The 141,260-nt window shown below is 34.5% G+C and overlaps 15 protein-coding genes and 1 non-coding gene across 23 annotated transcripts; 11 read left to right on the top strand and 5 right to left on the bottom strand.

The window, feature by feature from the left end:
* The first annotated feature begins 17,431 nt into the window (after positions 1–17,431).
* Positions 17,432–18,854, top strand: cni (cornichon). Its single transcript, XM_969761.4, has 3 exons — positions 17,432–17,793; positions 17,851–18,107; positions 18,397–18,854. Exons 1-3 carry the CDS (start codon positions 17,644–17,646, stop codon positions 18,422–18,424), a joined length of 435 nt encoding a protein of 144 aa, XP_974854.1. The 5' UTR covers positions 17,432–17,643; the 3' UTR covers positions 18,425–18,854.
* GMF (Glia maturation factor) lies at positions 18,550–20,105 on the bottom strand. 2 transcript variants are annotated; one of them, XM_008195535.3, is made up of 4 exons: positions 19,960–20,105; positions 19,693–19,769; positions 19,549–19,645; positions 18,550–19,499 (listed from the first exon to the last, which is right to left on the bottom strand). In XM_008195535.3, exons 2-4 carry the CDS (start codon positions 19,693–19,695, stop codon positions 19,177–19,179), a joined length of 423 nt encoding a protein of 140 aa, XP_008193757.1. In that variant the 5' UTR covers positions 19,696–19,769; positions 19,960–20,105; the 3' UTR covers positions 18,550–19,176. The 2 variants fall into 2 exon arrangements, with proteins under 2 accessions (XP_008193757.1, XP_064212856.1); XM_064356786.1 differs by having other exon boundaries at positions 19,943–20,066.
* Positions 20,106–23,772: 3,667 nt separating this feature from the next.
* LOC663700 (forkhead box protein L2) lies at positions 23,773–38,224 on the top strand. 2 transcript variants are annotated; one of them, XM_969735.5, is made up of 4 exons: positions 23,773–24,150; positions 30,426–30,522; positions 37,020–37,796; positions 37,856–38,224. In XM_969735.5, the coding sequence occupies exons 1-4, from the start codon at positions 24,082–24,084 to the stop codon at positions 37,912–37,914; spliced, it is 1,002 nt and encodes a 333-aa protein (XP_974828.2). In that variant the 5' UTR covers positions 23,773–24,081; the 3' UTR covers positions 37,915–38,224. The 2 variants fall into 2 exon arrangements, with proteins under 2 accessions (XP_974828.2, XP_008193755.1); XM_008195533.3 differs by having other exon boundaries at positions 37,020–38,224.
* Positions 38,225–43,282: 5,058 nt separating this feature from the next.
* On the top strand, positions 43,283–44,874 carry Tcs4 (Threonyl-carbamoyl synthesis 4). Its single transcript, XM_969724.4, has 5 exons — positions 43,283–43,591; positions 43,638–43,771; positions 43,823–44,287; positions 44,345–44,493; positions 44,538–44,874. Exons 1-5 carry the CDS (start codon positions 43,395–43,397, stop codon positions 44,838–44,840), a joined length of 1,248 nt encoding a protein of 415 aa, XP_974817.2. The 5' UTR covers positions 43,283–43,394; the 3' UTR covers positions 44,841–44,874.
* Positions 44,837–46,451, bottom strand: LOC107397977 (uncharacterized protein). Its single transcript, XM_015980289.2, has 6 exons — positions 46,198–46,451; positions 45,933–46,150; positions 45,668–45,886; positions 45,379–45,617; positions 45,139–45,262; positions 44,837–45,094 (listed from the first exon to the last, which is right to left on the bottom strand). Exons 1-6 carry the CDS (start codon positions 46,323–46,325, stop codon positions 44,865–44,867), a joined length of 1,158 nt encoding a protein of 385 aa, XP_015835775.1. The 5' UTR covers positions 46,326–46,451; the 3' UTR covers positions 44,837–44,864.
* On the top strand, positions 46,422–48,186 carry LOC100142497 (hypothetical protein). Of its 2 annotated transcripts, XM_001815704.4 has the most exons (4): positions 46,422–46,563; positions 46,608–46,780; positions 46,828–47,941; positions 47,999–48,186. In XM_001815704.4, exons 1-4 carry the CDS (start codon positions 46,522–46,524, stop codon positions 48,143–48,145), a joined length of 1,476 nt encoding a protein of 491 aa, XP_001815756.1. In that variant the 5' UTR covers positions 46,422–46,521; the 3' UTR covers positions 48,146–48,186. The 2 variants fall into 2 exon arrangements, with proteins under 2 accessions (XP_001815756.1, XP_008193754.1); XM_008195532.3 differs by having other exon boundaries at positions 46,828–48,186.
* A 103-nt stretch (positions 48,187–48,289) lies between these two features.
* On the bottom strand, positions 48,290–54,527 carry fray (frayed). 2 transcript variants are annotated; one of them, XM_015980287.2, is made up of 11 exons: positions 54,359–54,527; positions 54,159–54,314; positions 53,486–53,593; positions 52,338–52,558; positions 51,678–51,896; positions 50,405–50,549; positions 50,186–50,351; positions 49,789–50,139; positions 49,524–49,741; positions 49,275–49,461; positions 48,290–49,217 (listed from the first exon to the last, which is right to left on the bottom strand). In XM_015980287.2, exons 2-11 carry the CDS (start codon positions 54,212–54,214, stop codon positions 49,140–49,142), a joined length of 1,749 nt encoding a protein of 582 aa, XP_015835773.1. In that variant the 5' UTR covers positions 54,215–54,314; positions 54,359–54,527; the 3' UTR covers positions 48,290–49,139. The 2 variants fall into 2 exon arrangements, with proteins under 2 accessions (XP_015835773.1, XP_015835774.1); XM_015980288.2 differs by having other exon boundaries at positions 54,159–54,527.
* On the top strand, positions 53,266–55,279 carry LOC107397978 (hypothetical protein). The gene is made up of 3 exons (XR_010334398.1): positions 53,266–53,472; positions 54,606–54,845; positions 54,904–55,279. It is a non-coding gene; the product is annotated as a hypothetical protein (transcript).
* A 200-nt stretch (positions 55,280–55,479) lies between these two features.
* SCAP (SREBP cleavage activating protein) lies at positions 55,480–61,706 on the top strand. Its single transcript, XM_008195529.3, has 8 exons — positions 55,480–55,719; positions 56,571–56,814; positions 56,891–57,302; positions 57,357–57,502; positions 57,558–59,736; positions 60,483–60,704; positions 60,755–61,028; positions 61,078–61,706. The coding sequence occupies exons 2-8, from the start codon at positions 56,651–56,653 to the stop codon at positions 61,461–61,463; spliced, it is 3,783 nt and encodes a 1,260-aa protein (XP_008193751.1). The 5' UTR covers positions 55,480–55,719; positions 56,571–56,650; the 3' UTR covers positions 61,464–61,706.
* Positions 61,707–61,838: 132 nt separating this feature from the next.
* pcm (pacman) lies at positions 61,839–68,662 on the top strand. 4 transcript variants are annotated; one of them, XM_008195528.3, is made up of 18 exons: positions 61,839–62,106; positions 62,152–62,931; positions 62,980–63,100; positions 63,150–63,310; positions 64,096–64,173; positions 64,227–65,164; positions 65,210–65,329; positions 65,378–65,654; positions 65,704–66,134; positions 66,412–66,601; positions 66,652–66,958; positions 67,004–67,293; positions 67,341–67,421; positions 67,469–67,606; positions 67,658–67,864; positions 67,911–68,036; positions 68,093–68,356; positions 68,403–68,662. In XM_008195528.3, exons 1-18 carry the CDS (start codon positions 62,032–62,034, stop codon positions 68,484–68,486), a joined length of 4,668 nt encoding a protein of 1,555 aa, XP_008193750.1. In that variant the 5' UTR covers positions 61,839–62,031; the 3' UTR covers positions 68,487–68,662. The 4 variants fall into 4 exon arrangements, with proteins under 4 accessions (XP_008193750.1, XP_064213039.1, XP_008193748.1 ...); XM_064356969.1 differs by having other exon boundaries at positions 67,914–68,036; XM_008195526.3 differs by having other exon boundaries at positions 61,840–62,106; positions 68,084–68,356.
* Positions 68,663–69,000: 338 nt separating this feature from the next.
* Positions 69,001–69,911, top strand: CSN8 (COP9 signalosome subunit 8). Its single transcript, XM_008195525.3, has 4 exons — positions 69,001–69,184; positions 69,252–69,322; positions 69,372–69,553; positions 69,606–69,911. Exons 1-4 carry the CDS (start codon positions 69,128–69,130, stop codon positions 69,854–69,856), a joined length of 561 nt encoding a protein of 186 aa, XP_008193747.1. The 5' UTR covers positions 69,001–69,127; the 3' UTR covers positions 69,857–69,911.
* Positions 69,912–70,041: 130 nt separating this feature from the next.
* RabGGTa (Rab geranylgeranyltransferase subunit alpha) lies at positions 70,042–71,446 on the top strand. Its single transcript, XM_008195524.3, has 5 exons — positions 70,042–70,238; positions 70,287–70,522; positions 70,568–70,773; positions 70,822–71,151; positions 71,201–71,446. Exons 1-5 carry the CDS (start codon positions 70,236–70,238, stop codon positions 71,362–71,364), a joined length of 939 nt encoding a protein of 312 aa, XP_008193746.1. The 5' UTR covers positions 70,042–70,235; the 3' UTR covers positions 71,365–71,446.
* Positions 71,447–72,271: 825 nt separating this feature from the next.
* On the bottom strand, positions 72,272–77,005 carry Oseg5 (Outer segment 5). Its single transcript, XM_008195523.3, has 10 exons — positions 76,804–77,005; positions 76,304–76,754; positions 76,030–76,257; positions 73,735–74,108; positions 73,523–73,686; positions 73,274–73,471; positions 72,966–73,227; positions 72,591–72,914; positions 72,423–72,546; positions 72,272–72,377 (listed from the first exon to the last, which is right to left on the bottom strand). Exons 1-10 carry the CDS (start codon positions 76,896–76,898, stop codon positions 72,321–72,323), a joined length of 2,277 nt encoding a protein of 758 aa, XP_008193745.1. The 5' UTR covers positions 76,899–77,005; the 3' UTR covers positions 72,272–72,320.
* A 4,379-nt stretch (positions 77,006–81,384) lies between these two features.
* On the top strand, positions 81,385–84,594 carry LOC663547 (propionyl-CoA carboxylase alpha chain, mitochondrial). Its single transcript, XM_015980664.2, has 7 exons — positions 81,385–81,516; positions 81,565–81,744; positions 81,991–82,158; positions 82,208–82,455; positions 82,507–82,704; positions 82,754–83,892; positions 83,946–84,594. Exons 1-7 carry the CDS (start codon positions 81,460–81,462, stop codon positions 84,059–84,061), a joined length of 2,106 nt encoding a protein of 701 aa, XP_015836150.1. The 5' UTR covers positions 81,385–81,459; the 3' UTR covers positions 84,062–84,594.
* A 2,809-nt stretch (positions 84,595–87,403) lies between these two features.
* Positions 87,404–88,257, bottom strand: LOC663531 (ATP-dependent Clp protease proteolytic subunit). The gene has a single exon (XM_969571.4). The coding sequence runs from the start codon at positions 88,241–88,243 to the stop codon at positions 87,467–87,469; it is 777 nt and encodes a 258-aa protein (XP_974664.3). The 5' UTR covers positions 88,244–88,257; the 3' UTR covers positions 87,404–87,466.
* Positions 88,258–120,236: 31,979 nt separating this feature from the next.
* On the top strand, positions 120,237–121,457 carry LOC663512 (ankyrin repeat and SAM domain-containing protein 6). The gene is made up of 3 exons (XM_969552.5): positions 120,237–120,525; positions 120,570–120,779; positions 120,827–121,457. Exons 1-3 carry the CDS (start codon positions 120,270–120,272, stop codon positions 121,324–121,326), a joined length of 966 nt encoding a protein of 321 aa, XP_974645.2. The 5' UTR covers positions 120,237–120,269; the 3' UTR covers positions 121,327–121,457.
* The last annotated feature ends 19,803 nt before the right edge of the window (positions 121,458–141,260 follow it).

A 141,260-nucleotide genomic window follows, 5' to 3' on the forward strand; every position in this document is an offset into this window, starting at 1 on the left:
ATCAAACACTCAAACAATTTATTGCCACGTAATAATTTTCTCTTTAATTTCAATGAATGAAAGTGGCTTGCTTTAAATTTAATGCAAAGAAACATTTTTTTTTTGGTTTCATTTTTATTATTATTATTTTTTATGCTACAAACGGTAGCCAACGTGGAAGCGAAACACAGGTACGTCCATTTTATTGTTGTGTCGTATTTATTTATTTATTTCACAAACCAATAATTCGTTAAAATTTTATTGCGATTAAAATGTTGTGTACACCGGCTCTAAATACGGTGTTGAAAAGTCATAGTTTGAGTGACTCATTTTAAATACAGTAACTATAAACAAAATCAAACACTCAAACAATTTATTGCCACGTAATAATTTTCTCTTTAATTTCAATGAATGAAAGTGGCTTGCTCTAAATTTAATGCAAAGAAACATTTTTTTTTTGGTTTCATTTTTATTATTATTATTTTATGCTACAAACGGTAGCCAACGTGGAAGCGAAACACAGGTACGTCCATTTTATTGTTGTGTCGTATTTATTTATTTATTTCACAAACCAATAATTCGTTAAAATTTTATTGCGATTAAAATGTTGTGTACACCGGCTCTAAATACGGTGTTGAAAAGTCATAGTTTGAGTGACTCATTTTAAATACAGTAACTATAAACAAAATCAAACACTCAAACAATTTATTGCCACGTAATAATTTTCTCTTTAATTTCAATGAATGAAAGTGGCTTGCTCTAAATTTAATGCAAAGAAACATTTTTTTTTTGGTTTCATTTTTATTATTATTATTTTATGCTACAAACGGTAGCCAACGTGGAAGCGAAACACAGGTACGTCCATTTTATTGTTGTGTCGTATTTATTTATTTATTTCACAAACCAATAATTCGTTAAAATTTTATTGCGATTAAAATGTTGTGTACACCGGCTCTAAATACGGTGTTGAAAAGTCATAGTTTGAGTGACTCATTTTAAATACAGTAACTATAAACAAAATCAAACACTCAAACAATTTATTGCCACGTAATAATTTTCTCTTTAATTTCAATGAATGAAAGTGGCTTGCTCTAAATTTAATGCAAAGAAACATTTTTTTTTTGGTTTCATTTTTATTATTATTATTTTATGCTACAAACGGTAGCCAACGTGGAAGCGAAACACAGGTACGTCCATTTTATTGTTGTGTCGTATTTATTTATTTATTTCACAAACCAATAATTCGTTAAAATTTTATTGCGATTAAAATGTTGTGTACACCGGCTCTAAATACGGTGTTGAAAAGTCATAGTTTGAGTGACTCATTTTAAATACAGTAACTATAAACAAAATCAAACACTCAAACAATTTATTGCCACGTAATAATTTTCTCTTTAATTTCAATGAATGAAAGTGGCTTGCTCTAAATTTAATGCAAAGAAACATTTTTTTTTTGGTTTCATTTTTATTATTATTATTTTATGCTACAAACGGTAGCCAACGTGGAAGCGAAACACAGGTACGTCCATTTTATTGTTGTGTCGTATTTATTTATTTATTTCACAAACCAATAATTCGTTAAAATTTTATTGCGATTAAAATGTTGTGTACACCGGCTCTAAATACGGTGTTGAAAAGTCATAGTTTGAGTGACTCATTTTAAATACAGTAATTAAAATAAAATCAAACACTCAAACAATTTATTGCCACGTAATAATTTTCTCTTTAATTTCAATGAATGAAAGTGGCTTGCTCAAAATTTAATGCAAATAAACATTTATTTTTGGTTTCATTTTTATTATTTTTTTATGCTACAAACGGTAGCCAACGTGGAAGCGATATGAAGGTAGGTGCATTTATTTACTGAGGTATTGAATTTGATTTGAATTTGAATTGCCACATATTGAAACGTATTGTGTATTTTTTATTTTGTTTAATATTGACAAACGTTGCTTGTTGTAACTTTCATGCAAATAAAGATTTTTATTGGTGTTGTTTTAATTTTTTATTAAATGTCTTGCTACAAACAGTAGCCAACGGAGAAGCCATATGAAGGTAGGTGCATTTTTTTGCGTTTTATCTTGTGATGTGTTGAATTTAATAGCTTGTGTGCCATATATTATACCGTATTGTGTATCCTTTCTTCTGTATAATATTTATTAAAGATGCTTGTTGTAACTTTCCTACAAATTAATTTTTTTGTTGGTTGTGTTTTTAATTTATTTTTTAGGTTTTGCTACAAATGGTAGCAGATGCAGTACAAAAGGTAAGAGCATTTATTTAACGCAAAGTGAAAAAGGTTTGATTTTTATGTACTATTTTTTCATTTCACAAACCAATAATTCCTTTATTCTCTTCATTTTCAAATAATCATTGTTTACCTCATCCTTATATCCTTTTTTCCTGGCAAGAATGCTCTAAACCTCCACGTGGTTCTTGCTGGACAAATTAGTTATTGACTAATTTTTAATTTTTAATTAGTTATTGACTAATTTGACCAATTAGAGCAATCCTTAAATATAACATTGTTGATTGTTTTTTACAGCCGTAAAATTATGTCGCTTGTTGTAATTTTCATGCAAATAAAGATTTTTCCATTGGTGTTGTTTTTAATTTTTTTTAATGCTACAAACGGTAGCCAACGTGGAAGCGATATGAAGGTAGGTGTATTTTATTGCTGTGTCGTATTTGTTTATTTCACAAACCAATAATTTCATAAAACTTAATTGCAATTAAAATCTTGTGTACACCGGCTCTAAATACGGTGTTGAAAAGTCATAGTTTGAGTGACTCATTTTAAATACAGTAACTAAAATAAAATCAAACACTCAAACAATTTATTGCCACGTAATAATTTTCTCTTTAATTTCAATGAATGAAAGTGGCTTGCTCTAAATTTAATGCAAAGAAACATTTTTTTTTGTTTCTTTTTTATTATTATTATTTTTTATGCTACAAACGGTAGCCAACGTGGAAGCGAAACACAGGTACGTCCATTTTATTGTTGTGTCGTATTTATTTATTTATTTCACAAACCAATAATTCGTTAAAATTTTATTGCGATTAAAATGTTGTGTACACCGGCTCTAAATACGGTGTTGAAAAGTCATAGTTTGAGTGACTCATTTTAAATACAGTAATTAAAATAAAATCAAACACTCAAACAATTTATTGCCACGTAATAATTTTCTCTTTAATTTCAATGAATGAAAGTGGCTTGCTCTAAATTTAATGCAAAGAAACATTTTTTTTTGGTTTCTTTTTTATTATTATTATTTTTTATGCTACAAACGGTAGCCAACGTGGAAGCGAAACACAGGTACGTCTATTTTATTGTTGTGTCGTATTTATTTATTTATTTCACAAACCAATAATTCGTTAAAATTTTATTGCGATTAAAATGTTGTGTACACCGGCTCTAAATACGGTGTTGAAAAGTCATAGATTGAGTGACTCATTTTAAATACAGTAACTATAAACAAAATCAAACACTCAAACAATTTATTGCCACGTAATAATTTTCTCTTTAATTTCAATGAATGAAAGTGGCTTGCTTTAAATTTAATGCAAAGAAACATTTTTTTTTTGGTTTCATTTTTATTATTATTATTTTTTATGCTACAAACGGTAGCCAACGTGGAAGCGAAACACAGGTACGTCCATTTTATTGTTGTGTCGTATTTATTTATTTATTTCACAAACCAATAATTCGTTAAAATTTTATTGCGATTAAAATGTTGTGTACACCGGCTCTAAATACGGTGTTGAAAAGTCATAGTTTGAGTGACTCATTTTAAATACAGTAATTAAAATAAAATCAAACACTCAAACAATTTATTGCCACGTAATAATTTTCTCTTTAATTTCAATGAATGAAAGTGGCTTGCTCTAAATTTAATGCAAAGAAACATTTTTTTTTTTGGTTTCATTTTTATTATTATTATTTTATGCTACAAACGGTAGCCAACGTGGAAGCGAAACACAGGTACGTCCATTTTATTGTTGTGTCGTATTTATTTATTTATTTCACAAACCAATAATTCGTTAAAATTTTATTGCGATTAAAATGTTGTGTACACCGGTTCTAAATACGGTGTTGAAAAGTCATAGTTTGAGTGACTCATTTTAAATACAGTAACTAAAATAAAATCAAACACTCAAACAATTTATTGCCACGTAATAATTTTCTCTTTAATTTCAATGAATGAAAGTGGCTTGATCTAAATTTAATGCAAAGAAACATTTTTTTTTGGTTTCATTTTTATTATTATTATTTTATGCTACAAACGGTAGCCAACGTGGAAGCGAAACACAGGTACGTCCATTTTATTGTTGTGTCGTATTTATTTATTTATTTCACAAACCAATAATTCGTTAAAATTTTATTGCGATTAAAATGTTGTGTACACCGGCTCTAAATACGGTGTTGAAAAGTCATAGTTTGAGTGACTCATTTTAAATACAGTAATTAAAATAAAATCAAACACTCAAACAATTTATTGCCACGTAATAATTTTCTCTTTAATTTCAATGAATGAAAGTGGCTTGCTCTAAATTTAATGCAAAGAAACATTTTTTTTTTTGGTTTCATTTTTATTATTATTATTTTATGCTACAAACGGTAGCCAACGTGGAAGCGAAACACAGGTACGTCCATTTTATTGTTGTGTCGTATTTATTTATTTATTTCACAAACCAATAATTCGTTAAAATTTTATTGCGATTAAAATGTTGTGTACACCGGTTCTAAATACGGTGTTGAAAAGTCATAGTTTGAGTGACTCATTTTAAATACAGTAACTAAAATAAAATCAAACACTCAAACAATTTATTGCCACGTAATAATTTTCTCTTTAATTTCAATGAATGAAAGTGGCTTGATCTAAATTTAATGCAAAGAAACATTTTTTTTTGGTTTCATTTTTATTATTATTATTTTATGCTACAAACGGTAGCCAACGTGGAAGCGAAACACAGGTACGTCCATTTTATTGTTGTGTCGTATTTATTTATTTATTTCACAAACCAATAATTCGTTAAAATTTTATTGCGATTAAAATGTTGTGTACACCGGCTCTAAATACGGTGTTGAAAAGTCATAGTTTGAGTGACTCATTTTAAATACAGTAACTATAAACAAAATCAAACACTCAAACAATTTATTGCCACGTAATAATTTTCTCTTTAATTTCAATGAATGAAAGTGGCTTGCTCTAAATTTAATGCAAAGAAACATTATTTTTTTTTGGTTTCATTTTTATTATTATTATTTTATGCTACAAACGGTAGCCAACGTGGAAGCGAAACACAGGTACGTCCATTTTATTGTTGTGTCGTATTTATTTATTTATTTCACAAACCAATAATTCGTTAAAATTTTATTGCGATTAAAATGTTGTGTACACCGGCTCTAAATACGGTGTTGAAAAGTCATAGTTTGAGTGACTCATTTTAAATACAGTAACTATAAACAAAATCAAACACTCAAACAATTTATTGCCACGTAATAATTTTCTCTTTAATTTCAATGAATGAAAGTGGCTTGCTCTAAATTTAATGCAAAGAAACATTTTTTTTTTTGGTTTCATTTTTATTATTATTATTTTATGCTACAAACGGTAGCCAACGTGGAAGCGAAACACAGGTACGTCCATTTTATTGTTGTGTCGTATTTATTTATTTATTTCACAAACCAATAATTCGTTAAAATTTTATTGCGATTAAAATGTTGTGTACACCGGCTCTAAATACGGTGTTGAAAAGTCATAGTTTGAGTGACTCATTTTAAATACAGTAACTATAAACAAAATCAAACACTCAAACAATTTATTGCCACGTAATAATTTTCTCTTTAATTTCAATGAATGAAAGTGGCTTGCTCTAAATTTAATGCAAAGAAACATTATTTTTTTTTGGTTTCATTTTTATTATTATTATTTTATGCTACAAACGGTAGCCAACGTGGAAGCGAAACACAGGTACGTCCATTTTATTGTTGTGTCGTATTTATTTATTTATTTCACAAACCAATAATTCGTTAAAATTTTATTGCGATTAAAATGTTGTGTACACCGGCTCTAAATACGGTGTTGAAAAGTCATAGTTTGAGTGACTCATTTTAAATACAGTAACTATAAACAAAATCAAACACTCAAACAATTTATTGCCACGTAATAATTTTCTCTTTAATTTCAATGAATGAAAGTGGCTTGCTCTAAATTTAATGCAAAGAAACATTTTTTTTTTTGGTTTCATTTTTATTATTATTATTTTATGCTACAAACGGTAGCCAACGTGGAAGCGAAACACAGGTACGTCCATTTTATTGTTGTGTCGTATTTATTTATTTATTTCACAAACCAATAATTCGTTAAAATTTTATTGCGATTAAAATGTTGTGTACACCGGCTCTAAATACGGTGTTGAAAAGTCATAGTTTGAGTGACTCATTTTAAATACAGTAACTATAAACAAAATCAAACACTCAAACAATTTATTGCCACGTAATAATTTTCTCTTTAATTTCAATGAATGAAAGTGGCTTGCTCTAAATTTAATGCAAAGAAACATTTTTTTTTTTGGTTTCATTTTTATTATTATTATTTTATGCTACAAACGGTAGCCAACGTGGAAGCGAAACACAGGTACGTCCATTTTATTGTTGTGTCGTATTTATTTATTTATTTCACAAACCAATAATTCGTTAAAATTTTATTGCGATTAAAATGTTGTGTACACCGGCTCTAAATACGGTGTTGAAAAGTCATAGATTGAGTGACTCATTTTAAATACAGTAACTATAAACAAAATCAAACACTCAAACAATTTATTGCCACGTAATAATTTTCTCTTTAATTTCAATGAATGAAAGTGGCTTGCTCAAAATTTAATGCAAATAAACATTTATTTTTGGTTTCATTTTTATTATTTTTTTATGCTACAAACGGTAGCCAACGTGGAAGCGATATGAAGGTAGGTGCATTTATTTACTGAGGTATTGAATTTAATTTGAATTTGAATTGCCACATATTGAAACGTATTGTGTATTTTTTATTTTGTTTAATATTGACAAACGTTGCTTGTTGTAACTTTCATGCAAATAAAGATTTTTATTGGTGTTGTTTTAATTTTTTATTAAATGTCTTGCTACAAACAGTAGCCAACGGAGAAGCCATATGAAGGTAGGTGCATTTTTTTGCGTTTTATCTTGTGATGTGTTGAATTTAATAGCTTGTGTGCCATATATTATACCGTATTGTGTATCCTTTCTTCTGTATAATATTTATTAAAGATGCTTGTTGTAACTTTCCTACAAATTAATTTTTTTGTTGGTTGTGTTTTTAATTTATTTTTTAGGTTTTGCTACAAATGGTAGCAGATGCAGTACAAAAGGTAAGAGCATTTATTTAACGCAAAGTGAAAAAGGTTTGATTTTTATGTACTATTTTTTCATTTCACAAACCAATAATTATTTTATTCTCTTCATTTTCAAATAATCATTGTTTACCTCATCCTTATATCCTTTTTTCCTGGCAAGAATGCTCTAAACCTCCACGTGGTTCTTGCTGGACAAATTAGTTATTGACTAATTTTTAATTTTTAATTAGTTATTGACTAATTTGACCAATTAGAGCAATCCTTAAATATAACATTGTTGATTGTTTTTTACAGCCGTAAAATTATGTCGCTTGTTGTAATTTTCATGCAAATAAAGATTTTTTCATTGGTGTTGTTTTTAATTTTTTTTAATGCTACAAACGGTAGCCAACGTGGAAGCGATATGAAGGTAGGTGTATTTTATTGCTGTGTCGTATTTGTTTATTTCACAAACCAATAATTTCATAAAACTTAATTGCAATTAAAATCTTGTGTACACCGGCTCTAAATACGGTGTTGAAAAGTCATAGTTTGAGTGACTCATTTTAAATACAGTAACTAAAATAAAATCAAACACTCAAACAATTTATTGCCACGTAATAATTTTCTCTTTAATTTCAATGAATGAAAGTGGCTTTCTCTAAATTTAATGCAAAGAAACATTTTTTTTTTGGTTTCATTTTTATTATTATTATTTTATGCTACAAACGGTAGCCAACGTGGAAGCGAAACACAGGTACGTCCATTTTATTGTTGTGTCGTATTTATTTATTTATTTCACAAACCAATAATTCGTTAAAATTTTATTGCGATTAAAATGTTGTGTACACCGGCTCTAAATACGGTGTTGAAAAGTCATAGATTGAGTGACTCATTTTAAATACAGTAACTATAAACAAAATCAAACACTCAAACAATTTATTGCCACGTAATAATTTTCTCTTTAATTTCAATGAATGAAAGTGGCTTGCTCTAAATTTAATGCAAAGAAACATTTTTTTTTTTTGGTTTCATTTTTATTATTATTATTTTATGCTACAAACGGTAGCCAACGTGGAAGCGAAACACAGGTACGTCCATTTTATTGTTGTGTCGTATTTATTTATTTATTTCACAAACCAATAATTCGCTAAAATTTTATTGCGATTAAAATGTTGTGTACACCGGCTCTAAATACGGTGTTGAAAAGTCATAGATTGAGTGACTCATTTTAAATACAGTAACTATAAACAAAATCAAACACTCAAACAATTTATTGCCACGTAATAATTTTCTCTTTAATTTCAATGAATGAAAGTGGCTTGCTCTAAATTTAATGCAAAGAAACATTTTTTTTTTTGGTTTCATTTTTATTATTATTATTTTATGCTACAAACGGTAGCCAACGTGGAAGCGAAACACAGGTACGTCCATTTTATTGTTGTGTCGTATTTATTTATTTATTTCACAAACCAATAATTCGTTAAAATTTTATTGCGATTAAAATGTTGTGTACACCGGCTCTAAATACGGTGTTGAAAAGTCATAGATTGAGTGACTCATTTTAAATACAGTAACTATAAACAAAATCAAACACTCAAACAATTTATTGCCACGTAATAATTTTCTCTTTAATTTCAATGAATGAAAGTGGCTTGCTCTAAATTTAATGCAAAGAAACATTTATTTTTTTTGGTTTCATTTTTATTATTATTATTTTATGCTACAAACGGTAGCCAACGTGGAAGCGATACACAGGTACGTCCATTTTATTGTTGTGTCGTATTTATTTATTTATTTCACAAACCAATAATTCGTTAAAATTTTATTGCGATTAAAATGTTGTGTACACCGGCTCTAAATACGGTGTTGAAAAGTCATAGATTGAGTGACTCATTTTAAATACAGTAACTATAAACAAAATCAAACACTCAAACAATTTATTGCCACGTAATAATTTTCTCTTTAATTTCAATGAATGAAAGTGGCTTGCTCTAAATTTAATGCAAAGAAACATTTATTTTTTTTGGTTTCATTTTTATTATTATTATTTTATGCTACAAACGGTAGCCAACGTGGAAGCGATACACAGGTACGTCCATTTTATTGTTGTGTCGTATTTATTTATTTATTTCACAAACCAATAATTCGTTAAAATTTTATTGCGATTAAAATGTTGTGTACACCGGCTCTAAATACGGTGTTGAAAAGTCATAGATTGAGTGACTCATTTTAAATACAGTAACTATAAACAAAATCAAACACTCAAACAATTTATTGCCACGTAATAATTTTCTCTTTAATTTCAATGAATGAAAGTGGCTTGCTCAAAATTTAATGCAAATAAACATTTATTTTTGGTTTCATTTTTATTATTTTTTTATGCTACAAACGGTAGCCAACGTGGAAGCGATATGAAGGTAGGTGCATTTATTTACTGAGGTATTGAATTTAATTTGAATTTGAATTGCCACATATTGAAACGTATTGTGTATTTTTTATTTTGTTTAATATTGACAAACGTTGCTTGTTGTAACTTTCATGCAAATAAAGATTTTTATTGGTGTTGTTTTAATTTTTTATTAAATGTCTTGCTACAAACAGTAGCCAACGGAGAAGCCATATGAAGGTAGGTGCATTTTTTTGCGTTTTATCTTGTGATGTGTTGAATTTAATAGCTTGTGTGCCATATATTATACCGTATTGTGTATCCTTTCTTCTGTATAATATTTATTAAAGATGCTTGTTGTAACTTTCCTACAAATTAATTTTTTTGTTGGTTGTGTTTTTAATTTATTTTTTAGGTTTTGCTACAAATGGTAGCAGATGCAGTACAAAAGGTAAGAGCATTTATTTAACGCAAAGTGAAAAAGGTTTGATTTTTATGTACTATTTTTTCATTTCACAAACCAATAATTATTTTATTCTCTTCATTTTCAAATAATCATTGTTTACCTCATCCTTATATCCTTTTTTCCTGGCAAGAATGCTCTAAACCTCCACGTGGTTCTTGCTGGACAAATTAGTTATTGACTAATTTTTAATTTTTAATTAGTTATTGACTAATTTGACCAATTAGAGCAATCCTTAAATATAACATTGTTGATTGTTTTTTACAGCCGTAAAATTATGTCGCTTGTTGTAATTTTCATGCAAATAAAGATTTTTTCATTGGTGTTGTTTTTAATTTTTTTTAATGCTACAAACGGTAGCCAACGTGGAAGCGATATGAAGGTAGGTGTATTTTATTGCTGTGTCGTATTTGTTTATTTCACAAACCAATAATTTCATAAAACTTAATTGCAATTAAAATCTTGTGTACACCGGCTCTAAATACGGTGTTGAAAAGTCATAGTTTGAGTGACTCATTTTAAATACAGTAACTAAAATAAAATCAAACACTCAAACAATTTATTGCCACGTAATAATTTTCTCTTTAATTTCAATGAATGAAAGTGGCTTTCTCTAAATTTAATGCAAAGAAACATTTTTTTTTTGGTTTCATTTTTATTATTATTATTTTATGCTACAAACGGTAGCCAACGTGGAAGCGAAACACAGGTACGTCCATTTTATTGTTGTGTCGTATTTATTTATTTATTTCACAAACCAATAATTCGCTAAAATTTTATTGCGATTAAAATGTTGTGTACACCGGCTCTAAATACGGTGTTGAAAAGTCATAGATTGAGTGACTCATTTTAAATACAGTAACTATAAACAAAATCAAACACTCAAACAATTTATTGCCACGTAATAATTTTCTCTTTAATTTCAATGAATGAAAGTGGCTTGCTCTAAATTTAATGCAAAGAAACATTTATTTTTTTTGGTTTCATTTTTATTATTATTATTTTATGCTACAAACGGTAGCCAACGTGGAAGCGAAACACAGGTACGTCCATTTTATTGTTGTGTCGTATTTATTTATTTATTTCACAAACCAATAATTCGTTAAAATTTTATTGCGATTAAAATGTTGTGTACACCGGCTCTAAATACGGTGTTGAAAAGTCATAGATTGAGTGACTCATTTTAAATACAGTAACTATAAACAAAATCAAACACTCAAACAATTTATTGCCACGTAATAATTTTCTCTTTAATTTCAATGAATGAAAGTGGCTTGCTCTAAATTTAATGCAAAGAAACATTTATTTTTTTTGGTTTCATTTTTATTATTATTATTTTATGCTACAAACGGTAGCCAACGTGGAAGCGAAACACAGGTACGTCCATTTTATTGTTGTGTCGTATTTATTTATTTATTTCACAAACCAATAATTCGCTAAAATTTTATTGCGATTAAAATGTTGTGTACACCGGCTCTAAATACGGTGTTGAAAAGTCATAGTTTGAGTGACTCATTTTAAATACAGTAACTATAAACAAAATCAAACACTCAAACAATTTATTGCCACGTAATAATTTTCTCTTTAATTTCAATGAATGAAAGTGGCTTGCTCTAAATTTAATGCAAAGAAACATTTTTTTTTTGGTTTCATTTTTATTATTATTATTTTATGCTACAAACGGTAGCCAACGTGGAAGCGAAACACAGGTACGTCCATTTTATTGTTGTGTCGTATTTATTTATTTATTTCACAAACCAATAATTCGTTAAAATTTTATTGCGATTAAAATGTTGTGTACACCGGCTCTAAATACGGTGTTGAAAAGTCATAGATTGAGTGACTCATTTTAAATACAGTAACTATAAACAAAATCAAACACTCAAACAATTTATTGCCACGTAATAATTTTCTCTTTAATTTCAATGAATGAAAGTGGCTTGCTCTAAATTTAATGCAAAGAAACATTTTTTTTTTTGGTTTTATTTTTATTATTATTATTTTATGCTACAAACGGTAGCCAACGTGGAAGCGAAACACAGGTACGTCCATTTTATTGTTGTGTCGTATTTATTTATTTATTTCACAAACCAATAATTCGTTAAAATTTTATTGCGATTAAAATGTTGTGTACACCGGCTCTAAATACGGTGTTGAAAAGTCATAGATTGAGTGACTCATTTTAAATACAGTAACTATAAACAAAATCTAACACTCAAACAATTTATTGCCACGTAATAATTTTCTCTTTAATTTCAATGAATGAAAGTTGCTTGCTCTAAATTTAATGCAATGAAACATTTTTTTTTTGGTTTCATTTTTATTATTATTATTTTATGCTACAAACGGTAGCCAACGTGGAAGCGAAACACAGGTACGTCCATTTTATTGTTGTGTCGTATTTATTTATTTATTTCACAAACCAATAATTCGTTAAAATTTTATTGCGATTAAAATGTTGTGTACACCGGCTCTAAATACGGTGTTGAAAAGTCATAGTTTGAGTGACTCATTTTAAATACAGTAACTATAAACAAAATCAAACACTCAAACAATTTATTGCCACGTAATAATTTTCTCTTTAATTTCAATGAATGAAAGTGGCTTGCTCTAAATTTAATGCAAAGAAACATTTTTTTTTTTTGGTTTCATTTTTATTATTATTATTTTATGCTACAAACGGTAGCCAACGTGGAAGCGAAACACAGGTACGTCCATTTTATTGTTGTGTCGTATTTATTTATTTATTTCACAAACCAATAATTCGTTAAAATTTTATTGCGATTAAAATGTTGTGTACACCGGCTCTAAATACGGTGTTGAAAAGTCATAGATTGAGTGACTCATTTTAAATACAGTAACTATAAACAAAATCAAACACTCAAACAATTTATTGCCACGTAATAATTTTCTCTTTAATTTCAATGAATGAAAGTGGCTTGCTCTAAATTTAATGCAAAGAAACATTTTTTTTTTGGTTTTATTTTTATTATTATTATTTTATGCTACAAACGGTAGCCAACGTGGAAGCGAAACACAGGTACGTCCATTTTATTGTTGTGTCGTATTTATTTATTTATTTCACAAACCAATAATTCGTTAAAATTTTATTGCGATTAAAATGTTGTGTACACCGGCTCTAAATACGGTGTTGAAAAGTCATAGATTGAGTGACTCATTTTAAATACAGTAACTATAAACAAAATCAAACACTCAAACAATTTATTGCCACGTAATAATTTTCTCTTTAATTTCAATGAATGAAAGTGGCTTGCTCAAAATTTAATGCAAATAAACATTTATTTTTGGTTTCATTTTTATTATTTTTTTATGCTACAAACGGTAGCCAACGTGGAAGCGATATGAAGGTAGGTGCATTTATTTACTGAGGTATTGAATTTGATTTGAATTTGAATTGCCACATATTGAAACGTATTGTGTATTTTTTATTTTGTTTAATATTGACAAACGTTGCTTGTTGTAACTTTCATGCAAATAAAGATTTTTATTGGTGTTGTTTTAATTTTTTATTAAATGTCTTGCTACAAACAGTAGCCAACGGAGAAGCCATATGAAGGTAGGTGCATTTTTTTGCGTTTTATCTTGTGATGTGTTGAATTTAATAGCTTGTGTGCCATATATTATACCGTATTGTGTATCCTTTCTTCTGTATAATATTTATTAAAGATGCTTGTTGTAACTTTCCTACAAATTAATTTTTTTGTTGGTTGTGTTTTTAATTTATTTTTTAGGTTTTGCTACAAATGGTAGCAGATGCAGTACAAAAGGTAAGAGCATTTATTTAACGCAAAGTGAAAAAGGTTTGATTTTTATGTACTATTTTTTCATTTCACAAACCAATAATTCCTTTATTCTCTTCATTTTCAAATAATCATTGTTTACCTCATCCTTATATCCTTTTTTCCTGGCAAGAATGCTCTAAACCTCCACGTGGTTCTTGCTGGACAAATTAGTTATTGACTAATTTTTAATTTTTAATTAGTTATTGACTAATTTGACCAATTAGAGCAATCCTTAAATATAACATTGTTGATTGTTTTTTACAGCCGTAAAATTATGTCGCTTGTTGTAATTTTCATGCAAATAAAGATTTTTTCATTGGTGTTGTTTTTAATTTTTTTTAATGCTACAAACGGTAGCCAACGTGGAAGCGATATGAAGGTAGGTGTATTTTATTGCTGTGTCGTATTTGTTTATTTCACAAACCAATAATTTCATAAAACTTAATTGCAATTAAAATCTTGTGTACACCGGCTCTAAATACGGTGTTGAAAAGTCATAGTTTGAGTGACTCATTTTAAATACAGTAACTATAAACAAAATCAAACACTCAAACAATTTATTGCCACGTAATAATTTTCTCTTTAATTTCAATGAATGAAAGTGGCTTGCTCTAAATTTAATGCAAAGAAACATTTTTTTTTTGGTTTCATTTTTATTATTATTATTTTATGCTACAAACGGTAGCCAACGTGGAAGCGAAACACAGGTACGTCCATTTTATTGTTGTGTCGTATTTATTTATTTATTTCACAAACCAATAATTCGTTAAAATTTAATTTAATTTAAAATGTTGTGTACACCGGCTCTAAATACGGTGTTGAAAAGTCATAGTTTGAGTGACTCATTTTAAATACAGTAACTATAAACAAAATCAAACACTCAAACAATTTATTGCCACGTAATAATTTTCTCTTTAATTTCAATGAATGAAAGTGGCTTGCTCTAAATTTAATGCAAAGAAACATTTTTTTTTTGGTTTCATTTTTATTATTATTATTTTATGCTACAAACGGTAGCCAACGTGGAAGCGAAACACAGGTACGTCCATTTTATTGTTGTGTCGTATTTATTTATTTATTTCACAAACCAATAATTCGTTAAAATTTAATTTAATTTAAAATGTTGTGTACACCGGCTCTAAATACGGTGTTGAAAAGTCATAGTTTGAGTGACTCATTTTAAATACAGTAACTATAAACAAAATCAAACACTCAAACAATTTATTGCCACGTAATAATTTTCTCTTTAATTTCAATGAATGAAAGTGGCTTGCTCTAAATTTAATGCAAAGAAACATTTTTTTTTTGGTTTCATTTTTATTATTATTATTTTATGCTACAAACGGTAGCCAACGTGGAAGCGAAACACAGGTACGTCCATTTTATTGTTGTGTCGTATTTATTTATTTATTTCACAAACCAATAATTCGTTAAAATTTAATTTAATTTAAAATGTTGTGTACACCGGCTCTAAATACGGTGTTGAAAAGTCATAGTTTGAGTGACTCATTTTAAATACAGTAACTATAAACAAAATCAAACACTCAAACAATTTATTGCCACGTAATAATTTTCTCTTTAATTTCAATGAATGAAAGTGGCTTGCTCTAAATTTAATGCAAAGAAACATTTTTTTTTTGGTTTCATTTTTATTATTATTATTTTATGCTACAAACGGTAGCCAACGTGGAAGCGAAACACAGGTACGTCCATTTTATTGTTGTGTCGTATTTATTTATTTATTTCACAAACCAATAATTCGTTAAAATTTAATTTAATTTAAAATGTTGTGTACACCGGCTCTAAATACGGTGTTGAAAAGTCATAGTTTGAGTGACTCATTTTAAATACAGTAACTATAAACAAAATCAAACACTCAAACAATTTATTGCCACGTAATAATTTTCTCTTTAATTTCAATGAATGAAAGTGGCTTGCTCTAAATTTAATGCAAAGAAACATTTTTTTTTTGGTTTCATTTTTATTATTATTATTTTATGCTACAAACGGTAGCCAACGTGGAAGCGAAACACAGGTACGTCCATTTTATTGTTGTGTCGTATTTATTTATTTATTTCACAAACCAATAATTCGTTAAAATTTTATTGCGATTAAAATGTTGTGTACACCGGCTCTAAATACGGTGTTGAAAAGTCATAGTTTGAGTGACTCATTTTAAATACAGTAATTAAAATAAAATCAAACACTCAAACAATTTATTGCCACGTAATAATTTTCTCTTTAATTTCAATGAATGAAAGTGGCTTGCTCTAAATTTAATGCAAATAAACATTTATTTTTGGTTTCATTTTTATTATTTTTTTATGCTACAAACGGTAGCCAACGTGGAAGCGATATGAAGGTAGGTGCATTTATTTACTGAGGTATTGAATTTGATTTGAATTTGAATTGCCACATATTGAAACGTATTGTGTATTTTTTATTTTGTTTAATATTGACAAACGTTGCTTGTTGTAACTTTCATGCAAATAAAGATTTTTATTGGTGTTGTTTTAATTTTTTATTAAATGTCTTGCTACAAACAGTAGCCAACGGAGAAGCCATATGAAGGTAGGTGCATTTTTTTGCGTTTTATCTTGTGATGTGTTGAATTTAATAGCTTGTGTGCCATATATTATACCGTATTGTGTATCCTTTCTTCTGTATAATATTTATTAAAGACGCTTGTTGTAACTTTCCTACAAATTAATTTTTTTGTTGGTTGTGTTTTTAATTTATTTTTTAGGTTTTGCTACAAATGGTAGCAGATGCAGTACAAAAGGTAAAAGCATTTATTTAACGCAAAGTGAAAAAGGTTTGATTTTTATGTACTATTTTTTCATTTCACAAACCAATAATTCCTTTATTCTCTTCATTTTCAAATAATCATTGTTTACCTCATCCTTATATCCTTTTTTCCTGGCAAGAATGCTCTAAACCTCCACGTGGTTCTTGCTGGACAAATTAGTTATTAATTTGACTAATTAGAGCAATCCTTAAATACGAATTTTTTTAACGCAGTATGCAAAATCGAGAAATTTTATAAAAATTAAAAAAAATTCGTTAATGTCCCAAGGCGTGTTTGTCCGAACATGATTTTTTTACAGTCGAAGACTCTATCAAAGGGCTTAATCTCCTGTAAAAATAAAGAAAATTGCAGTATATAAAGGGGGTGAAAAAAAAAATCAGTTTGCATTGCTTGAATATGAGACTAAAAAATGCAGAAATTAAATGTATGGTCAAGAAATGTTCTATAAATGTGATATGCAAGTCAGCGTAACAGCTTATTGATGTTTTTATAATAATTTACAATTATTTTGATAATTTTCCTGGTGTGAACTTGGCTGTAGAAAACGGGAATGGTGGGGAAATGGTGGGGAAATGGTGCTAGTTCCATGCGCGCAGTGATTGTCTGGTCGACTGTAATGTTCGTGTTCCAGCACCATTTCACTGACATGACAGGTGTCAGTTGTCAAAAGTCGATAACGGTAACCTAAAAATTGAAAAATAGCCGATTTTCCGTTCTTGGGCTGTTTTTAATCTGAAAAGCACGGGAGTGCCGCCGAAGTTAATGTCCCGTGTTTGAATACCTAATCTAAGTCAAACACAATTATCAAAACGCTGTGAAAGTGTGAATTTTGATAACAACAAAAATGGCGTTCAATTTCCCTGCATTTTCGTATATCATTGCCCTGATTGTCGACGCTTTTCTTATATTTTTCTCCCTGTTTCACGTGATTGCATTTGATGAATTAAAAACTGATTACAAGAACCCCATTGACCAGTGTAACAGCTTAAATCCGGTAAGTTAGCGTTTGTGCATAATTAATTAGTTGTTGCACTGTGACTACTTTTCACAGCTAGTGGTGCCAGAGTACCTCCTTCACATTTTCTTTAACGTCCTTTTTGTTGCCGCCGGAGAATGGTTTTCACTGCTTCTCAACATCCCGCTGATCATTTATCACATCAATAGGTACAGGACAAGGCCTGTGATGTCGGGCTTAGGGATTTACGACCCCACTAGTATTATGAACGCTGATGTCTTGACCAGGTGTCAGAGGGAAGGGTGGATTAAGCTCGCGTTTTACTTGTTATCCTTCTTTTATTACCTTTATGGGTATGTAATAGCGTTAGAAAACGCCCATGATCACACATGATAGTTGTATCATTTTTGTACTGTTACTTTGACGATTTCTGGTCGTAAGAATATAAAATTTATTATGTAAAATGCTCTCAATAAACTATATAAACACGAATATTCCTCTTTATGACAAGTTGGCAATAATTATTAACGTACTGTTCATATGGCTGTGTTTATATAGAAGTGGTGTGATCTTGTGCTAGATTTTGAAACTAACATTATTTTTAAATCAGAACCGAAATCCTTAACTATCTGTTTGTTGCAGAATGATTTACTGTTTAATCTCGGCGTGAGTACTTGCAACTTCCAAAGAATTGAGAAGAAAAAATTGAGGGTGGGATTAAAAAGGATTTCGGTTCTTATTATTATGTTTTAGTAATTGAGGAACGTAATATTAAGCATAATAGAAAGAACTGACTTCCTTTAATCTTAGGGCAGTTAATGTGATTTATTTAGATTATTTGTACACGATCCTGTTAGTCTTTTCTGAAAAATATGCCAGGAGTCTAAACGAGGTCGAGAGTGCTGTGAAAATTTCATAAATGGGTGTCTTGATGTTATAAAATTAAACTTGGCACATCATTTGACATGAAATGGTTTTGGAGCTCTTGACCACGTTCTCTTGGCAATATACTAATCAGAAAAGATTTACATCATAATTACATACATTGCTAGTACTTTACATTATTTCAAGGTATTATGTAAATAAAAATTTATCATTGACTTTGTTTATTTTGTTACAAAAGTATAAACTCGCAATACAAAATTCAACATTCAGAATTTAACAGAATATAGATTTTCTCGCACAATTTGGTGTTTTTGGAATGTCGTTTCAAAAAGTCCCAACTGCTAAACTGACTAAATAAACGTAATCCTTATTGCTTAAGGAATATTTCTAACTAAAATCATTAAACATAAATAAGCAACACCGCACCTTCGATTCTTAAACTTGTGATCAAAGTGACCTGGGATGACAACGTAATTTCACAATCAGGACTAATTTGATTAAAAATTTAATAAACGAAAGCATGATATTTGGTTTGATTTAATTCCCTAACTTTTCCAAGAGCCATTCCTCTGTCAAATCCTCCAGTTCTCTAATTTCAAAAGCTCTGGCAAGGTCGGCTTCACGTTGCAGGGAGATTTTTGATCCTGCATACATTATTTGCAACTCAGCGTGGCTGTCGCGTGGTGTGAAATAGATGAAACACAGTGGATAAGAAACGCGTCCATCCTTGTGTTCCTGGCGATATGATAAAATGACATAACGGGGCTGATGGCTTTGTAAACTCTCTTGAAGTTCTTCAATTGTGATATTCTCCAGTTTTTCGTCGATTATTATTTGCTGTTTTTCACGATCAACTTTCACTATAACAAGTCCATGAAAAATAAACTTAGATGTGGTGACAAGACTTACAAATTAAAGCGGCAGTGTCTTGGGCTTTTCTGAAGCGGAAGTCTTTAAGAGCTTGTTTCACATCATCAGTGACGGCACATATATTCACGTTTCCTGACTACAATTCAAAATAGGCAAAAACCTAATCGTTAATTTCATAATTACCATTCTTTCGTGATTTGCCTCAAAGCTACATTAACGTGAGCTATTGGATTTTTGATTTCTTTGATACTACGCCGCAACTGGAAAAACAATACGTAAAACAAGTACAATAATCAGTCAAAATTATTAAGAAAATATAGGAGACAGGTAAACCCGATAAAACACAATTTCCGGTCAGCAATACAAAAAATGTATTGTTCTCGTTTTGCGGATATAGTGATATTGTGATCAAAATACCCATAAAAATGCGTACTTTTATTAATTCCTTACCCCTAGAACTAAATCACAATAAAAAGTCTCTGAAATTATCCAAAATAGTTCTTGTTTTTATCAAAACTTATTTGACATTTCACTTTGACGCATGACACGAATGTCACGAATAAATGTCAAATGGTGCTGTTTAACTGGTTGCCTATAACAGCTTAAACCTGCAGAATGCAACTTGTAGTACACGTTCATTTAATAAGAAGTGCTCTAATTTAGTAATTAGTAATTAATAATAATAATAACAATACTTACAATAATAATAGTAACAATTATAAATAATAGTCTACCTAAAGTATTCAAGGAGCTGAAATTTTTCTTTAGCAAATAATTTCAGACAAAACAGCGAAATCATTTTCATAAAATTCAGAAATAAGAAAAGTTCATAGTAGCTATTGATATTTTATAATTATCGTGTAATTATTGAGTCACGCTTTATGCATTTTTAACAATTCTGCACTTCTATTGTTTTAGAATTAGACAAAAAAATACTGGGGCAACATTTTTTATTTTTTCTTTTGCCTGTAAATAAATATTTTTGACTATTGGGATAAACCCCTGTTTACGAAGCACAAAGGCGTTCGGGTTGGATTTGTCAGAGGTCAAAAGATCAGTCGCGTGTTCTTCGACAAGTATATTAACACAGGGAGTTTGAATGGGGGCCGGTTTGCTGTTGTTTTAAAACCAATTTGAAGTTTACGACGTCATTTTAAAAAAGCTAACAGTGCGGGGTTTATGTTTCCCCTTTTGTTTGTGTATTTAGTAACGTGACTCTTGGCGGGTTCACCAGCAAATATGCAGTAAATTGACTGGCGCGGCGCACAAATCATTATCCTATTAGAAACTAAACCCGCACAATATTTTACTGTTGCATGCTGATTATTGTATTGCTGTTGAGGTGCTTGCAACGAAATTAGCAGATAAATTCTATAAACACAAACAATAATAACAGAACAGTAGGTATATCATGTTCTGAACCAAATCCACATGACCACATGTCGTAATTCATGTAAAGACACAAGAATAAATAATTCTCTGAGTGTGTGTTGTTGTTGCCTGACATTTTTATTAATCCCAATTCACCCCTAAAACACTTGAACTATTCGTTTTTCACTAAAGTGTGAACGTAAATTTTCCCGGGGAACGTTTTTATTATCCTTTAGAGGACACATTTTTCAAAATAAACAATAAGTATTTTGACGGTTTGCTTTGGGTACTTAGTAAGAATTAAGGCACAAATAGGCGTGCCTGAATAAAATAGAGAAACGCCCGCTAACGCCATTGGAAGCGGTGCGTTTCCCCACTGGCGTAGAAATAGGTAATTTTTATTTCAATATTGACAAACCCAGAGCCCGGAGCAGTAATTTTAGACAACAAATATTTTATAGAATACATAAGCCATCCAAATAGTGTAGGAAAAACACATGCTGCGTTAAATAAAAACATTTCTTCTGCGATTTTTACCATAAAATCGAAACAAAGTGCTCATGAAATCGCTTTATTTGCTAAAAGTTTCGTTGAAGTAAATTATTTGTCGAATAAATCGGTTAAAAACGAATGCGTAGCTACTTTAAATCATCTTATTCTGATAATTGGATAATTTATTGGATTCCTTTTCTAATAGCAAGAAAATCGTAGCTGATCTCACATAGTAACAAAAATGTGCATGAGGTAATTAGCACTAAGTTGATGAGTTGACATAATCAGAAATACTTACGTATGTATCGACACGCGTTATGGGGACTATACCCATACGAAAATCTTACGAAATGAAATGGGCATACTTGATATAAATTGCTGATTTGTGTAAATTCAAAGAAAAAAAAATTTTCAGACTAAAAAATTATTTATTCATAACTCTACAGAGGTAAAAATTCATGAATTGTATACTTAGATGTCTTTTATAAAATTATAAATTTAAATAGGCCCAGAGAAGAAAAGGGAAATTGAATTTCTTAAAATTATAGCAGCACATTTATTTGTGTGTTGTGCTTATTCAAAAAAAAAATTGTGTATCAAGCTACAATGAGATGCATTTTTTCTAAATCAAATTACACATTAAACAATTCGCTTTTGTTCGTAGTTTCAAAAATTTTACTTTGTTTACACGAAACGGAATGCTAGTGAATGGTAGGTAGTATTTTTTAAATTAAAGTTATAGAAGTTATGCTATGCTGTATCTTTGGAGTAGATGTGAATGCAGACTTATTTTAAAGTTTTTGATGATAATGGTAAGCTATGTAATATTATTTAGTATACCTACCACGTTGCGTTCTATTTACTGCAAGTTTCTGATCAAAGCGAGATCAAAGAAGCTCGGGATTTTGAAATTAGGTTGGCAAAAGTTTTTACATTATTATCCAATTTTACCAACTCTATGAGCCCACTGTGATAACAAATTTAATCGAACACATGATTTTTTACCTGAAGTGTGTATGCGATCCGTCATGTACGTGTAAAATGACCACGCGAACCAAGTCAGCTGTTGACACATTTAGACATGCATCATATAAGTATGATGTAAACATAAACTAATTACCTAGTCACTAATAACCAGAGCAAGGACAATGATGTAAGATTTAGGTATATAGTAAAGTAAAATGAGGATAAAATATTGCGTTTTGATTGAGATGAAATGATTATGATTCAAAATGAGACAACTTGGCTGGTGTTTTTAGTTTTTTCTTCATTATTTTTGTTCAGGAAAAGGTCAAAAATTAGTCAATCTTTGAAATTTTTTTTAAGAAATAGTGAAAATGACTGGATCGAAATTTACAGATTCAATTAGCACATTTTATCAATGGTTATTTGATTAATGCCCTGTTTAGAGGCAAATTCACATAGTACTTAAAAGCGGACGCCATTAGAAGAAAAACATGTTCAAGCTTTTAAGATTGTAATTTTGTAAAAAAAACTTTATTCATAATTCAACCAGCAATAGAAAATAGAAAAAAAAGTAAAAACAAGTAGGTACGACTATATACATCCTACTACTTTATCCTCCCATTTGGGTGTAAAACTTCGTTTTATCTCAACGTGTTTCAATAAAAATAAAATTTTCTTTCATAGTTTGCAAGCCACATTTTATTGGAATCCTAAAATCCCAGATTATTTCGTCGTGTTGCTTAAAATCTTAACCCTGAGATGCCATTTTTATAGATTGTGGTCGTAACAATCGGGAAAGCAATAAAAATTCTATTTAAATAGCATAATTCGAACGTCATCTCCAGAAAAAGAATTGCAATGAGTCCAAAGTTTAATTGTTCTTAAAATCACATTAACACCTTGTTATGAACACTTTATAATCAGGACGTCAGATACTCAATTTGAGAGTATCATGTGATGATTTTCTTTTTTGGAAAATATTACTGAAGCATTTTACTACATACGCTTTTTTATTTTTGATTTTAATTATAAACCTCAACACGGCAATGCCTACCCTTTAAAATGATGCGTTTTTTTAACTGTAAAAAAATCCTCGTAGTTATTGACGGCACAAAAAAAAATCAAAATAAACAATCTTAGAACGTAACCATCATGATTTTAATGATCAAAAGTTACAGTTGAGGCAATTGCAGCACTCGAAATTTATTTTTACCCTTTGAGACCGATAGTTTTGTTTGGCAGCGGTGCCTAAGCCAGTCCCCTTGCCCCACCTCGAAATCATTGATGTATTTTATTCGATCAAGATAATGCACAGACCAATGAACGGTCTCTTCCTACGTCTCAATTAGGGAGACACCACTGCAATAGAAGAGGCCGAGTCGAGGCGGTGCCTCTGCCATAGTGGGGGCTTCGTCAAGCCCCTGAATAACCAGGTTATCCCTCCTCCATTTTAGTATGATGCGAAACGTATGCGTGAGCAACATCCGAAAAACTTCTCGTCGGTGACCGTTTTTACGCACTGTTTGTACACAGAGCAATTGACAGCAAAACGTGCTAGTTTTTAGGTGGATGTGAGGTGGAAATTCAAAGTTTGGTGGTGCTGGTTAAGTGATCCGGATTTATTTTACAAATAACTTCGTTCTGTAGTGTTTGTTTGAAATACTAACTGTAAATAAATAAACATAGCGATAATTATGTTTGTGTGTTGGTGTTGAACTGTCTTTTGGACACGAATTTTTAAAAATGAACGACTTGCCCGAAGCTCTCAATTTTACGGGGAGATCCATGCATTCGGCCCACATTATGTCCACAGTAAGTCAAAATTTTGCCACTTTACACACACAGTTGGCTTCAAATAGATAAAACAATTTGCTAAATGTGGATACAGGTTTCGGATGAGGTTTTGTAATAAATTTTCTTTCAAAATTTGGTAAAAAAAATATTCGAAATCCATACACAACTTTCTGGTTTATAGGCATTTTTTAATTCAAATGTGTAAGGTTCTAGAAAAAATTGTAGATATAGATAAGGAAGAGTTTCTTTAATTAACACTAACATCAAAACATATGATGCTTGTCGCCTCTGGTATCAAAATGTCCAAGTAAATAACGCTTACGGTTCTTTCTAATAGTTTATTTATTGATGAAAAAACACTTTCAATTGAATCCTATTCATATTTATTACATGGGCTTTCCATTTGTGTTTCCAGATAGAAGCTCAAAATATAAAATAACTTTGAATGACTTATGACTTATGAAAACCAATTCACTGATTCAGAATCTTGTATTCATTCAATCCATATCGCTTTGGTGTGTTATCATGATACAAATACACCGGCATTTGCATGCTATTAGTCATTTAGTTATTTAGTTACAGCACTCATGAAACAAAAACATTCTAGGATATCAAATTTCTATGGTACCTACATCCTTTTTTTCCAAAATTTGTTTAAATGCGTGTTCATACTTTTGTGCTTTGTTCTTATCACAACCATTGTAGAGTTAGGATTTGTACACAGTTCTCAAAACTACCTATTTTTTGTGACTGTAAGACTCCACTGCGTCATTTAAACTAAGGACCGAGACTTAAATAGACTACAATAATTATTGCCTTAACTTTCTTAAATTTCTTGTTATTTTTTTGAGAAATGTGGTTGTTGGTTTATTCATCATTAATTTTGTTTCCTATCTATGATACGTGTGATATGTGATAGGCAGTATGGTAGGACATTTATTCTTTGTAATTTGTTTTTTTCACGGCAATTCGAGAAAATCATATATGTCACGTTTTGACTAAGTACAGTTTTCCCCGTTTGGGGTTTCTGATTCATGTTTTTATGGATTTAGATGAAGTTTTTCCTTCATAATTACTTACCTTGAATAACTTAAAATCAAAATTATGAGAAATAAAAAACTAGATAATTTTTGTTTTACTTTAACAAACATTGAAAGTTTAGACATTTGCAGTAACAATGGACTTAAAAGTTGAATCATTTTAATCTCTAATATAAAATGAGTAATGAATGATAAATGTGATAAACAACCATTTGATTCTTAACGAAGGTAGGGAGGGAGTGTGGTAAAACATAATTTTACCAACGCTGCATTCGATAGATCAATGTTTAACATTTTACAAATCTTTCGAAAATTATCTACAATTAGGTAATCTCTACTTGTAATTTATTATTTCCTTATGCAGCAAAAAATAAATATAGATAGCTTGATTCGCACTCGCTTGGCTTTTTAAACCCTCAAATTATTATTCTCAAAACTACAAATAAAACTTTAATACAAAATTTTCTTAGGTAGATGATTATGTAATTACTATTAGGGAATGTGATTTTTCACATTTTTTATCAAAATATACGTTCACGTTATTAACAAATAAATAAAACCTTAATCAAATGTATAAATATATGGAGAGAACTTGTCCAATTTTTTAAAATTTATAATCGATTAAAAAGTTATACTAAAATACGCAACGTCGCGAGCAGATAAAAACCTTTATTTCCCAAAGTGTAAGTTAAAGTCCTCAGATATTCGATTTTTTGTGAACCATTTATTATTATATTCACTACTGTAATAATGTTAGTTGTCAGTTCCTATTATTTTTTTATAAATTGACCCATAGTTGCAACAAAATATTTTACGATTCTGGATCTCATATTGCATCTTATTTTGAATCTGGTGATAGGTATACCTATTGTTTCAGGTTTTTTCAAACGATTTTTAAGACCGTCGCTAGCCGACTTGAGAATTTTTCATATTAATTCATCATTTTATCATTTACAAAAGTCTTAATTAAGGGTTTCAGCGGTTTTTTATTTCACCATTCAGTTTTTACTACTGTAATTTGTTAGGAGTAATTCTTATAGCTTATTAATTGTTGTTGGTATTGTGCAATGATTTTACAAACGGTGTGACATTATACCGACTTCGATAAAAAGCAATTAGTGAAAATTATATACGATAAATCCTTTGTATGCACACAAAACATTTTCGTTTATTGCTTGTTAAAACGTACAAAATTTTATTGCTCCTAACTATTAAGAAAATACCTACATGTATTTAAAATTAATTGAATAAGTTAATCCAAATTGATTGTGTAAAAACGATTGTGCTGTATCTTTATGACGAACGAATTTTTGAATTGTCACACCCTCCAGTTCTAGAGAATGAGTTATGTTTAACATTCTCTTCTTACGAGCATAACTCCAGGTGTATTTAGTTTGCAAAAATAGTGACAAATAAAGTTTGTTAACACATGATATAAATGTTCTTGATACAAAAAATTGCCTAATTTGATTATTAAATGTGATAACAGTATTAGACAAAAACAAGAGATAAGTAGCTACCTAATTATGTTAGCAACTGGTAGAAATCATTGATAATGATAAAAATCCGGTGTTGTCCCTCAAAAGTTTTAAATGAGAGATCATTACGGTATCCATCGACATGATTTATGTTGTGTGAGGTCTTTCTTGATTCTATAAACATCGGCGGTAACTATTTTCAGTTCATAGATTTGTTTCTTGCTCGGAAACTATAACTAAGTTTATGTTCTGCACGTGAAGATTGGCGATTGCTTGGAAATTTAAATAAAGCACGCACAAGTTGTCAATAAATTTGATTTTTTCTATACTTATTTGAATCCTCTTCAAGTCTCAAAAATAAATAAATAAATTTTATCATCCTTTCCTCCTAACATTTACAGACGAAATAGACGGCTCGATGTAAAAAGACCAAGTTTCATTAAAGTATAAAGTTACATGAGATAATGGTGCATATGGACAGTTTAATCAGAGAAGTTTTTTGCAACTTTCCGTTATCGTGTTTATATATTACAAGTATTGATAATAATACACACTTTTAGCATATTAATAATGGTGTGAAAATATTTGTAATGCGATCTTGTTTGTTTATGTGCCCGGGTGAGGAATTACGCTTAGATTAAAAAATAGTGACTCACAGGTCTAGCACTAATTCTAACACAAACAGAAAGGTTGGAGACTTCATCTGGGTTAAAAACGTTCAGTTTTTTCGTATTTGGTTTGTTCTAGTTTATTTTTTCATATTTGAGCAATGTTATTGTTATTGTGTTTTATTTATAGTAAATGTTTTTGAAACAAAAGTTGTATTTATAAACACAACATGAAAGAATATAGAGGCTTCAGAGAAACGAAGTCTTCAGTTCCAACTGTTGAGTTTCTCTTAATTTTACTCAGTATTACGCGATATTCATGAACAGACGCAATTACTGGGATGAAAACAATACGCATAATAATGGAAACGTAATTGAATTTTGTTTCTAGACATTGATGTTTCGTATTTTTTCAGCAATTTTCACTGTCCTTGTAACATAAAATTATTAACTCGCGTGAGCCATCAAATCAGGACTTGATAGCAGAATCTCATGTTGTTTTTTGAGAAGCGCCTTTCTTATTTTAGATAGATTACTCAAATCTCTAGCGAAAAGTAATCTTTTCGCTTAAATAAAAATTCGATAATCTTTCTGAACTCTATTATCATAAATTTGATAAATGTTTGTAAGTTTCCTCACAAATAATAAAATAATAAAACGAAACAAGTCTTTGTTTTTGACCTGCAGATCGTGGCATGGCTTTAACGATTTTGTGATAATTTAGCATAAGTAAATCGCAGAAAATAAAATTATCCTCGGATAATATTATGATTACAAATAATCGAGTGAAAATGTTTTCTTGTTCCGAGTGTTGACAAAAAACGGAAGGTAATGTGGTTTAATTTTATTTTTTGGAAGTATCTCCTTAATTGAATAAAAAATTTTGAAAAAATTGTAAGTGTAATCATCAAATCTAGCTGATTTTGTAACTTGTGTTCTCTTATCTGTTTTTAATTCAGCAGTGTTTTTACATTACCATAAAAATCAACTTGAATGACTTTTCTTATCAGGAAGGTTTGTTTTTAAGCACGGAATCATAATCATACCAAATAGAATTACTAAGGTCAATGCGTTTGGTCCAAAAAGTATTAATTTTAGAAATTTATCTCAGAAAGAAAGTTTATGCGCCCTTTTTGTTTACCATACTTCTGAACATCTGTAAACACCAGATTCCCATAAATTATCGACGTTTACAAATTTAATTTGTTACACAATTTTTTAAAGAAATGGGCGAATTTTGCCCCCAGGTGACACCTGTTTCATCTGTAATGTGACATCGTGTTGAATATTGGGAGCAGCATTCTAAGAAAATAGATGTTCTACAGCAGTAAAAATGTAATGTCACTGCCCGATGTCACTGGCCAGACTTAATGTTTTCGCATGTTTTTGAAATGAATTTTGCTTTGACAATACGTCCAGTATTTGGAATCAATTTTGTGTAAAAGAATCGCTTTTTCTGTGGTTTTTGAGGCAAATTGACAAAAATTTAACAAAAGTTAAAAGGCGTATAAAATTACAAAAAAAGAAAATGACTGTAAATCTATTTTTGTAAAGGATAAAAATATCTTAAAAATTGCATTGTAAGTACTAAGCAACATTATTTTATTGCAGAGTGGTAAAAACGTGACTTCTCACTTCTCATTAAAACAACAATGTAAAAAATACCTCTTATGACTAAGTTATTGGTTTACAATAAAATTTATTTTTTGTTTAGTTTTTCAAAATAATTGGATTGTGATTAGGTAATTTGTAGATTTGCTAAATTCATTCGATTCTGATTATCACATTAATACATTCAAGATTGTGATCTAGTTTTCTAGTTCCTATTCTGTTGATGTTTATATTTTTTCTGTAAGTGGGTCAACGTAAATGCAAAGTTGCCTTCGTAATAATTTACAATGTATTTAGTCATCACATTTGTCTATTTAGTAACGATCAAAATGTCGTAATAATAGTTTGTCTTGCTAAATAAAGAAGCCACTTGTCACAAATAATTCTTTTCCCAGTTTAGAAAAATAAAAGCTTAAATAAGAGTACATATTTGCAGGCATTAAATTGATCAGGTTTTCATAAAATCGTTTCAATTGTAATTAAAAGTGGCAAGTCATTAACATATCTCCGATACCTTCTAAATATGTAATACGTTGTATTACAACTTAAATTTGCAAAGTAACATTTTCAGCCGAAGGTTAAAAGCTATCAATATCTTTGCATATTCTTCGAATTTCTTAATCTTACTTGCTAAAAAAGATTTATGTTTTTCGATAAGTAATCATTAGGATCAATAAATTGTAATATGTTACATATTACAAAAAATAAAAAAGCGTTGAAGAAGAGATGTCGCGAAAATTAGAGAAAGAAATGGTAATTCTAAAAAACCCATATTTCTGTAGTGCGCTTTAAATCATTCCGGGAACGTCCTTTGTTTCCTACAATGTTTTGAAGGTTCTACAGTTCCCAGGAATTATTTTATGAGGCGCTGAGCAAGGAGACGTCCCGTCGTCCGTTCTGATATGTCTGGGTGCCTATTATTAATTACTTTATTAGTACACGAGAAAAAAAACTGAATACCACACGCATCCTATACTGAAGATTGTTTATTTGAAGAAATAAATTACACAAAAAATGTTGGAAAAAACTACTTAACCAACGAGTTGGTTTTTCTGCCACCCATCTTACAAGTTGTGTATCAGAGAAAGATACCTTTTTATGTTCTTCAGTTTAATTTAAATCGTAATGCTTGATGTTCTGCTTATTGAATTTATTGGACCGCGTATCTAGAAGTCCCGCCAGGTCTCCGGACCACCCCGTAAGTAATCAAGAAGCACTATACCGTGTAACGCAACTGAAATGATCGCCAATCCGATATAGGTAATAGCCAATATCACACTACTCACACACCATTCAAGACACGATCTCTAAACCATTTCCGTAAACTATATTCTGTAAGAGGCACTATTACAAAAATACTGAAAACACAAGTTTCCGCACTGTTTTATTCAATTTCGCTTTTCAATTTGATGCAGTGACAGTGTTTTCAAAACAACTTGGCATCCATGAAAACATAAGTTTGCTTTATGAGTAGAATAAGGCTTCATATCTCGGTGTTGATGGATTATTTATATAATTTAGATATTTGTTTGTATAACTGACTGATTTTGTTTCAGGACTTGTTATCAAATGTTCAGAAGATAAAATCAGAGCCTGGTATCGGAAACTACACACTGTCTTCTCTGACTTCCACGTTACCTCTTCACAATCACGGTAAGTTGCCGTGGAATGGAAATAATGGAAACTAATCTACTGAAAATGATCGAATTACTTCCCAATTGGGTGAAGCTTTATTAAATTCTGAACCAAGTTTACAACAACAAATGTGGAAACGCTAGTTTATTTGTAAATATAAATAATCACGGTAGCTAGTGGCTGCTCCAACAAATTACCGATAGTCCGTTAGAATATTTATTAAAGCCGTGGCTATAGGTCCAGCGACAAAAAATCGAACTCATGTCTAAATCATTTATCAGGCTTAAGTATTTGTAAATAAGGTTACGGTTTACGCATTTCACATCTAAATATTTACGTATTTGTGGTCATGGCTAATATATATCTGTGTTTTTCAAATGTAACGCTAATATTGTTTTTATAAAACTGTGTGGATGACGTTCTCGGCATCACACGTCATAGGCCTTGCCTTTTGTCCTGGTGACTCTAGATAAGCTTCAGCAAGAGGTCATCATTCACACCACCACTATTGGGAAAAAATCATAGAAAACAGCGATAATACATCTAATTTAATCCTCGCTAACGAAGAATTACTTTTTGCAGGAAATATTCTCAGGAATGAAAATATTGCGGTCCGAAAATGTAATTTTAAAAACGAATGAAATCCCACATGAAAACATTTTCACTCCTGTATCAAAACAGAATTTTATACAGCCGAGTTTTTCGAAGTGATGTAAATGCGGAGTGTTGTTTTATTTTTACGTAGCTGTGGGGTAAATGTAATTTTGATTTCAGGCCCAAATGTAGGCGAAGTACGTTCTCTAAATGGAGCATGTTTGAATTAAAACTTGTTTATTATTTTTAAAATGATAATAGGGACTAATTGCATTGTTTGTTTTTTATTTTAGTGAGTAAATTCCGGGATTTTGTTTAATAAACGTCTCTAAATCAAAATAATCATTTTTATTCCGTCCACACCCAATTAATTATCTTGAAAAAATAATAAGTATTTTAAAAAGCTAAAACATCTTTCAAACGCCTAAGTATATCGGATTTCTCGGTGGAAACAAGCAAATAATTAGTAAAAACGCCCTAATTGGATAACTGCAAGTTAACCCCGTGTTGTATAAAGTTACAGAGAATGAATGACAGGTATAATGGTACAGTGCTTGCCTTTGGGCCTCTCATTAGGCTTCCATCGCGCCCTCAGGCATGATATTGATACAGTGTTTACGAAAGACCCTCGTTTTAACAGCAGCCCATTTGTGATTCTATTAACGCAATAATTTGATTGATACTTTAATAGAATTATTTACAAATACATGGCCATTCTCTGATTTACTTAAATTACGGAGGAGTAGTTTTGAATTTTACATTTTTTTAGAAATTCACAACTCACAACTTGCAGGCCCCAAGGTGCCCTCTCTAATTTAGAAATACCTAAGTAATTGTTATTTCAGAATTTTTATTAAAAATAGTCACATTCTTACAAACGGTGGTGACAGAGTCTTAAAGAGGGTTTCTGTTTTTTTTATTGAGCCAAGTGTCAGTTACAAAATAATAAAAATATAATTGTATTTGCGTTATTTTTTCCAAATCATTGAAGTGAGTAGGGCGGAGCTATTATCTACGTCAGTTGTTCAAGTGGGAGCGTAATAATTCAAATGGGCGGAACGAAATCTTGTTCACGGTGCGAATTACGGTTTACGGTGAATACAATGTGTATTTTGCCAATTTGAGATGGACAAAAATGAGAAGAAAATAGATTTGTTATAAAAATGTTATCCGTGTTTCAAAATCAATACACTGACCGGCAGAAATTGCCAAAAAATATTTATCAAACCTTCTTCACACACACGGACTAAACTTTGTTTTTGTACGTAATTTTTGTTTATTATTTTCGTGTTGTAGCTCGTGATGAAAGTAAAGTAAGTAAAGTAGGTGAGTAATAATTATTGGCAAATATGCTTCTTTATCTAAATTACACGTTAACATCTTTTATGCAAAAATAGTCTTTATTAGGAGCGTTTTCTTTGAAGATATTTGATTGTTCTGTTATTTTAATAAAGCCCATTTATCCCAATTTTGTTTCCTGTCACAGGCCTAGTCCTATTTATGCATCAACAAGTACCAATAAAAGGACTTAAAAAATGATGATAATTAAAATACTAATTTAAATCATACCCTATCTAAACTGATAAGAATATAACAGCCCTTGAATTAAGTGTAGGGAAATTCGTTTTAACACCATGAACATCATTTCCTGTGATGGCAGTGATCGCCCGTCGGAAGTAAATGACGATTGTTTATAAAATTTTGTCATTTGATACTCAGTTTGTCAAAGTTAAATTTCAAATTTGTCACCAATTTAAAGAATCAGAATCTTTAATAATCACCCGGTATATTCACTTTTTTATCTTCTTTGCTTATAAAAAGATCTAAAAATGTTGCAGGGACTGATAAAAAATTACAATTTTTTTTTATATTTCTGGTACCGTACCCCAAAAATTATTATTAAACGTTCAGGTTAATTTTATTACTTATTCTAATAAGTCTAATAATCCCTAAATTCTTCAGGGATTCTTCTCATAAGTCAGGCTATATAAAATATATATAAAAATAAATAAGTATATTTTTATTACTAATTGAGTAAAAAATAAATTAATAGCCTAAAGCCTAAACAATATGCTACAACTTGATGCGCTAATATTATCCAAAGGTTCAAATTTTTCAAAGGACTTACAACTGTGGGACACAACACCTATTTTTAAAACATAAATTTTCAAGTTATTGGTATTTTTTCTACATAATAAGTTATAATTCCTTAATTTTTTATACCTCATGGTAGCGCCTCAAGTGGAATTAAGAAAAACTTGATAGGTTCTGAGTACTTAGTAAACATTTTAAGCATATGGAATGAAGTCTTAAAAGTTCGAATAATTTATAGCCTGGTGGTAACTGGTGATAATTATTTAACAATAAGAAAAGGTCCACGAGCCGACGCGTCGGGCTATAAATTGTTCGAACTTTTAGATCTTTACTTAAAACCTATCAACTTTCGGATAATTTTATTTCAGCGATTACCTCTATAAAAATTAAACGAACTCGATTTTTTACCAAATTTAATTGTTTACGCATTTGATTAATTTTTTGGAACTGCAAGCATTTCGGAAGTATTTGCGAATGTTTCGGTTCCAGTTGCCCTGATTTTGGTGGTAGGCCCTGTGGTGGGTTAAATTTGCGCATTTGGTTCCACATTCTCGCCAAAAATGCCGGCGTAGTAATGTGCATTTTTCGAGTGACCATTGCATTGTGCTGACTAGTTCAATTTCCTGTCCGGCCCCATTTTCCGGTTATTTTAAGTTTTATGGTCCTCAAGCACATATAGACGGTAATTTTAACATATAAATGTGAACCTTCTGTGGTAAGCATGTCAGTAACGGGGGCCGAGGTAATGGCCCGAACAGGACACGTTCAGCAGCTGTACGTGGGCGGCTAACTCTGCACTTTTCACTACGTTCAGTGCTCTTTGCTGTGTTCGAACACCGTAGCACATGTCCATAATCTCGACTCGATTGCACTTGCTAAATGTCGTCGTTTGTTTGCTAAAACGTGCTTCTCGCCAAGAAAATCACGGCCCACCCTTGACTATACGTGCGCTTTTATTTTGATGTTTTCGTAATGTACAAGCCACTTACACGTTTATTGTATTCCGTGTGTTGGGCAATAAACCCTCATTACGCGCAGATTGCAGCACGAGCTCTTAATCATGCGATCGAAATCCACACCGGTGCTGAGTTTTCTCGGTACCAAAAATACTTTATTTTCTAAGCCCCGTACTAAAATGGATTTTTTATTTCAAAATTTTCTAACTTTAATTTTGTGTCTTAAAACTCAAACACTTGAGGACTTAAGACAGATCAGATTTTTGCTGCATGATTGGTACTTAAAGAAATAAAGTACTGTAGGTAAACTAATGGATTTCCCAGTGCATGAAAAAGTCAGTAGAGGCATCTAGATCTTTTCACTTAACAGAAAAGTACCAACTTACTGAAGTCAAAACAGACGCAGAACTTCAAATACGAGTACCTAAATACTTATTTTTTCTTTTCAGAAAAAAATGTATTTTTTATTTTATTATTCCTTTCCGTTTTCTAATTCTAACCGTAAGCTTTTAATTTCTCCAGAAAATCGCACAAACGTTAAAATTTGATTAACTATTTGACTTGGTAAGGTCAAGTTTGTCGTCAGTGGTAATGCTAATGTGCAAACATAAAAAGCTGCTCCATTTGAGCTTGATAAGACTTTGGCCCCGTGGAATTTTTCTCGTGTAAAATTCCATTATTAAACCATATTTTGCAATTTTTTGCACGCTTATTAAGTTATCACTACAGATAATTATCTGTTTTCTTAATTTTGGTGTTACATATCATGAGTACTTGATGGTACTCCTACTTTGGTTTTTGAATTAACTGTAGTTCATATTAAAAAATTCTGGTTTTGACCAATTTTGAAATAACTTCGTGGTACATAAAAATTATCAATGTATTTTTCATTTGCCGGCTTAAAATATAAGTTAATGATGATTGAATCAAAAAAACAATGTATTTCAAGAATTATGGAAAGATTATCATTCACGAATTGATTGTTCTTTGCGAAATTAATCGTCAAATCAAATGAGTTCCTTTACCGGAGCAGCACTGAGAGCAAATCGGGCGTGTTATTACTACCACCGGGTGTGGATGAATTCGCGTTATTTCTGTTTTCTTTCGGCGATCGTTATTGCCACAAATAAACGCCAACATCCACAAGCAATACACGTGAAATAGTAGAGCGACTTAATTCATCGTTTTGAAAGACTATTTGCATGCACTTCGAAGACAAGCGTCGTTTGATCTCCAACTGTTTATTTATAAAACCTGTGCGTTCCGATGAAGGAGGCCCGACCGTTTCCATTATAAATATAGTTTTTCTTATCATTTATGACCTGTTACAGAACATGATGTCAAATTTCGTAGTAAACACTGCGATAATAGTATCTGTGGTGTGGAGGCACACTTAAGACCACGAAGGGGAAAAACAAAATTTTTGCAAAACTACCTAATCGATATTAATGCTAAACTACTCGAAACACATTTTCCCGTAATTCGTTCACCTCCTTGCCAAATTTTGTTTCCTTTACAAGTTCAAGCATCATTTTATCTTCTTTTCTTTGACGTCCGTAAAATAATAATGAACTGTTATTTCTTAATAGATTTCCAATTAGGAAAACATTTGGTGTTAGGTACACAACGATTTGACGTGAATAGTGTAACTATCGGGTTTTCAATACGTTTTAAAAAAATATCAAAAAAATGAATTTTTTAATATTTTAAATCACTCCTTTTTTGAAAAGTAACATTTTTTTTAAATTCTTTCATTGGGAATGAGCGTTTCCTGAAGGGTGGATTATGGATTACCTATTTTCACCAAGAGAACGTAGTAACGATTCCAATTTGTATTTTGCTTTAAAAGTTCTATTTTGTCGAATTTTATTTTTAGTTCTATTTTGCCTGATGTTTAAAAAAAGGGTTATTGATGAGACTCTATGCGTTCTTAGTATGAGACTTCTCATATTAGGTGACCAAGTTGAAATTAACCAACCGCTTTACTGAGACATTTTTTATTGAATTATATAAAATAAAAAATAAATATAATAAACTTCGTAAATAGCAGTTTTTCGAAAAGTAAATTAAAGTAAATTTCTATTAAAATAAAAAATATACCTTTGAAAATAAATTTTAAAACACTTTTAGGTATTATATTAACAATAAAGGGCACTGAGAACCTCTTGATTCATTTCTCCTTGTCTGCACATCTGTGCCTACGGGTAATTCAGCCAGTTTTCAAGTGTTTCAAATTAGGGCTCAAAGAAAGTTTTCAGAGTTTTGGATCAATCGGAAAAATATAAGATATAGCGAACAAACGGCATTATAAATAAATACTTCATAAGGTCAGCTCTACGTTAATAACAATCAACAATATTTTGTTACTACATTTTTTCCATCTTCTTAATCACTTGTACGAGAGCTGCAAGTATTTCATAATGAACTATTGGCAGTATAGAACAGTGGTGCCTTTTTTGAAAAAAAGCTTTAATGTTAAAAAAAGAGGTATCTCATTTTAGGAATTATCTCGTAATAGGCTTTTTTACCCTATCTATTTCAATATTTGCAAATCTCGGCATTTTACCCATTACATCTACCTAAAAAAAAACACAGACCAATCCTCATTATGGCCAAGATGATAATTTTATGAGTCCTAATTAATTTTTTTCTATAGCACATTTATTAAGATTGTTCTCCAAATCGTATCAAACTTGGAAATTTACGTTATCTATTAGCAGTTATTATTAAATTTGGTTCAAAACTTCTTGGACATAAGCAAGTCAGTGAGCAGCACAAACAATAGGATATTTAAAAAAGCTACACCTAACGTAAAAAATACGATACTGTTTTTAAGTTTTAAGTCTATCTATAATCCGATTTTTCTTGCAGCCCTCGCCCCGACGTCGACTTTTAGCCCCCTGACAGGCGAAAATGCAAACGGCCCGGCGTTCACCGGCAACGGAAACAGCAATACCTCCGTAGAGTCCATCGAAGAACCCGTCAGAACGGCCAGTACTAGCTCCAGCCACTCGCCGCAACCGTCTTCATCGGCGACTAGCACTTCCAATACCACTAGCACCAACCTAAGCAAACCTCCCTATTCATATGTAGCCTTAATAGCGATGGCCATCCAGTCCTCCCACTCGAAGCGCGCGACCCTCTCTGAGATCTACGCTTACATCACCGCGAAATTCCCCTATTTCGAGCGCAACAAGAAGGGGTGGCAGAACTCGATCCGGCACAACCTGAGCTTGAACGAGTGCTTCGTGAAGGTGCCCCGCGAAGGGGGCGGCGAGCGCAAGGGCAACTACTGGACGCTGGACCCCCAGTACGAGGACATGTTCGAAAACGGGAACTACCGCCGGCGGCGGCGGATGAAGCGCCCGTACCGCAGCGCCCAGCCGTACCCCAAGGCCTTCTTCGGGGACACTCTGGGGCAGCACGGGCTGCCCCTGGCCAGCAGGAGCATCTTCACGCCGCCGACATACCCGCCCCCGTACTCGCGCTACGACGCCGCCTCGTGGCTGGGCCCGTCGCAGTTGGCCTCGTACACCACCTGCAACAGCGGGGGCTACTCGCAGCAAGGATACCCGAGTCCCGGGTTTAGTTCTTGCGGTGTGAGGCAGGAGGCCGCGGCGAGGTACCCGCCCTACTGGCCCCCCGATAGTGAGTACCCCCCCGGCCCCCACAGTTCACCCCCTGCTGACCAACAGCTACTGTTACAGTGGTGACTACAGTGAAGGAGGAGCCGAGCAGTCCTACCTACCGGAAGTGCTTCATTTGAGATGACATCGTGATTCGACAACACATTTCCAAGGTTTTTTCTCTTCTACTTTCTTATTGAATTAGTTTTTTGTTATTCATGTGGCTTGAAGCACTCATGCAGAATTCATTGATTTTGTTTATTTATATTCCGTCCGTTTCAAGCAATGGGATCGACGCGATCCTTGTTTATATGTATTTATGTATGTAATTAAATTATGTATAACAATGATTTTTTATCTGTGAATTTTAAATTGTTTTTCATTGTTAATTTTCTTTACATTTTACTAATGTAATAGCGAAAAGGTTTAAATAAAATTTTCTCAGTAACATTTCGTGTTTTTATGACTCCTTCACATTTCCCCTCGACATTTTAACATTGATCAAATAAAACTGACTCAGAGTATTTAAAAAAATATGGCTGCTCTTCAGCTCCTTAGAAAGAATAAAGGTAAGTAAGTAAGTTACATCTTTACGGTTCATAAAAAAATTGATCAAATCAAGAGATCCTGTTTATGCAGAGTAATGATTAATCAATAATCATAATTCATAATCATCACTGATGCTCGTTAAGCCTTGTAAAAGCTTTCAAACTTGAGATTTTTTACACAAAAGCCTGCCAAAATAATGCTTGAGCGAATAACAGGGAAATGTAACAAAAATTTCGATGTTTTCACAGTTAACCAAGTATTTTACTTGAAATAATCGAGTTTTTTTATTCGTGAGAGCCAAATTAAGACTTTAGGTAGAAAATCTGATAAAGGATACCTCATAAAAAAATAGAAAACCACTAAGCAATTTCAATATAAATTTTCAAATAATTTAATGTTTTATTGACAATTTGTTTTCTAAATGTAAGTAAACAGTATTATCCTACGTTCCTAAAATGTCGGTTCTAATTTATTTCATGAAAAAAATGAGAGAAAAAAGTTGAAATACAAGAATTTTTATTGGAGAGCAAAACATTTCTCGTCATTCAGCCGTGTGAAAGCTTCAGGATTTTTAAAAAACCCCGCAAAAAATTGGACAAAGTGTGTGTTTCAAAGGGAATTTAAAACAAATTACAGTTGTAAATTGTCATCTACATGTGGGATTTAACAGTGGGATCAAGAATCGATTAATTAAATTGAATTTTTTTTTCCTGTATGAAAATGTTAAAGTAGAAACTAGTAACTCAGATAGTTGAGAATTTATATTAAAGTATAAAAAAGTAAAGATGAGGAAAAGAACAGCATCTCTTCTACAGGGTACTTAAAAATCGATGCACCAACTCAAAGATATGTGGTGATGAAGTGCTTAAAATAAATAAATAAATAAAATAAATAATAAATAAATAAATTAAGTGCTTAAAAATCACTGCTTTTAATTATAGATAATGTGCTAGGTTACACAAGAAAAGTCTATTTTTCTCATAATAACCGTCAAAGAGCTGACAAGGTGGCATTACCATAAATATTTTTTTTATTAAAAATTTATTTTAACAATCTTAATCTTCGACATATTGAATCATTTTCACAACTAACGAATTCATTGATTGCATGATCTAATTTTATTTAAATAATGTCACTCTTCAATGAAAGAAGCACTTTTGGTCAAAAAAAGATAATAAGAAGATACTAGTTTAATTTCAAAATTTTACCATTAAAATAATAAGTAAATAATAAAATAATATAATAAAATAATAATAAAAAATAATAAATTGTATAATAGCACAAAACGTAAAATAATATAGAAAAAAACGGTAGGTATAAATGCGTGGAAATGATAGTGAAGAATTTTTGTTATTTCTATAGAACAATCTGCATTTGAGTTTGCAGCAAAACATTTTTGTTTTTTGTTTATTAGCAGAGATTGAAACGAAGTACTTTAAAAACGTGCCAATGGTGCTAGACGTTACACTTATCAAAATTGTTACGTATGATAAAAATGGCTCTTAGTTTCTTGACATGATAATTGGGGCATCTCCACGAGGTCGTTAACATATCGAAATGACCGAGAAAAATTATCAGTTCGCATGAAATTAAATTTTATTAGACAGGAAGCATTTTAGATATAGATGTAACAGCTGAAGAGAAGAATGCCGGATACACGCCATATATTGCCACTTCCACCCCATCTATAACACTTGCGCTACACTTCACTAAAGCCACCCTCACCATAAGCTACTAAACACTATTTACAAAACAAGATATTTCACTCAAACATTTGCCGACTACGAACTATCACTATAAATCATGGAAAGTCGTCTTTAAAGTTTGCCGCTGGGAGTGCATTTGATTAAATAATTTGTTTAAATAACACTACAAAAAATATATTAATTAAAGTAGTTCTCGGCACGTGGGTGGGCTTAACACAAAAATACCACCAGAGAAAGCCTGAAAATAAGTCGAATAAATAACCATTAAGCACGACACAAAAAATAACTCTGGGAGCTCACTGGCCAAAACTCAGGGGTTTACAATAAAAGTTAATAGATAGAATAAACATGCCAAGCGAAAAACCTCGTTAATGCTCTTTGCCATTAAATAAACTCTAAAATTCGGCCACTTGATTGACTCGCACCAAAGGATTATGAGAAGTTAAATAGTTGCTCCTCCATACTCAAAACAAACAAGTCGTGAAATGTTTAGTACGTATTTTGAAAACTGTCATTTGGGATCTTTATGTTTACTAAACGAAACCGAACGTTTTAACAAACACTCATCTCTGTATCACAAACATATCGTTGGATAGTAAATATCATTTTTTCAACGCGAACGTTCCGAACGGTGGGATTTTCAATTTTTTCAACGAAAATCGCACCAAAACGCAAACCACTTTACTTGGCCATCAATTATTCTATTAAAGTAACTAGCTAACGGGGAGAAACGTAAAAATAAAGCAAGAAATTAAGTGTTAAGTGACACGATGCGAGCTGACGTGCATTCGGGTTGGTGAAACGACGAACAGGTGCTTCCCACACTATCACACCTCGATAATTTATTCCTTCCATTGTGTAAAGTGGATCTGTTTCTTAATTAGAGCTGGAAACGTTTCGTTCTATTTAATTTTTATTTAGCTTATGAAAAAAAATTATTTCCACTGCGTTGAGTAAATTCAAAATTTGCGGTCGATATTTGACAATAGCTTTTTTATTAGATAGTGCCTGATTTTTTTAAAAACTAAAGATCGGGACTAACTAGGAGTCACGTGTGTGCTTTTTTTAAATCTTTCGAGACAGATTTTAGTAGTATAAGTGGTATTACTACAACGGCTATATTTTGTAGTTCATAATTCAAGTTATAAATGTCGTAGCTTGTAGAAAATGGCGGAGATATTTTGTGTCCAATAAATTATTTTGGTAAACCCATTTATTATTATTATTTATTTTGATGTATATTTACAAATACCCGAACCAACTTTATGAATGAAGAACAGGTTGATACAGTTAATAAAAATTTTTCAAAAAAAATGTAGGTAATACATTTATTATTTATCATTTATCAATCACTGCTTTTATAAAAATGTAGTGATTTTTTTCGAAAGTATTCAAATGTGGTTCAGATAGTGATGGAAGTGTTATTTGGATACTTTTAACGCCTAAAATACAAAAAGCCTCTCCTGTCACCTACAAGGCATCAGCTGTTGGCAGTACGTCTTGCGACCTACGCTGTCAGCAGGCAGTCGCTGCTATTTTAAAAGAATCTCGCAGTAGTCACATTCCGGGCTAATCCCACAGGACCCCAAATTCTGTTCAAATGTGCGATGGGCAACGATATGTGTCCGTATTTCCCGACAAACACAATTTATTCTCACAGAATTTGCTACTAAACTAGAAAAATTGCAAAAACAATCCGAAAACAAAAAAAAACACTTGTTTGAAAATCTAAGGAAAAAATGTGTGTGAACGTAGCTCGAAAGCTACGAACTTTTACGAACTATTCCAAGTGCTAAATTTTGTACAGCATTCAACAAATGCGGTTTTCCTCCCTATTTGACAGTCACAAAAACACAAATACATCTTTCATAACGTAAACTGTAGGAAAATAAATGAAAAACTAAATTAAATTCGGTTTTTGCTAAAAACTTGGCCCCGTTTTTCGACAGGGGCCGCCTGTCGCGTCGCCTCTCGTGGTTTATTGGAAAAAATTTGGAAACAGCAGCAAAGTTCCTCTGGGATCGTTTTAAAGCGGTGTGTTTTCGTTAATTGAGAGTGATGCGCTTGTAATTCCCGAAATTGCTTGGAAATTATTTCTCCATATCGTAAAAATAAATGTTCATGTTTGTGCAGTTCACACATTTGTTGGCCGATTTAACCAGTGTAAGCCTCAAAAATCCAAACAAATAAAAGTGTCAGCATGTCGGATTTATTCGGGTGTACGAAATTAGCTCGAATCTGTATTAGCCTGGTGATAAATGTGCCTCATTTGCCGCCTCGACAATTTGTAGACGTTTAGGAAAGCAGCTTTTTTTCGGACATAAATCTCGCTTTTAATAGTCCGGAATGTTAACGTGTGTGTCATTAGCTCTCTCCACACTTTCTTTTGTGTTAATGGATTCTTCATTTTGCTAAGTTGAGGGTGGAATGTTATTAAGATGTTTTGGTTTGGTGTCCAGATTTTAATAAACAGGAACAGTCGTTTTGGCCGGGAACAATAAACAACCGGATAAACAAACATGCCCAGATTTATTACAGCGCGTTCCTTAAATCAAATTAGATATGGCGTTTAATAGGCCATAAAGGACGCCTCTAATTTATTGTACTGGACTTTCCCGAAGTTGCTGAGTAAATCTGGCTAAACTTAGGCGCGCCCCCATCTCTGGCAGCTAATGCAGCAGTTTGGGGGTGGACATTGCAAGAGTTTCATACATGATTTTGAAAACAGTTAATTTTTTCCCATCTTGTATCAGTAACTGGTAAAAAAACTGCTAAAATATAATTATTTTTAGTTAACCAAAATCAAAACAGATAAACCTTCTAATTTTTATTATTTCTGATAAGTAGATACTGACTTCTAAATTCAAAATTAATTATGCAAATTAACATTTCTCTAAATGTAATAGATTTACAAGACAAGCAAGTGCTATTGTTATCAATTTAACAAAGTAAAACAAAAACTTCTATTCTTTGCTTTTGATTACTAATTATTAGTATTTTTCTAAAGCAGGCTACAAAATTTCGTAGATGTTTCACGAAAGCTGCGAGCCCAAAAGGCAATATTCGTCATCTTACGTGTATCACCTTGTATAAAATACGTGCAATCAAAAAGTCTGAATTATTTTATGCTAGGAAATATTTTTACCATTATCTCTTCAATAACATTGGGTTATTCAAATACAAGAATATTGCAGAAAAAAATCGTTTTATATTTTTTATTAATGATGAATGATGATTTCTCTAGATTAGACAACCAAAAATACAGCTATGTCAACCATGCTTTTGAAGACTTAACCTTAAAATATTTTTAAATTTTGGCAATTTTTTAATTCGCTGATATAACAGTCGTGTTCAAGTGATTAAAAATGAATATCATTAGTTCCAAGTGTAGAATGTTTGTAAAAACTGCAAGGGACACAATTTTTAATTCGAAGTTCTCCACTGCAAGGAGTCTCATTTTGGGCATTGAGACCTCTTGTGATGACACCGGTTGTGCTGTAGTTGATACTGAAGGAAATATTCTAGGAGAGGCTCTTCACTCTCAACATTTAATACATTTGGCGTACGAACTTTCGTCATTTTAATTTTTTTGTGAATTATTTTTTTAGTAATGGCGGGATAATTCCTCCCATAGCCCAAAACCTACATCGCGAAAATATAGAAAGTGTTGTAAATACGGCTGTGAAAAACTCAAATTACAGTTTCAGGGATTTATCAGCAGTGGCTGTAACCGTAAAGCCAGGTTTTCAATACCTAAATTATCTCTATTAAAAGTTATATTTTGTAATCGTAGGTTTGCCGTTATCGTTAACAATAGGGATGAAATATGGTAAATACTTATGCCGCCTTTACAACAAGCCTTTTATTCCGATCCATCACATGGAAGCTCACGCTTTAACAGCCCGCATGCATGACAAGACAGTAGAGTTCCCATTTTTGGTCCTTTTAATAAGTGGGGGGCACTGTCTTTTAGCCGTAGCGCAAGACGTTGGCCGGTTTTTCTTGCTTGGTAGCACCCGAGACGATGCTCCAGGCGAAGCGTTTGATAAAGTCGCCAGAAGAATGAAACTAACAAACTTATCAGAATTCTCTAAACTCTCAGGGGGGCAAGCAATTGAATTGGCCGCTTCGCGTGCAAAAAACCCGCTACAGTTTAAATTCACAATCCCACTTACTCAATACAGAGACTGCAAGTTTAGTCTAGCCGGCCTAAAAACACAAGTTCGGAGACACTTACTAGAAGAGGAGAAAAAACATAGTATGTAACCCGGGAGTTGGGAGCTGATTAATTGGTTGATATACAGCGTGTTTATAGATGTGCCCCCTGATGGTTTAATACCGGACGTTTTTAATTTATGTGCCGGCTTTCAGCTGGCTGTAACCCGACATATTTGCCAAAGGGTGCAAAGGGCGATGGTTTATGCCAGAAGGAAAGAAATGATTCCGGAAAATAGCCAAACATTGGTAGTGGTTATAGTTTTAATTAAATTGTATCAAATCTGTCCTAGGTTGTTTCAGGGGGCGCCGCCTGTAATAATTTTATTGCAAGGGGGCTACAACTTGTTTGCGATGAAATGGCTTATAAGTTTGTGCGCCCTCCCCCGAAATTGTGTCTTGATAATGGGGTCATGATTGCATGGAATGGTGTTGAGAGGTGGAGAGCGAAGTTAGGGGTTTTACATGATTATGCTAGTGTGGAAATTCAGAAATCATGTCCGCTGGGAACTAGTCTTATTGATGACGTGGTCAAGGAAAATATTAGTTGCAGGTGGACAAAGTTAACGCAATTAAACTATGCTCAAAATAGTTAAACAGAAAAATAAAGTTTATTTTAGTTACACTAGACTAGGGCCCTTTTCGCTTAAATTATCCTTTATATCCTTATAAACATCGTAAGTTTTTGAATCGTCGTTTTCCAACTGGGCTAAAACGTCCAACATGCGTCTAAGCCGTTGTTTTACAAGCTCAACATCGTCTGATTTTTCTTTGGCTGAAATTGCCACCACGTCACTGAATTTCAAAAAATTCTCCGGTCTCATCTCCTCTGGGCACTGTCTTGCCGCATCTATGAAACTTTACAGAAAGCGTTTCAAAAATAAATGTTTTTACCTGTTAAATTTTTTAACAAATCTTTGATTTCACTATATTTTTGGTGCGAGTTTTCCGTATCCATCTTATTGATAACTAACATTGATGGTTTTTCTAGTAAATCTTTATTGTACAATTCGAGTTCCTGAAATGCCAAATGAGCCTCACATTAAAATTTGACCCAATTAAAGTAAATCGCCTCATTTAATTAAAAATGAATTATTTTTATCGCGTAATGCCGATGAACGAAAACAATTATACCTTATTCAAAAGTAATACAGTTTCTAGACAGCTCCTATGTGGGTATTGTGGGCTCAATTGAAACCCGTTAATGTCAACGACTAGTAGCAATAGTTTCGTCCTTTCTACGTGTTTTAGGAATTTGTGCCCCATTCCTTTGTTAGCGTAAGCCCCTTCTATGAGACCCGGAAGATCAGCCATAGAGATTTCACGTAAATCTTTGTACTGGATAATACCAACGTTAGGCCTCACAGTTGTAACTTTAAACAAATTAAATTAAGCAAAATTCTAAATGAGTTGCTGTCATTACAAGGATAACTAGCAATCTTCGGTTTAGCGTGAGAGATAGCTTTAAGAAGGGTGCTTTTTCCCGCATTGGGAAACCCAACTAACCCCACATCTGCAATCAGTTTCAAATCAAAAATAACAGGATATGCCTGCCCTTTCGTCCCTAAATAGCCATTTTTGGGGTTTCCCCCTGTACCGCCCTTGGCAAGCAACAGTTCTTCACCTTTGTTATTTATTTCACCTGGAGATAAAATATAAGAATTGGGAAAATCGAAGGTGGTTTTTACCAATTTTTTTCCCCAATTCTGTGATGACAGTCACGCCGACAGGCACTTCAAATTTCAGGCTTTCGCCAGGAGGTCCAAGTATGAAATTGTGAGAACTGTGTCTCCCTGCCTTTGCTGTGTAACTTTTTGATTGATTTCGCTTGAAAACATCTTGTAGCGAAATGTTATCACTCCCCACGGCAATTACATCACCACCTTGGCCCCCCACACCCCCAAATCTACAAATTATTTATAAGTTGCGTTCGTGACAGTTTGTCTTAATCACTTTGGTAATCCGTTTCCTCCGGTACCCCCTGACACAAACACCTTCAGCGAATCCCGAAAGCCCTGTTTCAGATACTTTCGGGACGCTCTTTTTATCTTTGCTAAGTAAATTCTTGATAAAAACACCATTGCTCCTAATTAAGAACGATTTTAAAAAAATATTAATAAAGCATAACCTTCAAAAGAATAAGGTTATGATGATAAGGCAGGATACTGCGTAACCAACTCATCAAAGTGCTGTCAAAATATTTTGAATTTGAGGTTCTTGTGTTTTGAGGTTAAAAGGGTGTTTTTTCCGATGTGATTGTGCTTCAAAAAGGCGAAAATGGAAAGTGAAATGCTGATATCTAACTGCTACTGCTCTATGGTAAATCCCTTGCATAGTAAAATTCAGTGCTAACCCCACTGTAGCGCTCTGTTTTGGCTTTGTTCGGGTACGACGAAAGGGACTGCCAGACATGGTCGGAATTGGCCGCATTAGTGGTTCACAACGACCCCACTTTAAAAACCTACGTGAAACACCACCACCAAATCGCCACCAGGCATTATAATAGTATCTTACATCTTTCAATCATCTTCAACAAGTAACATTTATGTTTATGTTCACAAGTGTTTTATGCTTGAATTTCAGAAAAAATGTCTTTGATTACGTACTGTCCCAAAACGTTAATATCAATTGTATAAATTCTTACGGTCAGACACCGTTAGTGTTAGCAGTTATGGCTGGTTCCGAATACTTCACAAAGTGCCTGCTTGAAATGGGGGCTGATGTACAGCGTGGTGACGAGTTCGGCTGCACCCCTTTACATGCTGCCGTTGCAGGGCGTAATCGCCGTATTTGCACTATGTTACTGGACATGGGGGCTGATGTCAATTGCAGGAATTCTGATGGGAAGACACCTTTGCATCACGCCTCTGAGCTCGGTTGTGAAGATGCCATGTATGCGTTACTATATTATGGGGCGGACGCTAGGATAGCAGACATTCATAACCATCTGCCTCTAGAAGGGGCACTACTGTGGTTTGATAACGATAGTCAGGAAATTTTATTCAATCATACTCTAGATGACGAGATTACTTTTTCGATGCGCGTTTTGATACTCGCCTTGGAATTCAATTTGTTTCTCGTTCCTGATATTTTGAAGAGACTTGAACGTGATTACACTATGACTGATAGCGACATCCTTAAATTCTGGCAAAATATTATTTCGGTTAAACTGGAGTACGCTGTTATTGTTTTTGAACGAATGAGGGAATCAAATATTGATATTGAGTTGTGGCAATGGTCGTGGTTATGGTTTGTGGAAGGCCAGCTGGACCAGCCTGTCACGAAACTATTAGAAATTTTAGGCTTTCTTTTAGAAAACGATTCAAATTCATATTACACATCAGCCCCTCATGTGATAACTTCAGCATTTTTATTTTCTGTTCATAATGGCGCCTCGTTATCTCTGGATGTTCTTCAGAAAGCACTTTTATTTTTGTTTAGTTACGGCTGTGAACCGTATTATAGAGACTTAGTGTACTCCTATAAATATTGGGGGTTTGGTGATGTAGTTAAATTTTTACTAACATTTGATCTTGTTGTTGAAAAACACCTTGACGTTATGCCCCTTTTAATATACGATGTGAACGTAACAATTGATGAAGCTGTTGCTGGCAAGGATGAACCACCGGAAGATTATGGGCAAATTTTGAAATTTTTTGCCGGCTATAAAGTACGTCGTCTTTTGGAAAGCCCTAATGTAAATGCTGATTATACTTTACTAGACAAAATACCAAACGTACCCTCCTTGTTGCAGTTAGCGCGAGATGAAGCTCGGAAATATATTCTGCGAGAGTTTGAAATTAAACATTGTCGCGACTTCTATGGGTTAATTCGCAAAATGCCAATTAACGGAGTGTACAAAAAAATATTAACTTACGAAACCCCAGTTTATTTTTATTAATAAATTTTTTCTATTTTTTCTAATAAATTACCTGTTTTGTATCGCTGTTGTTTTTCTCTAAAGAATTATGCTGCGAGGCAATAAATAATTTTAGTGCTCAGATATAAGGTTGTTGGTTTAGAGGAAAGAAAAAAACACAAAGCATAACAATGAATATTTATTTTTGTTTGAGGATCATATTAGACTTCACTGTTGGAGTTTTTGATATTCTATTAAAATTGAGAGTTACAGATTATGGGTTACAAAAATTTTGATACTCAAATAACATGGGGGAAATCATAATTATTGTAATTTTTTACTATAAAAATATCATAAAATTACTCAGTTATGGAGTTGTGTAGTACGCACGTTGCGTTCAACAATTTGGAGATGAGAAGGATGAACAAGAAAGTATCAGGCAGGAAATACAAGTCTTTTGCTTAAGTTACGAAAAAGACAATAAGTACTCCACTGTTTTTGATCATTTCTTAATATTGCATCTACATTATTGAAATAAATAAATAATATATTTACAACGTTACCAATCCCACATACAAATTATTATATTCATCACTCATCAACATATTGGCTTGCCGTATCATAGGCCATATTCAAGGTATTAAAACTAATTAAATATTTTTAGTATGAAGCAAAACCAATCTGTTACATTTCTAGCTTTTCTAAAAAAGGCAATATGGTTTCCTTAAAATCTAACAGTTCAATAAAAATCTTTAAAAACATGACAGTTGGAATAAACTATAATAGACCTTATTGTAACAATTATATTGACAGCTGCAAATAACTATGTAAAAACTATTAAGTACAAATACTTGAAATCTATTGATCACAACATAATTTCGCGAAATAAATTAATAAAAATATCATGACGTGAACAAATCGGAAACGTTTTTGGTAGTGCATAAAATTAGAGTTAATTTATAAAACCTACCTAGGCTATATACAATTTGATCAGTAGATTCCAGGAGATATATTAGCGATTACGGTCCAGTCTGTTTCAGTCAGTGATTGATATTTGTGCAAATCCTATCAGTGCCTTATCATCCGGAGTTTCATTATTAGTCAGTCCTGAATTCTATTATACAAAAAAATTGACAGTAACATCAAAGGCGAAAATACAACCAAATCTTACCAATGGAAAAGTTACAACTTTTATCATGTCTCTCGAATCAATAAGCTTCTGAAGATTTTGAGTGATGACCTCAATATCTTTACCATCTACAAGCCCAGCACCCACCAACTCACTGGCAATGCCTTCGGCCGAATCTTTCCCAACGGCGAATTCAAACCGGATGTCGTTTAATTCGCGCTTGGCATTTCTGGAACAAATCCAACATTTGCACCACGAACGAGCAAACCGAGTGCTTCAATTTTTTATTACCTCATTCGTAGCACTAGGTTCACCGGCGGTGGGTCACCTTCACTACTTTCGTGGTCTGACCCTGACGACCCAGCTGACGCTAACGTATTCATGGGTTTCGAGTCAGTGTCGCTCTCACTAGAGGCCGCATCTTCTCCTTCATCCTCACTCGACCACACCCATTCACCCGTCTCCTTCCTGTGCAACCTTCCAGAGGCGCCAGGTTGCCTTTTCGACGCCTAACAATACAAAATAACAAAAACAAAAAAACTAGTTTGAATCCCACCTTTTGCACCCTCGTCTCCAAACTCGGCCCTATAGCCACCAGTGTCTGCTGTAAGTATTTCTTATCTTTCGCCTTTTTGAAAAACGGGTGCTTTAACAATTCTGAAGCCGTGGGCCGCTTGGATGCATCCTTTTGCAGACAGTCTGTGATCATTTTTCTGAACGTTTTACCGTAAGCTTTGTACTGATCCTTTTCCTCGGCTCCTGTGTCTAAATTCGGCGGATCGTTCTGGAGAGTGAGCATAAGTACCTTCATTGGGGGGTATTTGTGATATGGGGCTGTGCCTGTCGCCATTTCAATGGCGGTGATTCCAAACGACCAAATGTCGGCCTTAAAGTCATAACCATGGTCCTGGAAAACCCTGTTAAACAAACCCTTTTTTTTCCTACTCAAATACCTGTTCCATGACCTCTGGAGCCATCCAACAAGGAGTTCCGACAAATGTGTGCCGGACTTTCTGCCGGGAGAGGTCTCTGCCAGTTGCCAACCAGGCAGAGACTCCAAAATCGGCAATTTGAACAGTGCCGTCTTCACCGAGCAAGATATTTCCAGCTTTAATATCTCTGAAGCCAAAAGCGAATTAACTCACCTAAATAAATCACAGTGATTTAAATACCTGTGAATCTGACCGTTACTGTGGAAGTACTCTAGACCTTTTAAAACTTCCCGTAAAACAGTGGCAATTGTTGACTCGTCGAATACTCCATGTTTGCAGTTTGCCACGCGCATTTTGTGCTTAATTATGTCCAACAAACTTCCTCCTTAGAATTAAATACAAAATAGTTAAAAAAAATTGGGAGATGGGTTTGCGGTGTTTATTGACATGTCACGTAGTAGATTCTGTCCGCTTCATTTAAAACGTACAAAATGATTGTTTGCAGCGTTGTAAAATAAATAACATGACATCACGTACCTACCTATGGTACTTAAACAAATGGAACGATTATTAATTCAGGAATCTATTCCACAATTAAAATCACAATGCGGAATATTCTATTTATAAAAAATAATGGCAGTGACTTCACTTCTCATTATTTAACTGCTTAATTATACAATTTTGGCTAAAGTTGATTTTTACGATAATTATGATAACAAACAACATCGATTGTAACATCTATGAAACTAATTAATTTTTAATAATTTAAATTTCACGATAAATAGCTTATTTCTCTGTTTTAAACGGTTTAGGCTCCAAAGACATTCAATTCCGCAAACTGTTTAAGATTTAGATTGGTTTCGCGGACTCTTTTGAAGGACTGTACTTTACTAAAAACCTACAACTTTTTTTTTAAACCATATCCGCATTGAAAATTTTGAAAAAAATATAAAAATAAAAATATGGGGATGTTTATATTTTTAATTTTCAAAAATTGTTGCTCAACCTTCTCATATCATACTATTTAGAATTTTATATTCTATCTGTATTTTTTTGTTTGCAAACAAATGTGTGACTATTTCAGCTGTGATTGTAATCTAATTTTAAAACACAGAACATATACAAATAAAAGCATAAAAAGGCAATTATACAAGGTTGTGAAATCGTGTTTGATTGTCCGGTTAAAAACAATTTGGAAATAGAGAACAATACCTGGGAAAAATTAAATTTCTTGTGTGTTAAGCTAATGAAAAAAAAATATTTCAGGGGATAATTCCTTGGGTATTTTTTGCAACTGAAACTGCAAGGTTTTTAGTAATTTTTTTTTAATATTACAGTGTTACTATCAAACAGTGAAAATGTACTTAATTTAAATTTTTATGATTTAACTGTAGTTCCTGATAATTTAAAACTTATCTAAAGATAAAAACGTAACTCCAATTTCGATGTCATGTTTTGCGAATGGGCGAAAAATGGTAAAATGGTGCTTTATTTTTAAATAAAACTGGTCTACCTTCGAGTAATCTCAAGACAAGCCATAATTCCTCCCTCACGACAAAACTGGTGTAGTAAGTGACCACGTTTTCGTGGTTGCAGCTGGACATGGCTTGGATTTCTTTGAGTAATTCGTCCATGGAGGTGTTCCATTTTTCCAAATTGATCCTTTTGATGGCACATTTCTCATTTCTGGGCTTACAAAACGCTCCATGGACCACTGCTGTTGCTCCAACACCTAACGAAGAGAAACAGTGTCAATGAACTTCACTCTCGAGAAATTTACAATAATGTTTCAACCAATAAACAATTAACCTAATCAGAATAAGGTCAACTGAAATCAATTGTGCGCCACAAATCACTCGTTTTAAATTAATATTATAACGTTTCGAAGTTGAGTAAATTGGTACACTGTCACACTTAAATTGTTCCGGAAAAATCACAGAAACGGTCGAAAATTTCACAATTTTCGTTTCTCTCAACGTTAGCACTGCGCCACACAAGACTACACTCCTAAAATGTAGAAAACCAGAACCGGAATTAAAACACCAAAAAAGTACATAACCTCCAAACCGAAGTAACTCGTGTTTTTTTGGCCAAAGGCGCACTTATTTCACTGGTAAGGCACACCAAAAGAAAGCACTTTTTTTTCTTCATTCATATTTGTGTGAATACTAACCGATTACTTTGCCTAATTCGTAATCATCCTTGGAATTTGGCCAAGGGACTGACGGTTGAGACGTTGACGCCGCCATCTTTCTCGACAGTATGTTTCCTATATTACCGATCGACTGGCGAGCAGCTCGGGCGCAGCCGCTAAATGATAACGTGTGTTCAAAAGTTGATGATTTTTGACGAAAGGTGCCATGGGTCCCCAGGGGCAAATCTTCCGATATTTTTCTAAAATTCGAACACTATTTTACAAGTTTAAAGTTGGGAGAAACTATCACATACCGCTAAAAAGTAGTTTGAACAATGTGTAAAGAAATTTTGTAACAATTCATTTTAGCGTTTTTTTTTTTTAATAAAGAATTATAAAAATAATAATTTGTTTTTTTACTTAATTAATAAACTGGGTACTTTAGTCTGCAACACCTTATGTACAAGGACCGGCAATTCTTTCGCGCAGTTCAAAAATTTCGAGTTCTAACTATATAAAATTCTCGAATTAAAAAAAAATAAATTTTTGTTAAAAAAGTAAAATTTTGATTTTTATGATCTACTTAGATTCATTACCAAAATACCAATTATTTTTTCAAATAAACGCACTTTTTCATTTTAAATTGAATTTGATTTTTATTTATTGTCTGTTGATTTAAGTAATTAAGTAGTTAGTAATTACCTACTTATTGAGCGTAAGCGTTATTGTCTGTTGTTGTTCTCTGAACAATAAATGATTTTTTAAGTAGACTAAGATAAGTTTAACAAAATTGTCGCATTTTGTAATTTCTCAGTATTTCGCCAATGATACGAAAACGTTAACATTTTTGCAAATATTGTTTCAAAGAATTACGCTTTTAATTAATACCAGCACAAATCCCACGTTTAATTTAATTTTATCTAAAATATACAGATCGGGTTTGTGTGACTTATTAATATTGAATCGAACAATATACGTAATTAGTGTTTTGACACAATCGTTCAGTAAACGTGTCAAAACGCTTTTATCACCAATCGCCTGAATCTGTTGATATGATCCGCTGCGAGCCATGTAATCTGCAACGCAATGCAAATAATTTTGCAAGTATAAATTGCAGATACAAGTAAAATGTTGGTTAGTTGGTTAAAATAGTCCTAAAATGCTACCTTTGGTGGTGAGTACTTTACCTTTTTCCTAGCGAAAGCGTGCTGAGAAAGCGATGATTTTCAAAAATTAGACTTTCAGTTGCTGTTTCCATTTTATGCACTCCGGTTCTTCTTTTTTTATTCTTGCAACTAAAAATTAATTGGGATTAATAAGCCGCACGTGCCCTAAACTCTATAAATAAACGCACAAGACTAATTCACAAGTAAATAATAAAGACGTTGTAGTATACGGTGCTATATTTAGCAATAAAGCATATGGTAATGTACTTGTAAGGTCAAATTAATATTGGACCTATTTACGTCTCAAATGAGCTAGGTAGATGTACAAAAAGCCAGATTTTTTATGTACATTTTTTAAAAACTTTATGCTATAACCCGGCTCCTCCACCATAATGCGGTTTAAATAATATGAGGCAACACTTAAAATAAAATTATAAACCTAAGTCTATTGGCAAATATGCGAAATTGTCTTGTTTAATAAATTAAAATGACTTAAAGTGTGACAACAAAAAATATATTGTAGCGTTATTTACCGACCAGCTTGTATAGCAAATCAAATACAAATTTCTATTTTATCTTAAAACTATTGGTATTACACTTTGTTGCAGTTCAGTTAAAAATTTGGTCGAATTAAAGCTGGAGTTACAGAAAGAAAGTTTTATCTTTTTTGCAATTTTTTGCTGTATTTACTTACCTGTTTTCGCTTTTGATGCTGAAGTTTTTGTCTTCTTCGGGTTTTTTCATGGTCATTTATTATTAAAATCACAGTTTTGATCTAACAATACAGGAAAATGTCCGCCAAGTTTCACACATTTGTAACTGCATCACTTCATGTTTAAAACTTTTTCGCCTTAAATTTTTTGTTAAACGATTTATCTATGCTGATACACATACCTGCAAGGCTGCTGGCTTTAGAACACTACAATGCGAACTTGAATTCGTAATTCTCTCCATTTAATCAAACTTAATGTATCTATACAAGACCTTAGGGGCCATGGAAGAAAATGATCTAATTTATCCATTAAAATCAATTAGTAGGTTTTATACGTAGGTGACATACTTAACAACAACTCAGATACAGGCTGTGCCGAAACTGAGTCAGATGTTTTGTTTCATTTTACACTACGTTTCTTATTTTCAGGTATTGATTGTCTTCTCATTTTTATCAAAAAATTCAGCAGAGCAGTGGCCGATAAATGATTACAATTTTGACACTGATTCTGCCGAGGTGGCAGATATAAATTATTTAAATAACATAAATAATTATGATAATAATAATTATGACGATTATGATGTTTGGGATCAAATCGAACATGATATACAGCTTTTAGAGGATACTGATGATTCTCTAAAAACTCGTGGAATACCAACTGGACACACAGTAAAAGCATCGAGTTGCTGCTTATTTCGAAATATTTTAAGTGTTTTGTAATTTATAGAGGAGAAATAAGTTAGGATGCGTAGAAAAATGGACAGTACACGATGTTCCAAAAATGTCAGAAGATGAGGAGATATATCCAAAGAGGTACCACAATATAACTTGTAAACCCGCCACTGGATCACACCAGGAGTCAGTCATGATGGGTTTTTGTACAGTGGTGTATAATCCAACGTGTGAAACAGCCTATCGTCAAGTTCCTATTTTTACAAAAAAACATAACTGTTGGAAACATACTCGCACCATTCCAGTGGAACAGGGATGCAAGTGTCGTCATCAGTAAACATCTAAATGTACAATAAAGGACTGGATTTTTCATAAATTATTTTTAACACATTTTTATTTGTATAAGCAAATAAACTTTACTGCTGAACAAACTTTCTTTTTTATCGAAATTCCCAAAATTCAGTTCCCGATAAAATTAGCCTAGTCTTTGAACTTAAGTTGGAGATATAAGGGGATGTTTATTGAAAAAAAACCGTAGTAAGCAGGCAACCAACAGTACACATTAATAAAAACTTGCAGTTGGCTGTGTGTTGCAACTAGTGCCACCTTCAGCTTATGATTATCAGTAATCGCTCACTGCAGCCAATCATTTTCTGCATGCGAAATTACATGTGTACTCTTATTTGTAGTTGTTGGTATTTATAAAAAATAATAGAGGCTTGCGCCCTGCGGCGTGTATTTTCGTAATTCGTCATCCTCAAGTGTATGAATGAGGTGTTTATCAATTTTTTGTAATAAAAACAATAGTTTAAATCATTGTGATGCTTGGTAATTGAATTAAATCAAGTCGGCAACGATGACAGTATCAAAGGTAAGTTGATATTCTTATTGCGAACCGCCGTAAACTGGTGTAATGTTTTTTGTAGGTTATGTAGATTCTTAATTCATTCTTTTTAAGATAAATGATTCATAATCATCTATTAATAAAAGTTATTATCGTGTGATTAGACACAGATTTAACTGTAAAAGATTAAGATTGGCCATTCCGTTATTTATGATTTATATGACCTTTGTCAATGCCCAGTGTAACGTAAGTTCGTAGAAATTGGTTACGTTGAGGTTATTTGGTTTTTGGAGGCGTAGGTCAATAAAGGACTAAACTGCTGAATAGATTCATTTAAGAATTATCTAACAATCACTTGGTGATAATAATTATTGTGCAAATTGTATTAACCTTGACTTCTGCTTTTCTTTATTAAAGATAATACATATATTATAACTGGATACACTTACATATTTTATAACTTGTTTTCCGAGAGCAAATTTTTTTTACCTCGCGTTAAAAATACCTCGAGTTATCTCCTTCGCAAAACACTTGTTTAGATTAGAGAATTTGTTCTTCCAAGAACTAGATTTAGCGATATTTGTTTCCAAAAAATAGGAATTTTCTCGAAATAAAGCTCAATAAAAAATCTACAGGGTGACACGAGTTGCACCTCCGACCTGACCATGCTTCAGGTTAGGCAACCGTTAGGTATTCTAAATAAACAATCAACAAAATCAATCGATCGAAGGTGTTTTTGGGAAGAAATAGTAGAAAAAGTGGCCAAATTCTGCATTAGTACTCAAATATACATTGCGCCATTGTTAGGTTTTGGGGTGGCTGTGAAACTGGCGCCACCCTGTATACTACGCTTTTTAAAATTTCGTATTTTTTTATAGATTTGGTGTTAAGAAGCGCCTCTCAAGTGACTTATTCTTTAATTTTGCATTTTTCGACTATGGCCAACGTAACATAGTAAATGAACACCCGTGGGGACGAACCCCGACCCAGGGGTACTTTCTGTGGAAAAAGCTCAACTCTTCAAGAGAAAGTTGCCCAATTTTATTACGCACATGGTCTGTTTTGTAGCACATATCCCGGGGCTTTGGTCTTCGTCGCAATTTGTGCAACTCTGCTCTCTTGGTAAATAATACAAACATTGCGTAACAATTCAAGGTTGTAATAGAATATCGTATGTTAATAAAGGCTTTATTTCCAGTTATCCATTATTAAATTTGCCTCTCCCTGGAAACTCGCCTTTGCAAACATGGACATCGAGCGTGAATTCCAGCTCGAATGTGCCACCTTTTTGCTACATTCAGCAAGTTGTGCTGAAGAGCACGGTCCTGCCGTGGGGCCCCGAGTTACACCTAGGTGACGCCTTCAGGGCGCCTCTTTACGAGGCTTTTAAACTTTTGGAAGCTGTTAGAAATTACCAGGATGAGTCCACGAAGAAAACGCTGGGACATGTGTGCTTACATGTCGAGTCGATTAGGAAAAGTAAATCAAACTACAAAAACATCCTGCCGGAGTATAGTTGTTTAGTCCTGTCGCCGGCTAACTTGTGGCAACAGGACGTCCTCAAATTTACGCAGGATAGCTCTCTACTTACCACAATTTTCAACCATCATGTAAGAATACGAGCTTCGCTTGTTCGTAATGTATATAAAATTTTTTGACTTCAGAACTTCCAAAAAGGCAAAACATCAATCACGGAAATGATGTTCGGTATGAAGGTGTTTGACACCGGGATTAAACGATATCCGTTGCGAAACCGCTACAGAATCATTCAGTACGCCATAACACTTTTTTTCAAGGAATATGACGAAAAGTAATAATTCGTTCATAGAAAGTTTTCAGACTTTCTAATTGAAATTGTATTGCAGGTTTGTTCATGGTTTGCGCAGAAAGCTGCAGTCGGTGTATTCCTTACACCAAAATTTGGAAAACGGAACAAATGCTAACTTTGCCACGCTCAACGACACTCTCATAATCCAATATCCCGGTGAAATCAACTTGGTCGAGTTCATTCCCATTACTTTGGCGTTTTTAATCCTGTTCCTGTACTTTTATTTCTCGTTTCGCAAAATCGAATTAATTCACTCGAAGCTCGGAATGGCCTTTACTTCCGTTCTGACCGTGTGTGCAAGCCTCACAATGACCTACGGCTTGTGTTTTTTCTTCGGCCTAACTCTGAACCTTGAAGGAAAAGTTGTATTTCCATATTTAGTGTTGCTAGTTGGCTTGGAAAATGTCCTATGTTTAACAAAAAGCATAGTTTCGTCGCCCCTCCACCTCGACGTGAAAATCCGCATAGCGCAGGGTTTGAGCAAAGAAGGCTGGTCCATCACCAAAAACCTCCTCCTGGAAATCACGATTTTGACGTTCGGGATCTTCACCTTCGTCGCGGTCATCCAGGAGTTTTGCATTTTTGCGGTCGTTGGTCTCGTGACCGACTATTTCATGCAGATGATTTTCTTCTCGACGGTTTTGGGGATTGACATCCGGCGGAAGGAGAACATGGTGGAGAGACACAATCTGAGCTTTCGGAGCAGTCTCTTCCAAAGCCAGGTTTTCTACGATAAGTCGTTCGGTATTCGGCGATCGAAGTCGCACCCGCGACTGTCCTCCTTCCCTGCCAATATCGTGGCAGGGCAGGTGCAGGGCGCCCAAGAGAAAAAAATCCCGAAACGGTTGAAACTTGTGAATATTTGGACCAGGACGCGGTTTTTCCACCGCGCTTTTATGATCTTGATGGTGATTTGGATTTCGAATATCGCCTACAATAGCGGCTTCATCGAGCATTTTATCCTGAATAACAGTTATTTTCACGAGGTGGCCGAACAAAATAGCACTAGCTTGGAGCAGAACTACTCGAGTATCAAGCTGTTTCCGTTGCTGAACACGAATAATTCGTTCATAAACAAAGTGAGTTATGTTACTCACAGCCCGCTCAATTACAATCAGAACCAGACGTTCGATTTGGAGAATTTGAAGCATTCGGATTACGAGCCGTGGTTGAAATTGTCGCCTCAACATTGGTCGTCTATTGTGCGAAAATACAACTTGTCGTTGAGTGGACAATACATTGCCATTTTGCCAAATATTAAGCTATCGCACGTGATACGTCCAGAGCAGGCGGTGCTTTTGCGCAACCCTAACGAAAAATACGGGGAGAAGTTCCAGTGGCAGGCTTTGGTGGCCGCCCTGGACCCCATTGACTTCAATGGGATGGAGACAGGCACCAGGTCTGCCATACCTCAGTCCGAGCAGCCCTTCTACCCGACCTCAGTTTTCGCGATGATTTTGATCGCGATTCTGTGCTTTATCAGCGTGGTGGTGCTGGGGTACACCTTTGTGGTGCTTTACCGGTGCATATGCTCCCGGAACTACGCCGAATGGCGGGCGTCGTGGTTCAGCGAAAAGGGGGAAGAAAACGTGGAAGAGCCAGTTTTGTTGGAGGCGGTGCCGGTGGTGCTGGAAGGGCACCAACAGGAGATCGAATGCACGGCCACAGACGGGGTTAATTTGGTCAGTGCCTCGCTAGACGGGCAACTGAAGGTTTGGGATAGTGGGACCGGGGAGCTGATCGCCAATGTGGACAGGAAGGCGTACTTTCAGGGGTGTTTCGAGTCGAATTGTGGCACTTCCGAGTGCGATGATAACTCGTCGGATTATGAGTCCGGCTCTCCGCCGTCCCGAGGGGAGAGCTATCTGTTTCCCCGTCTCAAACATCGGATTAATACGAACTTTTCAAACGTGAAAGAACAGTGTAACTCGTATAATGCCAAAGCTGATTTTTTAAAAACTTATCGAGAGTTGTATTTTGTTCGCGATTTACCGAAAGCTAAAAGTCGGAAAGAGATGAACAGGGCCAAAGAAAATAAATCGATTAGTTTTAGTGAAAGTAATCAAAAGTTTTGTGATAATGGACACACGAAATTTGATAGTAGTGATGCTAAACTTTCACCGATTTGGTGTATGGACTATCTGGAGAACTTGATTGTTCTGGGGTGTGCTGATGGGAGGCTGGAGTTTTGGGAGGGCAGTTCGGGGAGGTTGAAGGTAATTAAGTGTAAATTAATTTTTTAATGCATTTTCTCCAAATGATAATATTTTTACGAAACGTGAAAACAGATATATTTTAGGAAAAACTGCTAAAGTTATTAATTGTATTACACAGAGTTCTCGTGAAGTTTGTGATCTATTTGCCCCGCAAATATAAATGCGCCATTGCATTTTTTTTTTGCTAAACGTTTGAAATGGAATTTCAAATTTGTTTACTGTTTTTTTTCTTTTTAATTTCTTATCATTATCCCTTTACTCAGTCTTTTGTGTAATAGTACTATACTAATGTATAAATTCAGGATAAAATGGCTAAGATGACCATAGAGTTATAGGTCTTAAATTCTGTGATAAGCTTTAATAGTCGAAGGTTCGGTAAAATTTGAAAAAACTATTAAAAAGTTCATAATTCCTTTAGAAAGAAATCTCGACAAGGCAAAAAATTAATTAGATATTGGAAAAACTACTCTAATTTGAAAAAATGTCCTATTATTTATTAATCAGTACTCAGTAGATGAATCACTTCAAGAATCATACTGTTTGAGTTATTAAATACACAAGTTCGGACTATGATTAAAAACTCTTGCTGTTCAGATTACACAGGTTTGTAAAAAGGGCGGTAGGATTAGAGAAATTTATTTGAAATCGTGGTACAGTAAATACAAAAAGCAGTCACAGTTAAAAAAGTATGATTAAAGATTGCAAAAAAAATTGTTTGTTAATATTTTTTTCAATTATTGTTGCAGTGCATATTTGAAGACGGAACCGATGTTGGAATAAGCAATTTAAAAATCGTGGGGTCGCGAATTATCGCATCCCGATTGTATGGCACCTTGGAAATGTTCCAATTACAAACTTACAACCGTGGCCATCCAGTTGACTGGAATTTCACTTGCGCATACCGAAGAACCCACGTAAGGACTGGCTCAGTTGGTTCCGTCCCTGATCACACCAATTTAATTTCACAAGTAAATTATCATTTTTAACTCTGAATATTTCTCCAAATTACGATTTTTAGAACGAGGATGAGGAAGATTTCCGGTGTTTGAAAGTTTTCAGCGTTAAGGCACACCAACAGCCGATTATCTGCCTCGACTGTGAAGGCGGCAGAATTTTAACCGGCAGCCAAGACCACACGCTTAAAGTGTTCCGACTGGAGGACGGCAGCCCCCAGTACACGCTGCACGGCCACTGCGGCCCCATCACCTGTCTTTTCATTGACAGGATCAGTCCAGCGACTTCTGGCAGTGGCTCCCAGGACGGAATGCTCTGCGTTTGGGATCTTCTAACTGGTAAATAGGTTTGGTGGTAGGCCGAAATTTAATGAGAGCGTCGTTACAGGTGCCTGTATGTACAACATCCAGGCCCATGATGGTACGATAACATCGCTGACGTACTCTGCGAGTTACGTGATTTCACTGGGTTCTGACGACCGCATTTGTGTTTGGGAGCGCTTCCAAGGCCATCTTCTGAACACCATTTACGTTTCTCAGACCTTTTCTAGCCAGGTGTTGATGTTGGCCCCTCATTTGGTTGTCACAGCTCGCAGTGGAGGGCTAGTTATTTGGGATGTGAGGTCGGGTGAATGTGTCCGAACGATTATATTAGGCCGTTCACCGTATATTTTTATCAAACAGTTGATGTTGTTACGCGATGCTGTGGTCTGTGATTACGGAAATCAATTGCGCATCGTGAGGTTCCCTCTTATCACTCATAAATTTGACTAGGTTGTTTCTACGTGCCTTCAATGATGTAACATAGTTTCGTCTATTTATGTCTTGTTTTATTTTTATGTCCTTTACGTAAAAGCGTCAAAACGTACTGTAAATTTTTCACTGACAAAAGGTTTCGAATACCTAATTGTTTTTTCATTAAGTTATTTATTTATTTGGCGGAAATAAATGCATTTAACATGAATTTTTATTATTGTTATGTTAACTATTTTTGTAACAATAAATATTTTAAATAACGAGATTGGTTTTATTTCCATTTCTTCTGAACTGCAGTTGCAAATAAAATAGTCATTGAAGCGATAATTTGCTTTGCCCTACGTTGCGGTACGGTTACGCCAGTGGCGTGTAAAGCCGACATTAGGGTCATCCACGTTTTCTGTCATCTGTCATTCGAAACGACATATTTTTCTTTTTTGTTGTGAGTTGTGATGAGCATTTCATAATTGAATATAGAGCTTTTGGTGGATTATTTCTTTCATTTCATTCAAACACACTCTATATTTACATGCGTCTTAGAGTTTGCGAGCGACGTTGAGACCCGCACTGAAAACAAGCCTAAATCATGGGGGTTCCCAAGTTTTTCAGATACATAAGCGAACGCTACCCTTGTTTGAGTGAATTTGTGAAAGAATATCAGGTAAACCGCAGCCAGCACCCAACACGTCCACATTCTGGGTTTCAGATCCCAGTTTTTGATAATTTGTATTTGGACATGAACGGCATAATCCACATGTGTTCGCATCCGGACGACAACAACCCTCACTTTCGAATCACCGAGGAGAAGATATTCGCGGACATTTTCCACTATATTGAATTTTTATTCCGGATGATCAAGCCCCAAAAGGTGTTCTTCATGGCAGTGGACGGGGTGGCGCCCAGAGCCAAAATGAACCAGCAAAGGGGACGCCGGTTTCGGTCGGCGAAAGACGCGGAAAAAATGGAACTTGAGGCGAAAAAAAAGGGCGAGAAATTGCCCGACGTGGAACGTTTTGACTCAAATTGTATCACACCTGGCACTGAGTTCATGGCCAGGTTGCACGAACAGTTGAAATATTTCGTCGTTTCTAAAGTTTCAACCGACAATATGTGGAAAAAGTGTAAAATAATTTTATCAGGGCATGAGACGCCCGGCGAAGGGGAGCATAAGATCATGGATTATATAAGGTACATTAGGTCCCAGCCTGGGTATGATCCAAATACGCGCCACTGTCTTTATGGCTTGGACGCTGATCTCATTATGTTGGGGTTGTGCACCCATGACCCCCACTTCTCACTGTTGAGGGAAGAGGTCAAGTTTGGCAAAAAAGCCAAACGAAGCAATGTACCTGAAGAGATAAGATTTTATCTGCTGCATTTATCTTTAATGCGAGAGTATTTAGAAATGGAATTTTCGCCTCTCAAGGAGGCTTTGAAGGATTCAGATAAGATTAAATTTGACATTGAAAACATTATTGACGACTGGGTACTAACTAAAACTTTGGAAAAATGTGACTGAAATTAATGCTTTTAGATTCTGATGGGCTTCCTTGTTGGAAACGATTTTATACCAAATTTGCCTAATTTGCACATCTCTAATGGAGCATTACCTGTTCTTTATAAAGCTTACATTGAAGTCTTACCAACATTAGATGGTTATTTTCGTTATTCTTACTCAAAATGTTGTGTAATTCGTTTTTGTAGGCTACATTAATGAAGCCGGAACGCTGAATTTAGAGCGGTTCGAAAAATTTATGAAAAAGTTGGCAGATGTAGATATAAAAAACTTTGAGGAAATCCAAGATGATTTAACGTATTTTGAACGCAAAACTGGGAGAAAAGCAACTGCGCATCTTCCCGTTAGTGTAAGTTATTCTAATAATGCAAAAAAGTAAACAATTTTGCCTTTTTCGAGCGTTTTACACATCTTTCAGGTGCAAACGCAATTGTTTTGCATGAATAATAAACCGAAAAATTACCAAATTAGTTGCAAAAATCTTAGATTATTTCATCTTTTAAGTACGTTTTTGAGATTAAAGAGCGAAATTTTCTTAAATTTGCTTCTCCAGAACCAATAAATTATGATTATCATTATTTTTCTAGTTTTTTATTTTATTATGACATTGTTCGTACAGAGACGTTGATTATTGCATGGTATTTCTTTAAAAATAATCTGAGAAAACGTTGACTTTGCTCGAAAATGGTGTTATTTTTTATGTTTTGTGCATTTAAGCACATTTTCATTTAGAACAATTTCTTGTTTTTGACAGTTTTAAATTATTTCCAAAATAATTGGGTTTGTTATTTTTATTAAACATCACGTTAATTGTTGAAGTTTGTTTTAATTTTCTTATATTTTTTAATTTTTATTGGTCTCGCTTTTTGAGAGGCTCGGAACCGTCTAATTTTTAGCTGAGAGCCCATAAAAACACTGTAAGTTTGTGTACTTTTTTAAACATGCTAATTAAGAAGACCTAATATTGTTTTTTTCCTTCAAAAATGATTATAATTATTGTTATTTGGAAATCCATTAAACCGTGAAAAAACTAAAAATAAAATATTACGTTACGTAATAGATTTTCACTGAATACGCTATTTTACAATATGAAAAGTTTAATATTTAGTAAACTTTATTTTTTCTACACTCTAGTCTAAACCTGTTAAAAACGGCGAGGAGAAAAAAATTGACCCCGCACTTGCTGAATTAATAGCAGCAACCGATAGTTTGGTAAGTCCTGGTTTAAAAAAAAACTCTCCCAATTGAACATTTTCAATGCAAAGGCCGTCTCTTCCGATGAAGAAGACTTCGAAAGTAGCATTTCATCAGAAGAAGACGAGGCTTTCAAAAGTTACAAAGACGAGTATTATCGTAATAAATTAGAGTTCCAAGAGGTGACGCGAGAAGTGATGCGAGAGCAAGCCGAAGGCTACGTCCGTGCCATCCAATGGAACTTGAATTACTACTACAACGGAGTGTGCTCATGGTCGTGGTTTTATCCACACCACTATTCGCCCTACATCTCCGACATTAAGGGTTTTTCCGATTTGAAAATCGACTTTGAGCTCGGAAAACCCTTCAAACCTTACGAACAATTACTGGCTGTGTTGCCCCCAGCCAGTAAAAAACTCCTCCCGGAATGTTACCATTCCTTAATGACTGATGATAATTCGCTGATCAAATCATACTACCCTGAGGAGTTTCAAACCGACCTAAACGGCAAACGCCAGGAGTGGGAAGCTGTGGTCCTTGTGCCTTTCATCGACGAGAAAAATCTGCTCAATGCCATGAAACCGTGTAATGAATTATTGACCCCCGAAGAGGCAAAACGGAATAATCACGGGCCGATGTTGGTGTATGAGTACACAGATGAGGACTTGGGGGTTTACGAACCGCCCAGTTATTTCCCGAAAGTTGTAAATAGGGCTCGTTGCACCCCTGTTAACATCGAGGATATTAGAGTCCCCAAAGACAAGCTAGTCAAGGGGGCATATCCTGGTGTAGTTTTCGATGTTTACTACCCCGGTTTCCCCACTTTGAAACACTTGAAATATGAAAGCAAGTTCAAGAAAGCCAGGGTTAAAGTGTTCGAAATGCCCAGTCGTAACGAGAGTTTAATACTGAGGATTTTACCGAGTGAGAAGTACACCGGTGATAGCATCCCGTTGGATTTATTAGGGAAGGTCGTATGGGTGGGGTGGCCCAACCTCACCGAAGCAAAGTGAGTTAGTGTGCGATTTTTTCCGAAATAATCGTACAATTTTAGAGTAATTGCAATTTCGAATCGGAAAGAAAAGTACGTGTTTTCCGGTACCAACAACCATAAAGTTGATGATCGGACGAAAAATTCAACCTTTGAGAGTGAACTAGAGGGAGTGTCGCAGTAGTAAGTTTTTTATTGCTTAAGTTGGTCAAAATTTACACGTTTTGCTAGTTATAGGGAACGAATGGGTATTGAGTTCGGAAATACGGACGTTCTCGTTCATGTGAACCTCCTCTCCGGTCGAAAATACGTCTTTACGTCAAATATGAGAGCAACACTGGAGAGGCAATTCACGCAAATCCAGTCAAATTATCCCTTACAAAGCATAGTGACTGACATTGCGATTCACGACGACCTTCGCACGAACTTTCAAACTGTTTCGGACGTATTTGCGCCCAATTCGATTTGTTTTTCGCTCACGAATCCTTATTACGGCTCACAGGGCACAGTAATTTATAAATTTTTTGTTGACTTTTGGTTAAATTATTTCTTTAAAGATTGTGGACTGTGCTGAGTCGCTAAAGAACAACCATTTGAAAGTCTCACTGACTGTTACAGCCGAACCGGACCTCAGTAAAGCGCAAAATATCGACGAAAAGTTGAAGAGAAATTACATGAGTCTTGCAAATTCGGCGTGTCAGTTGGCCATGTCGAATTACGTGTTTTCGCGAATTACTGGTTCTTTGTTTGTGCAAACGAGGACCAATGAGGGGTTGTTCAAAACTGTAAATATCGGTTTGGACATGAAATTTAGCAAGAAAAATCAGGAAACGCCAGGTTATACGAGGAAAATCGAAAATGTTTGGTTTTACACCAGTAAGGCTGTGGATTTAGTTAGGGAATACATAAACAATTTCCCAGAAGTTTTTCGCTTTCTTGCCTCTGGTTCCAACGACGATCTTGACGCCGATGCGATTTTTGGCGAAGAGTGAGTATTGCCGAGTTTTACTTAAAAAAAATGTTTTTTCACGACTAATCTTATTGACAGATTTTAGTTTCTCGTGATAATCGATTCCCCACATTATTTTACATTAATTTTCTTCAAAATATTTCGATTTTATCAAATAGTTTTGCTGTCATTGACAAAACAAGCAAATGGAAAAGTTTGCTCTAAAATCGGGGCGACGTTAAAAAAATGTCTTTAATAATTAATAATAGTAATAAAATTATAAACAATAATAATAGAATTATTGTCAATGTTCCAGTGGGGACGAAAAGGTGAAAAGCATTCAGACTTGGTTAAAGTCGTTGCCTGTACACAATATTGAGAGGCGTGTTTGCGGAAGTTCCGTCTTGGAGCCGGAAGTTGTAGCGGAGATCGAAAAAGAAGTCGATCAGTTGAAAGATTCCCCCAAAAATATTGTCATGCAAATTAAACCACATTTGCTGTATAAGGTAATTTCGGACAATTTTTTGATGTAAAAATTCCATCCGCATAATTTTAGCCTGAAATTCAGACGGGCTATTTGGCCCCAGACCCTCTTGCCCGAACTCGAGTATTTGACCGAATTGTCAATGTTCGTGAGGGTTTTACTGTTCCTCTCGGCCTCAAAGGCACCGTCATTGCAATCCATAAGTCACCTAACGTCCTTAAAAACGAAAACGAAATCTATGATATTGTTTTCGATAAACCATTCGCGGGCGGATTGGCTTTGAACTGTTCCGAACAGCGGGGTTATCGTCTGTCGAAAATTTCTTTCATTAATATTAGTTATGGCAGGAGGCAAATGGAGGAGAAAACTGGAGTGCCAGGTATTTCAGGGTGAAACTTTTCCGTCTTTGATTGAAAAATTCAAGGTGCGTTAAGGGCATTAGCTAAGGAAAGACGTAACGTAAACACCAACATTAGTACAAATATGTATGCCAGGCAGCAAAATTCTGCCTTTGCTTCGGTTAATAAAGCACAACCTAGTTTAATGGGGCCACCGTATAAAAACAATCACTTTAACACAAACCAGTATCCAGTGAGGCCACAAATGCCCATACCTGCCTACGATCAACCAAAAATGAAAAATTCGTTCTATTACATGAGCGACTTTACGCAAATGCAGGGGTCCAAGATTAATAAAGAAAACGCAGTCACTTGGGTATGTTTTTTCCTGAGCTTTGCGCCAACTAACCCACTGTCCTGCAGAGAACTACAGAAATGAACAATCAGAACAGGCATATGAGGGGACCCAATAATGTTACGCAAAACACTGTAAATTCTGCCAAGGCAAGTTATTTATTTCAAGTATTAAATATTAATTTTAATGGTTACAGCCAAAAACTGAGGTAAACACTGATTTCTTAAAACGGATTTTAAACATTGATAATAATGTCGAGAAATCGAGTAATCCGAAATTAAATGTGCCGGTTCAAAATTGTTCAACTTCATCAAGTCGAAAGCCGGAAATGGGGGTAAATAACCAATTTTTGCGATTAAAATTCCACTGCTTATGTAATTGTTAGACTGCGGCGAGCGCTACCGCTAATTTATTAAGCTATTATCAGTCAAACGCTTGGGGTTGTCCGAGGTATTTTTACCTCGAACAAAACAACGGATATGCTGCACAAGTTGTTCTACCTAGCGGTAAATCCATATCGGGAAAAACCGCAAAATCTCGGGAAGAAGCGAGTGAAAATGTGGCGCTAGATGCCTTAAACATGCTAAAAAATGTAAGATTTTTACGTAAAAATAATAAAACTAAAAGTATGTTCCTAGAAGAGTTCTAAGCCAGCAAAAACGGGCCTTCCGTCCGAATTTCCCGTGCCCCCAACCAAGTGGGTCCAAGACCGCCAACAACAAAACAAAATGCCATCCCAAGTTTTTGTGAATAAGTCGTACCAGGTACCACTCTAAATCGTCAAAGAAACGCCGAAATCTTTTATTTTAAGTTCAAACAGGGTGGACATAGTCAGCATCAGAGAATGCCGCCCCCGCACCAAACGGACTACAGTAGAAGGGACCCCGAGTCTAATTTTAGTCGAAATCCGCACACGAGTGCGAAAGCACACAATTTCGTGCCGCTTCAAGCGTTAAAAAAGAAGCAAACTCATGGGAATAAGAATCTTAACACTGGGAATAAGAATGTTAATGAAAATTCACCGCGGAAAAAACAAGAAAAAACTGATGTTTCAAGTAACAGCCAAAACGCTGGAATCTCGAAGGTGAAACTTGCAATGGGGATAATTTAAGTTGACTGACTTGTTACAGGCATGTGAGTTGGAGCGAAATGACCGGCGGGATAAATCAGCAAAGCAGAGGAAAACTAGAATTGCAGCTAGATTCAATCAGTAATTTTAAGAACTAATGGACTGAATTAAAATACATTTTGTTCCGTCTTAATTTCCTCCACTTTAGGTTGATTGAACTATTCCTTTTTAAAGAAATATTTATGGACAAAACTTGAACAAAACATGTGGTTTTTGAGTGTATATACGCTTTCATGCTGTAAATATACACATCCTTCTTTGCCTGTGGACTTTCATTACCTTTGTGCTGCTGATACCAAGCAAAAATGTGGTCAAAAATTTAACGAACACATTGATAGATTGCTATTTTAATTAATATATTTGAATTTTAACTTTTTTAATTTTTTGTCCATATAAAGGGCGGTTTACATTGACCGGTTATCATCATGGAATGAAACGACAGTGGGTGGTGTTTGATATTTTATAAATTCATAAAACACAAACTCGGGCTTTATTATTCAAATTAATTCGATGAAAACGTGATTACCTAATTAGGCATTAGATCTTTTGTGAATTTTTTGAAATTAAAAAAAATGGCGACGTTTTTCGCGGGCGTCGGCAGCGTTCGTGCATTTCCGGCGCAGTCGGGTTTTGGTCAGTTGGTTGTTCGCACTCGTAAATAAAAAATGTGTATGATTTTAAAACGAGACATTTGTTAAAACCAAATTATAAAGAACTCCTCACAAAATGGTTTCTAGTAACATTGAAAAATTAGCAGAAGACTTAGAGAAGCAAGAGTTAGAAGTAAGAGTCATCATCGAGAGATATAACCTCAAACTTCCAATTTTTTACAAATTTGGCGTTTTTTCAGGCACAGAACGGTATAGCATCACCTCAAGTTTACGAACAACTCCTAGCTATATATTTATACGAAAACGACTTGTAAGTATCGCCGGTTTTGGTTCGGTATTGCCGCTAAGGCTAGTTGTAGATGCAATGCAAAATATTTATGGAAACGCATCCCGGCTTCGGTGAAGTCGTCCACTCCTGAGCTAAACAACATCTGGGCCGTGGCCCAGCATATGTGGAAGAGGGACTTCCCGGGGATTTACAAGGCTCTGAACGCGGTAACATGGTCCGACGGTGTGGCGAATATTATGAAACAAGTTCAAGGTTTCTTGCTAATTGGATCACTCTAAACACCACTAATGATTGCGTTTTACAGACAGAGTGAGAAATAGATCAGTAGATTTAATAGCACAAGCGTATTCTTCAATAACATTAGACACTGTTTCTGCAATGACGGGCTTGCCCCCAGACATTTGTGCAACGGCTTGTGTGGAGAGGGGCTGGCAAGTGGAAGCCGACACTAGGATGGTTCACCCCGTTAGACCAACCCCACAAACTTCTGGCCAGACAAGTAGTGAAGATCAATTGTATAAACTGACAGATTTTGTATCATTTCTCGAAAATTGAATTGTATTTTTGTTTTTATAAGTTAATTGTAAGCTAATATAAATATTTCAGTAAATTCCTTCTCATTTAATTGACACAATGCAGAACCACTTGGTGTAATGCCAAACAATTTCCTAAAATAACGGGTGACACCTTCAGATATAAAATAATCCACAGGCGTCGCCCTACACGCAGTCAGTTTTCACACGCGACTAAATGGCTCCAGCTTCACCATGGGGGCCTCAATCGAGCGAAACGAAATGAACAAAATTCATAAAAACCGCCAAATAGCCTGTCAATTTGACAACTCGCCTGGGATTTGAGGTTAAAAACGCTTGACGTTTGTGTCATTGGGTGGCCAAAATTTATTTTTTATTTTATTTTCCAATTTAACGCAAAAATGGTAAAGCATTCGGTCGTCCAAAGGCACTGCTAATCGATTCCTTTCCAGCATGGAAGGATCAAAGTTCGCACTAGCGAAGAACAGAAGCTGCAAAAGCAGAAAGAGCAGCAGAAGAAACTGGTAGCTTATCGCATGGGAATGAAGCAGATCTTGTCGACGAGAAATAAGGAGAATTATGATCCGGCGTCGTTGCTTTTAAGTGGCCAGCTCTTGAGTGTGAATCCCGACATTTACACTTTGTGGAATTACCGTAAAGAAGCAACTTTAATGGAACTGAAGGAGAAGTAACTAATTTCAAGTCTTAAATTCTGTTTTTCACAATTTAACAGTCACTCAGATGCGGAGAATGGTGATGAGAAATCGATTGAGTTTTGCGAGAATGAGTTGAGATTGACTGAACAGTGCCTTCTTTCAAATCCCAAGTCTTACGGTTCCTGGCACCACCGCTATTGGATCTTAAACCATCACCCTAAGCCCAACTGGCAACGAGAATTTGATTTGTGCACCAAATACTTATCCATGGACGATAGAAACTGTAGGTAGTTTTACAACCCGTGGAAAGAACAAACTGAGTTTTTTGCAGTTCATTGTTGGGATTTCCGCCGCTTGTTAGTCAATAAAATTGGCATTACTTTAACTGACGAAATCGCGTTTTCAACCGAACGAATTAATATAAATTTCTCAAATTACTCCTCCTGGCATTACCGAAGTACGTTGCAGTTTCTGACAGACGCCGAAAGCGTGGCTAAAGAGCTGACTTTGGTGCAGAATGCCGTATTTACCGATCCAATCGATACAAGTGCTTGGTTTTACTTGAGGTGGGTTTTAAGCAATCCAAATTTGAGGAAAACTCAAAAAGATGAGTTGTTGGAGGCTTTAGAGCAATTGCAAGAACTGGAGCCTGATTGTAAATGTAATTATGAGCTGTTTTGTATTATTTGAGACTCTTAATAATTTCTTAGGGATTGTTATGGCCAAATGTTGGTTATCAGGGAATATAACAGTGCTGGATAAGGAGCATGTTGAAAATAACGTTCATTACTATAAGGAATTAATCAAGCTGGACCCGTTGCGGCGAGGGCATTATGAGGATTGCCTAAAAATCGTCGAGACGAAAATTGATTGAGTTCACTAGTTGTGTGATTTTTTATACTTAAGTCTATACATAATTGTGATTATTGAGCATTAAATAAATTGGTAAAATATAATATCAGAGTTTTCTTTAAATACCTACATGTAACGCAAATACTAATAACTAATTGCTGATAAAATACAAGCACTTACCTTTATGGCATCTTCTGCTATAGTTTGTAGCAAGTGCCATTGCATCATCTTCTTAAAGGGACTTACTGAAGCAAAAAACAATTAAATTTTAGCATTGTTTCATTAAATTGGTTGGAAATATTACAGATTTTTTTAAAGAAAGTATTGCAGACCACTAACCCTTTAATCCGGATTGTTTCCTAATTTTCTTCCTGGAAATCCACTCCACTAACTAACAACACGCACTAGCCAACAAATTTAAAACTTTTAGACCGAAAGATTCTGATTTTATTTATGTTTCTAATGCAGTCCCTCTGCAACAACAGCAAGTAATAAACTGGATAAAATTAGCGGCACAATAATTGTGTAAGAATATAATGGATAAAACGTCACCAAAAAAAATCTCTGTGATAATAATTGTTACAAGGTGATAAACAAAGAGGTTTGTCCGATTCATTCATTGATTTTTGTGACGACTTCGTCGGTAAAAACAGTCTTCAGAGTTGTTGCTCCAACATGAAAAATTCAAATTAAACCCCTTTGCCGGAGGCAGAAAATACTATATTTATTTTCACGCATTCTTTTGCCACAAACAAATTTATATTTACTCGAAGAATTACACATTCTTCTCGCAAATAAACAATGATTTAATTCATTTGCTGTATAACAGTTAAATGTGTAAAATAATAAATTTAATATTTGTAACAAATTTTTGTTGATTGTTCCGTTTATATCATTGTAGCGGCTCGTCAAAAATAAAGAGAAACACGAATGAACTAATCGTTTTATTATTTTAACAACAAAAACCCAATGTGATATTTACTTTTGCAGTTCGGCTGAAATTTTTTGTTGCACTTTCTCCGCATCTATTTGTATCTGAAACCACAAAATGTAAAAACAAAACTCCATGAATCAACTTACAGTTTCATTCATTGACGAAAATTTGTTATCACTTTCGGGTTTTCCCAACGAGTCTAAATACTTTTGCCTTAAGAACAACACTGTGTCAATATGCGTTTTGTGTTTAATTGCCAAATCCAGAGCCCTGAAATTATTCTCAGTTTTTGCCCGCTTTCTTATAATTCCTACCGCCTCCAGTTGTGCATTTGAATGTTGCTGTAAATGGCTTGAAACACCATCCCATTGTGCAAAAGAATTGCCTCAGCTTCTTGCTGCGCCCCACCAAGGAGGGCAATTGCGGCTTTTTGTTGAATTTTGTTCGTCAAACTCTTTGCATATTGGATGTAAAACACTTTATCAAAATGATTAATATTGGCGAAAGCTTCCTCCGCTATGTCGATAACATCGGCACTGGACTGAGTCGTCAAAACTGCAAGACATGCCCACAAAGTCTCGTCGTTTGTTGATCTACATAGATTTAAAGCGTCGCTCCATTTGTTGTCTTGAATACATCTGAGGCCGAATTAGTGACTATTAATCAGACAAGGAAACACATTTAGCTACCTATGAAGTATTGAAGGGAATGGAGAAATCGGGACGTTGATTAAAGAACCATCAGCTCTCCGAATTGACACCGAATTCCCCACGAAATCACTTATTCTCGGATTACGTCCCAGCTCTGGAGCGCCGTATTGCATTGAACATAATTTCAGAAGAGTTGAATTAAAAGCAGCAGTCGGACAATACCAAACAACCAACTGTGCATCTTGAATCGTTGCAATGATGTTTGCTTCTGAATTCCACTGAAACGACTCTGTTTTCCTACCTGCAAAATTGTAATCAGAGTTGAGGCAACCTTAGCGTTTGACTACCTAGTTTATGGAATATTTTATTATTACTTCTTGGTGCAACGACGTATAGGTCTTTAGTTTTGTTCACCAGTGCTAACATTCGGGCACTTGGTGGTCCCCACTGGTCAAGAGCGACTTGTAAAATGGGCAGAAAGTGTTGAACCGTTGAAGTGGATTCTGTGGTACTTCTCACACTGCTTAAGTCAATTACATGCACGACTAAAATTTTGATATTAAAACCAAATGTTCAGTGTGTAACAAAAAAAGTACTTTTATGGTCTATAGAGTCTCGTACGACTAAAGTATCGGACGATAAGCTAATATGAGTAGCTCTTAAAGAGTCTAATCTCATGTTGGGCCATCTGGGCGAAGCAATAAGTCTCCCTTGATAATTGTAGATGCCGATGGTGTTTTTTTCAACCAGTAACATGTGTCTAAAATTAGAATTTAATATTTGCTATTAAATCCCGGTATTTTAATACTTTTCGGCTAGTAGTAATAAAATTACAGAACCGTCCTTCAAGTCAAAAATTGCTGGTGTATTCCAGTTATTGGTGCTATAAATGTAACATTGTGTGGGCGTTGTTGCAACCAAATGCGTGTATTTTAGAGCCAATTGTATTACTCTTTCTGGTAATTCGAGTTGTTCGAAAGTATCGTCCACAACATTTCTAACCGTCACGACTTTACGTTCGGTTACTGAAGCAGTGAAATTTTTGTAATGAACGTGTCTTTCCACTATGTGTGCGAAGAAGACGTGACCATTAGCACAAGCACCCGCTAGTTGAGTACCATCTCCAGACCATGCCATTTTGTAAACGCAGCCCGTGGTTGGTTTTTCGAGAGATCTTGACCACTACAATTACGGATCTTAGGAGCATAAATTATATGGGTTTTATTTTTTTTAACAGTTAACTAAACTCAGAGCTTGTTCAATTTATTTTTTGTTGATTTCGAAATTATTGCTTTTGTGTGAAAAATTGAATAGAGATCACTTACTAAAGCCAAAATGCTTGACTCTACAAACTTCAAATTCGCATTCAGTACTTCAAAAATACGCTTTTTTCTCTTAAAAATGTATAAAATGTTGGCAATACCCAAAATTTATATAAATTTTTGGCATTTTAATTTGTCTTTTCTTTCACTAGTATTCGATAGAGCTTTTTCTTTTTTTATTTTGGGGACCAAATAGGTTAGATATTTTTAAAAAGCTATTAATTTTCCTCAAATTAGTTTTTAGTTTATTTACGAGTTTTTTTTTTTATTTTTGTTTAACTTGAATTTGGTTAAAATAACGTAATTGTGACGTACTTACTTGATTCGGCTGTTTCTTATTTTTTTATCGAAACTTCTTGAAGTAAGTAAGTCATTTCTATTTCAAGAATTAGCTAAATAACCCCAAATTAGATGAATATTTACTTTTGGTATTTTTTTGTTTCTTTATCTTGTTTCCGAGTCTTTTTCTTTTTATTTGTGTTTGTTCATGTTGTAAGTTGTATTGTCTTTTTTTAATAATCATTTGTATCTATTATTTTTTTAAATTAGTATTTTTTCATTTGCTTTTTATTTTTTATATGTATACTTACCAGAAAGATCAGAAAAAACAGTTAACATAAATGACGCTCTTTACAAAAAAACAATGACGTTAAAAGTGTTGCCACAGTACAAGTTATGACGTCAAAATGTAGCACTAGGATGTAATATTAATTTACAAAAATAAAAATTGATCTATCCGAAGATTTTTTTGAATTACTCTCTTCTTAGCGTGCAGAGTCTCTGCAGTGCAACCTCAGTATTTTAACGATTCAATCAATTTTGGAAAATTAGTCTTGTATATCGATTAACGTTGAGATTGACGTTTTCATAAAATGTTTTAGAAAATGAATAAATACAAACTTTAAATGGTTTCTAAAACCATTACATCTCAATATGATAGTAAAGCTCTCCATGTAAGAATAATTTATGTTTAAATTAAATTTTTAGTTTCAGAATGCAAGAATGTCACCTGCATAAACTGCTCAAAAATGTTAAGGATATTGCTGTTTTAATAGACTGCTCCACAACATCAGTTACATAAGTCTAGTTATTTTAACATCAAACAAATTCTACCAATTTATTTTATCAGTTGATTTTCTCCGAATTTTCTCTAAAATCAAGTATATATTATCCTCTTTTTTTCAATCAATTTATTTGAATGAAATCGCAAACCCAGTTCCAGCACAAGTTCTGAAAATTAAATTGAAAATCCTGAAAAAGTTCTTTGTAATATCATAATATCACCAAACATGCTCTAAAAATATCATTTTTTAAAAAAATCATTCTGTGTTTATTTAATAAATTATAGTTTTTCAACATTTTTACACTTTTTCAATAATATTACGTTGTCTCTGACTTTTTTCAAAGACATTATTCTGTATTACTACCGTTACTCAACTTCTTAAAATTCATTATCCAAACAGTTAAGAACTTAAGAAGTAAAAAAATTAGACGAAAACAAAAAATCTGATCGATTGTTTGAATGAAATTGCCACCTATTTACTATAGCAATTTTTTTAACCATTATAGAGATACTTTTGCCGTCTTGGGCTATCGCCCACTTAGTCCATATGTGGGTACTTAATTATCAGTTTCTATACTAAAATATCGATAATTGGTTTGTAGAAAAAAAATAAAACTATCGCCAAACAAGTCTCATTGATTTTTCGTCTAAAAGTTGGCGATGTACCACATAATATATTCCGATTTTTGGAATATTTAGAAATGTTTTGTGTGCTAACCCCGGAGTAGTCGCACAGCCGGACCGTATTATAGGACCCGACTGCGAAAAGATCCCCATTTGGGGCCCAAGCAATCGAGGTAATGTGATTGTCGTGCGGGCCGCTGTAGAACAACTGCCGTCCTTGTCCATCCCAGACTTTGTATTGGCAGTCCTCGCCCCCGGAAACTATAAGTTCCGAAGCCGGACTCCATGCTAAACACAGCACTAATTCTTCATGAGCTTTCCACTGTAACAACAGTTGTTAATTCGTCTTTGTGCGGATTAATATTTACCCGTAAAGGTTTAGTGTTCGGTGCTAGCTGTTTTATCACGATGAATTTGCCCTGAGTGTACGCGATGCTTTGACTGTCGGGGGCCCAAGAGGCCCCGTAAACTGAATTATCGCTGGAGACGACAATAGATCGTAACATTCCGCTCCGAGACCAGATCTTGATGCAGCCGTCTTCTCCTGCAGTCAGCAGCCCTGCCCCGTCGTTGCCCCATTGCCCCACTAAGATCGCCCCTTTATGGGCCTCCACGCTGCGCTCGATTCTGCCCGAGCGGTTCATTATGTGGAATTTCCCATCGGCTGAGGTTACCAGTATCAAATCTCCGTGCTTGCTCAAGGTGCCGCTGGTCCTGGGCAGGAACTGCATGTCGATGGCGAACAGGTCCTTGCCCAGCTGGGCCACTTTCTTCGACTGATTGTTGGACACCGACCATGAAAGCAGTTGGTTGTCGTCGCTTGGTAGCGAACTTTAAGCTACTGTGCGATTGCATTTCGATTTCTTACCCTATGGAGTAGACCTCCTCCGTGCTGCTCCAGCCGACGCAAGTCACAGCGGCCGAATGCGACGGGCTTTTAGCCAGTGCAATTTTTAATTTCATTACTTCTAGTTTTTTGAAATAAATGAATAATGCACAAAATAATGTTTACTTTGTGAACATGAAGTTTCGTTTGCTGCAGGGTGTTTGTAACATCGTTGTTATAGCAACCGCTTGGCAACCAGACCCCTATTCATTGTAATGTATCACAGTGTAGAGGCGTTTTTCATTATCCATAAATTTTGAACGTAATACCCGATTTCTTGCGATGCAAAAATGCCACAAATTCTAGCATTTTGAAGGATTATAAAAGTCCGGGGATCCATCCGGGGATATTGAGAGACGAATTTTTGCAAAGTATTATTGCGTGAATAATGTACGGGGAGGCATAATTTTTGCTATCATTAAAACTACCATGAGCGTCTTACGTGTGGTGAAATGAGAATTTTCTATGGTCTCTCGGTTCAAATTGCATGCGATAAAAATTCTTTTGCAGGAGGATAAGTCAAAAATACGCGTGCCTACAGGCACTAAGAGAATAGTATTTTAAGCGTTTTTTTGTAAAATTACAAGTTTTCAAAGTTAAAAATATTGGTTGAATGATTAAATAATATTGTCTTTAGAGTTTTGTTACTAAGGTACTTCAAATGTTAAAGACATTTAATAAGAACGTATTAAGAACAAATAAATAGAAGTATGGGTTATCATTTCTACATCTTTCTATTTCCACAACATCACTGTCCAACCTGCGATCCGCGAAGAGAATAAATTTTATTTTAATCTTATTATTTTTCGTCTTTCAAAAGACTTCTTCGAAACAAGCCTAATCTCACTAAATTACGATGAAACGCAAATATTTCATTACAAGCGCTACTTATTTTGCGAGATTTTTTTGAAACAAGCTAAAAAATTGTTAAATCCCGATCCAGAAAATCTCTTATTTCAAGAGATTTTGCTGAAACAAGTCGAACAGTAACATAAAACTACGGATATCGAAAGGTTAGGATACGAAACCACGTACAAATAAAACTTTCCCGTTCTTAATAGTTCCGTTAATGTTGCCAGAGAGCGCAGTTTTATCGTAAAGTATTTAAAATTTTTTAAAACTTTTTACCAATCTTCACACTGCTCCATATTTTTCAAAACGGTTCGAGTACGGTTACAGATGCAAGAAAAATGTTAGGAAAAAAATTGTAAAGAATTAAATATCCTACCAAAAAGTCTCCGAAACCATATCTCTAACTTAAACCATTTAGGCCCCAAAGTCGTTCAAGCGACGGATTTGCTTTATTTTGCCGGTGGTGAAGTACTGGAACGGTAATTTATACCTAAACCGTTGAAGATAGAAATATGGTGTCGCAGACTTATTTGTAGAAAACTGAATTCTCTACAATTTTGTTCCTTACACTTGTTTTGGATCTTCAACTGTATTTGCAGCGTTCGCAAAAATATAAGGTGGAACGCAAATTGATAATTCTGAGCGGTATTTTTTTGTACATCGTCGCATATTTATTAAAACGCTGGGAATACGGTTGAAGATACAAAAAAGTGTAACTAACAAAGTTGTAGAGAATCAAATTTGCAATGAAAAGGTTTATATTTCTATCTTCTACAACGTTTTTCTTGTATCTTGAAAAATAAGGAATTTTAAATATTTTTTTTCTCATCTTTTCATGAAAATTTTAGTCGGCAGTTTTTCTTAGTCTGTTAAGAGTGCAAAGCTCAACATTTCTGCATTTTTCCAAGTAATTAGTAAACTGGTTGGATTTAAATTAATTTAAAACGATTTGGCGCCGAGACATTGTAACGCTTAAAGCGCCTTTATTTTTATTATGCTATACAATTTTTTTGAAATCAGAAGATTCTCCGATTTTGTATCTTTTTTTAGTTATAGTTCTCCGTATTGTAGCAACGTTTTTCTTTGTACACAATAAAGTTTTACAACAGATAATGGTGTTTAATTCTCACAATAAGATGTTTTGACAAGAGTGACCTGAAAATATTTACGATACCGATCGGTTCGTCTGAAAGACTACAATCTGTTTGCCGTAAATCACACAATAAGGGGTAATTATAATAAAAATTAATTGGTGTACAAAGAAAACGTTGCTACAATACGTACAACATAAATAAAAAGAATAGGCGAAGAAGGAAAATTAAAATAAAATATCAATAGATAAATAAATTCATTGGTAAATAATAAACGTCCATTTTTTACTTATTTGTTTCCACAACGTCAAAAATCCTCCTCTCGAATGAAACTACATATCCGTGCTTCTGTTGAAGCTCAGTTAGCTGCTTCATAAGCTGATATTCCGTTGTATTTATTTGCAAGATTTTTTCCTTAAACGTGCAAATAGCCATTTGAATATTTAGATTCCGTGTACATTTCTTCGATTACTGGCCCTTTGTTCGTGGACAAATTGCAATAGCCCTTGTTATTTGAGACCCCGCATTGTAATACCGCCCGAAATCATGCCCATTTCTGTCACTTCTCCATAAGCAACAATGGTGGACAATTCATTAGATTTTGCGAACAATAGGGGAGAGGGTGCTTTCCTCATACTCGAAGACAACCCCAACAGGACCGAATAAAGTGCATAAAAACCCCGCTGCGTCAATTTAATAATGTTTCCGCTCACACGAGCATTACCCCAACCCACTGTGTTTGTTGGGATTAAATTTTTAGTTCCTTACCGGAAGGAAAATCGTCACTTTCCTAACGGCTCTCGCTCAAGGGGAGCTTACAACTTTTACCACGCCTATCGAAAGAAAGTAATTCTCTGTGATACGTGACAAGAAAATGTCAACAATATCTGAGCTTAAACCAGCTTGGCCAAATGAGAAAAGGCCATTTGAAAATACACCTCTAACTCGATAAATAAAGCACATCGATATATCATGTTTCTAGCAATTCCCTTCATAAATGCAATAATCAATATAGTTTCGAGCTCAATAAGGGCTGTTGTGTGTGGTAAGTGAAATATTAGCATAATATTTTCAGACGTCTATATTGTATGGAATGTGAAACTGACTGACGCTTTGCGCCCCACTTTAATGCTGATGGACGTCGGGATTTAATAAACGAGGCTTCAGGACGTGTTACATATGTGGCAAACATTCAGAGTGGGTGTTATTATTCACTAATCTAGTCGAACCTATTGTATAGTTTAATCAGACAAGGGGCACACTCGATTTTTAAACTTACAGCAATCAAAATACGTACAAACTGGCGTAATTGAAGTTTAGCGTTTCAAGTTTCAGCGCTTAGAGCTTTGAGTCTATCGCCAAATATATGGCACGGTATTTGCATAATCCACATCCACATATCTACTAATTTCCTCCTAGACGTGCGTCAAACTACATAACTGAAATTATTGTAATTGCGATAACTCTGAGCCATAACCACCTAAACGCTGATACTTTGTTAATTATCCAGCTGTCGTTCGAGGCAACTTTTTTAATAGAATTTGCCCGAGCCGGTGGGAAAATAGCGGAAAAATCAATGTTCGCATGAAGGGAAATGCAACTCCATGTACGGCATTTCCCTAGGATTAAAAACTTTTCTCATTCTATCAAATCCCACTAGGATTTACAGATAAACTAAACCGACTTAAATTTGGGAAATACAGTCGACAGACTTGTTTCAGCAGATAGTGGTGCCCCAACCGAGCGCTAAAACTCTTATAATTAGATGTGGTAAAACCGAATTTAATCTAAAAAGTCAATTTCACTTAACACGGAACTTGGCGGATTAAGGAGCTCATCAAGATTCGTACATTTTTAAACTTGGCTTGTGCATATTCGTATAAATCGAGGTCTTAATAGAGATAAAGCCAACTTTTTAAGTGGATATAAATCTTTTGTTAGTAAGGATATGAAGAAGTTTTCGAGATAAATTTTTAAAACGAAGTTGGCGCACGTTTAACTTCTTACTTTTCCAAAATATAAATAACGTATTAGTGAATGGAACTCATTTACAACTTTTATCAAAATTTACACAACTCGCGTCTATCCCGACTAATTCACTCTCGTGTAAATAAACCTTGATTAAGGCTGATAGATACAAAAGTTTCAAGCTGCAAGCCTTTCAAATTAATTCGGGGAAAAACTATTAAAAAGAAGTTGCCTGACATTTCAGCAACTTCTTTCCAATGTGTACCCCGTCTGAATATCAAGAAAACTTTACACACCCTCTTTGAATTATCGAAATGACGGTTGCAATACAGCGAGCCATTCTTTCGAAGCGCAGCTAATGGAGTTATTTGAGTAATTTATGAAGACCCTTATGAATAATTCTTGTAATTGTTCTCTAATGCGAAGCAGTTTGTGTCTTTAACTGAGACAAATGCTAAGATAAGTAGAGGATTGCGTGCTGAAATGGAATTGCTCCCTAACCGTGTTTATAAGATAGCATGCCCGTTGTCAATCACCAAGGACCTTCAAGGGAATCCTTCGTCCACAAGTAATATCATCACTGTATAATTACAAATCACTGGTCAAAATAATAAACATCGTCAAGTCTACGTAATGCTTATCGCACAGAATTTGATTAGTCGAACTCTGTCGCTGGAATAACGAGATAAAAAGATCAAGTGCATGTGACTACTAGTAGTATTACAAAATGACAGTAAAGAAATTTTATAAAAGTTTTCCTAAAAATTACCTTCAAGGGCCCAGTGTATGTACCTGAGATTAGTGCAATTAACATTTGGTGATTGGTTTGCAGATACAGAATGTTCCAATATTTAGGAATTTTGCGCACCATAAGACACCAGCGTCTTCAACCAAAAGTTTTAGTAAAATTTTAGTGGCCAATAGAGGGGAAATTGCGTGCAGAATCATAAAAACCGCCAAGAAGATGAATTTAAAAACGGTGGCTGTTTACTCTGAAGCTGATGCATTCTCTGTGGGTATCTGATGCATGTTTTTGAAACAATCAATCATGTTACAATTAACTATTAAAATAGTGAACGCAATGTAGTGTTCATTTTCCCTCGGGGGCTCACAATCACCGAAATTAATAAAACGTTCGTACGTTATTAATTAATATCGCTAATTAATTAAGTCCAGAGATTAAAAAGGAAGGTTGTAAAATTATTAATTACGCGGGCTTAAAAATTAACAAGCGTTTAATTTCACTCTCTTTATTTAGCCCCATGTGAAGTTAGCCGACGAGGCAGTATTTTTGGGGCCGTCTTTGGCGTCCGAATCCTACTTAAACATTAAAAAAATCATCGATGCGGTTAAATCCACCGGTGCAGAGGCGGTGCACCCGGGTTACGGTTTCTTGTCCGAGAACGCGTCTTTCGTTTCTCTGCTGGTAATTCAAATAACCAGTGGTTGCGTGTAGTTACTTGTGTGAATTAAAGGAGGATGAAAAAATAGTTTTCGTTGGACCCCCAGCTGGGGTAATTAATAAACTCGGTGACAAATTAGCATCAAAGAAGCTCGCTCAAAATGCAGGCGTTAACGTAATTCCAGGATTCGACGGTGAAATAAGGGATGCTAAACACTGTGTTGAAATAGCTCGGCAAATTGGATATCCGGTAATGATAAAGGCATCTGCTGGTGGCGGTGGCAAAGGAATGAGAATTGCAAGAAACGACGACGATGCAAGGTAAGATAATATTATCTTTTAATTTTAACAACAGTAAGAGTCATATTTTAGGAACGGCTTTCAAATGTCAACTGAAGAAGCCGCTTCTAGCTTCGGAGATAATCGTATTTTACTTGAGAAACTTATAGAAAGCCCTAGGCACGTTGAAGTACAAGTCTTAGGAGATAAACACGGGAGGATTGTTTACCTAAACGAGAGAGAGTGCAGCATTCAGCGCAGAAATCAAAAAATTGTAGAAGAGGCGCCGAGGTATTTTTTAATTTTTTAAAGCGAGCCAAAAATTCACTACATGTTGTAGTACGTTTCTGGACGTGGAAACTCGAAAAGCTATGGGCGAGCAGGCCGTGCGGCTTTGCACCGACATCGGCTACCACTCCGCAGGAACTGTCGAGTTTTTAGTGGACAAGAATCGCGCGTTTTATTTCCTGGAAATGAACACAAGACTACAAGTGGAACATCCCGTCACCGAGGCGATAACAGGGGTTGACATAGTGCAACAAATGATTCGAATCGCCCAAGGATATCCACTCGATGTAACTCAAGAAGACGTAAAAATTAACGGACACGCCATTGAATGTCGAATTTACGCCGAGGATCCTTACAAAAACCTGGGTTCCCCGAGTATTGGAAAACTTTTTAAATATAGAGAGCCGAATAGGGTTCAGGGAATAAGATGTGATAGTGGTGTTGAAGAAGGCAGCGAAATCACTTTCTATTACGACTCAATGATCTGCAAACTAATATGTTTTGGGAAAGATCGACAAGAAGCCATCAAAAAAAGCACACAAGCACTTGATTATTACGTTGTGAGAGGAGTTACGCACAATGTGCCACTTTTGCGGAGCATCCTGTCGCATGAACGTTTCGCAATCGGGGACATAAACACAAATTTCTTATCGGAAGCGTATCCGAACGGCTTTGGCGGACATGAGCTTAATTTGCGCGAAAAAAATCAACTACTTGCTATAGCCTCAGCGTTTTACGTGAGGAATGACTCGAGAAATCGGGTGAATAATCCCACCCAACAAAACGAGTGGAATGTTGTTGTAAAACTGAATCGCGACACTCACACTGTACGCATTTCCGAGCGATGTGATTTTTTCGAAATAGAGATCAACGATTCCAAAGTGTACAAAATAAATAAAATGGGTTTAAATTTAGCCGAACCGGTGACAGAAATTAAATTAAATGGAGAGCAAGCTGTTGTGCAATTGATTTCTAAAAACCCTAGCGGTGATTACAAAATCTCCTACCTTGGAACTACCTACGATTTAAATATAATTCCCAAGAAAGCGGCGGATTTGTTACACCTAATGCCCCAAGAACTTCAGCCAGATATATCTAAAACAATTAAATCCCCGATGCCAGGTTTAATTAAAAGTTTATCTTGCAAAGAAGGCGATTGTATAACCGAGGGCCAAGAGTTGTGTACAATTGGTGAGATTAGTGTTTTGATTGCATCTTCTGCTCCAATAATCCATTGATTACAGAGGCCATGAAGATGCAAAATTCCATAATTGCACTCACTTCGGGCAAAATTAAAACGGTTTACATCAAGGAAGGCAGCGTAGTTAGCGATAACGACGTTTTAATCGACTTGGAATAAACTTTTTCAACACGAAAAACGTTTTTTATTCACCAACGCACTTCAATTATTTAGAAATATCAATCTGGGAAACTTGGGCGTTTGCCCAAATGGTAAATTTTGATTAATGGTAAATTAAACCGAAACTCAAATAGGGCGACTGCAACCATGGCGTTGTCCAAACAGTGAGAGGATGGTTTTGCGGTGGCGGCCGTATAAATAAGACGGGGGCGCAGATGTGGCCCGCCGGGAGCCCCACGAAAGTGTTAAGCAGGATTAGAGCAGCCGCGTGGTCGCATTAAGTACAGACGAACTAAAGTCCTTGTCCTGACCGACAAATATTCCCTCTTCGAACGGGATAATGCCCTTTCCGCCTTAATGGATTGTTTAGTAATTGGATTGACTGTAATTCAAGACGCTGGACAAGTCGCCAAAACTAACGCTGTTTGTTTTAAATTATACCAAGTCAAACAATGGGCTATGTTTACCGGTGATTATATTGATTTTCATCAAATTTAAACCCATGCATTGTTAAGCTCCTCGAACGACGTTGGGGAAAAACATGTCGTTGATATGAGAAAGCAAAGCTTAATTAATTAAGAGTGTTTAGTATCCTGTAGGGGGCTTTATTATTTAATAAAAAAATTAACAACAGGAAATATTTAAATTTTTACATTTGCTGGGAAATTATGCTGCAAAATAAGGTTTGTTTGTTTTGGTGAAAATTATGTTATTTATGGTCCAATTGAATCTGATGCAAAAAAGTCGAAGGAATTATTCCAGTCGCACGCCATAACAATTTAGTTTAGTAAATGGTTTAGCTGTAGCAATTACTAGAATTTACGATGTCGATTCCTATTTTCTACGAGTGTACACACATCTGCCTTGAATAATTGGCGCACAGGGTCTCTGGAAAATCGCTTTGTATGAAATAATCCCCATTTGATCCGCATTACAGCATTCGATGTGAGACTTGCTTGGTGGAGAAATCACATTTACATGTGGGTTGTTTGGCGATTTTTAACTGTGTGGATTTAACTGAAATTGTGATGAAACGTACGGCGTATTCCCTTTGCAAAATAAATTAATTATCTAAAGGACAGTCGATAATATAATTACGCGTTTGATTTAATTAATTAGCAAAATCACCAACGTATACCTGTCATCAGGCAACTCCGGGCGCAAAATGGATGTTTGATTATGAAAAATTTCAGAGAGCCATAAAGTATGCTAATCATAATTTCACACGCCTGTTTGACGTGAGCTAAACCAATTTAATTACCATAATGTTAAGCATTACAGTTTGTGTAAAAAATGGCTTCACTAACACTTAAAAAATTACCTCGAATAAATAATGAAGTAATTTGTAAAAATGACCTTCTCCCTGCTCGAATGATAAATGTGTGTAATTCATTATGCAATAAATATGCAGCCAAACTAGCGACCAAACCTGGAATGTAGAACACTATGATTCTCCCATTAATCACTAAAACAATAAATTAATTTTGCCCATATTTCCGACTTTATGACATTTATCAAATTTTATGTGTGATCCAGTCAATATAACCGAGCTTCTGCACATTTTTTAATTAAAACATTATTGGCTTTTCGGGCTTGATTAAAAGAGTTTGCTTCCTTAACGATAGTTTTATGCAAATTTGAGGATTCTACAGAAAGAACATATGCGTTAAACCGGTTGCATCTGAACAACTTATTTAACGATGTTAAACTTTGTTAGGTGCAGCGAGACCTTACGGCATCGACGATGCAGGTAAAACTAGTTAAAAGTTATCTTGGGAAGTTACAGTTTGTAACGTTACAACTTTAAGATTTACCTTTACTGCACACTTTCGAGGTATGTTTAACTAACGGCCCATAAATCATACAGCGCCTATAGGAAAGCAACAAGATCCTGAAATTTTTAGGTCTTTTATTTAAAAAGTCCTCAGGCAACCTTGTACTTTTAGAACCATAAAAGTATTTTGGATAAAAAAATAACAGTTTTGCATTATTCAAGCAACTAGCGGCGTCTTCGTGGCGTATTTGAAGAAATGGAATCGATTAATCGTTATTTTAATGAAATCGTTTTGCCCAACATCGACGTAATGCTATGTTAGGTATCCGTAATTGATACGTCTAAATTGAAAAGCATTTTAATAATGTAGCGAGATTCGCCTTTACATGCACATTTGCGTGTCTTTGCGCCGGATTTTATCATGTTATAAACCGCATTAAATCGGGTTATCATTTTTGCGGTGAAAACTTTCGAAACCCATAAAACTAATAGAAATTGATGTTTCGATCGGATATTTTCGTACAGGACACACCGGAGGATTCGGCCGGATTTAAGGAGCACCCGGAGGAATTGCCTGCATAATACTCCAAGTTCGCTTCACCTTGCAAATAGGTAATTCCACATTTGAATTGCCAATAGCATCTTCCACAGGAAATAGATTCTGTCGAACCTACACGGCATTAAATTCCAGTATTGTGTTAACTCTGGACCGTAAATAACAGCAGTGTTTCACCTGACGAAAAAATAGATGTTGGAACAAAAATGTAAATTAATTTGATTAAAAAACGGATCGGTGGAGCAAGCGCCCTTTTCCTGTGGACAGGACGCTACAAATGTTGAGTTCTCATTCTTTTTCATTTCCCCTAACAACCCAAAGCTCAAAGATAAAGATTTATGGGCACGCTATCTATTTTTAAATCCTGTTTATTCGATTGTTTTCATCTTGGGCAATACAAAACCAAAGTGCCATTTCCATTCTTTCTTAAAACTTTAAAGCCGATAGGAATCGGCGCGAACTCACCGCACCAAAGGAAATTAATAGCGTTTCTTGCCCGACCTGTCTTTAACAAATTATCTTGAAGAAACACTCAGTTCTACAAAGTTGTCTATTAATTTCGCGTATGAAGGATAATGAAATAGTTTGGGAGTTTTTATAGTGTTTGTGAAGCCACTTTCACGCTGATGTCTTTAAAATCTCCCGACTTTGCAAGTTCGCCCCCTGTTTTTTGACTTTTAGCGAAGTTGTGACGTAAGCAATCATTACAATTCGTTTAATCTGCAAACTTTGAGTCGTTTGTGAGTTAAGTAACCGAAAGGGGGTCTGAGTTTTCTCCATGTGGGTTCGTCTAGGGTCACGTGCCACACGCTATACAGTGATTAGTTCTATTATAAATTTCATTGTTCAGGAGGGCTAAAATGACACTAAATGTTCCCCCAGCCTGCAAATTTCCACGCTTGCAGCTCGTTAGTCTTACTTCAGTGAAAATGTATAGATGTAGTTAAGACCGGAAACGGAACGTGTCAGTCAGGGGAGTTTTAATCCGATCTGCGAAGAAAATGTACCAATAAACCAGTGATTTGATGGGATATATTACACTGTCTACAGTATAGAGAATGATAAAGCGGTATAATCAGTTGGCAGTCTGGTTGGAAACAGATTGATTAAATGTGTCAACTCTCTTAGGTAAAGTGTTGTTAAGTTCGAGGACGTGCTTTGTTTTCGGAGGACTTGTTAATACTTTATCAATAATCCCAAATTCTAACGCTTCGCTCGGGCTCATAAAGTTGTCGCGTTCTACACTTTGCTCGACGCGTTCCAACGCAGTTTCTGTATGTTTAACATACAGGCAATTGATCTGCTTTTTCATTTTTAAAATCTCTTCGGCTTGAATTTTGATATCGGTAGCCTGGCCCGAGGCGCCTCCTGAAGGCTGATGGATCATAATTCGTGAGTTTGGGAGGGAATGTCTCATCCCCTTTGCTCCTGCTGCCAGAATTAACGACGCCATGCTGCAAGCTTGACCCACGCACCAAGTGGCAACGGGCGGCAGGATGTACTGCATGGTGTCATAAATCCCTAAACCGGAAGTAATGACACCCCCAGGTGAGTTGATGTACATGTGGATGGGCTTGCTGGCCGACTCCGCTTGCAGGAATAAGAGCTGCGCTATTATAACAGAACTGGTGTAATCCGTGATTGGGCCCATTAAGCAAATGATTCTTTCGCGGAGTAATCTCGAATAGATATCGTAAGCGCGATCGCCTCGCCCAGATTGTTCCACCACTATTGGAATGTGGCCAAATTTTCGAACTGAAACGCGATTTAGTGCCGCGGTGGTGGATAAACGGACGAAAAGTTTCGACATAATTGCCGGGACTGTCACGAGCGACAAATGACACTGAATCATTTTTAATTGTTTGGTTAAAATCTTTTAAAATTGAAATTATAATCAAAAAACCGGACTGAAAATTTCGGAATCGAACCAATTTTAGATTTTCTTGATGTCGTATGATGAGTGGTTTTTAAGGAAAAGTCGTTAAAGAACTATGCTGGCTGTTATTATAAAAATTTAATATTATACCTACCTATTAAAAATACTGAATAAACAACTTTTACTCAGAACTTGTAGTTTTAATTTTATTTATTTATTTTGTTTGGTAGATAGTTAATTAAACATTACTACATTTTAATAAAAACACTTCAAGACTCGAGTGTTTTTATTGTTCTATGCAGCCATGGTATGCCTACAATTTTCTAAAAATTTTTATTTTATTTTATTTTTAACTATTAATCAAGCTATATCTCGAAAACAATTATTAATTTCTTGATATTTTAAAGCAGAAAGTTTTTGATAATGTTTGTGGCTATTGGTCTTTATGGTCTCTTATTTCTTCTGATTCTGATTGTCACTTTGTTAAAATAGTTTCATTTTGCCCAAAAGAAAATTTTCAAATACAAAATAGCGATTAAAAAGCTTCCAATTAATTCTTTGCTTGTAGAATGCTGAACTTTTTCGTCATTGGCAAAATTTTGTTGAAACTGTCATTTTTTGCATAAAAAAATTATTTGGGGATTTTGGCAGGCTTAGTAAAAAATTCAACAAAATTGAAACGTTGCTGAAAAATTTTTTGATAAACCCAGTCCAAAATCATCAAATATCCGTTTTTATTAAAAAAATTAAGAAAATGGACGATAGGCCGGACGGCAGGAATTGTTGACTTCACAACTGTTGATTTATTAAGAAATTATCTAAGCAATAACTGAAAAATTTAAAGCAGAGCAAGCATGTGTGAAACAACATGTACATTTTTGCAAACTCGCAGCAAGATTGTTTTTATTTTGTGCCACCTTTTGTCTAAAAAGTTGGTAAAAGTCTGCAAGTTTGTTGCTAACTCAAGACGAAAATAATACCACGGGAGTGCGAAAAGACAATAGATCTTCGCAATAGATTGATCTATTTGGTTGACAAGTCGTTTATTTCGTAGCCCGACATTTGTCAAGAGTTACAAAGAGGTGGAGAAAATGGGAAACAATTCGTGTGAAGGTGACAGAAGGCTAAATACATACTGCTTTGTGTGTTACATTTAGCATGAGTTAAGGAACCTTCACAGACCGGGGTCTCTAACTATTTTACATCCAATTAGTTTAAGGTCTTCATACGGCATGTGGAAAGTTAGTATAACAATTGTTTGAATAAGCTGTTGTGTAATTTATGATGCTTGTTTGTACCTACTCGACTGGCTTTATTAAGATGAAATATACCACACTGAATGAATCATTTGTTCGGATAATTCCTAACCTTTTTTGGATACGCATTAATTAATTAAAACGCAAATATTGCGTCCCTGTTACTTCGTAGGTCCTCTTAACAATTTATGCATTATCCTCGTAAAAATTGAACAAAACAAACATAGCGAGTGCTCGCCATTCTTAATAAACGAAAATAATTGATGAATGGCAGTTCAAACTGATGGCAATGTTGAGTAATTTATTTTCCCCCCAGTTTGGTCTAAAATTATCTCGCCAACCCCAAGCGGCTCAGGTTACGGTCCGATTAAAACTTGTTTTGTGTTAGAGAGCAGACCATTAGTATAATTTTATGAGTTCGTTTCCTTTTTGTATTTCAGAGTTTTATTGCTAGTGCAAATGTTTTCGTGTAATCCCAAGTTAATTTATCGCTTTCGCGAGTAGTTTCTTCAGGGCAATCAAACTGCACTTAGCCTTCAATCCATAACATGCCCAAGTTTGGTGAAATTTTTATGCGTTAAATCCAGCCCGGCAAGTGAAACATTAGACCTATTAACATAAAAGCAACTATTTATGGTTTGTTACATGATAGTTTTTGCTACTCTAAAGTGAAACTTTGCCGAGTTGGAGTGCTCTAAAAGATGACGTTGATTTTCACGCAAGCCTCTTATTAGATAAATTTTAAACCGCTTAGTTATAAGGGTCCCACGTAGCGGTTTTGCATATACTTGTCATAATTAAATTATTAAGATAACTTTTGTTATAGTTGGGCACAGTGTGCCAAAGTTTTTTCATGCCTTTCTAAAAAGCTGGGATTTGCCAGAAAAGGTTTTTTAATAATACTGTAAGGAACGTGGTCGGTGTGATTCTTTATTAATTTTATTTATTAAACGAGATAATCCCTCTTTAGTGGGCAGATTAAGGATGTGCTACACGTCGTGAGGTGGCTCGTTCGTGCACATATTTTTTAGTGAATCGGTGTTGTTGAATGCAAGACACGCACGCAGAGTCGGCATCACGCATCCTGCGTACATCTTACGCCGCAGGCGACTGCTGTCATCAAGCTCTCTCCTCGGTCTCGGCTTGTCAACTCCATGCGATAAAGTCCTTCAAGCGGGCGATGTCTGCAAGCCTTGGACTGACCTGCTGAAACTTTCACAGGGATGATGTGGCTTTCATCTTCACTGTCATCCTGGGCTTTGCACAAAGAAATGCTCAAATTCAGTCTGCCATGTTGCGCTGCTCTGCATAACTCCGTAACAAAAAACAACTTTTTGCAAAATTATTCAAAGACGATCAAATAGTGCTGCAAAGTCTTTAATCTTCATTCATTCCGCCACACACAACCCCAGGTCTGTTTAGACAAATACGTACAAACTTGAGCCAGAAGTATTCAGTTTAAACATACGCTGAAAATTTAATTACTTTCCAAAGTTACTTTGTGTGTAATAGGAGCAAATAGCTCACTTGGGGCGAGCAGACGTATTTATATATTGTATCAAAATTTGTATTAAATTTCAAACATAGTTTTTAGACCTCGTTCGGAGCAATGCAATAAATGACGCGGCTCAAGGGTTGAGTTGGGTGCAGAAAGAGGAATAAAGTTATTTGATGAAGACGGCGTTTAATTGGGACATTGAATGCTTGAAAGATATTTTAATTATATACCTTCGTAATGACTTGAATCGATTATTCAACTCCTCTTTATTTCATTTCTTATAATTTTAATTAGGAAGGGCTTAGGAAAATCTGATTTAATAAAACTGTTTATACATTTTGTGCTCATAATGAGTTTTAACGAAATAAAACCGCCATTAGCGGCTTTTCCACGAAAATATTAATTGGGCGGTCGGCAATTTTGGTGGATGCGCCGGGACAATTTTAAATAAACACTAGTTTAAGCAACAAATTTTTAATAATTATATCAATTGACAATTATTTAATATGCCACAAAGGAGAAATCTAGTTTGGGGAGGCGATAATATTACAGCAGGCTCCAAAAATACTATCATAATCAAGAGAAACAGTAACAAAATTTCGATTCCTACGTTAGGGTGCAGAAACATTATAAAGGGTAGCATAAAAATAAAAATAAAAAACAGCACGATTAGTATGACCACTAAATCCTCATCCTCCATCTCGCCCGACTCTTGTTCCATTGAACTGTAATTTGGTAAGAAATAAAAAGTTTATCGAAAATGTCTATGTGACATTTGGAGGCGTTTGACGTGGCCAAAAAATCCCCACTGCAGGGCTCAGCCCCGGGCTTATCCGTCCGTGAGTCAGCGTCCCTTTGGGGCAGAAGGGCGATCCTCACCGGAAGTGCACAGGTGTTGTCACCCCCAGACCATCCCTGCTAGGGTTAGTTCGCTTTCGGGTCAGTTCACCTCGCTAGCTGCTTCTCTGCCGTGATCAAACACAAAAATTGGTAAAAGGTTTGACCGACTGACGCGTTTTTGATTGCTTTTAGATGTTTTACGGTAAAATAAGCATCTGTTTTAATGTTGCGGGCTGGAAGAGTGAACTGAGCTGCAAACAAGCCAATGTGCTGAGCTGTAGCAACGCATTTGTGCAAAAACTCCATTTCGGAGTTTTAAAACTTCGAGACTGGAACATTTTTCTGATAATTCACAAATTCACAAATACGTTTACTCTGAATCTGTGTTCTAGAAGAGTACAAATTTTGGATTATTTATCCTACAAATGTGCAAATAAATCATATGAGCCCTATCTTGCATAAATCGATTGTTAGGGAAGTTGGCCCTGGAGATTTATTCCAGGGTTATAGATTATTTGGAAACAAGGCGCAAAATGATTGAATTTAACGATAACTATTACCGCTAATTACACTATGTCATTATTGAATTATTTATTGTCTTATCTTATGCAAAGTTGAGTTTACGAAAATGGGAAAACTTCCCCTTATTTACGTTGATAGAATTATTATGAAGTGTGTAGTTACGTTGTTTTTATTCTGGGTCTGGCACAATGTAGTATTTAAAAATTAATAATTTCGAGACTTTCTAACAAAAGTTGGGGGCGGAACTATTTATTACATTATTTCATCAACAGTGCGTGACTAAGTTTATGGAAGTATTTTACTCGGTAAATTTTTAATAACATAATTTAGTAACAGATAATATCTAATAAATTAACTTTTGTTTAGCAAATCCAAGTTTAGGTACAAATTGTTTTTTTGGGGAACGTTTTTCTTGGCAATTAAAAATTAATTTGCGCGCAAGGGTCTGTCAGGATCTTTTATTCCTTATTAATTGCACTTGTGGTGTAGAATGACGAGTGTGAAAACCAATAAAGGGAATGAATCACTCCAATATATCCAAGGCTGCTTATCAGACGTTGGGGCGCTTTCGGAGGGTCCACCCAACAGGGTAATAACCATCGGTCACAGGGAACTCAAGGCGTGAAGAAGCGTTTCCCCAATTACGGTCATAATTACCGTTCTGACCAGCACTCGGGACGACGTCATTAAATCACTCCTGGAAGTGCTAATTAGTATGGAAATCATCAACTGTAGAGGAACTCTTTTTGCAAGAATGTGTTTTTATGGCAATCGTTAGTCTTTAAATTCTTAAAGAGGAAAGGAATACTTGCCGCATAAAAGCCTAATGAGAACTTTTTGACATCACATAGGCGGACGGAGTTTGAGTAATGTCAATAAAAGGAAACTTGTTCTTGGGCCAATTATGAATATTTCAAACAAAGAGAAAGTAAAGGACTAAATTCGTATAAGAGAAAAGGCGCAATTAGCAGAACAATTTTAATTAGCCAAGTTGTTCGACGATATTCGCAAACAAAGTTTCGTTTAAAATGAGGGTTTGTCTTCCTAATTGCTTCAGAAGTGAGGTTGATCCTTTTAATTAAAACTATTAACTATTATATATTACTATAAATCTAACGATTGTCAGCACTTTGTTATGCAATTCGAAAGTAATATGAATTTAAAAGTCGGTTTACTACTTCGAACCTTCCGTCCAAATTACTATTGAACATAAAGAATTTTAAAAGATTAAACGTTACAAACTTTATCGCATGATGGAATTGCCGCAATGTGTCTGAACTACTTTATGCGAAAAGTGTTTTTATAAAACTGTTTCATATTTATACTGCGAAGTTTCTAAGGGAAAAGTTTAGTGCAAGAGTTTAATGCTTGTAGCCTGTTCCAATTATAATAAAATGGGTTCTAAAGGGTCACTCAAAAACGTAAATATTAAATTCTCCAGGATTTCCATAGGGCTTTCGAGCCTTATCACGTAAATACATACAAAGAAAAGCGGGTCTAAATCTGGGTCAGACAAATTGACATTTTTTTACCTCAAACAACCACAGTCGGGATAATAAGGAGGAAGCAAAAGAGCTCTACGTCTGATTAATTTATAAAATAGTAACACCGTGGCTTATATGCATATTGTGTCGTGGCTGATGATCATGAAGTTATAAATCGTTTTTCCGGAAATATGATAAGCATATGCCAGTCATTCGGTATTGTTCAATCAGAACTGGTTGGGAAAGAATGGCTGTCAGTGATGTCAGTGAAGGGATAAGAACGATTAATAATGTCGTTAACTTGTTTTCGATGCCATCGATGTTTTCTTTCAGTTTTTTCGCGTGTTTGTGATAAATTGATGTCTGTTACGATACGTTTAATAAATGTACGTACAACGGGGGGCAAACTAATGCTTTGTTGTAATTAAGATTTATTTGAAAGTATGTTTTTGCCGCAAAAACAAATACTGAAAACTGCTAATCGATACAAGCTAAGTGGAAAAGCAACGTTTCGGACTTGATTAATGACCAGTATAAAAATCTATTTCATGGAATGTTTTATCTTTTTATTTCGTCGTGATTGCTGAAATTGACGAAGTTATACACTGCCTAATTCTGTCATAATCATCGGCCAAACGTGTCTGTATCTGCACTGTTCTGAGAACCATTTCATTACATTATATTGTAAGAAATACGGAACACTTTATGTTACCTGTAGCGCAGTAATTACGCGCATTCTAAGAAGTTTATTGCAGTTTATTGTGTTGGAAAACCATTGCAAAGACGACAATTGTTGTAACTGAGTCTCCATTTCGTACAATTCTACATCGTAGACGACAGATAATCACGAGTGCTATTCAGTCTGTCCGTAGAACGGAGCTGTTAAATGTCTTAATACTTGTTTTTTGCGTTCGTTTTATAATAAAATGCAGAATCAAAAATGAAAGCATCCTCTACATCTTTTGGACAAGAAATATGGCATTATTTTGCGAATCCTACTGACTGCGCCAATTAAGTTTGTTAAGTTGTTATACATATTATTAAAAAAAAAGTAATTTATTGGGCATTTTGACGTGTTTCTTTTCCGATTTTGTGGTTATTTTCCAGTAGTTATGAAATCGGGCCTTGGGGGTACCCTCATCCCCGAATTGCCGACCACTAAAATCACAGTGGGTGTCGGTATAACAATTGCCTTCTGACATGTTTATGGCCGGTTCTATTATTTTGAGCTAGTATAGGGTGGTGGAGCGAAGGTAGTAAATTTTTAAACAAGAATTCGTCGAGGCTGTGGCGCTTTGTATCGATTAAATTTCGGTTCTTTTCGCATTTCTGGGTGAGGAATTAATAATCATTGCAGGGAACAGCGGCTGTCACAACATCTACCTGACACTAAACACAGCCATGAATCTATTTAAGTTAGAAAGATAGGGATCTCAAGTCGCTTCGGCCGTATATCTATGAAACGGGACAATTGCAAATGTGACCATTTAGGGCTATTAAGGGATTTCAACTCAATCGAAGTGAGCTGTACCCTTGTGACTAGTGTGATTTATGAGTGCTCCTCACCTGAAAAGGAGAAGTTTGTGTATGAGTACATATACTTTCGCTTCCGTATCTCGTGTCGTTGCATTTTTCGTATGATTTACTAAAGGTTTTTGGTGCTGAAATGAGAACTGATTGCGATACGGAATTGCCCGTCGTCTGGAAGAGGCCAAAAGAGAGTTGCAATATTTATTCATTATCCAAACTTTTCTGTTGGAACTTGGAAACAACTTAAGTAATTTATTGACCAGATCAAAAATTCTTTGACAGTTTAATTGTGCTCTCCTATAAACATATCGGGTTTCGGACCTGAAATGATCACGTACACGAGTAACTTTTTATATTTTATTAATAAATATTGTTTGAGAATAACAACATCTGGCGCATACTTGAAATAGTTCTGTTTTGTCAGAATAGACTACATGTTCGGACAGCTGAGTTCATGTGGGGTAGGTGTGGAATCCCGCTGTGTTAGTGACTGACATTACCCGCACGGGTGGGCTTGCAGTCCACATTGCATTCACTAAATTCGGCCCGTCACTGCCCGGGTTCTTACTCTAATTTAGGGAACGCCAAATTCATGCGGGCGCTTACCTTCCTTATCAAACTGCCACCTTGGCACGGTTAGAAGATTTTGAATTAACGTCTCTCATAATTTTTTATTTTTTTCCAATAATAATAATAATAATAAATGAAAAACAAAATTATTTAATTATATCTACAATCTAAATTTCAAAATCTTACAAATGCCACAAACAATTGGAGAAGTGACTATTTGAAGACAATTACAGGCAATTATAGTTCAGAAATACAAGCAATAAATCACTATATAATTAGATTAATTTGTAATTAGCTACACATTTATTGATTACGATAAAATACTAGTAAATACAAATTATTTCAGTAATCTATTACAAAATGTTGCATTTTGAATGATATGGTTTGTATTTAATTATAATTATGAATGATGATTGCGTTTATGCCCGACACTGATCTAAAGAAAAAGATTTAAAAAATAAATTTGTTGTTAAAATTTAATTTGGGCTTAGCCTGCGAGTCACAGCATCAGACTGGTTAAATTTGGTCACGAAATCAGTTAATCTTTGTTTGATTGCAGTTAACTGAATGAGGTGTCTGTAAACCGACTCTAAATCTTTTTTTTTCATATTTTTTTGTACATACTAATACATGGAAAAATACATAAGTTTAATACATTGGTTTTAATTATGATATTAATCGTTTACAATGAACATTTATCAGAACTGTATAATATTTGGTACGCTAGTGTTTTGTTGGTTGCCTGCTGTACGGAATAAGTTATGAAATGGTGAAATAGTAAATTGACTCAAATTAAAATAATAATTTGTTTATACAATTGCAACATATGTTTTTATTATTGTAAGTAATTAACATTAAAATAATGAGAATTTTTTACAGTATGCAAGGTATATTTATACATATTTCATTGTTGAAAACGGTGAGGACGGCTTTTACAATCCTCAAATGTAGCTGACAAGTGTAAAACCTCCCAAAAAACAAAAATTAGATTTTGTTAATTTTAAGTCTGAAAAAAATTTAATACCACAGTCACTTCTCTGAAAGCCTCTCAGACAGAAATTTAACATTTTGTTGTAGCTGGGGATGAAATGAAGCATAAAGTAACGATTTAGCAAATTTGCATAATTCTTATCAAGTGTTTAATAATTTTCCTCTTCTTCGTTATTGTGTTTCTCGATTAGGAACAAAATTAAACACAAATATTATTTTCAGTAGACAAACTGCTGCTGTTTGGCCGATATTTGTTGTCGTAATTATTGCTCGAGTCGATTTGGTGACAAATTTAATTCGAGATTTATTTCGGCTCGTGTAGAAAAGAAGTTGCGTATTCATTTTGCGTTGAAAGGCTGCATTGTGACAATAACGTGAAGCGGAACCCTGCTCATCTCCCTTCAGCCAACGCAGGGGTTCTCCTCGTTGGTGATGTATAGCTTATAGTCCAGGTGACCCGGCTAAAGTTGACGGCGTTTAACCATAGTCTAACTGATTTAATTGTCGCCATGATTTATGAAACAGGCTGCAATACACTGTGGTATTGTGTACCGTTCCATATAATAAGATCGTGAACTGAGGCAAACCCAGGACCCCAAGTGTAATTTCACTGCATCATCAGATATTATTTATTATAATTTGAGGATTAATTTAACCTGCGCAAACTGACAAATTTAATTGGAGTGGTGCAGGTGGGGAGGCGGTATTACACAAAATTAATCGAGTTATGGCTCATTAAGGATGAGGCGTGAATTTTAATCGAATCGAGAGACAAAGCTTTTTAACTTTGCTAATTTTTTAAAACAATTTTTTCGAACACACCTGCACCAAGAACAAACCCTTTCGCCTAAATTATGTCGGTTTAATAAAGCATTTAAGCAAATAATCCACCCTTGAACGAAAAACACGTAAAATTCTGTTCAGCTTCTTTAAATCTATTTTGTGCTTCTCAAGCTCCACTTCTTCCTTAGTTTTCTCAATTAAACCCCAAAGCATGTTCCGAATTAATTTGTTTTGGAGTGTACGTTCCTACAGATTTATTCTAAATACGTTTTGCGGAGAACACGTCGAACTGTTTCATCAGATTAATCCTTTTGTCACCCCGACCTTTATTCTAAATTTTCGGTGCTTCCACTAAATTCCTAATCAAAATTTGCGTACAGTCTGTGCTTCTTGGATCCAAGACAACTACCACTTGTTCCTGATTCGAAATCGATTTCACAGGATCAAGCCAACGATATCACTAATTTATTTAGTCATACTGTATCATTTGCTCAAGTCAGTGCTTTACATTATTGCTAAACACAATAGTTCCCACGGTTCTTACAATAAGATCTATTAGTTAGTTTCTTTAATTGGGATTCATGTTTTTTGGTCTTGCATATTTATGATTTATGTTAAAATATTCTAAAGGATAAAAAACTATACCCAGCGCTTGAAACACAATATTTTAGAGCGAAGAAGTGATAAATCAAATATATGTAGTATCAAATAACCTATATGTCAGGAAAACTCAATTTCACGGAAGCGACAACTGGTTTTTTATTCTATTGGTCCAAAAACTAGTTTCAGTCGAATTAAGAAACCATACATAATATACAATTTCTTATAGACATAGACAGGTTGTTCTAGGCAAAATTTTACTTCAAACTTAAAGCCTAGCCAATTGAATATTAAAACGATTTAAATAATAGAAAAACTATAAAACGGATTCGTTTTTTAATAAAATTAAAAGGTAGAAATTTCTGCAAGCGCAATACGGAAAGCTTCGAAAGCTGCAACATTTTTGGTAGGTATTTACCCTCTTCTCGAATGGCTCAGGTTGTAAAGTTGCAACCTAACGCCAAATTCGTTAAATTTTCTGATCTCTTCTTACAAAAATTAGGTGAGAATTATGGTACAGGTAAATTGTGGCACTTTTAAAAGTCGAAGTTTAAAAATTTAGGTTCAAAGTTTATCTTCTATTGCTAATATAATTTCAATCAGCGAAGCTATTTTTAGTGGTATTAGTAAATTGGATCTTCAAGGGTTTGCACAGTCTTTGTCTATAAATGCATGTATTTTAAGTGTCTGGAGTGAATTATAGAAGAGCAGTAGCGCCTTGGCCACGAGTGGTGAACTCATGAACTTACACGGCTGAAATCCCGTATCTCGTCGTTCAGCTTTTGTTAAGCCATATGATGAGGTCAGAAATGATTTGTTGCAAGTGCAAGTTTTATGAATAATGTGTGAGACGATGGTGTTTTATTCTTTGACGTGTTGGAATTTTCGGAATGATATTATTTTGAGCGGACTTGATCTGGAAATGCACTCTGGGCCGCGATCGGACCCTCGAGGCCTATCCATTTAGACAGTGAAAAAGTGGCGGCGCGTTTTCAATTTATCGTATTGGTCCGAATCAATACTTGGATAATATATGTAAACGATTCGGACCGAGAGGTCAGGTAATCTTACCGAGAGTTTATTGGCGGACAGCAATCCAACTTCACACAATTTGCTGATACGTATTTCATTCTGGTCCGGAATAAATCTTGGGATCCAGAAACCAAAACAGATAGGTGCGCTCCTCGGAAGTTCTAATTAAATCGAGATTAACTGGCTTTATGTTGAACTTATTAAGCAGTTTAGTGTCATTAGATTATTATGCGGTCGGGCGAATCTATGATTTGCTGTGGTTGTTGTTGGATTGTAGATTTGCGTTGAAATGGGCCGGTTTCGACGTGAATAATGGCCGCGCTAACGGCCTGAATCCGGTGTTCGTGCCCTCCAGCTCCGAATCCTGGCCAATCTCCTTTGAATGCCCAGGGGTCACACTGGACCGGATTTTTTATCCTGGGAGAGTACGCGTCTTGCGAGAATGGAGCTGAATAAATAAGCATTCTATTCTTTTATCTACTTCATTCCTAAAAGCTCGCCAAATTGAATATTTCAAACTTCTCGTCATTATTACCATAAATACATAAAGCTGAATAAATTTTTTTATTTGGGTTTTACAGCCCGTCAAAGTATCGCTCTACGTACCCTTAATAAACTTTTTAATGTTATCAGAATATTTTACTTTGTTTATGGAACTGTAAAATAACGAAGTGGATTGTTTGCCGATTTTTTGCGACCATCACTCTTAAAATTCAGTCCTCGAACCGGGGAAAGAATTGAAGTATCCCTTCGAAAAAACAATAGCTCACTTGAAAAATAATTTCATTTCATCGGTGGAAACTTTTCGAAATGAGTATTGTCTTAAAAGCAAAGCCTCGCTTTATTTTACGCTGGAAAAGATCAAGTGAAACTCAATTCAAATCTGGAAAATAGGAGATTAAGTATTCATTGTGCCGAGATCCGTTTCCATCGATTCGTTCACAGACTCATAAAAAGAAATATCTATTTGTAGTTAAATTTTACGGCGACCTGGTAAGCACTCGCTGATCCTCGGCTTATACTTGATAACACTTATAAACATACGCTGGCTGTTAAAGCCATCTCGCTGATTATTTTCGATGGAATCTCGCGTGAAAACACAAGCTTTGCAAAAAATGACAAAGTGAAATTACCAGATACGAAATAATTGTCCCGTAATCCTCACACGTTAAGTAAATTGTTACATTTAATACAGGATTCATGTAATAGTTTGTAGGCTGTCATTTAATATTGCAGCTGCTGCTGTCACAAGTCTTATCCAACAGAAACATCCTGCAGGGAACACGCGACTTCTTTACGAAGGGCAACGATCCATGTCGTTGCCACTTGCCCTGCTCTTTACAGTAAAGACAATACGACTATGCTCCCGAGTATAAGTAAAAGGTAGTCGACACCGATTTACCGACCATGACATGACGCCATCACTGCACCCTGCAATCTTGTTTAAACGTCTTTTTCGGCGGATAAATGAGACGCCACAAATCCTTTTAGCAAAATGATGCAGAATACATTTATTGTGAACATAAACACACGAACTGCGTAATTAGTTTCACTCCATTCTAACTTTTGTACCGTCTTTCGGGGATATCACTTTTCCAAACATGTAAATGAGTATTTGGTAAACACCCAATACCCAAGTGTAATGAACCATAACCGAATTTATTGGTTTGCTCTGTAAATTATTGCCTTATTTCACGTGCATTATTTACAAAGCAATCGAGTATTAAATTGGCACCCAATCAGCGTGATTCTGTTATTAACACAATGAAATTGTTATCATTGGCGAAGCAACAAATTTGGAGAAAAACCGGCTTTGAAATAATTCGGTTAATAACAAATTCACTTGATTTCGATAAAGTTTGAGCAAACATTTGCCCAAAGTGTTTGCGTATGTAAATCAAAAGTTTGAGCTGAAGGCTAGTTTGTGAAATATGTATTTAATTAAAATAAAAATGCGGGGCATGTTTGTAATTGTCAATTTTCAAGCAGTGGTGTGTGAAAAACGAGAGGATTAAAAATAAAATGCCGGTAGTAAATTTTCATAAACATTTGTTGTGCAGACGGCTACTTGGCAAATACCTTCGCAAATCTCCATAATAACATGTTCGTTACATATTTGTTTAGTAAAGAATTGTTGTTTTAAGTTAACAAGTGTGTTTTGCGAGAGATACCCAGCGGATTTACAAGGAGGAATGACGGAAAGTAATGTTTATGGTCAGTAATTTAGCTGCACCGTCGCTCTTCGAATGTGCGACCGGTATGTTAATGCATTTAATTTGCATATGAAGACAGCCATCATATGAGGTGTTGTTGGCGTTTGCAAGAGACATACTGCGTACCTGTCTTATCCGCCTCATGCATATTTTAATATTCACAACGTGTATTTAATCACACACTTATTTAAATTTAAATATTATCTATACAAATTCTCCAGAGAGGTTTATATTCATGTCTGGAATTTACAAAGTGCACATAAAGATGACCGAACGTTGGAGAATTTATCGCACTTGATTAATTTGGTTAACGGATCCTCTACCCAGAGCAATTTATAATCTATTTTAACTTCGACCCGGAGTCAGTTTTGCGGAAAGTTTAAAACCTCAACTTGAAATTTTTTAAAACTTCCAAACTTCATACATATGAAACATAAGACTTCATAACTTTACTCTTACCTAGCGAGTTTCATTATTTCTGCGAGTCTATCTCCGTTACAAACTCGTTTGGAAACGTTAGGGGACTGACGGGAAATTTTCTTTCAGACCACATTAGCAGACGTATGGTGGAATCAGCCGGCTAAATTATGGCAAATTTTTATACTTTAACTCCTAAATAAAAAGGCTATTTCGAAAAAACTTTCTGTTGTACAGCCTGGATTTTTTAGAGTATTGTAAAGCAGTTAATGGATTTGAGTCAGGTCTTTAAAAATTACAGCTCTTTATCAATAGATTGTTTCATTTATCCACCCGAACTTATAATTAAAGCACAACATAATTCACGACCATAGCATTTTAAATCGAAGCAACTCTTCATGTAGATTCCTAACTAGCGTTTTCAGTAAATTGTTACTTACTGTTAGTTTAGCAGTTTAGTGAAATTTCATGCTATTTAATTTAATTCCTCTTATAAAGGTGGCACCTTTGAATTTTTTTGATCTTTTGATCTGTAGCAATTACAGGTCTTCCGACTCCGCTAATTTCTCATTAGTTTGCTTAGGTAATTTGTCTTGTACCTGACGTTTGAGGTAATTGCAATTGGTTATTAAAAAAATTGGCTTGGAAAAGCTTGTACGCGGCTCTCTATGAAAGAAATGGTTGTCTTTATGAATTTGTTTACAGAAAACTCCCGAAAGGCTTGCAAAAAAATCTTGACTTGTAAAGAGACTAAAGGCTAGAAGATAGAAATAGAATAAAAATAAAAACAAAAATAGAAGTGCTTGGTGAGAGCAGAATATTTTACATATTTTCCATACACGAGGAATTTTCCTCTGTATTTTATTAATTTTGGAAAAAACTTTCCGTGTAGGTAAATAGTTTTAGTGAACTTAAATGCTCGAAAATCGATAAATGTCCAGGTATCTGGAAGTGTAAATTATCGCCTGGCTGGGTTGTATGTTGTTTGTGTTATGGTATTAAAAATTGATAACATAAAACAAAGCCATTATATCAGCAATAAAAATACCGCATACGGCACGACAAGTGTTAAAAATTTATGTGTGTAATTACTTTATTAGAAAAAATTAGTAGCATTCTGAATCAGCTTTAATCGATACGATACTGAACAACGAAGTGAACTGGTGCTACCCAACATTATAAACTAATATAAGAGACAAACAATTACACACTAAACCAGATAAATTGTGCTTGGATGTAGAAACATGTTAGTTTTCCTTTGGCGAAGTGCACATGTCCACACTTAACCGAACAGTCATACCAGAAACCTGTCGAGCATAATTGGCGATTTCAAATTATAATTAAGCAATTACTCGGCCAACTGCGTCCAATTGAACGAAATACCAAGAACGTAGGCAGTTAAATGGTACTTTGTGTAAGGGTTGGGTCCGACGGCCCTTGAAGACGTCTCGGTTTTGTAGGCGTGAGAAAGCACGTAGTTTGTATTTTTTCTATTTATTTCCATTGTTTGTACCCATATATGTATTAATCTGGGATAATTGAACAATAGAAGGCGGATGGTGCATCGCTTTTATGAGGCATGTAGGTTTGAAAAAATACTGTATTCGTGCTGGGTCAAATTGAATTTTACCGCTCGGATTCTCGGCGTATCTTGGTATTTGAGAAATTGACCAGCCTGGGGCTGTACTTTTCGCTTGAGATAAAGTGAACATTGTAGGAGGCTGCTTTATTTCATTTAGAGCAGGGTTGCAATACAGATATGCCTTTGAAATACAAATATTTGAACCGAATGTCTATTGGACCTGCAAATTTTCTTTCTGTTTGTACAGAATTTAAAACGGGCCTACAATAGTCCACAAAGATCTTTCAATAATAAAAGGCAATTTTCATAATTTAATAGCTCCTTTCCCTCTGTATGTGTTTTTGTATTTTCCCCACCTCACTGATGAATTATTAAAAAAATGCAAACGTAAAACGAAATAAGTTTAACAATATTTAATTAAACACTGGAATCATACAAAATGCAAGACGTCTCTACAGCAAGTCTAGCTTCAACGTCTCACGCTCAGTTTGCTTAGAATTAAATTCTTGTTACGTATTCCGATTGTGTTGCACAAAGTCAAGAAAGTATGACTTCAGTAGTTATTTAAATAATGAATCGAAAACATTAACATTGTTCTAAAATTCCATCGGATGAATAACATTCAGCTAATTACAAGAAACGCAATGTGGTTAATCAAAGCAATTCCAGCTGTAAATTGGTCTTGGAGCTTATAATGGCACATTACGAAAAGCAAAAAAGTTAATGCTCGCATTGGAGTTAGGCACAAAATCATGTAAATTACCCAAAATTGATACCCTAAACAAAATATAATTGCCATCCGCTTAAGTTGGATCGATTTCGTCCAAAGGATAATCAAAACTAGCAATTTGACCCGTTATACTAAAAAGCTATGTTTAACAAAAATGTTCCTTCAAAATACATATTTAAAACAAAATTTGAATAGTTAATGGTCTAAATTTAAATTTTGATGAGACTTTACCTGCATTAACACGGCCCTCTGCCCATTTTTATTAAAAGACTTCGCAAATAATGAGCTGTTTTCGTTAGCCTAATACGATTTTAAGTGCGTAATAACAAAACTTGCGGTCAGTTATTACTGTGGCAATCTTTTCAAAATCAATTCCAGTTTTATTCATTTTTTAATTCCAAAAACGACGCTTGTTCAAAATCAGCAACAATGTAGCTTTCTGAATTGTCAACTAAAGCTTTTAGTGTATTATATTTTAATGCAAATGTGCAACTTTGGGATTTATGGTATTTTCAATTATGATTCTGACTGCTTTAATAATAAAGCTGTGTGTCCCGGCTAAATTAATTTAATAAAATAAATTGAAATTTGAGTTGTATAAATTCATGGTGTTATTTCTAGGTTGTTTCTGTGTATTGGCAAGCGGAAACTGAATAAATTTTTATATTTTAATTAGCTCCACTCATCGAAACGGCACGCTGTTTGTTGTGACTGCATACATTGTTGGCAATTGAATACTTATTACTAAGTGGCAATATATGCGTATAAATGTTGGATAATTACAACTATGGTACTATGAATCCAAGTATCAACATTACAAAGGAATTATTACCTCTGCAGTACCCATTATCTTTGGCGGTAGAGTGATTAATAATGTACAACCTCATAAAAGAAATTGTGACATTAAACCCAACACGTAAATAACTAATAAATCAAAAGATACATGAGTTTTGTAAAAGACAAAATTAATTACAACGGACTTAATGAGTCTGATAATTGCCGTCAAGTTATAAGGGTATTTAAAAATAAATTTGTTGGTCGAAAAAGTAGTGTTTCTGATTGATTATCGTTTATAACTCTTCCAAAGACTGTTCAACCCTCTTTCGTAATGATAGACACAGTAACATAGAAAAGTCTGTGTGAAAGTCTGGACCCATTATCTTAAAACAAACCATGCTGGGCTTACTCAGCCATGACTAATCATAAGTTGCAAGCATCACTGTGATTTGTTACAGGTACTCGTCTCAGCCGATAATTGCTACTGCTACCAGTTCTAATGTAATAAGATGGATATTTCACAGTTGTTATTTCTATTAATAAGCAAGCCACACTTGTGGTTTTGTTCCACAGCGAGAGACAAGCCTTCCAAATGTGATCTTGTACGCTTATCGACAAACTTCATTAACTCGTAACTCGTACTTTGTCAGCAAACAATCTCGACTGGGAGATGACATGAAATTTTGAGTTTTGTAGGACGAACCTTGGATGCGTTTATTCTGATTGATTGAACTCTTCCTGGTCCGGGTGATTAATATTATCTAGTTGTTTTATCGTGGTAATGATTAATATTGCGCGCGATAAAGAGTTAAAATGGTGCCATTTCCGACATTTGAGGAATATATAAACGCGAACTATTAGTTGGTCACTGTGTGTAATGGATTTGTGCCGATAAAATCACGAGATCTGCGATGGTGGGACCACAAACCAGCAGTTCACCACACATCCGATCGACGACCAACATTATACGACTGTAATCCTCCGGGATTGCTGATGTCACGATGCAGTTATATAAATTGTTAGCATAAATCAATATTACAATATATTCACTAAAACCGTGTTTTTCCTATTAAGTAGTTGTCTGTTCTAACTGCCTAAATTTTCTGGTGGACAACATTTGTTCCTAAGCATGGCAGAATAATTCTCGAAACAGCAACTTTTATTAATTAGCTAGGTATTCGGCTGAAAATAGAGGCAAATGAGCACAATTTTATAAAGCAAAGTAATTAAATTTTAATTTTTTGAATATGAGAGATATGTTTGTGAACAATTGTTGCAACAAATGTGACTTTTATTGTACGCGGTCGTGACAATCAATTTGCAGGCAATATTAAATACTCTGGATGGCTATGTTATTAAAATTACAACAATAAACAAGCGTTCATATTTATACTATTCTTTTGACTCGCAAATTGTTGAATTCATTTTTGTTACTCGTTTATTATGACTGAAGGTATTAACTTTTTTATATGCAGCTGTCTACACCATGAATATTTTGTTTAAAATTTTAGTGAGAATTAAGGGATCTTTTGCTGCGATTATTTAACATGGCAAGTGATATCCATTCCAATTGGCAAATACAAACTGCAGCTCAAAAATTGAAACATTTTTTATTTTTCATATTTGTTGGTAACAGAATACGGCCCGACAAAACCCTTGCTGAATAGTCTGTACATTAAGTTTTAATTGGATTTTTGTAATTTGTTAGCATCCAGATTAAAACTGAAACGATTACACAAAACGAACCCAGGCAGAATCTGGTTTGTTAATTTGGAAATAGAGGTGATTCCGGATGGTAGGACTTGGAATATATCTTCGGAAAATTTGACAGTAATACAATGCACTATGTGCGACCACGGAAGCAATATAATGACTACTCATTCTAACAACACACATGATTTATTTGACGTTTTTGTAGCATATATAAAAGAAGCAGCCTTTTCATAAGGATATATTTTCTTATTTCTTTCGTATTTCTTCGAATTTAGACACACGGTGGGGGGCGAGTTCGAGGAGCGCGTTGAATTACTTCACGATTTATGTCTTTATTTCAGTTAAAAGTTCGAGTTCAGCATCTTTGAGAAATTTTATTAATAGAAATCACAAGAACATATTGCGGAAATTACGAAAACAGTTTTTTCGCCAACCACTACATTGATTAATTATCCACTGGTTGTATATATCTTGCAAGAACAATGCCGTAATTACGTCAATAAGCATTGTAACGTGCGTATAATCAACACCCGCATGTAATGTGGTTTAATGGCCCTCATCATAATCGTAACAAGCTACCATTTTAACAAATCTCAAGGGACACATTACGTTTTGTCATCATCCAACTTTTGAAGTTGACAGTTTTGATACGAGTAATAAATGGATTGTTATCAGAAATACCCATCTACTTGCTAAGATTAAGGGCGCACTTGTGTTGATATGTGTGACAGTAGCAATCTGCTGGCGAGATTTAAGCGAAAAATTAAGGTTTGAAATTTCACCAACAATATGTAGAAAGCTAAACAAATAAAGTGTAACTTTAATATCATGCCTTGTTAATCATCGGGACACAAAGAGCAGTATCGATAATGAAATCAGCAAAGCAAGCTCGTTTTTCAAAAAGGGTAGTTCTATCGCATTACGGAGAGGTCGATTTTTGTTCTTTGTTATTGATACTAACCCTTCGCTTTGCATAATACCCTACTTTATTATTCCAATACTGTTAACTGTTTAACGGAGCGCGATATTTTTGTTGGGTTCATTAAAATCCATCTCCGAAGGCCATTCAAGCGACCAGATTTTACTTCACTTTAATTAATCTCGAAAAATGTGTCGGTAATTACACAGGTGGCGCGAAACAATAAATATACATATGTTTCCCGAAAAAATTAATGAAAAAGCTTATTTAAATACAATTAATTTAATAATACACATCTCGCCTATAATTACACACCTACGTCGTCCGATTACTGTAATTATAAATCCTGTGTTACGCTCAAGTATTCAAAGAAGTTAAATCCATTCTATTGTCCGTCAGGAGATAAATATTATTAATGGGCTATTAACTCGCCTGCATATTAATAATAATTTTATGGTTGTGTCATTTTGTCTCAAGCGCTGTTGTTTTCCGAAGGGGAGTTGAATGCATTTTAAAAGTATTTTCCAGTGTTTGTAAACATTTCTTTGCTCACATGAATGGATAATATATTCTAAATGAGCTAGAAGCAAACACCTGCAAACTTGAATGGATATACAGGTATAGACCACCTTTCAGGGCCACACACATTTCGAATACGAATTCTTACCATTTACGACGAATCATTGTGCACCCGTTCTTGGCTATTTAGGCCGCTGTTAGAATGCACACATCTCTATTTAAAGCCAGCAAATAAAACTAAATGGCACTGGGCACTCATGACTTCTTTAGTCAGAAATGGCAGAAATAAGAAGTCATGTTTGGCCACGTTAATTTGGTCGACGTCGGTGTGGCTTTCAATTTTCCGTGTACTTGCAGCGTAAAATCTATAGTTGGCCCGGTCAACATGTTAACCCTTCGGCGACCGAGTTAACGAAGCTGACGTTTGCTTTAATTAGTCCATTACATGGAGCCGTTCATCTCCTTAACAAAATAAACGTCGTCCTTTTGGGCTCCTTTTAATTAGGGGGGAATTACAGCAATTCGAAGCAGTGTAACCCCTGAAATATCGGCAATCTTGGCGATATTCGCTAAGCCTGTTAAGAAATAATAGAGCGAACGTGAAGCGATGTAGAATAAAAGCCGGTAGGTATATACACAAGCTAATTTAATATATCACAAAGTTACACTCGGCTTCATTATTTATCTTTTTCTCTGCGATTTAGTTTTTCGTCGGGTTCCCTATTAAAAGAGGGTTGGAGTGCAGGGAAACATATTAAGTTGGTATTTCTTGTAAATACCTGGGGATGAAGTTTCGTGCCTGACAGAGAGAAAAAGCTTCTTGTATTTTAGCGAATGCTTAACATAGCTTCTGTGCTGTCTGTTCGTTTTAATGAATATCTGATAAAGAGCGCTAATGAAGCATAGTTTGATGTAAACTTAAGGGCATATTTCATCATTTTTTGAGCGAATTTCATAATTAACGAGACAGAATGTACGAGCACAATTTATGGCTTTATTCTTTCACCGGTATAAGATACAAGTCAACTCTGCAAATGACGGTTCGTGTACTACTAGCATATTCAAAGCTCCGACCTTGTTGATTTTAAAACAAGGGAAAATGCTACATTTCCTATAACGGTTTTTACAAACTCCAAAACAGCATTTTTTAAGTGGAGCTCATCTTGTTGCAGTCAGTCAAACTAATCTTTCGGTAATCTGCGTTTATAATAACTGTTCAACTAAGCTGTATAGCAGCCTCCCGCAGAGCTAAACAATGCTCCAAAGTCCCTGCCAACTTGTTAACAATGTTGAGTTTTTCGAGCCAGATTACCTCGGCTTAGCCTTAGAAAATCGTCACTGGATATCCCGTCATATTGTTATCAAAAAGAAATAAAAACAATGTGCATTCTGAACTCGTGTAAAAGTGGTTCGGAGCCGGCGTGTTGGCTTGATTGGGACCATGAGCTGACAAAACCGTGGAATACATTTTAATTAATGAATGCGCTAATTATGAACCAGTCTAATTATGTTTAATAAACCATTAAGTTATAATAAGATTTATCATGACACGAAATTTTTGTCGATAAACATACCGCTCTCATTAGATTATTAATTAAAAACGCGGAATCAAGAGACTTGCCCGGCTTTAATTACCAGCGATCTGTTCAAAGTCGGGAAGGGTTTTGGGGAATTTTAAAGAATCAGTTTAGAGTAGAAGGAATGGAAACGTGTAATGTCATAATGGCCGCGTTCCAGTTCGGATTCCCGCAGGTGCTATACTCCAAGAACGCAATCTTCTGAAATGAAAATTTCTCCACGATGTGCACTACTGGAATAAATTGCATCCAACATTAGCTTTAGGTATTACTTAGTTGTTGTTTGTGCGCGAAATCATCCTTGAAACTAGGCGAAATTTACGCGTTTTAAAACATGAATTATTACGCAAACCGCAAGTTGGCTATCGTGTTAAAAGGCTGCAAGTTACATTATGGACGAAAAACACAACTTCATGGCACTTAAGATCCTCGGGGACGTGTGCCTCACAAGCTTCCCCTAAACGAAACTGAATGTCGTCTGCACTCGTTCTAGGCATTAATCCTCACGACTTATTTATTATTTGGTTAAAAAGTTGGCGCAAGAAAAACGATTTTCCACATAGAACAAACGAGAAACGTCATATAAATGTTGCCAAATGACGTATTTTGCATTATGAATGCAGCTGTGCTTCACCTTTAATCGTAACAGAGCGATTCCCAAGGGGATCTTTTGTACTCCTCTATTATAGCCCAACGCAGATGTCAAAAACTATTGTATCAAACATCAACGAACTCTTCAAGAATTCGTTAAGTGTCCGACTGTTTTAATTCAGAACACAAAGAAACGTAGGGATAAGGTTAATGAATTAAAATTTCCGATACCACAATATTTTTGATTAGATATGAATGTATAATGTGTACGCACGTGTGCTTGCAAATATTATCATGATGGTTCGGCACGCTTCGCAGCAACTAAGGGGAAGCCCCACAAAAGATGGCTTTGAATAGATATAATTTTAAGGGTGGGTTCGAGATTTTTATTCATTCGCTCACTCGCATGTTTCAATTTTATCTCCTTAATCACCACATTTAAACAAACAACTAATCCTCTATTCAAAATCTTCAACGAATCAGTCGAAAAGTAAAAAGATACATACCTACCAATATTTATTTTATTTAAAAAGAAAACGAAAGATCTTTGCAAGGTTGTTGTCACACGTGCTGATTTCCAATTTTTGACGGATAAACTACTTTACAGTTACAATAAAATTGGAGATTGGATTTTCTAAGTTTCTTCCATAGTTTGTTTTAGAACTTTAATTCTTTTTATCAAATCACGAGGATTTTACAAGCGACGACTATCGATTTTACTGGAAATTCTTGAAAAACGGTGACTGAGGAATGGTAATAAAAAATGCAAAAATCGGTAGCCTAGCACAATTTCTCAGAAATAATTTTTGGTTTAGTAAAGTCAGTTTCAATGTAAATTGTCCTAAGTTATGTATATTGGCATCTTTTTGCAAAACAAGTAGAGTACGAAATATGTGTAAAATAAAAGGAATGCACTTTATTATATTTGCTCGTTATCTTCGTTATTAGGTACATGAACAACCTGTCTTGGTGAAATAATCCACTTCTATAATAGGCAAAGTATGGTCGCTCTAACAAAAACTTGCCGAGAGAACTATTTTAATAAGATTCGCAAAACCATAGTTCAAAAAAATGTTTCTTGCAATTAAGTACTATAATCATTGTTAAATGCTCTAAAATATTCAGCCTGTATTACAATATATTATCCTGCTGTTATCTTCAAGTTATGTTAGTAATTATCAGGATTGTTCAGCGGATCGCATTATTTTCGGTGGTAATGAACTTGGGCTTGGTTTGCATTGATGGTAACCAAATAAGCGAGAAAGTGTGAAATTAACAACTTGGAGGAAGCGTCCCTTAAATTAAACGTGTTCTTCCATAATTCATCGTTTTTAGAAGGGTCATTAAGAGATAGGAGCTAATTTCGTTTTAAAATTAGACCTCTAATCGCTTAATAATGTCTTTATCTCGTAGGCGCAGAGGAACGGACACTTGCAAATTTCAGAGAATGATAAGAATGTTGAAGAAAAATTGCGTGATGTTGTTGAAGAAGTCTTATTAAATTATTTTTTCTAACGCTTACTTGGTTTCTCATTTTCTTACATCCTGAAAGGATAAGTTGCGAAAATAAGGAAAACACTTCTCTAGTGATCTAATTTTCTGTTTGGCGCAATCTAACTTTTGATGAAAATTTTGGAGTATTTATATTTTAGCTAATTTATCGAGCTTCGGTGCGATAAATCCCCGAAACATGTCTTCGTTATCAAGTTTAGTGTATCACTTGCGTTAAGCCCTGTCACCTAATTTTCCTAATGTATTTTCTCCATATCCTCGTTCGATCGCTTGATCCCCCAACTGTATCATTCCCAAGGTTGTTTCGTTCGCACGTGGTTGCGTTCTTGAAGGATTAATCTAAAACCGAAGTGAATGTGGAGAACGATGGGTTAAGGACTTGCGTGCATTTGTCAGGAAACTTGCTAATTCAATAACTGCTGCGTGAGAAATTGTTTAACTCTCGAAGCTTAACTATGGCTAGGTTTTTGCATTGGGCGATTGACGGGCGGTCTAGATGCCCTGTCAAAGGTCTGCACGCACCACATAAACAGCCACTCATTTTAATAATATTCTAATATCTGAATCTATAAAACCCTCAACAGCACGACGTATGAAAGGGTAAATTATTTCATTTATCTTCAGACATCCGAGCAGAAATTCATAACGTTATTAATTATTATCGAGTTTTTATCTTGACTAGAAAGCTGCACTGTATTATGTTAGTGTTTACTTGTATAATACAGTTAGTTAACGATTCTCTGCTTTCAGCCTGAAGAGAATCTAGAAAATGAAACTCATATATTCTATGCACGGCTCTGGTATTGTTTCGAAATAAAGGCAATTCTGTTAGTCAATTACTACAAACAACTAATACAAAATATGTGTCTATCTCTCAAAACATTAATTACTAGAAGCTGAAAATTTTAATATAATAATAATCAGGACTAAAAATCAAAAATTTTACTCCGTTTTTAATATAATAAATTAGTCAGTGAAATGTCCAAAATTAGTTTTTGGTCTCTGGAGGTGTGCAAATATGAGCAATATTTTTGTTTTATTCATGTTGCATGAGTTAATATGAAATTAATTTCGAACAGCGCATACCGATCGGCAGGAGCGACATATAAAATAATAAAATGTCGATACCCAGATAGGATACAATACAAAACGTTTGATTAGTTCCATAAACATGTAATTTCAGTTTGATAGCGGCATAAAAAATATCCGATAGCGTCGACTATAGAAATAAACAATAATAGCAATCTTCCACTCCCATGGCGACATAAAAATGAGCATTAATGTGACCGTCGAAAAATATACATAATAATAAAAATTTAAATGCGATGGCTTATTAAAACATTTATCAAATCAACTGGGTGGCCAGTCGTCGCATTAAAGGGCGATTGTCATCTGCAAGCAAGAATATAAATGAACGTTTTGGAAAGGTCTCTATTTAAGCGATTCGAAGAGAATTATTTATTTAAAAGTAAAACTGGTTCTGTCGAGATTAAAAATTATGTTGCATGTGTTTATTTTAATATATGTGTATATCAAGGTGTGGTGGATTTCTATAAAATGTGCACCTGTTCCATTGTGGAGACGTAATAAAATACTGGGGGCTAGCGTTAATAAAATTTGTTAATACGGATATATCAAGATTTATGTTAAACGAAATTTATTTTCTCCTACCTATAGCTACAACACACTATTTACATTTGAATATCAAAACATTTTGCGCCAAGTTATTCATAGAGACATAAATAATTTTTTATAAGTCGGGAAAACTGAATTCAGTTATTGTTTATTTGCTGAGACATGTAATAAATTGACAATATGGCTGTGTCTCCTAAAAGTCCACTTACAAGGATTGCGCGCTCTATTTAATCAATTACAACCTTTCATAATTGAGTTATTGTTTGAATTTGAGTTGCAACTTGCCTTATTAAACATCAAATGTATCGGATCGCAGACTAGTTCAATTATCCGTTCTTGTTATAAATTGTTTTCCTGTCAAAATCAACTTGTGCGCATATATTACGGCCAGTCTTTAATAATTTACGACATCGGTAACAATGCTATCCGGTGGCCAAACATGATTTAGGTAATATCCAGCCAGTTCCCGTATAAAATATTACTGATCGACTATATCCCTTTGGACAGCTTTTAGTTCTTGACATGGCAGGCAAAAAATTGACTTCGATATAATTTCACCAGAGTAAATAGAGCCGTAAATCAGACTAATTCTGCTCTAAAGCATTGCTATCAAGTTGATGCTTGCTAGGGCGTACTTTGCGAAGTTTATGGTGCAAGGCCTATAATTGACGTTTTACCCATGGGTTCGTTATTTGTGACTCGCAGTTTTAATTTACTCTTCATTTTGTGCATTTTGGGCTAAATATTTTTCACAAAGTTAATTTCATTAGGAAGATTTTCCCTTTGGCAATATAGCTGATGAGTACAACCCTAAAACGACTTTGATTTCGGCATGTTTGACTATATCTACTCTCATTACGTATTCCCCCTCAGTTTCTTAATGCAAAAAGGGCAAATTACTCCAAGGACAAATTGTTGTAGCAAAGGACGATACTAAACCAGGAACACTCTTAGATTGGAGATATGAAGCTACAGATTCATTTTAGGGCGTGTAAGTGCCTCTCTCGGGAAAATGCAATGACTTCAATGACTGAAAGCGATAATAGGAAGAAAATGTGGCCACTTTTGAATAAATGAAAATCTAATTATTGGTTAAAATTGTCATAAGTAACAGTAATAAAATTAATGATTTTTTTCTAGTATTTGAACGCTCCTGTACCTACATAAGTGTGTAATTATGTAATATGAGATCTGAACTAACATTGGTATTAGTATTCATAATGTTTAATCAATACAAGTGTTTCAATTTGGCTGTTAAACATGTTCACACGTACGATTACAATTGGATGTCGTTTGAATTTTTTTTTCAAATCTGATTATTTTCATTCTTATATTCATTTTCATATTGCAAAAAAACAAAAATTTGTGATTTTTTGTTTAACCTTAAGGGCTGATATAAATTCGTGCAAAATCCGTTTCATCGGCGTTTTCATCGAATTAATTCTATTAAATAGGTAACCCAACACCTGTCATCTAATAACTGATCCAACTCATCATAAATTCATCCCGCGAACTGTAATTTGCCGAGCTGCCTGCCCACTAAACTCCTTTATTTCTCAAGCAGAATCGGGAATTAAGCAACAATCCTATTTCTATTCAACATTTAAGGCCCCAGATGTTGCTGGATTCTATAATTACTCAGAACTTGCATTGTGTATAAGGTTTTTTCTAATTTTGTGAAAGGTGAAGTCGTATAATTTTTTCTGAATCCATTAAAGGATTATAAACCTGTTCGCTATGGCTTATGTGTAATGCTCCCTTCTGTCAAAACTAACAGAACACTAATGTTTTAATCCTGCTTTATTCCCCGTTTTACCCTTTTAAATGTTGTTTTGCTTTCATCATTGAGTGCGTTGTGTTTTTCATTGCATTATGTCAAGTAAATTGTCTCTAAAGCGTTGATAGGTCGAACTGATCGTTAATTTCACGATCACACGACCACACGAAATTTTACAACAATGTGAGTGTGTTTTATTTCTAATTAGTAGTTTTTACTGCTTTAAATTCTGTATTCGTCGGCCCATTATGGTTTTATTACCCTCGATAAGATATTAAGGAGGTTTTGAGAAAGACATAATAATAAAATTATAATGGTTAGCTGAAATTTAATCTGAACCATTTCCGAGTAAATGTAAATCAAAATTCATGAAACACATATTTAATGTGTATGTGGTTTAAGCTACTCACGGTACTGTACTTTTATTTTAAATCACGAGCTTTGGTAAATTAGTTATTGATCGGTGAAATTTATAAATTTTAATATTCTTGCATAATAAATAGCATGGTTAAAAAAGCAAAAACTGTGCCTTGATCACGCAACTTCCAATATTGCCAGTATGGAAATTTTAAATAATAGCGTTATATTAATTTACGTTCTAAAAATAATGCTTTCATTTAGCATTAAGGCCAATTATTTCTATTTAATTATCATGATATCATTATGTTAGTGCATAGTACAACAATACACCTAATTACACCACTTCTCCTAAATTGTTTTGGAATCGTGGCATTCGCATGTAACTATAATAATATTTTAATCTCCTGAAGACCCTCTTTGTTTGTGTAATGGTTGTGAAGGGCAGATTTGTGTATCTATTTGTCGTATCTGTGGACAAACAGGACAGGAGAAACCCACATCAAGTCAAAGATAACCTCAGATGGCTAAGCTGAAAAGGTTGTCCTCTGTTTATTCAACAAGTCTTAACTCCTGTAATTAAGTAATCGATGAAAACGATTTCCCATTAAAATTCTGCCCGAAAGAGAAAAACGAATTTAATTTCCGAAAAATTATTGAACGGGGAAACAGTGCGGTAGTCAGATTTAATCCGCGATAAAAAGAAGTGGAGGAGTAAAGTGCGATAACGGATTGCTTTCTAATCAAAGTGTGGCTTTTGGCGGAAGAATGACGTCCACCTAAACAATTTTTCGAGCTTTCGTTGCATCGGAATGTCCTGACAACAAAGATACGCTTCACAATTAAATAATTCATTACGAGCGAGATTGTATGCAAATATGCATACCTCTAATTAATTGCAACATTACATGCGAAGCAGGTGTTTTTGAATAGCTTTCTAGACAAATCCTGGTGACAATATACGGCTGTAATTGCAAGCGTTGGTATGTTAATGACCGTCCGTGGGGAACAACCTTTAGTTATTATTTAAAGCGGTTAAAGTTAGTCCCGATCCATTATGAGGATTGCTTTTCTGGTCGGGTTTACCACTGCGGTTCTCCTAGAGCCATTTTTCACATTACACGGAGGAAAACAGAAATCGGGAAAACTGGTGCGATGATATTTGGCAGTGCGTAGAACCGAACCAGCAAATGTTATCGGCGATCAATTTGGAACAGCACTAATTCAACCGGATCATTCCTGCACAAATTTATGGGCAATTTTTCAGCGCAGTTTGAAAAGAATCCGCCTATTTATTGCCGCAAATCGATAGCACATGTTAAAGGTATATAAATTATCGGCAGGGAGGCAAAGGGGTAATTGAACGCAAAGGTCTCAGTGCCAAATTGTAAAAATTCACTTCCATCAAAATGTTCACTGTTGTGATCATAAATTAAACTAAACAGCCACACCACAATGAAATTTTAATATAAACAAACACTAATTTAAATTCGATTTGGAGAAATGCAAGTGCATAATTGAAGTACGAACAACAAAGTTGGTTCGGTAAACACTCACCTTTCCAGCAACGTGTTTAAAAAGTGTTTTCTTTAATTAAAACGTTGTGTGCGTAAATTTTGCAAATTTATGTAAATCATTTCGTTAATATTTATAGTGCTGTCACACGTTTTGAATTAATAGAAACGGAATAACAGTTACATCTGTATTTTATAAAAACATATATCAAACTGAGTGGTGATAAAAAAATTTAATTACAGTTTTACTTTATTGGCCGCGTCTTCGGAAGAAACATAAACGCTCCTATGATCCGTCAAACCTTAAAAATTCAGTATCCTTAGCTTTTACGACATTTTATTATACCTTAAAATAAATTAGCTATTTTATCGCTTTTCGTCGATACCTAGCTTATTTATTATGCGACATGAACATTAATTAATTCACTGTAGTCGAGTTTAACTGGGTTATAAAAATATTTCTGGGACTTCACATTTGTGCAGTAACCCCAACACTATTTTTCTAATTTCTAATCACAATGTTTTCTTCGATAAATTATGATAGGTAAAGCTTTACTTGACAAAAATTTATTATAGGCAAATTACGATTATTAAAACGAATTTATAGGAATTACTGTCAGAAATGAAACATTAGCCAGTTAGGCTGGTCTAAACACATTCTCCAACTTACGAATATACCCAACTTAATATTGATTGATGAACGCGTAGAAACTTTCAAATGGACTTCAGTTCTGTAAAGTTACCTACGTTGTGTGAAAAATTGCGAATTACTTATGTGGGCTTGATTAGTAAGAGTCCGAGATAAATACATAACGGGATTCAAGGAATTAGGATGTAAAATGTGTCCACTGTCCAATACTCATTTACATTAGAAAGGATATAAAAGAGTGAACATGCGGTCAATACGACCATAATAGCAAGATTTATATTTGAAGCGCTGGATGAATGGCTTTCTGAGAATATAAAATAGCGCCGGAATGTTATTAGGCATCTAAACAAAGATAATACGAAACATGAAATATGAATTAAGGCTTCATAAAACGTTAATACAGATTGTCCTGGCATATCATTAAAGAAATTGTCGACAAAAAGTAATATCTCCAATTTACGAGTTAGCTTGCGGTTTTTAAAAGAGAACATGACTCGGTTTTTGTACGAGACCGATTTGTATTCAAAATAGAGAATAAAACAGAGTGTAAAGGCAATAAAAGATGGACTCCTGTCGCGCAGCTTCCCATCACGCTCACGGACGATCGCAACATGAAGTCTACGTTTCAAAAGAAAATTATCTTGCACAGCAACTCTTAAATCGGTGAGATGATTTCAGAGATATTCACGTGGTGGCTACTACTGTTTTACTGTGCTCTTCTTTATCGCCTCCCCGTAATCCCACTTAACAACTTAACTTATGACGAGGTCTCATTAGTTATTGATTTTTCGAACTGATACAAAGACGAAGGGCAGACAGCGTCTCAAAATAAGCAAGAACACTGCAGCTTGTCGTGTTTTGTCTCTATCATGTATCAAAAGTCGAAGTTATGTATGACGTTGACGATGCCCACACTCGAGACCTCCTGTTGTTGCAATCGCAGCAGGGGATCTCTCTCTTCGTCTAATATAATTAATAGTAACAAAGAGGCGATCGATGCTCATCGGTTTTATTTCTTGTTTGTATAGTAATTGATTTATTTAGTAAGTTGAGCGGTGAATTTGATTTATGCCCACGGTTAACGCGACTTTCGTAATGTTATTTCGACAAATGTGTGAGATGATATGACAAATTGTCGACGGGGGCCGTTTAAGACGGCAGTTTAACTCAACTCTCATAATTAATTATCCCGCAGACAGTGAATTTTTCATTCGACTATCAAAAATTTCCGAGAAATCTTTACAAAAACAGCCACAGCATAAACGGAATAAATCTTTGGAGGGAATCAAAGATTACTGGATTCCGTGTCATTGACATGCAACAAATTTAGCCAGCATTTATGTATGCACCTACACATGTGCATGGAACGGCGCAACTCCCGCCCAAAAGAGGCAATGACGAATTTCCCAACCTTTAAAGCCATATTACCAGAGTAATAGTAAAAAAAACTCAAATATTATTCTAGCTAATGACGATGAGTGTAAAATTTTTCAAACTAACATTATTATAAATGTCTTAAAAACACTTTTGAACTATAAAAACAAACGACTTAATTAATGTTTTTTCATTTATGCTGATTTCTAAACTTACGTTTTTTGAACCATTTATCTATCTCCCGGCTTCCTCTTCGGCCACTTAGGCCCTCAGCAGTACCTCCTCACCACAAGTACCTCCTGTGTCCTAACTTACGGGCAACTCCAATTTTCGTAGTTCTTCCGCCTAAAATTTTCTCTGATCTCTTCTTATCTTTGAATTCAACCATGCTCTTTACAATTTTTAAATTTCCTAAAGTTGCATTCTAAAAGCTTATAATTTCAAAAAACGTAAACGCATTTTTTCCTCATGAAAACCTTTCTTCTTTCCCTCCCAAAATTTTTCTAGAGTCGGGGTCCTCATTACCTTAAGGGCTTCTTCTAAGGTTTTCTTTATCAACAAATATAACGATTTGTTTTTCCGAGAACTTAAGGGCGCCTCCACCATATGTCACAACGGCGCCTCCACCATATTTCACAACGGCGCCTCCACCATATGTCACAGGGTGGGATCAAAAGTCATGTGGGTGGTTTTGTATAAAAAGGTTTATTTACAGAAAATGACTAGATTTGATGAGAATGCGTACTTAATTTGTTGTGGGGCACATGTCACTCTGGGTATCACTAAACTGGACTCCCTAATATTCCGCGTTTTTATTATGTTTCGAGAAGCTGACTCGACAGTATTGAAACATAATTCTTTTCGTAACATAATTTTTGCTACGGAATATTAGTTAATAACAAAATAACCCGATTTCTGCGTATGAGACAATATATTAAAAATTAAGTTGTTAAAATATTGGTGGTCAAAAGAAATTATCATTGGCAAAAAATCCCGATATGATCAGACCTGTGTGGAGGTCGGAGTAGTTCAGTATTGAAGATGGCCTCAAACGAAGAGTTTATAAGAAAAAATAAAGTGGTCATAGTTGACGAAGACAAAAATACCAAGCTCCATTACGCTGCGGCTTTGGATAATTTAGAAGAACTTGAAAAAATAGTGACGAAAAAACAGAAACTTGACCCTGAGAATTATCTTGGATGGACTCCGCTGATGATGGCGGTCAAAAACTCGCAAGCAAAGGCAGTGGACTTGCTTTTGTGTCATGGGGCAGACGCCAGTAAAAAAAATAATTTTGGTAAGATTTAATCACAAAAACTGAACCCTCATGCAAAATTGTAGGCCTGAATGTGTTTGCAATGAGTGTGGCAAGTGGCGACCTCGACATGGTCGAGCGCCTTTTAAACCACCTCCTTTGTGGGGGCATATCAAGACAAAGTTTGCACAAAACCATTTCTCCGGTTTCTTTGGCTCTTTTATTCGGACACGATCACATTTTCAAGTATTTACTGGAGCGCCATTTTGACCCGAACGCCGCCACACCATTGACAGGTAAAAAGTGCATTTTTTGCATTTTGTTGATTTTATCGAATTTTTAGGAATCACTCCGGCGATGTTTGCGGCCGCTTTGGCCAACAACAAGGCCATGAAAATGTTAATGTTATCTAACGCCGACCTGTCGTTGAAAAACTGTTTGGGGAAAACGGCCTCAGACATCGCGCAATCAAGGCACAGGAAGCTCGATATTGCTCTCAAAAAGCAGCAACCGAACGTTCCCTTCTTTGTAATCAACCAAACTACGAATTCGCCAGTTTTTCAGCTGGCTCCAAATTTTGCCAGTGGAGAAGGGCACTTGAGGAAATCTTCAAATACTTTAACCCCAAGTGCTCCAAATTTGCTGTGTGCTAATGTTACACCTATTGCTCCAGTGACACCTCACACCATGCCGCAGATGTTTTTCCCACCGAATTTTACGCCCAGCAATTATGCAACTCCAGTGGGAGCGTTCGATTCTTCACATCTTAGTTTCTTGAACGCCGCTATGACTCCGTCAACTATGTTCTTCTCGCCTTTTTCTCCACAACCGATGCCTTTGTAGTATGTTAAGGTTTGATAAGTGATTTTAAATGTGATGTTACCAGTTTTAATATTTTTGTACGTTTTTAAAATTTTACGCAATAATTGTAGGCACAACTGACTTTTCATTAAATAAATATTTTCGACTAATAATTTTTAGTGTTTTATTCTGAACTACTAAAGGAAACTTATTCAGTAAGTTTAATTAAATAATATTGATTCACAGATAGAACTGTTAAAATTGCACAAAAGATACAGTCAATACTATTTGTTCAAATTGTGACGTGAAAAGTTACGTAAATGCTTCTACCAAAGAGGTTTTGGATAAAGTTAAATCACCGCTACGTACCGTTTCAAAGGCTAAAACAGTATATTCCTTCTAGAAAACCAAGTGAATCGACTACGAATTTTATATAAGATGCATCAAACTTTGACCACCACTAGTGGTTACTGTAAAATGGACTTCAAATTTTTGCTAGCAAGTTTAGTAAAAAGCTTTTAATTCTTTTAATCTCAACCTTTTCTAAAGAGCTTTTGTCTCGCAAATTTACCTAATAGAAATTTTTAATTTGTCTATTCTTTAGTCCTACACTTATTGAAAAGGTCTTACGCCTTTTCGTATCAAGATTTGATTTTCTTGCTAAAAGATTACTCTTCACACCTTTGTGTTTTATCAAGTTAGAGCTAGAATTTATTATTTAATTACTAAATTACGTGTTTTCCAAATTGTTAACTTTCGGCGTTGCAACCGTTTAAAGAAGTGATCCGTTCGTAGCAGTTCAGTATTTCATTAAATTGATTTCCAGTTTCGGCGGCGTTTTCTAAATGCAAGCATGTTAGGATGATGAAAGTGCTTTAGAATCAGGCACGACGTTTCCAGTCTAGTCTGTTGAGCCTTTAATATTTGAATTGGCGTCTGTTGTTGCACCGAACACCAAATGTTGTTAATAAGTCTCCGTCACTTACGTCTGCTGAGTGAATTAATCATACTTGGCCGCAGGCACGACGAACATCTCAGTAGGATTAAAACTCCTAGCGTGGTGGTTTTGCATAAATTCAAGCGAGTTTGTGCGAGCTAGACAGCTTTTATTTCTGCATAAATTACAAGCAATATCTTTCGAAAAAATGCGGCTTGTTCCAACAATCCGCAAAAGTAAAATTAAATACACTCTTACGGTTTTTATCAAAGCACTGGCAGGATTCGAACCAAAATGATGAGAAAGTTGTGAGAAATTTTGTGTACGCAGCATAAGGTGTAATAATATATCGATAGTCGGGGGACTGTTATTCATAAATAACATGCTCATATTTATGGAGGCAATAATCGAGACCTACACACTGTCAATGGGATTCATACATCGCCGCATTCCAGTCTAAGGTGAGGTTCAAACTACTCGTTCATCGTTCACCCTCCCATCAGGTAGTATTGTATAATGTTTAAAAAGAACACTCGATCTTCAATAGCACCAGCTGACTTGCATAAATGCCACTGACAGTGATTTGGCGAATTAAACTATAAAACGTGTCAGTTTGTGACTGCCGTTAATTAAAACGTTTGAGTGAGTTGTTGCGATTAATGCGTTCGAAGCTAAATTTTACGACAATAATGTCGCTAATGCATCCATTGTTTTGGCCACCGCATTAAAATATTTAAATCCTAATTTTGCGGTTGCAAATATCAACGGATTTCATAACCGCGGGCATAAATATTCTAAACTATTATTGAATCAAAAAACTACTCAATAATGAGACATTCAATCCCAGATTAAACCTCCTACATATTTAACTTATATGAGTAAATTCACTCGAACCACTCTTTTATTTTCACTTTAAAATAGTTATCTAGAATAATTTTCATATCATGTATGTGATCGGCGACCAAAAAATAAAAAATTGAACCAAACACATGCATTTTCGATGAAATAATTATTTCGTTAAATGTCTGCCGATATTCTCTACCAGCTGTGTTGAATACCCTTCGCAATGCCAACGAATTCATCAATAATTCCAGAGCCACAGGATTTTAAAAATCGTTAGCAGTTGAAAAAGCGATAATTATTTAAACATTTGCTTTGTAATCGATAAGGAATCGTTGACAAAATTAAAGGCATTTTTTCTAAATAATTTACTCTCTGATAATTTATACATTGAATTCTATACAATTTGTTTTTTCCTTGCTTATTAAGTTGTTAAAAGCTAAAGATATTCGGTATTGTGCTAGGTAATGAAATTTTATTAGGAAATTTCCAGACAAAGCTTTGCCCACAAAACACATTACGTAGTTATTCACTTTTTTTAATTACGTTGCATTGTCTTCGATACTTTTGTGTTTCTAAATTAAGGCTCTTCAGGATCATTATGTTGAGGCTTTTGATGAAACTCTAATATTTGCTCGTCCTTTGCTTTAGAGAAGAATCCTCGAAGATAAAATGTGTGTTGGAAACGTCAGTTTCCTAAAACGTTAAAAAACAACAAACTTTCTGAAAATTTAAAACTTCATACTACCCTATACATCATATTTATTTTATACTGTGTTTGACTTTGAATAATGTGTGAATCCCTAATGTAATTTCGAGCTGGATATTAATTTAGCGAATTAAGTTACACATTAGAGCTGTTTAAAAGATGAAATTTCACCTCCAGTGGAACACTGTTTTACACCGGAGTGAGAAACACAATCCGTCCCATTCCTGTTAATAAAATATTAAGCAGAATGGCAAATGTGATGACTAAATTGGTGAACGTAATTATTGATTTTGTAATGGAAACCTCCCGAGATCCAAGCTGGAAGAATGAATTTGTGAAACAGGCTAGGATATGTTTCTGTAAGCGAATCCTCACATTCCGTGAACAAATGAACAGATAGTATTTAGATCAGTAGCTAAAGTACAGCTTTTCCAATTGTGTTTCAGAGTCAAAGGTATTTCAGAAAAAGGTGTTAATGAACAAATTCTACGATACAGATAACTTTACAGAAAAAAAATTGTTGTTGATGTTGTAATATTGGTTTCTTGTGTCTGGGCAAATGAAGGAGTTTTGTGCTTGGACCCGTGCCACTGGCCATGTTGTGTAAAATGATCATTTGTATTCCAGAATCCTTGCGAAATTAATAATAAATAATAAAACAAATTAAGGCTGTGCCTTGTGGCGGAGTGTGCATGAAATATGAAATAATTTGTCGGCCGATGACTTTATGTCATCATAATTCAGCATAATGTCGAAACGAACACATCTCTCAGGACAACAAATCAAAACGAACACGACGGCCCAGGACGAGTATGAGTCTTGGCCGCCTGCGGTCCTCTCTTCGTTTCAGGGTCCAAGGTGCCCCGTGGTGAGATTAATTACCGTCGAGGTTTAATTGTGCGGCGCGCTTGCTAATGGATTCCCGTCTTGTCTTATGAAGCCGCCGCTTATACTTCTTACCTGAGAACGCGACAACGTCAGATGCGCGTAATGTGTTTCTCTGTGTAATGTTTTACGTTATTTATGAGGAAAAATGATAAACAGTCCGGAATTATGAAAGGCGCCACGAATAGCTTTTAATATTTCCCTCTACATTGTAATTTTGAGTTTTAATTGTTTGCTGCACCGTAAGGTGATTGATGTTTTTATTAACAACGCTTACGGTGCACCTCATAATCATAAAATACGCAATGAAGGATCACGCTTTATGGGCACACTCTTAAAAAGCCAACAGCTGCTTTTTAAGTTCTTCATTCGGGGTTTCACGCCACGAAAACGAACACAAAACGCATCAGCTAAGACTTTGGCTACCTACATTATGAGCTGTAAAGTCTACTTTCAATAAACAGCGAAATGGAAATTATTTGGAACAATTATTTATTCCATTCATTATGAAGTTTTTTTAAAACGTAATTAATTACTTAATAAACAATTAGTTTATTAAGTTTAAAGGAAAAATGTCGCTGATCTCCAAATGCTTTTATTCTATTTTAATTACAGTGGCACCTCTATAAGTCGAAGTACCTGTTACTATAAAAAAACTCGAAATATAATTATAAAATTAGCAATTAAAGAAAATCCATAAAATTTACAAAATACACCTTGTATATTACATATTTAAGTTTTTTTAGAACTTTTAAAAAAATTAGTATATTGCAATAAAACAGAAATTTGCTAATGTCTTGTATTGCATGTATTTTCTAAAAAATAAGATTTCTTTTTTTATTTCAAATCAGTATCTCTCTCGGAATGAAGTAATCAAGTCATTTGGCTTCACATATTTTTTAATTCAAGAGAAAAGTTATCTTTCTTTCTTTTTCTTTTATTTACGCCATGATTTCTCAAATTTTTTACGAAAAATTATCAAAAAGCACTAAATTAAGGTAAATAAAACATTGTTTTGGAATTTTCCCAGCGTGTAGATTGACTTTTGAATTCGAAAATCTCATATTTTCAAGAATTATGGACAAATAAAGTGAAAAATCTTAATTTTAAACATTGTTTTACCTTTTTTATGATTTTCAGCAAGTTTTGACTTAAAAACCTGAAATTTTTGCCGAGTTTTGGTATAAATTTCTTAAAAAAAAACAAATAATTTGTGTATTTTTAGTCAAAAATCATAAAGAATGATTCAAAGTACCGTCAAATTTGCGCCATTTTTCAAGCATTTTTGCACAAATTACTGAATTAAGCTCATCTCACCAGTGAGCTTTTTTGTGATTTCAGTATATTTTTCACTCAGAAGTACCCTCATTTCGCGAAATCAAAATCAAGAACTAGCAAATTGGGTAAAAAAACAAAGTTTGTTTCCTTTTCAAAGCATTTCGGAACTTTTTTCATTAATAACTTTAATTTCAATTTTAGTAACGTAAAATTTTCTGTGAATTAAATGCAAGAAAAGTGGTGGAAATTCAATAATAAACGGTTGTAATTTTTGCATTATTTTAAGTATTGCTGTTGTTTTTTTTAATTGTATCTAAAAACAATGCTGAATGAGGAATATGAGGAATTTTTTTTAGGAGTCAGAAGTTCCATAAAACGGGAACTAAAGGTAATGAAAAGGTCTGTAAATAAATAATCGTTTAGACAAGATTATTTATTGCTTTTGACATTAACAAACGGTCACCGAAAAAGGCCTTTAATAAGTGTTTTGTAACGGAAGCAGAATGAATGATATTTCGGAATTTGCAAACAAATAGGTGGGAGTTTCCAGATTTGAAAATTAGATATTATTATAATAATTTTCCAATTTCAATTCGAGAAAATTATGGAAATTGTGAAGTGGCACAAAAATTATTAGTGTTTCGTACGTTTCTAAAAAGCTTCGGCAGTAAATGTCCCGGTGATAAATAATGAATGAAACTTGAGGGAGACATAAAACAAGGGCCAGGTTAATCGTTTAATATTCCATGGGATTAACAACCACGTTCCAGCAATAAGCCTACAAACGTCAATGACGCTCATATTTTGTTTAAAACAAAATGTCTTAAATTAATGGAACTAAATTTCGTCACCATATAATTTTCCACATACGAGTACGTAAATGTCGGGTTAATTTTGCTAATGAAGCACTTTTTGGGATGATACTTGCTATAGTTTTATTCGGTTTTAACAACTCTCACACTCGTAATGGTTATTAAAAGTTAAACATGTAGTCGTGTCGTAAAACATTTCGCAATCACAAATTACTTGTTCGTTATGAATTTAATGTCAAACATAACCGAACAATTTGCATAATGTCGTTCATAAGTCGACCCGGATTTGGGCAAGGTTGCCACTGATCGGCCTTATTAGTTGAATACAACTTCAAGTTTGATCTAAACTTCATTACTCTAGAACATTAACTCGCTCAAACCGGGATAAAAGTTAACCGCTTGTAAACATCCCAATTAAATTGAATCAAAAACGGTTAAGCTTCAAAAGATTACGTTTTAAATTAAAACATGTTTGTTATTGACATCGAACACACTCGTACATGTTTACGCAGCCCTTGGATAAGTAACTCATTTCTATTCTGATTCATAGTTTTATCCCATGGCAGGAAAAGGGTGAAAAGGCTTGACCCTCCCATTTGCAATTGAATACATTCAATTACAGCCTGTCCCAGCTATGAGTTTTTCGGTCAATATCTCCGGAACACTTCCAATTCAAACACAAAACTGGAATTTATTAATAACGATTACCTTTCAATTTTCACTGAATAAGTATTTCATAAATATTTCAGGTTTCTTTTTTCTGAATTCGGTTCTGAAGTCGTGTTGTTTTGTTGTGCTTCATTCCGGCATCATAATTTACCAGTGGACCGAAAAATTGCCTAGAGGAGTTCGGTAAAATGTAATCATGCAAAGGATAAACTAAACTATGACAAAGTAATTTAAAGCAGCCTTTCATATGGTTCTTCTTAAAATGCAGGTAAAATTCCAGGCCGGCTGAGCTAATGAACTATCAAAAAGTGACGAGGGATGACAATATCACAAGAACGGCTTTACAAGCCGATCAGAAAATGTCCGCGTATATTGGAAATTTAATTGTGCTCATAATTAAATTCATAATTGATAGTTTAAACGCCAGTGGCAATGAATGTATATTTCCGAGTTATTGGCTGACTCGCTGTTCCGTTAACGATGGTTAAATAGGCCGTCGAGAATACACACAGTGTATTTTGGAAACTCCAATATGCAAATTTATTTGGAGAAATGAATCAATCAATCACTGTGAAGTGTCTGTGAGTCAGAGCTCTGTTGCCTGTGATAGATGGTGCTACGTTCCTACGCAGAGTTGCCTAACCACGGGGAAATAATGACAATTTCCAACTCGTAGCTGTTGTTTTGCCTCAACATGACAGCGAAGAGTGTGTAGGATGACAGCACAATGTTACTAAGGCTCGACTCGCTTCAACTTTTACTAAAAATCTGCAACATGTAACATGCTATGTTCGCTAAGATCATAAAATGTTTTCATGATTGTAACCGGAATTTAAGGCTCAAGACACGACTAGCGACGCGTGATTAATATCCTGCTACATACGGTTTCTATATGCGCTATGTGCCGCAAAAATACAATACTGACATCGTCTGCTTTTAATGAACTTTTTAAAGCCACGAAATAAAATTATACTCCATAGAGAACGGCTTTTGATTTAAATTTCTATAGGAGATTTGAATAAATCCACACGAGACTAGGAAAATAAAAGGCGATTCGAATAAATATCACGTGGAATTGTGAATCAAACAAACTTGTTCTCTCAAAACGGTGTTGTTTTTGTTATTCAATTTCGAAAACGTTAATTGTATGCACTACTATTATTACAACTGGGAATGAAACGAATAAATAATAATACGAGTGCGAAAACAAGCTTAAAGCTCGAGGGTTGTCATTATGCAACGAGCGTATGCGAGTTACATACTAGACACCCGAGAACTTTAAGCGTTTTTGCGTAAATGTTATTCAAAATTTTAGTTTAAAACACGTTGCTATGGGAAGCTTAATATATGATATCTATGATATGATATTAAAAAGAGGGCCTAAAATGTTACCAACAAAAAAACAAAATAATTTTTCTCGTGTGTAATTTTTTATAGAAAATAATTTTGGGTGGTGACAAATTACATAGCTCCACACGACCGTTTTGGGTTCTTTGAAAATGTAGAATTCCAAGGATAATTTTCATGTAACGGTATTATGCTAAGCATTAAAATTATAACGACTAATATAAATCTGCCTACGGCGACGATTTTATGTGAAGAGAGTAATAGATGCATCGAAGCAAAGTAAAAAATAAGCAGCTGCGTTAGAGCAACCCCGCACGCATCCAGCTAAATTACCATCACCAGAGGGTAGAGTAACGTGCCAGACGTAGGTCAGCAAGGACGTCGGCTCATCATTCATGATAAGGATAACAATATTTATCGTAGAGAAAAGAAAGAGAGAGCAATAAATCGCTCGGGGCAGAGGTCATGTAGTACTTCCACCCGCACACCCAGCGTTCTCACGCCTCGCAAGCCTTCGGATTTGGATGGACATCAGGTGCTTTGTATTTCAATTCTTTCGCTTCGAATGTTGCACATGTCGTGCACAAATATTTTCTTGCTAAAGCGGAAAAACGCGAACACGTTACATATACAATTAATTTTTTTGCATATGAAATAATTTAGTTGTGATTTATTTTAATTTCGCCAAAATTCTGGTTTAATGGGCACTGCGTTATAAATTAAAAGCACTTAACATAGTTGTTCATTTCTGCGTGGTGGAAATAAATGGAACTTTTTAATGATTGAATTGACAATAAAAGAGTTTCAATTAACTTTGCGCAAGCACGTTGTGCCGGAACTTTCTCTAATATATCGCACAATTTCACCAACTAAAAATAAAACTACAGATATAACCTGAGCTTTATTAGTGGAAATAAATCATTACGTGCGTCACATTCGAGCACACGAAATTTTCCAATTAAATTGCAACGCAAAACCTTTCATAAATCCATTTCAACTCATCTGGGAGAGAATATATTTCCAACTCGTTTGATGTTATTAGACGTTTTAACATTTCCGACACCTACTCTAATGCGGAGGTACCACTGATAATAACCTGCCTAAAACTTAACACCGCTTTTCCCTCTCACCTTTCGCATTGAATGCGAATTAAATGAAAAGTTTGGCTTTAGCGCGGAAACACGCCTAAGATAAGTAAATTGGCAAGTAAGAGCTCGCTAAATACATAATCAGATGTAAGTGAACCCACGTAAAATTTTATACGTGGAGCATCCACACGTTGAACCTCGATTTTTTCTTTTTACGCGTACAGGTTTTCCCCTTGTTTATGAAAACTCGAAAGAAAGAAAGTGTGTTTAATTATTTTTGACGTAAAATAGGTTGCGTGCTTTCTTATCTCTTGACAAAGAGTAAGTAACTCAAATTTTGTTTAATTAAACGCGTGTGCATTAAAGTAACTGTGAAACTCTAATTACTGATAATTACTTTACAAAGGTTTGGAATTTTTAACAAACTCGGAGCAACTTCGGGTTACATTAGTTTACTTTATTTGGAAATTTCAAAAAAATAGTCACATCAGCGAAATTCTCCCAAAACCACGATTTATGTCAAATTTTAGTTTCGTTTCAAGGAATTGGTCACAGAATATGAATAACCAAAAATATTCATGAAAATATTCAAGTTTTTTTAGTAGTTATATTGTCATGCCGTTTTCACTATCCGATAGATCGACTTTTAGTTCACAAACTAAAAATATTTTTATTGTACACAGGGTGTTGTATACAGGAAACCCCCCATACATTTTTGCATAATTGAATTCTACGCAAAAAATAATGTAACTTTATATAAACTATTATGGGTCTATCTCTTTTCTTTTCGGGATTAGTCAACTTTTCGTTTTAAAAAAAAAACAATTTTTAAAAAATTACTGCCCTATCGCCTATGAATATTTTTTAACAGATAAACTCAGAATACTCTGTAGTTTTAGCAATAAAAAAAATAAATATGCGTATGGTGTTTAATTTTTTTTCTTTTTATTTATTTTATTATTAACTCTTGATGAACAAAATTCATTTATGTATCAAGTAATAATTAGATTACTAATGTAATTAGTCAGGTTAGTACATATCAAAAAATAATTTATGCAAATTCTATAGTATTAGAAAGCTCATTAAAAATGCTATCGATACAAAAGAATACAGGATGTTCCGTTTGAAAAAAAAAAAGAGTTATTCAACTTTTTCCGTTTTGACACACTCTGTATATTATCTGCGTGCTTTAACTAAGAGTCGTCTATTTGCTAAAACTACAAGATATTCTAAATTTTCCTATTGCAAATTTGCCGGAAAATATTCATAGGCGGCTTTGCAGTAATTTTTCAAAAATTGGTTTTTTTCATAACGAAAAATTGAATAATTCCTAAACAAAAAAGATAGACCTATAATAGCTTCTATAAAGTTACATTATTTTTTTGCGTAGATTCCAATTATGCAAAAATATATTGGGTGTTTCATTTGGTTCACCTCCTGTATACATCACCCTGTGCATAATATAAATATTTTTATTTTGTGGATTTTAAGTCGATTTATCGGATAATAAAAGCAGCACAGCAATATTTCAATTACCACATAAGTTATAGACCGATTACACACCCCTGGGTCAGCCTGTATATTTGTGCTTTGTCTACAAGTAAATCTCGAAAACGCACTTTTGCAAAAAAATTATCGGTCCGTTTGGCTTGGGACATGTAGCTTGGCCAATTTGTTTTGTTGATTTGTGGAGACTTCGATGGTCGTTTCCAGCTATATCGCCACATTGACGGTAGACGGTTGATATTACCCAGGCGCTACCAGTTATGCGCGTTTAATGGGTTTGAGGCTGGTTTACGACATATATTGCGATGCTATCTGTGAAGTAGGATGCATGCAAGCAAACCTTTCAGGTTAGATCGTTTCTGTTGCATAAACAAGATCGAAAGATTTATGCACTTGGCATGGAATTTTAACGCCTGCGACTGCCCCAGCACGAGCACGAATCTCATTTTTTGGCCGGATAATAAATATTAATTTTTTGCAACAAATTTTTACATGCTTGTGAGTAGGCAGGATTCGAGTTATAATTTTCGTAAATGCTGGCAATAAATATGATGCGGTATCTATATTTTGGCCCTGCAGCCTGCAGGAATAAAAAGAATCGATAAACTTGCCAGAGAAAACACATTCGTTACAATTTCACTTAAAAAAGGGCAATGAATTATCACATGTGACCCGATTCGTGTGTGCATACCCTCGAATCGGGCAACTACAGAATCGGACTGTTGATGAATGGGTTATATAGGGCGACCCACCACGTCGGGGATAAATACACTTGTCAAAATTTCAATTTCCACCGAATCGGCATGTTCGTCTCAACTTAATAAATGATGGGCTATCACGTCGCACACCACCATATTCCCACTTAATGTCTCTTCGATTCACATTCCGCCCTTCTCTACTTACAAAATATTCAACTAAAGAATACACCTAATTGATTTAAAATCCGGGAGCTACCACAGTTTAACTCCGCATTCCCTCTTGAAATAGATTAGTTATAAATAGATTTACCACTCATTCGAATGGAAAAGAGTCTTACTGCAAGAGCAAAGTGGGAATCTTCCTCAAACTCCACATGTGACTCGCATTCATCATACGTGTGAACAGACTATTAAGTTTTTTACGATTTCGTTGAAAGCAACTTATTGTAGAGTGCGACAAACATTACTATTTTCTTTTAGAATTAAACAGGCGCCTAATAATTTTGAAAAATTGGGCAAACACGAAAAGACGGTTACCATTAAATGTGTTTAATGAGGCATGAAAATTATTCGGCAATATTTAAATATTTTATTACATGTTTTGACGTATGAAATTAATGTAGCGGCTCAATGCGATGTTGGGTTAACTTAAAATCTTGTTATAATCCGATTTTCGTATCTTGGAAAGAAATTAAGTACATCTGTTGGAGCAATTATCATAAATCGTTGAAACTGCCCTCCGTTACATTTCTACCCCACCGAACGTAATAAAAAAATATCATCGCATGCAACCTATGTCTTTAAAAAGCTTTTCTGTTGACAGACCAAACAGCGCACTATGCGGTTCCCTTTATGATTGAGTCGGAGGAACACACTATTACAAAAGTGATGTTTTGATAAATACTTTTTCATTCCCTCGTATATTTATTTGCCTAAGGTGCCACAAATTAGCTCCTTAGTCAGCCGACCAGCCATATGTCGATTGTGCTCCAGGTTACGTTCAGTTTTCTTGTTCCCTATGTCATTATGTAATTACGAAATATTATTTAAGTCGAATCAGAACACCACATCAAAAATTTGAATTCATTATTCAGCATATGCGCTCACAGCGAGGTAGTTTATACGCCGCTTAAAACGCAACCAGTTTTCATAAAGTTTATTGCTATTGTATTGCTTAATAAATACGATTATTTGAGCTTTCATTATAGCTAATGAACTCTCGCCCACCGCATTTTCGCTTTGGAGGCATTTTCTTAAACTGTACGTAAAACGAAAATAAAGACAACTTTAAAGAAATAAGATTCATTCCCCTAATCCGATTTGAAAAATACTGTTTTTTTATGCTTCGTAAGCACGGATTTTATTATTTTTATGCCCGCATGCTTAAACATCCATTTAAATTAGATTTTCAAATGAATTCGGGGCTGCGCAAATACGAAAAAGTGACTTAAATTAATGTCCAAGTATAGAAATGAAAGAAAAATCTGAATGCCAGCTATAATGCGAGGAAGCCGCTTTGGGAGCCGAGAGGTCAGTGTCTTAAGTCCCTGAGGACACTAATGTCTTCTGAATGTTAATCACTGTCTTGCATCTCTCTCGTAAATAACCAAAGGACCGCAGGCGTGGCATTTTGTTGCAGGAGGAAATTATGAAATTACGAGGGCCATCGAAAAATTTAGTATGTAGTTCAGTTTACAGGAATAAATACATCGTGCCATTCGCGGCAATAACCAACATTATAATTATTAGCTCTATACGAGTGTTTCCTTTAAGGAGCATAAAATTACCCGTAATGGCTCATAAAGTTTTATTGACAGCGGCGGCAGTAATAATTTAAAATGCGTATTAACTTATGCAAATTGAGACTATGTCGAGAATCTTAAGTGAAAATCAAGTCAATTTTAATTATATATTGGTGCATTGTGTGTCCATCCGAGAAATTATTACTTGCGCAATTTCTATACACAATGTGCGCTCGGAATTTAACAAAGCACCAACTATAAGAAGTGGAACGTCAACATGGCGGTTCTGCCGCATTGGCGGCCGAATGCATAAGCTAAACGGCCGTATTTAAGATACAATTGATGACTGCGGCGAATAAATAACACTAACTTTATCTTATAAACGTGAATGGGTCGGCCTGAATATAGTGCAAGCATCACAATTTATGCTCCCTACAAACTCACCTATAGCTAATACGTTTTTACCATCACAGTTATAATTAGTTCTGTAAGCCAGAACGTCTAATTATGTGCAAGAAACCAGATGACACCGCAAGACAATGTGTTTTGTCTCAAAACCCCCATAACTTCAGTTGTGACTATTATGAAAATCCAACTGTTGATCTCCTAGCATAATTTGAATATTTGATTAGAGAAACATTGGGAAAAAATGTACTGTTCCCAATGACAATTTTGTGCTCTATTGGTTTTGTAATGAGTGCGTTTTGTGCTAACAATATGTATCATCGGATAATTTTACGCCTATATCCCCTTGATGTCAATTGATTACATAACATTGTTTGTTCTAATTATAGGGACACTATGTTTTGCGATGTTGTTGTAATTAACTTACCACTTTAAATTCATAGCGTGGAAAAACTCTAGTTCAATTTACTACGCTAATAAATTTCATGTTCATTATTGGTTAATCAAACGCTCCCACTTGATAATAATTAATATGGTATTAATGTGGTGGAAAAGTTGTTAATTGTTTAAAGGAAGTGAAATGGAATGTCGTGTACTATGCTCTTATTTTAAATTTTTTTGTTGTATTTTCCACCGACTCTCATTATAATCCCATCAAAATATAATCTGTCAGCCTTTATGTATGTATATTGAGACAGTTTCTAACTTTTCCTAATGCCTTCGTTGACAAAAAATTTCTACAAATTAATTGAGATCTTGAGTTACAATAATGACTAGTGCCAAGCCACTTGTAACCGCCAGGAAATTAACTACGTGTAAACTAATTGTAATTTTACACAGGAACAAGTCACATCGTTATTTCAAACCCTTTTTTATATTAATTAGCCTTCTAGTTTTCACATACGAAACCACTATTTTGTTCAACGCTATTGTTTCGTCACTATATTTGCGTTAATTAACGTGAATTAAATTCGTAGTAATTTTTTAAGGCCCCTTCCAGTATTTTTAAGACTAGAATTCGTATTCACAACACTTATTATCAGGTTTTCGAAATCTGTTTTTGGTTTTTTTGACACAATTTGTAATTTAACATTTATTAAAACTCGATGATTTGTACCTGTATTACAATCCGGCGTAATAACTAACAAATAATACTCAAATATGACTGGCGTTGTTTTGCTATTTGTCGCACGTAAAATATGTATTTACAGCTAATGTAACATTTTGGTTGTATTCTGTTAAAGTGACTTTATGGTATTACCATATTTTGTGAATAAAAACTTTTATGATTTAGATTACATTTTAATGTGAAATGTAAATGTAAATTTCTTTTTTATTGATTTCAGGAAACTTAAATCGCATAACTTTAAATTAAAAATCACTATAAACGATCGGTGTAAAAGCTTTTTTGAAATATTTGATTTTTGGTGTACATAACGTGAAAATGATCTTTTTTATTACGTACAGTTTTTCGAAAAATATGAGAAGCTATCACGTATAAAACTTCTGTGCTTCTACTGCTTTTTCGGGTGCGATTTTCTGTTATATACGAGGGCACTCTAAATATTTTTATAAGACTTTTCCCAGCGTGTTAAAGTTCCTGACCATCGTTACACAGGATGTCAATGCCCTAGAGAACTATGTTAAAAATAAAAAAAACTACTCTTTCAAGTCCTTTATTTCTGCCAAAACAACAACTTTTTAAATATTCCCTAACTTAAGTCGAAAGACAAATCGAAACCGATTTTTTTAACAAAGATTCGTTAATAAACTTTACGCCCGTAGTGAAATTACGATTATACTTAATTATACTTACGTTTTAACAAATTTTGAAAAAAAATAACGTGAAAAAAACATAATGGCCAGATGCAGTTTTTTGAAGGCAAACTGGTGTTATCAGGATGTTTAGTCCTTAATGATAATAATAACTTTACAGCTGAAAAGTACCTTTTTATCAGGACTAGTCTGCTTGATATTTTTTACCGGTTCTTTAAATTACAAAATTCGTACGAAACCTGTCTGTCAAGCGATATTTTATTAATACTGGACTCGTGATCAGCAGGATACGTCCTTGTATCTAAGAATTTGCTCACTGTTCCAGTAAATCCCCACTATCTAGACCAGTTTCCTAATAACTATTATCTACTAGTAAAGCTGAAATTAACCTTACCCTCCTTTAAGGTTTTAAAGTGATGATAATAGAAAAATAAGACTACAGTACTTAAAAATGATAAAATACGAGTGGTATATAAAACAGATGATGAATAATGAGTGGTATGTGTGTGAGGTATTGCTCCCACTCTGTTATACATTTCTGCAATTGCCTTATAAAATGCCAGGAAGTCGTTACTCATAAACAATAATTGCATTAAAATTGCTTTGGGGGCGAATTGCGTGATCAGTGCGCATATTATTAGAACTGTGGCACATGAGACGGTTACGTAGGTGGTTTATGATCACAATGCATCAAGGATGTACGGCATGTGCTGTTCCACTTACACCGCAAACGGCAAGTGAGATCTTCCATCGGTGCCGACGTTATATCAGCGACTCATCCGGCCATTTCTACTTATCTTTAAGACAAATGCGACCATTACACTGTTAGCCTGCTACTTGAACAACCTCCGAACGAGGTGGTATTAGGTTTTTTTGGAGACCTTTAACGCCTTAGACCATCGAAACGTAGCGTACTCTCCGTTAAAATAATGTAAACCTACCACTTCCGAATCGATATTCAATCAAGCATAAACAAACAACATTTGCCGACCATCCTGGGAGACGGTATATAAAGATATCGAACGCTGCCGCGAATCCCTCATAACTGATTATTCTCCAGAGAGAGTATAACACCATTTTATCCTTTTCGCCATCATTGTTGGAACCTATTAGTTTTTGTCACAGAGTGTTTTTGGCAAATTAATCGATATTTACTGAAACGGAGCAGTCGTGAAAGGGCTCTCATTGTTTAAATGTCAACGAAGAACAATATGCACTGGAAAGGGTGATAAGAATTTAAAAGGGGACGCTCACAAATAAACCGAGCCGTCCCGACATTCTTCCGCTAAGCCACATGGCAATCCAGGGCGCAATCAAATTCAGGTGATTAAGAATCGAAGCAACAAATAAAAGTTTAAAGGCTACAAAACACCATTCTTATCTACACAACGCTTCTTCGCATGGCATTCAGGAGATTCCGATGGCTGAGGTACTTTTCGTTTATGTGTCGAGTTATAGGTAAGAAATTCAACGTTATTGCCGCAATTCCGTCCGTTCCTTAGCTTCACTCGCACAGGCCACCACTATTTCCTATATTAAGACGTGATCAAAATTCTCGACCCTATTTTATTGGCAATCCAGCCGCTTTTATGAAAATAACGCCAGTAAATAAATGCTTGAATTTATTTGAATAAATAAAGCGAATTCCAATTTACCCAAAACCCAAACCTCAGGAATTTTAGCTCACGACGCATCAAAGAAATTAAATGCAAAATCACAAGTTTTCAATTTAGAAACATAACAACTGTCCAAAAACTCTACCAATAATTTCAACTAATTGCTCGCTCGTAAATAACGGCTTACTCATTTTAATGTAATTTATACGAAGGATAAGCATTACCAATTAGGAGCAGGTACAGTCTTTGCCCTAGCTAAGCTCCAGCCGACTCATTCGTTTAAAAATTTAGCGTTTAGGTTTTTATGCAATTCATAATTTGCCACATAAATCGTGTGTTGGCAGTTGTGTTTGTTAAGAACAGTGCGAGTCCTTTTACGCTCTCGCTCATTTGCAGTCCATGAGTGCCTCCAATTTATGGTTGGAATTGGAAGTATTCAATATAACTGATTGCTTTAAAAGCACATGGGCATTTTCTACGTTCTTCCCTACAAATGCTTCGGAACATCGATCATGCATAGAAATAGTGGAGAGGGTCCTTTATTTTATTAACCGCAAAATTGACTTATCCTAGACCCCAACGGCGTGACGCGACCAAATTACTAAACATACAAAGGATCTTGGCGTTGGCATCGATTCGAATAAACTTGTAATTTTATTAGACGGCCCTGTAGGGTGATGATATCCGAATTAACGAAAGCAATAACGGGAGAGAAATATTAAATCAAAAACGTCTGACAAAGTCAATTTTTCTCCAAGACGATTTCTCTCTAGATTGGGTTAATGTAAACCCTGCAGTACAACGTTATGGCTTTGTGTGTTTGACTCTGATCAGGATATGGTCATTCTCGATGCAAACATAAGCAGGTATATACAGTTTAATTGGGAAATAGTTTGCAGACATGGCATCTGGTAAACAGGAATATTGAATACATGGCGCTAAGATTGCATTATTAATTACATTCTGATCGTTGTTTCATTCGTGCTACACATTGTCTACTCTGCGTCTGGATATGAAACAATTCCAAATCGTTTTCGTTGAATTTTACTTCGCAGATAAACGAAAACTACCACTTTATATAAAAGATTTTACGTTTTCAGTCGGCATTAAATATGTTAAACAAAAAATCACAAGTAGTTGACTGCAGCACTTTTGTACTCGCGTATTATCCTTTCCTATGAATAAATAAGTCCATTCAACAACAGTTAAACGACAAAACAATTCTAAAATATCTTTTAAAATGAAACTGGATTTTCCATTTGGTACTTACTAATTCATGACACTATTTGCTTTATTATTTATGAGTCCGGCAGAGGTAGTTTAATCCTTTTTCAATTCAGTAATGACAATAATAAACGATCACTTTAGAATTCACTCGACATAAAAATCTTTCTATTCTCTTTTGTGTAATAGTTTTAAATATTAATTTAGAGTAAAATGAGCCTTGATAGAGCGGTTATAATGTGTTGTTGAGCTCCAGTTACAGGGAAGCGTTTTACGCTGTTTCTTTAATTTACGCTCCCATAAAGTGGTTGTACAAGCAAGATTGTTAAATTTTATGAAATCGTTCCCTGCAACAATCTCGGAGATAATCGCTCCTGGTAGTGAAGATTCATAACAACAAAGTACAATAAAAACACAACTGGTGTTCTTCTTTAAAGCCAAGAACTAAACCAATTTAAATTTAGATGCTGGTCTGCAGTAACTATCTATCATAAATGCAGAACTGTTTTGGCTAGGGTTGGCGCGAGTACATACTGAATTACGAGCGTCAAAGTTTGTAAAAACAAAAGAGCAATTTTAAAATATTGTCCATCACAACATGCTTTTGTAATAATGTAATGTGTAAAACATTCAGCCGCAAAACAAATAAAAACAACACACTGGAATGATGAGAAAACAGAGCTGTTTTCATATGTGATTAGTTCCGCTGTTTTCAATTATAAATTATCTGATGATTTTCTAACGAGACACTTTGCAGCAGATCACTAATCAGTTAGATTAAAAACGCTAATATGAAACCTTTCCAGGGTAAAACGGAAACGAAATAAATTGATGGCAATTCCCAATAGCAATCTCGAACAAAAATAAAATCTAACGACCAAGTTAGGAAGCTCTTTACAAGATGTTCTTTATCTGAAAATAATGATTTTATCGATTCTCTTATACTACATAAGATGAAATCGGCTATTTACAAATGAGATCTCCTTTATTCTGCTTTTTTAATTACTGCCTTTTTGATTTATTCCAATCCTAATTTGACGTATGGAGCTTCCAAAGAAATTAATGCAGTTAGAGCACACAAGCGACTCGCGTGTAACAAAGTATAATATTTGGGGACTTGATCAATGGTGGTTTCACAAAATTAGATTATTTTTGATATGGTTAGTATTGCGGCTGCACCATACCGTGACTCCCAGGAGAGCACTACATGTGCTTACGTAAGCATTTTATTTAATTTCCAGACAAACCATGTTGGAAAAAATTGCACGAAATTGCCAGCAGTTAGTTTTGAATAATGTCGGGTATTTGTTACAAAATCAGATTCAAACGTGCTTTATAATTGATGAAAATAATGAAGTTCTCGGTCGCAATTGTTGGAAGAAAGAATGGAATAAAACTGTTGACATTAGATGTTATTACTTTCAGTACACATTAAATTATATTGTCTTCTCAAATGGTAAACATGTTAAAATTTATTAGGTGAAGTTTGCTTTTACGACGGGGTATTACTCCTCATCATGAATAAATAATTCCAGTCGACCAACGTCTAAATGTCAGAAACGATTCTAAAATATCTTTTAAAATAAAATTGGCTTTTCCATTTGGATACTTATTAATTCATAAGACAGAGTGCTTTATTATTTATAAGCACGACAAAAAGGATAGTGTAATGCTTTTTTAATGTGATTATTTACTACAGGAATTTGGTCTACAATAAACACCACTATTGACGAATATTTACTGTTGTTTTTATCTAACTACTTTCAGTCCACAAGAAAACATAATGTTATTAATGATACATGACTTTTGTTGTATATAATTTAACTCGCATGTTTTACTGCTTTTTTAGTTCTAATCTGCGGAAAGCATCTCAAGTAGCAGTTATGGTATAATTTATATCTCGCGTCGATTGTACGATTGATTTCTCTATGTTGATAAAGTAGTTTCCACTGTAGTTTTTTCCCCTTCAATTTTATTAACAGCGTCGGCCTAAAATGCTTCGGCTCCCCCATGATTGGAAATGGTTATCTAGCCATAAATAACAAAAACTGTATCAAAACACGTTTCTCTATATCTGTATTTCATATTACATTATTGAACTGTGTAGAAACGACGTTTGGTATTTAACCACCCAAAGCGTCGAATTTTAATGAATCAAACGTTTGACTGTATTGTTTTTTAATCATTAAACTATGCAACTATTATCACCATTATGAAATGAAACGAGATTAAATGTAGCAATTTAGATTCCTTCAACTTCAACCTTCTACCTTACAAATAAGGATGATAAATAGATAAATGGAGAGGCATGTGCAGCGTCTAACAAGTCAATTAAACTAATATCACGATATGCAAAGAATGAGGGAAATTTAAATAACACGAAGAAGTCGGAACAAAATTCTAGTAAGTACCATAATTCTAAAATAACATGGAGTGACTGAATC

The sequence above is a fragment of the Tribolium castaneum genome, chromosome 5, assembly GCF_031307605.1.
Source record: "Tribolium castaneum strain GA2 chromosome 5, icTriCast1.1, whole genome shotgun sequence".
Lineage (NCBI taxonomy): Eukaryota > Metazoa > Arthropoda > Insecta > Coleoptera > Tenebrionidae > Tribolium > Tribolium castaneum.

What these genes read in the sequence shown, in the direction of transcription:
- cni (XM_969761.4), top strand. Translation starts at nt 17,644, where the DNA reads ATGGCGTTCAATTTCCCTGCATTTTCGTATATCATTGCCCTGATTGTC. An exon ending in AGTGTAACAGCTTAAATCCG is followed by an intron (nt 17,794 to 17,850) that starts GTAAGTTAGCGT and finishes TACTTTTCACAG; the next exon opens with CTAGTGGTGCCAGAGTACCT. An exon ending in TTCTTTTATTACCTTTATGG is followed by an intron (nt 18,108 to 18,396) that starts GTATGTAATAGC and finishes TGTTTGTTGCAG; the next exon opens with AATGATTTACTGTTTAATCT.
- GMF (XM_008195535.3), bottom strand. An exon ending in AGACACTGCCGCTTTAATTT is followed by an intron (nt 19,500 to 19,548) that starts GTAAGTCTTGTC and finishes GACTTGTTATAG; the next exon opens with TGAAAGTTGATCGTGAAAAA.
- LOC663700 (XM_008195533.3), top strand. Translation starts at nt 24,082, where the DNA reads ATGAACGACTTGCCCGAAGCTCTCAATTTTACGGGGAGATCCATGCAT. An exon ending in CGGCCCACATTATGTCCACA is followed by an intron (nt 24,151 to 30,425) that starts GTAAGTCAAAAT and finishes ATTTTGTTTCAG; the next exon opens with GACTTGTTATCAAATGTTCA. An exon ending in GTTACCTCTTCACAATCACG is followed by an intron (nt 30,523 to 37,019) that starts GTAAGTTGCCGT and finishes TTTTTCTTGCAG; the next exon opens with CCCTCGCCCCGACGTCGACT.
- Tcs4 (XM_969724.4), top strand. Translation starts at nt 43,395, where the DNA reads ATGAATATCATTAGTTCCAAGTGTAGAATGTTTGTAAAAACTGCAAGG. An exon ending in GGCTGTAACCGTAAAGCCAG is followed by an intron (nt 43,772 to 43,822) that starts GTTTTCAATACC and finishes TTGTAATCGTAG; the next exon opens with GTTTGCCGTTATCGTTAACA. An exon ending in CGGAAAATAGCCAAACATTG is followed by an intron (nt 44,494 to 44,537) that starts GTAGTGGTTATA and finishes AATCTGTCCTAG; the next exon opens with GTTGTTTCAGGGGGCGCCGC.
- LOC107397977 (XM_015980289.2), bottom strand. Translation starts at nt 46,325, where the DNA reads ATGGTGTTTTTATCAAGAATTTACTTAGCAAAGATAAAAAGAGCGTCC. An exon ending in GGAGGAAACGGATTACCAAA is followed by an intron (nt 46,151 to 46,197) that starts GTGATTAAGACA and finishes AATAATTTGTAG; the next exon opens with ATTTGGGGGTGTGGGGGGCC. An exon ending in TTTGTTAAAAAATTTAACAG is followed by an intron (nt 45,095 to 45,138) that starts GTAAAAACATTT and finishes AAAGTTTCATAG; the next exon opens with ATGCGGCAAGACAGTGCCCA.
- LOC100142497 (XM_008195532.3), top strand. Translation starts at nt 46,522, where the DNA reads ATGGAAAGTGAAATGCTGATATCTAACTGCTACTGCTCTATG. An exon ending in CTAACTGCTACTGCTCTATG is followed by an intron (nt 46,564 to 46,607) that starts GTAAATCCCTTG and finishes ACCCCACTGTAG; the next exon opens with CGCTCTGTTTTGGCTTTGTT. An exon ending in CTTTCAATCATCTTCAACAA is followed by an intron (nt 46,781 to 46,827) that starts GTAACATTTATG and finishes CTTGAATTTCAG; the next exon opens with AAAAAATGTCTTTGATTACG.
- fray (XM_015980287.2), bottom strand. Translation starts at nt 54,214, where the DNA reads ATGACCATGAAAAAACCCGAAGAAGACAAAAACTTCAGCATCAAAAGC. An exon ending in AGTAACGGTCAGATTCACAG is followed by an intron (nt 50,352 to 50,404) that starts GTATTTAAATCA and finishes TTTTGGCTTCAG; the next exon opens with AGATATTAAAGCTGGAAATA. An exon ending in CTCCAGAGGTCATGGAACAG is followed by an intron (nt 50,140 to 50,185) that starts GTATTTGAGTAG and finishes AGGGTTTTCCAG; the next exon opens with GACCATGGTTATGACTTTAA.
- SCAP (XM_008195529.3), top strand. Translation starts at nt 56,651, where the DNA reads ATGAACACCCGTGGGGACGAACCCCGACCCAGGGGTACTTTCTGTGGA. An exon ending in CCACAATTTTCAACCATCAT is followed by an intron (nt 57,303 to 57,356) that starts GTAAGAATACGA and finishes TTTTGACTTCAG; the next exon opens with AACTTCCAAAAAGGCAAAAC. An exon ending in CGTTTGGGATCTTCTAACTG is followed by an intron (nt 61,029 to 61,077) that starts GTAAATAGGTTT and finishes GCGTCGTTACAG; the next exon opens with GTGCCTGTATGTACAACATC.
- pcm (XM_008195526.3), top strand. Translation starts at nt 62,032, where the DNA reads ATGGGGGTTCCCAAGTTTTTCAGATACATAAGCGAACGCTACCCTTGT. An exon ending in GATGCGATTTTTGGCGAAGA is followed by an intron (nt 66,135 to 66,411) that starts GTGAGTATTGCC and finishes TCAATGTTCCAG; the next exon opens with TGGGGACGAAAAGGTGAAAA. An exon ending in AAGAAAACGCAGTCACTTGG is followed by an intron (nt 67,294 to 67,340) that starts GTATGTTTTTTC and finishes ACTGTCCTGCAG; the next exon opens with AGAACTACAGAAATGAACAA.
- CSN8 (XM_008195525.3), top strand. Translation starts at nt 69,128, where the DNA reads ATGGTTTCTAGTAACATTGAAAAATTAGCAGAAGACTTAGAGAAGCAA. An exon ending in TAGAGAAGCAAGAGTTAGAA is followed by an intron (nt 69,185 to 69,251) that starts GTAAGAGTCATC and finishes GCGTTTTTTCAG; the next exon opens with GCACAGAACGGTATAGCATC. An exon ending in TATTATGAAACAAGTTCAAG is followed by an intron (nt 69,554 to 69,605) that starts GTTTCTTGCTAA and finishes TGCGTTTTACAG; the next exon opens with ACAGAGTGAGAAATAGATCA.
- RabGGTa (XM_008195524.3), top strand. An exon ending in TTAATGGAACTGAAGGAGAA is followed by an intron (nt 70,523 to 70,567) that starts GTAACTAATTTC and finishes ACAATTTAACAG; the next exon opens with TCACTCAGATGCGGAGAATG. An exon ending in ACTGGAGCCTGATTGTAAAT is followed by an intron (nt 71,152 to 71,200) that starts GTAATTATGAGC and finishes ATAATTTCTTAG; the next exon opens with GGATTGTTATGGCCAAATGT.
- Oseg5 (XM_008195523.3), bottom strand. Translation starts at nt 76,898, where the DNA reads ATGAAATTAAAAATTGCACTGGCTAAAAGCCCGTCGCATTCGGCCGCT. An exon ending in CGAACACTAAACCTTTACGG is followed by an intron (nt 76,258 to 76,303) that starts GTAAATATTAAT and finishes CTGTTGTTACAG; the next exon opens with TGGAAAGCTCATGAAGAATT. An exon ending in CAAATGCACAACTGGAGGCG is followed by an intron (nt 72,547 to 72,590) that starts GTAGGAATTATA and finishes GAATAATTTCAG; the next exon opens with GGCTCTGGATTTGGCAATTA.
- LOC663547 (XM_015980664.2), top strand. Translation starts at nt 81,460, where the DNA reads ATGACAGTAAAGAAATTTTATAAAAGTTTTCCTAAAAATTACCTTCAA. An exon ending in CTGAAGCTGATGCATTCTCT is followed by an intron (nt 81,745 to 81,990) that starts GTGGGTATCTGA and finishes CTCTTTATTTAG; the next exon opens with CCCCATGTGAAGTTAGCCGA. An exon ending in AGAAACGACGACGATGCAAG is followed by an intron (nt 82,456 to 82,506) that starts GTAAGATAATAT and finishes GTCATATTTTAG; the next exon opens with GAACGGCTTTCAAATGTCAA.
- LOC663531 (XM_969571.4), bottom strand. Translation starts at nt 88,243, where the DNA reads ATGATTCAGTGTCATTTGTCGCTCGTGACAGTCCCGGCAATTATGTCG.
- LOC663512 (XM_969552.5), top strand. Translation starts at nt 120,270, where the DNA reads ATGGCCTCAAACGAAGAGTTTATAAGAAAAAATAAAGTGGTCATAGTT. An exon ending in CAGTAAAAAAAATAATTTTG is followed by an intron (nt 120,526 to 120,569) that starts GTAAGATTTAAT and finishes GCAAAATTGTAG; the next exon opens with GCCTGAATGTGTTTGCAATG. An exon ending in CGCCGCCACACCATTGACAG is followed by an intron (nt 120,780 to 120,826) that starts GTAAAAAGTGCA and finishes TCGAATTTTTAG; the next exon opens with GAATCACTCCGGCGATGTTT.